This window comes from Macrotis lagotis, chromosome 5, assembly GCF_037893015.1.
Source record: "Macrotis lagotis isolate mMagLag1 chromosome 5, bilby.v1.9.chrom.fasta, whole genome shotgun sequence".
Taxonomy (NCBI): Eukaryota; Metazoa; Chordata; class Mammalia; order Peramelemorphia; family Peramelidae; genus Macrotis; species Macrotis lagotis.
This window is the reverse complement of record NC_133662.1, coordinates 262,990,331-263,132,569: the sequence shown is the minus strand read 5'-3', so window position 1 is coordinate 263,132,569 and position 142,239 is coordinate 262,990,331. Positions and strand designations below refer to the sequence as shown.

Sequence of the window (142,239 nt, the reverse complement as noted above, 5' to 3'; positions counted from 1 at the left end):
GCGGGGGGGAGCTCCGCATCTGTAAAATGAGCTGGAGGAGGAGATGGCAGAGCAGCCCCGAGGCACTGCCAAGGGGACCCCGAACGGGGTCTCGGGGAGTCGGCCCCTGAGTCCTAAGCCCCCCCGCCCCCACCCAGGCGCCCTCCCCCGCTCCCCGGGCTTCCCTGGAGGGGCCCTCTGGGGCGGCCCAGCGAGGCCAACCCTTCCTTTACAGATGGGGAAATCGAGGCCCAGAGGCTCCTCGGGGCCCAGTCCCGTGGGGCGCACGCAGGCGGCCCTCCCTGGGCCCGGGAGCGCTCCTTCCCTGGAGGCCCCCGATCCTCCCCCTCACATTCCGCATTCCTGACTGCTGCTCTCCAGCACGCTCCAGCTCCGGGCTCCGGCTTCCCAGCCTCGGCCCTAGGCCCGGCCCCTGCCTGCAGCCAGCGCCGGCGTCTTCCCTGGCATCTCCCCTGGCTCTGTCTTAGACGGGGTCCTTGCCGGGGTCTCTCTTTCAAGGCTGGAAGCTGGTTTCGACCTTGGTGCGACTCCCAGCTCTCCGGGGCGCCTCGTAGGAGCTTGTGCCCCATGGCTGAGGAAGCCCTCAGCTGCCACTCGCGGAGCTCCCCAAGCACTGCCTTGTCTCCCAGAGGGCAAGGGTTTGCTTTGAGGTTCTTCCTCCCCCCCCCCAGAAGGGCACAGTGTCTGGCACCTGCTTGATACCGGCGTGATTCTAGAATCCCGTTGGACACCAGAAGAACTGGGGGGGGGGGGGCTTAGACTGAAGAGGGTGGAAGACCTGAGTTCAAGACTGCCGCAAATACTGACTAGCTAGGTGACCCTGGGCAAGTCATTTCCTTATCTCAGAACCTCATCTAGCTAGTAAGTGTGCCTGTGAGGGTTCACTGAGATTTATATAGATGTGTGTGTGTGTGTGTGTGTGTGTTTGTATGCATATGCTTGCATGCATGTGTGTGTACCTATATAGACACAGCTATATGTGCACATGCATAGATGCCTATATTTACCTATATGTATCATATAGCATATATGTTTGTGTGTATCACTTTGCCATTCTTAGAAATGTTATTTTCTTTTTCTTTCCATCTCATTCTCATCTTTTTCCATGAGGTTTAGATAAAACAGATCCTGGAACAAGTCATTGTTCATTATTATCTATTTCTTCATTCTTCTTCTTTCTTCTTCATCTTCTCCTCCTCCTTCTCCTTCTTCTCCCTCTCCCTCTCCTCCTCTTCCTCCTCCTCCTTCTTCCTCCTTCTTTTTCTTTTAGAATGCCTGCCTCCTCCCTCCAGAGAGGCTACTGTGGAATGACCTCCTGAGGGCTGGGTAGGGTGGGGGGTGCAGCTTGTAGTTTTTGTTAGCTTTGCTTTTTAGGCAAAGCAAGGCTCTGAATTCTTTTTATTTTGCTTTATCATTTTATTTCTTTATTTTTGCTTAGCATTAGCTTTCTTTTTTGGTAAATATATTGATATTTTATTTTTACATTACTTAAATTTCCTTCTATCTCTCCTCCAACCACACCTTACACAAGTCTCCAACAAGCCACATCTTACCAAAAAACCACTTTTTAAAGGAAGAAAAATCAGCTAAATTGATTAAGATTTGAAAAACGTCTGCTATTATCTTCAGTGTGTTCAGTTCAGTGGAACCCCACCTCCTCATGGAAGGAGAAGACAAAATGTTTTCTTACTGGCAAAGTTACAGTTTCACATTACTTTTGTTTTGTGGTCATTTTTCTATTGGGCTTGTATTTAATGCCTTAGTCATTTTCCTAGTAATACTTCATTCTTCATCATTTATGTCATCTTTCCCCTTGTTTCCCCACATGCAGCAAATTATCCCCCCCTTTTTTTTACAATTCAGTAATCTATTATGGCTACATATTCTAAACAGAAATGCTAGCGATACAGGGCTGTCCTTGCAATCAGGATAGCCTGGCTTCCAGTCTCCTATCTGACATAGGGTACAACATCTTAGCATCCCCAGGGAACTCTGACTATCCAGCCATTGGTCAAGCTGTCTACTCCTCACATGGATGAAACTGCTGGTCCTGACAAAGGCAATCCAACCCAATCCAATCAATCAATTCCTATGTTCATTGTGGGACTAAACAGATTAGTCTGGGACCTTGAGCTGATCCCCCAGGGGGATTTGTGGGAAGATGTGGGCCAGGCAAGTAGAGGAGGGGCAAGCAGTCATGGGTGATATCTGCAAACTGGAGGGAATGCTACATCTATGAGGTGACATATCCATGGGCCTAGAACAGCCCTTTATTAGAAAAGACTGAAGCCATCATTTAAGGGAACAATTAGAAATGTAAGCTGTTGGTCATAAATGGAATCTCACCATGATAATTACAATGTACAATAAAGGTTTTTTTTTTAATCTCTTCAAGAGTTGAAAGTATTTCCCAAGCCATTATGCCATGATCTCATTTACTCCAATGACAGTCCTTAGAGACTAAGGGAGGTTTTCTCAGCATCCCCTACCCTGGGGAAAAAAGATTGCTAAGTGTTGCACCTGAAGATCATCTTCAGCCCTGGGCTGAAAGAGTTGAGGCCCAAATGACCTTGCAAATGTAGCTCCACTGGGTCAGTCGCTACTGAGTATCTTGCACGAAGAGAGGCAGTGTGGCATAGGGGCTATCTTGCTGTACTTGGAGCCAGGAGGACCTGGGTTTGAAGTCCACTTCAGATACTTACTGGCTGACTCTGGCCAATCGTGGCCACCTCTTAGAACCTTGTTTTCTTCATCTGTCAAATGATGAGAATGATGGCAGCGACCAAACCTCCCAAAGTTGTTCTCAGTGGATGTGATGCATTTCAGAAGACATTGATTATTTTGCCAGACATTGTGCTAATACTTGCAAGCCTTAAAGGGCAGTATAAATGTTAGTTGTGATTTTTTGCTAAGCACCAGGAGGCATATTCAAAGGCTAAGTTAAGGTCTTTGCCCTAGGAAGCTCAACGATTGGGAGAAAAATTAGGCAGTAGTTAAAACGAATTCGAAAAACCACCATAGGGAGAATTATTAATTGTCATTTATAAATTATAAAATTATAAAAAATTATACATATTATAAAGAGATCTTTAGGAGTTAGAAAAAGAGTATAGGTTTCCAGCTAGAAGAAACTACAGAGGCCTAGTCCAAACTCCTTATTTTGCAGATGAGGAAATTAAGGCAATCAGGGTTAAATGATTTGTCCAGAGTCACAGCTAAGAATTGTCTGAGGTCAAATTCGAACTCATCTTCATGAGTCTTCCTGCTATCCCAAGTCACTGCGCCACCTAGCTGTCCAGAAGTAAAATGACTTATGGCTAAATTGACAAGCTATACACCATGGGAATTGCCTTTTTCTGTCATTTAAAATATGTGAATTTACTGAAAAATGCTGCTGTTTGCACCTCCCTCCATGTTGAATCAGTCATATTTTTATGGGATTCTTATTATTAGAAGGTGATATAGGCAGTTGTTTTCTTTCTAACTCTATAAAGTCTTGGGTTGGGATCAAAGTTCCAGGAATTATAGGTCCAGATACAGCTTGCCTCAAATATGGGGAAGATGCAAGTCACTTCCACAAGCACTATGATCTCCTATGAGCCAAGCACTGGGGATACGAAGACAACAGAATCCACCCCTGGCCTCAGGGAGCTTACATTCCATTGGGAGGAAACAACATGTAAACAGATCAATGAATACAAAATACACATGAAGTAACAAGAAATCACTTAGAGCAAGGGAAAGTTTCCTTTGGGCAATCACCAAAGTGTGATCTCCTATAGGAGATGGCACTTGGGTAAAGTTTTGAAGGGAATTTGGCATTCCAAGAGGTGACAGTAAGAAGGGAGAATGATCTAGACACAAGAGAGGACTTGGAAGCCAAGAGAAGGAGCAGTAAATAGGTCATTTGGCTGAAATATAGCGTACATGTGGACAAGTAACATGAAACAAGTCTGGACAGATGAGCTGGAGCTGGCCTGTGGAAGGTTTTAAATGTCAGTTGGAGGAGTCTGTATTTGATCCTAGAGGTGATAGGGAACCATGAAAGGTTCTTGAGCTGGGTTAGTCAAACCTGAGTCTGAGACAAACTCTTTAATAGCTGTATGGCCTCAGATAATAGCTGTGAGACTCTGGGCAAGTCATTTCACCCTGTTTGCTTCAGTTTTCTCAATCTGTAAAATGAAGTGGAGAAGAAAATGGCAAACGGATCCAGTATCTTTGCCAAGAAAATGAGGTCAAGGAGACTCAGACATAACTAAAGAGTAACAGATGTTCAAGCTCTGTGATAGGCATTTGGGAATATAAAGACAAAAGTGAATCAGTTCCTCCCCACAAAGAGCTTGCAACCCCTTGGGGGGAGAGATGAAGACCATGGACACTCACCTTTTTCCTTCTGGGGCTCAGTTTCCCCTTTGTAAAATGAGATAATTGGACGAGGTGGTCTCTACAATCCCTTCCAGCTCTATAGCTATAGCTTTTGGAATAATCCTGAGAGAAGAAATGGCTGCATAGACATGGTGAATGGGAAGTGGACCAAAGTCACAACTGATAAGATAAATGACAGATAGATTAAGCTACGGTCAAGATGAATGAATGAATGGAATCGCAATTATTAAGCACTCACTATAATTTATATCAAAGGGCTTGCCTTCTCAAGGAGGGAGAAAATGCAAAACTAAAAATTATAAAAAATTAATGTTAAAATGATTTTTACACATAAGTGGGGAAAAAATTAAAACTTTTTTTAGGTTTTTTTTTGCAAGGCAATGGGGTTAAAGTGACTTGCCCAAGGTCACACAGCTAGGTAATTATTAAGTGTCTGAGGCTGAATTTGAACTCAGGTCCTCCTGACTCCAGGGCCCGAACTCTATTCATTGCGCCACCTAGCTACTCAAAACATTTTTTTTAAAGTGCTTATTGTGGTAGGCACTTGGTATAGAAATGGTGGGCAAAGTGGGTGGAGGGAAAAAATGTTATATGTTACATATGGTATGTGGCAGAAACTGAACTTACCATTTAACAAATATCTCAATTGATGTTCACAACTACCCTGGGTAGTATCTCCATTTCATAGAGGAGGAAACTGAGGTCAACAGGGTTAAGATTCTGGCACATGTCTGAGGTTGAATCTCTACTCAGGCCTTTCTGACTCCAGACTCAGCAGTCTATAGTACATTGTGCCCCCTCCTCAAGGAGGAGGAGGTAACACATAAGGAAAGTTTTAGCTGCTGGAGGATGGAAATGGCCCATCATCCTTAGGGTACAGCAGTAATAGAATATCAGTGCTTCTGCTTTCCTGCCTTTTCCACCGATAAAATGATGATCAGTATCTGACATTGAGCCACTTAGTCATGCCAAGGACTTTGGGAGAAAGTGTACTTTCTGGCTCTTAAGTAGCCACAGCTGCCAAGTGGCATCTCAATTACTTGTCTCCAATGGAAAAAAAAAAGAGTAAAGTTCTTATAATACTTATGGAAAGTCGAGAAAAACAAACTCCCCATTCTAGTTCAAGAGGTGGGAAGTATATTTCCTCATGAGTCTATGGGATCACAGACCTTGGAGTCAGAAAAATCTGAGTTCAAACCCAACTTTAGACATTTACTAGTTATGTGGCCCTGGGCAAGTCACTTCTCTGCTATCTACCTTAGTTTCCTCAACTGTAGCATGAAAATAATAATAGCCCTTACCACCTAGGGTTGTTGTAAGGATCAATATTTGTAAAAATATTAAATGAGATTATGTAAAATAAGACAATTGCAAGCAAGCCTTTAGCCCAGTGTATTAAGCACACAGTAGGTGCTTAATAAATAATTTCTTTTCTCTCTCTCTCCCTCTCTCTGAGCAATTGCAATTGAGTATGACATTAGTTATTCCACCTTTTCAAATTATTTGTTTTTATGGTGTTATTAATGTATTAATTGTTCTCCTGGCTCTGCTCTTTTCCTTCTGACTTGTCTAACATCTCATTACTTTCATATAGCATATCTGGTTCCTCTCTTCCCTAATTGATGGGCAACCTCTTAGTTAATATCTTTGATACCACAAAAAGAACCTATATATGTATTTTCTTTTACACACAAAAATGTGTATATGGGCATTTGTGCACACATGTACATGCATCTATGTATGTCTATATACTACACATGCACATATATTTACATATATGACCTTTCCCTTTTGGGGCAGTATAGGTCTAGGAGTAGTATTTCTAACTTGCAATTCAATTCAGATTAACCAAGTTTATTGAATACCTTCTGAAGACAAACTAAGGCATTTACAAGATAGAATTAAAGCAAACCCTGCCCACTCTGATGGACAATCATGGATTCTGATTTCCTTTACTTTTGATAAATAATTAATATCTAAGCTTTACAGTAATTCATCTTCACTCATCCACTATCCTCCCCAACCTTTGGCCTCTTTCACCACTCTTCCATGGTAATAGTGATGCCATCGTGGGTTTCTATGTAATCCATTCCTAATTATTCCCCTTCTAGAAAACTGAGTTGCATTTCTGATGGTGACTTTAATTTTGGATTTGAATAATTTAAACCACTTTGTTGTTTGGCGAAATGATTGATTTTCCTGAACTCTTGCAAAAATATATTTTTGATAGGGAGGAAACTCAAGCTCTTGACATACATTGGTTTTGTTGCAGTAAATTCAATAAAAACAAATCCTTCCCTTTTTTCCCACATTGTTTTTCATCCTCCTATACATCCCCAGTGGATGAAATCAGACTACTTTGATTTAATTCAACATTTATGAATGTTGCGTTTCTAGGTCTACTATATAAAAGGCAATGGGCGAAGTGCTAGGGACACAGTAATTGCCCTCAAGGGGTCCTTTATTTTACTGGGGAGATATAGTATGGACAGAGATAAATGTAAGATTTAAGGTAATCTGAGGAGGGAGGGAGGGCAACCGGGTTAGTTAGTGAACAGGGAGGGCTTTCCAGAGGATGTGGTCCTTGAATTGAATCTTGAAAAACCATTGAAGCAAGTATAACTCATGACCCCTGGGTTTAGTTTACATTAATCGGATTCCATCTTGGGGGAGACTGGCCACAGATCACTCCCTAGTTTATGCTTCTACTCAAGGTTTTCCTTTCAAAACATCAGACTCTTTGGGTTAATATCCAGATCTCAGCAGAAAAGATAGGTAGCCTTCAGTTTGCGTGTAAGAACTCAGACAAACTATCTATTTGGAAAATAGGGAAAGGTTGTTTGGGGAATTCATAAAAGTCAAGTGTCCTTCCTCATCTGGTGATCCCCGTCCCCCCCCTTAGGAGCTTATGTAGTCATCTACACCCATAGCACCATACTGTGTTGAGACTTCCTGGAATGGGTTGCTAAAGTCAGCCACCTTCCAAGTGTACCTGCACAGTCCACTTGACTCACAGTTTAGGGTCATGGTTTGGTTTCTTTACTGCTCCTGTCACTCTGAGACTTTGTAATTGCGTCTCTTCTCTCCAGGATGCTGAATCAGGGACTCCTTTATGGCTTCTGTTATTGCCTCCTCTCAAATCTGGTTCCTGTCTGTCCAGAGTGTAACTATTCTTCCTTCCAGCTGATCTTCTAATATTGGATTAGCTCGTTAAACTAATGAGTCGGACTTCCCATATCTTGGCTAAATCCATGTTGAGGGATTGGTTCATTGGTCTAATACATATTTCAAGGAATCTATAGAAACAGTTTGGAATTTGTGGGAGGCAAAGGCAACAGGCTTCTTAGATTAGCAGAGTGATTTTGCTTGGAGATGGTCTTTGAGAACAGGCTCATGCCAGAAGGCTGCTCTAGCTCTGCCATTTTGTTTAGCCCACGAAGAAAGACTGCGACCTTGGCATCCCTGCCACTGACTTCTGAAGAGCTGGAGTCTCTGGCAGTGTAGAGAATGGGAGGGAAGGACATTGGAGGCATAGAGCATGGATGTGATTCCTGGCCCTTGGAGGACCTTGAGCAAGTCCTTTTCCCCTCTTTGTGCTTCAGTACCCTCATCTATCAAATGAAAGATTAGACTTCTAAGGGTCCTCCTATCTCTAGATCTATTATCCTATGATCTCAAGGGAGATGTACTGAAAGATTAATTTCCTTTCTACAAGTATTTATTTATTTCAGGGCCTGCTATATGCCAATTGGGCAGTTAGGGAGAGAAGTGGATAGAGCACTGGGCCTGGAGTCAAGAAGACCTGAGGTCAAATCCAGCCTCTGACACTGACTAGCTGTTGTCCCTGGGCAAGTCACTTTAGCTTTTTGACTTTGGTTTCCTCGTCTGTTAAATAAGCTGGAGAAGGAAATGGCAAACCTCTCTAGTATCTTTGCCAATAAAACCCAATGTAGGGTTATGACTGAAAAATAACAAACAAATGTGCCCAGGACTTTTAGGAGTTCAAATACAATCAAGGAGCTTGTGTCATGTATTCTGTTGGGAGTCTGAGTGATTGATACAAACACAACAAATCAGCAAACTCCTGCCATGTACAAGAACCTCAGAACTCACTGGGAGCTACGGAAACAGCCCAAAATGAACTGAGTCCTGCCTGCCAGGAGCTTACATTTTGTCCAGGGTTGAGGTTCAATCAACAAGCCTTTTTGTCTGCTCTTTCTTTTCTGGGTATATGGAGACAAGGACTGCTTGAGAGCAATTATTGTGTCCCTAGCACTTAGCCCATTGCCTTTTATCTAGTAGTTCTAGAAAGTTCTAGAAATACAACATTCATAAATGTTGAATTAAATCAAAGCAGTGTGATTTCATCCACTGGGGATGTATAAGAGGATGAAAAATAATGGGAAAAAAAGGGAAGGGTTTGTTTTTATTCTGGTCACCTTCTTCAGAATTCCTTTCCTCCTTGGCCCAAAGCAGATGACCTGAAAGCAGTGAGAGAGGATGCTAAAGAAATGAGAATTCCCACCCAGGTCCCTTTCATCTTTAACATTCTATGACTAATGGCAAAGCGACTCGAGAGAGAAAGAAGCCGTGCCATCCTCGTATTGTTCATTGTCCAAATGCTGCCTGTCTCCAGCTGGGGCCTTTGATGCTTTCCTCATTAGCGGGAGGGCCAGATGATGATGGATTGTGACATCAAGGCCCCATGAGGAGGGATTATCCCCTGTAGGGATACTGGCATCAGATTGTGCATGTCCCACAGACATCTCATACTCCCATGTCCCAAACAGATTTTTTTTAATACAAGGCAATGGAGTAAAGTGGCTTGCCCAAGGCCACACAGCTAGGTAATTATTAAGTGTCTGAGGTCAGATTTGAACTCAGGCCCTCCTGACTCCAGGGCTGGTGCTGTATCCACTGTGCCACCTAGCCGCCTCTCTCAGACAGATTTTGGCCTTCTTCTCTCCTACACTCACTTCTTTTCTGAACTTCCCTGTCTCTCTTGTCAGATCCCATCAGTTACCAAGTCTTGGTAACTCTTACCTCCTCAGGACCTTTCACACCTACCTTGATGCCTCCCTCCAGGCCTCACCTTGGTTTAGACTCCCAATCCCACTTGCCTGGACTATTCCATTCATCTCCTAATGGGTCTCCCTACCTCCAATTTTTCCTCATTCCCATTTATCCTCCTAATTCTAAGACACAAAAATAATCAATGAATCAATCAACAAACAATTATAAATCACCAAAAATATGCCATAAGGGGGATATCGAGAAACCCCCAAAAGTCCAGGATCCCACTACCATGTGTTGGACTCTGCTGCTCCCAGAATTTCAGTGGTTCCCTCCTACCTCTCCCAGTCTAGTATTTAAAGCCCTTTACATCTTGGCTCCAATCCAGTTTTCCACACAATGCCTCTTCACACACTCTAAAGTTTCAGTCAGATTGGCTTTCTTACTATGGTAATAGATGTGTCCAGGCCCAGTCTGCAGAACTCCAGAGTAACCAGAACAAGATGAAAATGGAATTGAAAAATGATTAACAAAGCAATTAAATGTATGTATGACATAAATAACATTCATTTGTGGCTCTCTAAGTCATTAGGCAGTGCAGGGGTCATTGCTGTTTGAGTCTGTCACCCCTACTGTCAAGGGGTGCTCCAACTCTGGTCAGGGATTGACCCCTTTGCCTGGATCACTGTCCTTCCCCACCACCACCTCTCAGAATTCCTGGCTTCCTTCAAGGCTCAGTTCAAGTTTCATCTCCTGCCAAAGCCCTTTCCTGATTCTCCCTCTCCCCAACATTTTATAGTTTTCATTTGAACTTGAGGCTGATCAGTAGAAGGAAAACTCCTGGAGGGCAGGGACTGAAGCACCTTCATGTTTCTATCTAGGTCAGCAATGCTTAGAGGTAAATAAATGCTTAATAAATTCTTCCTGGTTGGCCAGAGGTGTAAGTTACCAAAGATCCAACTAGGCTGAATGACTGTAGGCTTTATCACAGGATGCCAAAATTCGTGGGGTGCTAATAACACTCTTCTTGAGTCCTTCCACAGCAGATTTTAGCACCTAATTATTGAGAAGAATAGGTATGGAGGTGGATGTCCAGCAGTGGATAGATGGGGCCTGGACCTGGAATCTGGAGGACCTGAGTTCAAATTCTCATCCATAACTAGCCCTCTTCTAATCAATCTCCTCTGAGGCTCCACCGTCCTTCTATGGATTCTCATAGACATGAACTTGAGGCACGTCATCATCCTACACATTCTGGATACTCTCCAGCTGGTCAGTTATCTTGGACTGGACATAATATTCTAGATGTGATCTGGTCAGGGTGGAAGGGAGTGACCCTCTCGCCTGTCTTAATGAAGCCAAAGAACTTTTGGGGGAGTAGGGACATCATCTTATTGCTTCCCATGGAGTTCTCAGGCTACCAAAAGCCCTTGAATCTGTTTCATATGAACTGCTGTCTAGACAAGCCTTCCCCAGCTTGCAACTCGGCTTTGGCTAAAGTTTCTTTCACATTAGATGCATTTCTGCCCCCTCCCCCCATCAGGGGTGGGGTGGGGGGTATTACAGAGGAGTCTGGCCCTTAGTAGAGATTTAGAAAATTCTGATTGAGTTATCAATTTACCACTGATTGATTCTTTGGACAGATCTCTCCCACTCCTCCAGGCCATTTTCTTTTTTCTCCTTGCACAGTTCTAGACCCTTTTGTAATGGTGGGAAGGGAATTGGTTTTTCCCACCCAAGCTCAATTTTGATCTGCTCAGTACTCTGGGTCCTTTGAAAGAATAAGCCTGAAAAAAAGTCTACTTCTCTTCTAGTGAGGCAAAGTGTCTATGCCTGGTATGTGGTGTATGGTGTGTGTGTGTGTGTGTGTGTGTGTGTGTGTGTCTGTGACCAAGAGAGACCAAAAGAGTAGATGGGAATTCTTGGGGGGAGGGGAGGGGGAGGGTATATGCCATCTTCTTAGCCAAGAGAATGGCCTATCAGAAGTCTTTTATGCATTTGGATGAGAGTCCTTCTGGGAAGAAAGGTGGTAGGATGAGAGTTTCCAAAGGCATCTGCTTTGTTTATGAACTTTAAACCAGTAGGAGATATTTCTTTTTTTTTTTAGGTTTTTTTTTTTTGCAAGGCAAATGGGGTTAAGTGGCTTGCCCAAGGCCACACAGCTAGGTAATTATTAAGTGTCTGAGACCAGATTTGAACCCAGGTCCTCCTGACTCCAGGGCCTGTGCTTTATCCACTACACCACCTAGCCACCCTAAGATATTCCCAAAAGCAATGGAGAAGCCTGGCCCTCTGGTGTTGATGAGATTAAGTCCTTACTGTTTGACCAGGTCTGGCTCCCAAGGTATTATATTACTGATCCAGATAAATTTAAAAACAAAAAACAAAAAAATGAAGAGACTCCAGAATATATCCCCCCCTCAAAGGATCAAAGTATAATTTTCATTGAATCTTAGAATTGGAAAGGATGGTAGAGACCACCCAACCACAGTAGGGCTACATCTAACAGTGCTCAAATACTTGGGCATCTCCTTAAAAGTCTTTCCATTTCCATCCTTTTGTTTTAAGAGTTAGGCTAAATGACACATCAAGTCCCAACTCTGTCATTCTGTGACCTTCCACACTGCAACTGCCAACCTGGTGTTCTGAAAGTCCAGGGCTCACCTCTTGACTTCTTGACTAGAGAAGCTTTTATGGCTCCCTATTATCTTTAAGAGGGATGCTAGGAGGTGCCATAGCACCAGACCTGGAGCTGGTAATCTCATCTTCCTGAATGCAAATCTGGCCTCAGATACTTAGTAGCTGCATGACCCTGGGCAAGTCTTTTAATCCTGTTTACCTCAGTTTCCTCATCTGTAAAATTAGCTGGAGAAGGAAATGGCAAGCCACTCCAGTATCTTTGCCAAGAAAACCCCAAAAGAAGTTCCAAAGAATTGGACATGACTAAATAACAACAAATTATCTTTAAGATTAAGATTCTGGGGTGGCTAGGTGGTGCAGTGGATAGAGCACTGGCCCTGGAGTCAGGAGGACCTGAGTTCAAATCTGACCTCAGACACTTAATAATTACCTAGCTGTGTGGCCTTGGGAAAGTCACTTAATCCCATTGCCTTGCAAAAAAAAAAGATTAAAATTCTAACTCCTCAATTAGACAGGTAAAGCCCTTTCCAGTGTGGTCTTCCTTCTTTCTCTCTATGCTCCAGCCAAACCCATAGACTTGCTTTTCACAACATTAACATTCCCTGTGCCTTCACAGAAGCTTATCTCTCTCTCTCTCTCTTCTGGGAAAGGTTTGCTTCCTTCCAGATTCTCAGCTCATGTATCCCCTTTGAAGGGTGCCCTTTCCTGACTCCCTTTGACTCTAGTTAGTGCCTCCCTATTCCCCCAAATGACTGTGTTTACATATGTTAGATTGACTTTTCTGTGTAAATGTTGTTTTCTCGAAGAAGACTGAAAACTTCTTGAGGACAGGACTATTTTTGTCTTTGTGTCCCCATCTCCAGGATTGGGAATATATATATATGTACAATAGGAATTTGTTGAAGCAAAATAATGCAAATAAATATAACAGGTCTGGAGGACAGATGAAGAAGAAAGCTCAGTATTATTGGCATTAGGGAGCAGTAAATAAGACTGGGTATGGAATCAGAAAGGCATGAATTCAAATCCAGCATCAGACACTTCCTAGCTATGTGACCCTGGACAAGTCATTTCATCTCTGTTTTTCTTAGTTTCCTCATCTATAAAATGGGAATAAAACTAGTATCTACCTCCCAGGGTCATTGGGAGGATAAAGTGACATAATATTTGAAAAGCAATTAGCATAATGCTTAGCACAAATAATTATTATCACACCCCAAAATATTCAAAGATAAGGATCAGATTCCCATATTTCAAGAAAATGTAAGAGAAAACTTGCTAGTATTATCTAAAGCAACCCCCAGAGATTGCCAGCAAAACGAACTCATAGAACCCTAACAAGGAGAAACTCAAAATTAAACTTACTTGATCACAACATTGCCAGACTTCAGAAGTACAACCATAAAGGGAAAAAAAGGAAAATTTTTAATTTCTCAAACTAAAAGGAGAGAAAGCTATTTAAGAATCAATTATTCATAGGATTTAAAGAAAAACCCAGCAAAACAGAAACAACTGGAGATGCCATCTTGACAATTAAAATGCATGAATCTTGATCTCAGAATCAGTTTCTCAGCATATTTAGATATTTTTTTTGAAAACAAAGGATGATTATTTGAGAACCAAGAAAATGTTAAAAGAATTTATGGAGGAAAACAGACCAACAGAATCTAAGGAATGGACTTACAGAAAGAGCTGGAGAAACAAAAAAGGTCCTGAGGGACTATTAGAGAAAAAGCAAACTTAAAAAGAAAAAAGAAAAAGTATTTGGATCTGTAAAAAAAATACCCTGAAGAGTTAAACACTTAGAAAAACAGATATTTTTTAACTGTGATTAACCAGTTGTTATCTGAATATAATCACAAGATACCTGAATGGGCTTATTGCTGAGCAGTACAGTTTGATTAGAGAAAAAATATATATGAATTATACAATTATAATGATAAAATATTCTTTACAGAAAAAAGACAAATAATTGAAAAATATTAATTCTTCATGTAACTATAATTAAAATGACAATATTAACTACATTAATATATAGATTTGATGTCATAATAAAAAACAAATAATTGAAAAAATATTAGTTCCTCATGGAATATAATTAAAATGACAATATTAACTACACATCATAATAAAAATGTTTAAAAATTACTTTATAAACTACAATATAACAATGAAATTTATCTGGAGGAGTAAAGGGTCAGAATCTCAGAAGGACTAAATAAGATAGGTAAAAATGAAGGGGACCAGTAGTATCAGATCTCAGAGTATTCTACAAAATATTAATCATCAAAACTACTTGTTATTGGTTTAAAAATAGAAAATTTGATGAATGAAAGAGATTAGATAAAAAAATCAAGGAATAAGAGAACCCAGGAGTAGCATGTTCAAAATATCTGAGGAAACCATTGTTGACAAATATTGGTGGGAAAATTGGAAAGTAGTCTGGCAGAGATTAGATCTAAATCAACAGCTTATCCCATAAACTATAGTAAACTCCAAGTAGATAAGTGACCTAAATATAAAAGCTCATTTCATTGGGAAAAAAAATTAGAGGACAAAGGAAGGGCCTACCTTTTCTTTTTATTATGTCTTCTTCTCACCACTTCATTGCTTTCTAGCAGATATTTATTTATTTGTTTATTTATCTATCTATTTGTTTGTTTGTTCACTTATTTATTTATTTATTTATCTATCTATTTATTTATTTTGGTTTTTGCAAGGCAGTGGGGTTAAGTGGCTTGCCCAAGGCCACATAGCTAGGTAACTATTAAGTGTCTGAGTCTGGATTTGAACTCAGGTCCTCCTGACTCCAGGGCCGGTGCTCTATCCACTGTGCCACCTAGCTGCCCCTCTAGCTGATATTCATTTTGTAATTCATCAGAAGCTGTCATATCTCATGTCACGATTTGGTGGCCATCCATAGGCTCACACTTACCCTCTTGATATTTTAGAGGATGTGACCACAGAAATGGTCAGCAAGTGCATATTCCACATCTACCCTGTTTGCTAGGAGCTCCCAGTCTAAAGGGGAGACAACTTACAAATGACTTTGTTACCCCATGTAATCAAGGACTTTTCTACTTCATCTAAAATCTTTGCAATGTCTTTATATCCTTTGTACTTTAAACGGGGGTTCATTGATGTGATAGATTTGTCCATCTTTATAGAGAATTCAAGGAACACAGAGAAACTTGAGAAGATTTATATAAGCTGATACTGCTTTTCCTGGTTTCCAAAAACCATTTTGTGGAATAAGGTCTGGGTTAGAGTTGAAATGAATCAATGAATTAATGCTCATTTATTAGGTATCTACTAGGTGCCAGTCACTTTGCTTGGGTCTGGGAATTCAAATGCCAATGAAAGGAACCTGATTCCTTCCCCATATAGGCAACAATGACAGGCTGGTTTTCAATAGGTCTCACTTCTCACCCATGAGAGTCACAGTCAAAATTTCTCAGAACCTGGGCTAGTTCAATACTAGACTGAGCTGGGACAAAAGTGACTAGGCCCTTTGAGATCCCATCCCCACTTTTCTCCTATGCTCCCGGCCTGGAGCCCCTGACAAACATCTGCATCTTGACTTCTGGCCTTGTTTTATGGACCTGGAATCTGGGTTGTCTCTTCATGGCTTGTTGATAATTGACTCATGGGCTGACCCAGCTCTGTAGATAATCCTGTCTGAGGTTTCCCCATATCTGGTTTATCTGCTGATCATCTCCACATGACCCTTGAGGACTGTCTTTGGCCAACATTTAGAATGACTTTCCACATGGGGTCAAAGCTAATGACCATGTTAACAAAACATGGCCAAATTTATAGGTGGTAGTTAGTGCCAAATTTATAGCTGAAGGTCCATAGATATAAGAGAGAGAATGTAGTGAGTGGAATATATCAGGAAATTAGAAAATAAAAGAAATGCGTCGAAGGAAAGCAGGAGAGGGGTTAGAGCAGAAATTGCTAAGAAGGAAAAGAACAATATAAAATGATGAATAAAACCAAGGACCATTTTCTTAAAAAGGTCAATGACATTGGTAAATAATTTGCAAATTTAATTTTTAAATTAGAGAGGAGATCCCGGGTCCAAGATTTAAAACAGAGATGATCTTCAAGGCCACACAGTCCAAACCCTTTGAACAATGCAGAAATAAACTAGTAAGAGCAAACATTTGTTTTAAAGGTTCCTCTCCATAGTATTCAGAAAGATTGACTTGGCTTGGGTCACACAGCTAGCAAGTGGATGCTTGTTGCTATTCAGTGATCTTTCAGTCATATTTGACTCTCCATAACCCCATTTGGGGTTTTACTGGCAAGAGTCCTAGAGTAGTTTACTGTTTTTTTTCCTCAAGCTCATTTTACAAATGAAGAAACTGAGGCTAATATGTATCTGAAGCTGGATTTGAAGTCAGGAAGATGAATTTGGTGGGGTTCAAACCTAGGTCTTTCCAATTCCAAGTACATTGCTTTAACTACTGCACCACTCAAATGACCAAGAGGACACAAGGAAGGGGTGATTACAAAGAGTATAAAGATATTAAGAAAACTATCAGTTACTAGATACTTGAAGGTACTAGATACTGGAATAGTTGAGGTAGTTGAATTCATAGATAGGAAGATCTGGGTTTGAATGTTGCTAGTTGGGTGACCCGGGCAAGTCACTTCCTTACTGGTGAGTTAACCAGTTGTCTCCTCAGTAGGGAGGTCCTAGACACCATTCAAGTCCCCAGATTTACCTTTTACTACCAGGTCAACTGATTTCTCTGACCTTCCTAGTCTCAAGACTCAGAGATTCATCCCTTGGAGTCCAGAGAGTGTTCATCCAATCAAGACCTGAGCTAGATGTTGGCCAGGGAAGCCAACTCAGGAAAGCCTCCAGGAGTCATCAGATCTTCTGATTCCTGGGACCTGCAGAGGTTTATAGTATGAGGCTCATGGGATTCCTCTCTCATCATCCTTTGTGGAAAAATCAGCTTGACATCCTATCAGGAGCCCAGGAAAAGGCTAATCTGACTCTTGGGAGGGGCATGATGGTCTAAGAGGAAGCATGTTGTAGTGGTTAGAGCAGGGGAGTTGGAATCAGGAAGGCACCCCATCCAGAACTTGGTGGCATTTATCTTACAGGACTCTTTTTCTTTTTGTAAGGTTTGGAGTTTCACATTTTTCTTCCTTCCTCTCTTTCTTCCTCAGATCCACTGACAGAAAGCAATCTAATATAGGTTACATGTGTATAATTATGTTAAACCTATCCATATTAATCATGTTGTGAAAGAAGAATAAAATTGAAAATGGTGGGAAACAGAGAAAAAACCATAATACGTAAGACAACTTTTGAAAATTGAAGATAATAAGTTTTGGTCTGCTTTTAATCTCCGTAATTCCTTCTCTGAGTTTGGATGGTATTTTCCATCACAAGTCCTTTAGAATTGTCTTTGATTATCATACTGCTCAAATGAACACGTCCATCATTGTCGATCATCACACAATCTTGCTGTTAGCGTGTACAATGTTCTTTTGCTCCTGTTCCCTTCACTCAGCATCAGTCCATGCATGTCTTTCCAGGCTATTCCAAAGTTCCATCTCTCGTGATTTCTTATAGACCAGCATTGTTCCATTACATTCATAGACTCTCCTTTTTTCTCCAGGAGTTCAGCACCTGCCTCCTATGATCTGCTTTTCTACTCCAACCCCTGTCAAGATATTTGGGAACTCTAACAAATAACTCCAACAACAAAAAAACTCCAATAAGACGATCCCAACAAATTCCCTGGTCTGTCATCTCTCATATCTTTTTTTCCTTTACATTAGATCATCACTACACACAATTCACAAGCCCCCTTATTTTTCTGTTTGCCTCGTCTATCTCTTCTAATCCATTAGCTCCTTTCTCGTTGCCTATGAACATGCCCATATCTCTCCTACATAAGAAACCTTTTGCTTGGTTGGTCCAACGTTTCTTGGAAATATGCTGGAACTACAGGAAAATAGTCACTAAACTATGCATACCCTTTGACCCATTGATACTATTACTGGGCTTATACCTCCAAAAGGGCAAATGAAGAGGGAACAGCAATATTTATAGCTAGGTTTATTTTTTTGATGTCAAAAACTGGAAATTAAGGGAATGCCCAAACCAAGGAGGAATGACTGAACAAATTATGATCTATTAATGTAATAAAATACTATTGAGATATAGGTTGTGAAAGAGACAGAGAAACTTGGATTTTTTTTTAGGGTTTTTTTTTTGCAAGGCAATGGGGTTAAATGACTTGCCCAAGACCACACAGCTAGGTCATTATTAAGTGTCTGAGGCTGGATTTGAACTCAGGTACTCCTGACTCTAGGGTTGATGCTGTATCTACTGCGCCACCTAGCCGCCCCTAGACAGAGAAACTTGGGAAGACATCGTTATTCTCCTCAGTCTTCCAGTCTGGAAACCTTGAAGTCATCCTCAATAGGGGGACAATGGTCAGGAAAGCTATTTGTGATTGGGCAGTCACAGGAAAAATGGTACCATGAGAAAATTTATTGATATTCTCTCCCCAAAGCATTGGTACTATTGATCACTGTTTCCACGTGTATTTTTATTTGCTTATTTGCATTCATATTGTTTCTTCCAATAAAATATAAAGTCCTTGAGGAAGGCTCTGTTTAATTGTCATTTTTGTGTCCCTAGTACCTAGTATAATGTCTGGTCCATTACCATAGGTTGGGCAGTGAATAGTGCACTGAACTTGGATTCAGGAAACCTTGAGTTCAGATTCTCCCTCAGGCACTTACTGATATTGTGATTCTGAACAAGCTGCTTAAACATTTATTTTCTTCATCTGTGAAAAGTGCCTTTCACTCTTGTGCTGTTTGTTCGGTTTTAATTTCTTCTACTTAATTACCGACTCAAATTGGAGTTAATCCCCTTTTTTCCCTCTGGGACTTAGTTTCCTCATCTGTTAGATAAGGGAGTAGAAGTAGAGGACTTCTGAAGTCACAGCATAGTTTTGGGGCTGGCATTTACCAATCTATGGATTTACTTAACAGAGGCAGGATTCCTTTCTTAGGTCTGTGGTTTCAATCCTGATGGTCCTCCACCCACCAAAGTTCTGCAGTTTTAGACAATAAACACCTAAGTGACCCAAGACACTGAATCTCTCTGCTTCTCCTCAGTGGGGGTTGGGCACAGTAGATAGAACACTGGCCTTGGAGTCAGGAGGACAGGAGTTTGAATCCAGCCTCAGACACTTAACACTTACTAGACGTATGACCTTGGCAAAGTCACTTAACTCTAATTGCCTTGCATCCAGGACCATCTACAGTTGTCCTGATTCATACATATCTGGCCATTGGACCCAGGTGGTTCTGGAGGAGAAAGTGAGGCTGGGGACTTAGCACAGCACCTCCTCACTCAAATCCAGTTAATGGATTTGTCATGGCATCTCCTCTCTGATGTCATGGTCCCTTTAGAAAATGAAGGACAAGGATCATCTCTAACCAACCAAACAACATTTGAGCCCTTCAAAGTCCAGTAATTCTCTCACTACACCACACAATCTCTTTTCAGAGGAATTAAAAGAAAAATTAAAACAACCACAAAGCAGTTGGACCATGTCTACAGATTTCTCAGCCAAGTGCTGAGTATGCTCACTGAAAGTGTCCCAGAAGATGTGAGAGCTCTATGGTCCCTCTGACATCAGTCGGCTATAACTTGGACCCAAAGCCAGAGCAGAGGGTGGGGCCCTGTGAGCAGATGTTTAATCATTCACATCCATTCCAAAAGGATCTCATGACCAAGGGCCTGGGGACTGATCAGAGGAGACCCATAGGCTTGCTGTTCTTTATTGAAGATCACTAGGCCAAGCTCTTCATTTTTACAGAAAAAGAAACTGAGGCCCAGGAGAGGAAGTGATTTGCCCCAAGATCAAACAAGAAGTGACTCGTTCAATATTTTAACCCATGTCTTCTAACTCCAAACCCAGTGATGGGATCACTTCTTCCTTGCACTGGCAGTAGTGGATCGATAGTAAAATTAAGTTTTTGTGTTATTTCATGGAATGTGTAGCATGAGTCACCAGTTACCCTCAATTGCTACCTGTGAACAGCTTAGTCCATCCTTTTGAAACAAAACAGCTGCCCTAAAATAAAAACATGACCACCTTCTGTTTACACAGTGCCTTTCACTCTTGCTGTTGTTTGTTAGTTTTTAATTTCTTCTACTTAATTACCTACTCAAATCTGAGTTAATCCCCTTTTTTTTCCTCTGGGACTTAGTTTCCTCATCTGTTAGATAAGGGAGTAGAAGTAGAGGACTTCTGAAGTCACAGCATAGTTTGGGGACTGGCATTTGTCAATTGAATTAAAGGTTTTGTTTTACTTCTGTCCCCATAAGATATTTATTTTAATACTATAAGCTCAGCTATAAACAGAAGGTATGGGATAGATACTGAGTATATATTGCAAACCTTTAAAAATATTTTTTTCCCAAATGCATGTAAAATTCGATTTTTAATATTTGTTTTTTAAAAAGTGTTTGAGCTCCAATTCTCTCCCTTCTTCCCTTCCCCCTTCCTGTGGTGGAAAACAATCTGATAGAGGTAATACATGTGCAATCATGCAAAAAATATTTCCATATTACTCATGTAGTGAAAGTCAACACAGACCAAAAAAAAACCCCTCAAACAAACCACAGAAAAAAAAAGAAAAATTGTGTGCTTTGATCTGTATCCGGAGTCCATCAATTTTTTCTCTGGAGGTGGATAGCGTTTTTCAACATGAGTCCTTTGGAACTGTTTTGTATTATTATACTGTTGAGAAATCATATTGCTAAAGATATTTAGCCATGTCATTGTTGTTGTGTTATTGTGCTGTTTTTGTGTACGGTGTTCTCCTGGTTCTGCTCATTTCACTTTGCGTTAGTTCATATAAGTCTTTCCAGGTTTTCCAGAGATGATCCTGCTCATCGTTTCTTACAGCACAAGAGTAATCCATGCTAATCATATGGCACAGCTTGTTCAGCCACTCCCCAAATAATAAGCATCACCTCAACTTCCAATTCTTTATAACCACAAAGAGAGCTACTATAAATATTTTGAACCAATAGGTTGTCCCCCCTCCATTTAAAAAATCTTTTGGGGATATAGACCAAACAGCGGTATAGATATAGACCTTTCCAGTCCATCTCCCTTCATACATAGTATCCCTTATTTCTCACAGATATCATTGTACCAAAGCAAGGATATTCTTTGGGATACTACAGTGTAAATGCAGCAAAATACAATAGGGTGTGTGATAAATTACAATCATATACATGATAATTTTATCCACCATTTTCATGAAGTAAAGATGAATTACTAAGTCTCTAATTTGAGACACTAGAAAATAAAGCAAGGAGTCGAAGAAAGATGTGAGAGGAGTGTCTATGAGAGAAATTCTCACAGGGGCTTCATTTTTGGGAAAAGAACTTTTGCTTTGTTGTTTGACCAGAGAAAGGATGGATTTCTGAAGATATGGGAGAACCCTTCCATTGCTTTGCTGTTTGGAGCAGAGGCTGTGTAAAAAGCTAAGATTATTTCTCCCTACTGCTATCTATATCTATAGTACTAGATGTCTATACATCTATATTTCTAAGCCATATATATATCTAATATCTAGATATCTAAGCCATATAGAAAAAGGAAGACTTTTAAAGGTAACTTCTATAACTTTCTTTGCTGTGATCCAGGGAAGGCGTTGTATCTGTATTGCTTTCAGCTGACTTATTTGAAGAAGAATCTTTGCTTTATTTAAAGTTGATTGGATGGGGCGGCTAGGTGGTGCAGTGGATAAAGCATCGACCCTGGAGTCAGGAGTCCCTGGGTTCAAATCTGGTCTCAAACACTTAATAATTACCTAGCTGTGTGGCCTTGGGCAAGCCACTTAACCCCACTTGCCTTACAAAAACCTAAAAAAGAAAAAAAATAAAGTTGATTGGAGAAAGCAGAATTCTGTTGAGTAAAAAGCTTTCTGGGCTTGTCTGCATTGCTCAGAGAGTGATCCTGAATGACTGGTTACTGAGCAAGCACAATGGTATATATTTCTGCCAAAAGGGTAACATTTCTCAGTGCTCTGTTAAGAACTCATCACTGCTTGCTTCAAGGGAAGAATGATAATTGTAAATAACTGTAAAATCTGTCACATAAAAAGTGCTATGCAAATGGTGATGGTAGTTGTAGTAGTAGTAGTAGTACTGGTGATAGTAGAGTGGTGGTGGTGGTGGTGGTGGTGGTGGTGGTGGTGGTGGTGGTGGTAGTGGTAGTAGTAGTAGTAGTAGTAGTAGAAATAGTGGTAGTGGCAGTAGAAGTAGTAATAGTAACAGTCATTGTTGGTGCTATGTTGTTGTTAGAGGATTAGCTTTCCTCAACAGGAAGGTAGTAAAGACTGGAAAGGGACCACCTAGTAGAGAAATGTCTTTCCTGGGATCTGGCTTGCTCCTGAAGGCAGCATCTTTCTGTCAGACATGAACCCGAGATGCTTATATCATTTCCCCAATCATTCCCAAGCAGCCATTTGATTCAGTTTCTCAGTTTTAAGTTTCAAAACTCCCCAAACGGTCAGATGTGACTAGACTGCTGGGTCATGACTACCTCAGTGTGACTGACTTCTCAACAGTCCCTTTGAATACTTTCACCTGAGGGGCAGTTTTCTATCGATATTCAGAGCAATCTGTGCCTCTCAAGATTTTATTAGACTGTTGCTTCATCCAATGGATTTTTTTCACAATCCTTGCACAAATATTGTTGCCAACCCCCACCCCTTCAACAACCAAATTGGGCCCCAACAACTGGTGGGGGGGGAGAAATAGGAAAGCCTCTTTGGGGGAGTGTGGCCATTGAATTGTGAAGGAAAGTGAGTCTTCCAAGGGGTGGTGGGGAGAGCATTCCAGGCATGGGGGCCGGGTGGATGACAGGTGGGGGGGCAGCCTCTACAAAGGGTTTGGAGGGTGGAGATTGAATTTTATCTACAGGGAGGCCTGTTTGGTTGGTCTTCTTGGAAAGGAAGGTTGGAGGACAATTGTGAAGGTCTTTAAATTCCAAATAGAAAATTTTTTATCTTGGTCTAATGGCAACTGAAAGGACTAAAGCAGACTGAGCAGGGGAACGATGTGGCAGTTGTATGGAAGAGAATCAAGAGACAAGGGCAGAGAGCAATTAGGAGGCCGTCATAATAGTAGGTGAGTGGAGAGAAAGGTTCATACTGGAAAGATGTGGAGGGGGGAACCAACAGATCTTAGTGACTGACTGGGGGGGAACCAACAGATCTTAGTGACTGACTGGGACGGGGGGGGGGGCGGTTTTTCAGGGAGAAGAAAGAGTGAAGGATCTTCTAGGTCAGAAACCTGAGTGTTTCTGGATTGTCCAGGAGTGTTCTGGATCTTTACTAGCAAAGAGAATTCCTCCAGCACTTATTCAATGAGTATTTAAGATCCTGTGCAAGCATTGGGCATGCTGGAGCCAGCTCTAACCAGTTTTCTAGACTAAGTCATTAAATGATCAAAGTGAGCATTTCTATGTTGGATATAGGCAAATACTGCGAATCAGGGCTTGGTTTATAGTTTTGTTGATGGTCTAGACTTAAGAAAGTGATGAGAGTAATGTCAATAATGTATATTGAACCTAAAATTATATTGGTCTACATTTTTCTGGAGAGTTTGTTTATTTAACATTTACTAGTGGCTTTTGAATCCACCCATTAGACAATAACTAAGCATTTATTGAGTGCCTACTGTATGCCTGACACTTTCTAAGCACTGAAAGGATAGAGAATTAAGCCCTCCGACCTTGTATGAAAGGAGTTGACATTCTAATGGGGAAGGTGACAAGTACATGAAGAAATTTGTGCAGATTAAATGGAAAATCTGGGCCATCATATGTCAACATCAGATACCAGAGTATAATTACAAGAGAAGGAGACTTGAGTTTGGCATTTGCATTTGGTCTTGGGATCTGAATCCTGGCTCTGCAACCACTTACTCCCTGAGGGAGCTTGAACAAGTCTTTTTAGGATTCTAAGTCTTATGAGTCACTTGTTCAATGAGAAAGTTGGGCTAAGGTCTCTTTGAGCACTGGTGTGGGAGTTTGAGGATCTGAATTCAAATCCGACTTCTGGAATTTACGTCTGTGTCACTCAACTTCCTGAGGCCTTAGTTGACTGGTCTGTAAAATGATAGATTTCTAAGGTTCTTTTTAGCTCTAAGTCTATAATCCTCTGGTCAAACCTCAGAGAGGAGAACATGAGGGAGAACAGAGTTGAGGCAATGTCAGGAAAGATTTAGGGGGTAAGAAAAGCTCTGATTCAAAAACTGGGTAGGAAAGGGCAGCAGAATAAACAATGCCCCTAATGTGCTCCCTCCGTGTCAGCTTCCCTGCATTGTTAGAGTTGGCATTCAAACATTCTTCTTGGGGCTTGCAAATCCCAGGATCATTAACCCCATGGGGTTTGAACTCAACTGCATTAGATTTAAGCAACAGACTGCTTTTTGTTCTGGGGCAGGCATGATGCCAGGCCCAGGTACTTTTCCACAGGTTCAGGCCATTTTGTTTCCTGGCCTGGAATAGAAGCACCCCTAGTCTGTTAATAAATCCAGCCACTTGCTTTGGGATGGAGAAAGTCAGAGAAGCTTTGGGTTGAGTCCAGCTGGGTTGTCAACCCCTAGTAAGTGATATCATTGAGGGATGAGCTCACCATACCCAACCTCCCTTTTAGTCCTTCTCACTTTCAGGGACAGCCAAGGCTTGAGGCTAACTGGGGGAGGCTAGGAATCCCCAGACTTGAGGGACAGAGCAGAGAGACCCCAGGAAAGTATACTAATTGAAGCCATTTCTCCAACTCACACTTATAGTAACACATTGAGTCTTCAGAGGAGAGTTGATTAGTTCTCCCACCCCCACCCCCACCCCCACCCCCACCCCAGGGGGTTCCTAGGATAATCCTGAGAATTTGGGATTTCTAATGCTATTACTCATGGGTCCCTATCTGATGTGCTCCTCTTTATCAATCAGCCAGGAGAACTATTCATTTTTAGAAAAGGGATTGACTGAGAAGGTATATATAACAAGAATTATAATTACAAAGCATTCCCTCATCTCCCATCCCTCACACCTAGTTACACTTCCCAGTAAATACTCATAGAGCTCATTGGAAGAAAAGTGGGTTCAATAATGGTGAGGCTTATATTTAAGGAAAACAAGACCTCTTCTCCCTTGGAAGAAGCCTCATGAAGTTCCTCTTGGGTATAGTTCTCTGTCTTTTCCAGGGTATGTTGCCAGCATTTCTTTCCATCACGAGGGAGCATGATTCCCAAAGCTGCCACCATCCTTGAGGGACCATCTATAGATGCTTTCTGTTAGCAGTCACCACCATTCTGTCAGACTACAAATTACTTTGGTTGCAGGTAGGGCCTCTGATGGATCTCCCAGTCACTTGAGTACTCTGTTTTTGGACTACTCATTGATTAATTCATGAACATGTGGCAACCACATGGGAGAAGGGTGGCAGCCTCATCTTCTACCTAGCTCATGGCAGTTCTGCCAGGAAGGAAAGGCAGTAAAAAGGGGCTGATCAATGGGACTTTTGCTATTTCTATACACATACGAAATTCTGTCTAATGGATAGCCAGCAGTCCTTCTTGTTTCTCGTTCAACCAGAAAATTCTTTCTCATCCTATAGTACCTAACCCTATAGTCATTCATGATTAGAAATAAGTTTATTGTGCTTCCATATGTTGGACTGAAACCAGGCAAGGAGTATCTTCAAATACTCAGAATGACTCATGAAGAAGGATATAGCTACATATCTCTTTAAAGACTGGGCTCTCTCATTGACCAGTCTTCCATTATGTGGCATCATTGGTCTATCCTATATCATAACTACCTATATACCTGCCTCCATCTCATGCTCACTATGATGCTCTGGGCAAATAGAATGTATTCCATAAGTATTGTTGAATGAACAAATGAAAAGGAAGGCAATATGGTAGAGAGGAAAGAACACTAGACTGAGAAAGACAAAGGAATTTTTGGGGGAGAGTCCCTTCCCTCTCTTTAGGTCTCATTTTCTCCGTGGAGGTGGGAAATCATGAATATACCTTTCTGACTCATTTCTGCAAAGGGTAGGATGAAGAAAAAGGATGGAAGAGAAAGACAATGATGAAGGAAAGGGGAGAGATGGAATAAGGGAAGAGAAGAGAAGATAGAGGAAGATGGAAAAAAAGAGAACAGATTGAAGTCTTACCTCTCCTGTCTCTACCAATGATCTGAACTTACCCCTTATTAGAACTTCTCCCCCTCTCCCCATCACTCCCCTGTTCCAATGAACCCCTTCTAGGTCCCATGTTATTTCACCATCCTTAAGCCAGACTGTCCACATCTTACTCAAATCCTGTTACTGAAAAGGATTTCCAACTCTTCCAGTCAGTTCTGCCAGTTCCTCAGAACCAATTTCACCTGATAATTGGTTTTAGGTGGGAAAACAAAATCAAACCTTTAAACTAAAATGATTGTGAGTAGAAAGTCTCAGTTGCCTGACCAGAAGAAGACTGGACTGCAGCTGAAGTCCCAAAGATGTAAGGGAAAGGGTGTTTGGGGCTGGAGAATTTGTGGAAATTATCCACATTGCAAAGAGTTGCATACATGCCAGCCACTGTCTTTGTTGTTGAATGGAGTTAGGGGACTTGGCTTTGAATCCCAGCTCTTTCTAAGGGAGTCACTTCCTTTTTCTCAGTCTCACTTCCCCCTTTCCTTGCCACCCATAACTAGAGATTAGCCCAAGTGATGCCAGAGGTCTCTTGTCCAGTGAAATCTATGGTTTCATTCCCCATTATTCTTTTCTCAAGTGCATAAGGTCAGAGATATATACTAGGAGGGTCCTCAGAAGGCATCTAGCCCAACTCTTTCATTTTATAAATGAGGAAACTGAGACTTATAAAGATCATGGAATCATAGACTTAAAGCTAAAAGGGATCTTAGAGAGAAGTCCAATCCCCTTATTTTGAAGGTAACCCCATGTTGGCATCTCCCTGGAGAAAAGATGTTTTCTCAGAATCCATTTGCACTGACATCATAGTATGGGGGATGGGGAGAGGAATTGTGGGATTAGTTAAAAAAGAATTCTTGGAGAAAGATGTTGGAAGGCAGAGTTCATCTTCCTTCATCTTAATAATAATAACAAAGTATTGATAAAGCAAAATTTGCAAGTATTATCTCATTTGAGCTTCACAACAACCCTGGCAGGAAGGTGCTATTATGACATCTATTTTACAGATGAGGAAACTGAGGTAGGTGAGATTAAGTGGCTTGTTCAGGGTCCTGCAGCTGGGTTAAATTTGAACTCAGGCCTTCCTGCTCCCAAGACCATTCACTGAGCCTATGGCACCTATCTGCCATCTTTGGTGCCATGCCAGGAGATGCGAGTTACATGGGTGTTTTACTGTGCCATCTCTTTCCTACAGAGAGACCATAATGAGGAGTTTGCTCTACTGACAGGGGCCCACAGAGATGTTATCTTTCTTCTTTTCCTCTGAGTCAGAGAAAGATGCTCCCCTTACACTCAGCTCCTTTTTGGAATTCAATCTCTCAATCTTTCCCATCACGGGGAAGGAATAGAAATAGAAGAATGGGTCAGAGTGCCTGTTGCCGGTCACTGGTATGTCTCCAGCAGACTGCCCCATGTTGCTCTTCTGCTCTCCACCCTATTACTGTATTGTCTATTCCCCTTTTTATAAAAGAACTTACACAAAGCCTGGGAGTATAACTGATGAGGTGCAGGTAAAGGTTCCCAGTCAGCCTGGGAAAAGTGGCCGATGATGAGAGATAATACAGGAAGATGATGCAACAATGATTTCTCTCCCAGGAGATTATAAACCTTTTTTTTTTTTTAGCAAGGCAAACGTGGTTAAGTGGCTTGCCCAAGGCCACAAGGCTAGGTAATGATTAAGTGCCTGAGACCGGATTTGAACCCAGGTGCTCCTGACTCCAGGGCCGGTGCTTTATCCACTACTCCACCTAGCCGCCCCGATTATAAACCTTTTTAAAGGTCTCTCTTTGATTGTACTCATTAACCAGCTTGTAGCTGACTGACAGGAGAGCATGTAAATGTGGAGAGATTACTAACCTGAAGTGAATCCCAAATCCCCTAAATTAAAGATTAGAAACCTGTCAGGGCTGCTATCAGTCAGATCAGGACAAAGATGGGGGAAGGCACAATAATAACTGAGATGACAGCGCAAGGTTTTTTAGGAGGTGGCACCTGAGTTCAGCCTTGAAGGGAGCCAGGGATTCTCAGAGACAGAGGTGAGGCAGTGGGGCATGCCCGTCATGGAATGACTCCAGGCAAACACACAGAGGTAAGAGATGGAAAACTGAGGCTGTTGAATATCAATAAGCCAGGTTGGATTGGAACATGGAGGGTAAAATAGGAGTAATTTGAAAAGTTGGCAAAGGCAGACTGAAGCCACATTGTGAAGGACATGAGACGAGAGAGCTGGCATTTTATCCCAGAGATAATAGGGAGCCATTGAATATTTTGAAGCAGGGATGTGACGTGGCCAGACCTATGCTCCTGGAAGATTATTTTGGCAGTTGTGGGGAGAATGGGTTAGCAGGGGAAAGGACTGAACGTGGGGATTCTAGACAGGAGGAGACACTTAGATCTGAATCTTTCATTCCCCGACTGGAACATTTGATATACTTCTAGCTGAAGGAGAGCCTTCATATGTTTGAATGTTTTTCTTCTACCAAATCACTCATTGCACTTGACCCCAAACTGCCTCTCAGTTCTGCCTTGGAGGGAGGAAAGAACACTGTGGGGTGGGGTGGGAGAGGAAGACTTGTCTTCTTTATTTGACTTGAACTATTCTTACCTTGAGCATTTGCATCTAATTGGGTAATTGCCTCCAACATCAGTTTTGGGAAGGTGCAGAGATCTTGTAGGAGACTGCTTTGGAGAGAGAGAGAGATCAGAGATCCTTGCGCACACTATACATCTGGAAGGGACCTTAGAGACCACAGGATCATGGTCTGAGGGTGAAGGTCAGTTAAAGTAATCAACAGCACACTCCAGCCCTAGGATCTTAATGAGGTGAGACTGTTGGATCAACCAATCAAAAGCATTCAACTAATGTATACTTGGTTGACTTCACAGAAAATGGCAGGCCACTCTGGATCTTGTATTGGAGTGTCTGAAATCTCAGAGGAGAGAACAGTTCTGACCCAGGCTCTGAGAGGGAATTTGAGGACTGGGAGCAAGGGAGGTGTCTTTTCCTGCCTTTCCCTTCTTTTTGAGAGGAAGACAGCCTTCTTAACTTTGGACAGTAAAAAGATCTGGACTTCTCATCCTAGCAGCTTTCAAGGAACAACTGAATTCTCTGTTTTGGGACCCAAGGATAATTTAAACTGAGGAAAAACAATTTAAGGACTTTACAAGGAGCCTGGCAAGAAGCTACATCATGGTTAAGGGGAACTTCCCAAGAGCCCCACTAAGGGGAGAAAAGTTCATCAAAGATCGGGGAGTTATCACTTGGAAATGTGAGATCTCTAAGCTTGAGCCCACATTCCTTCTATTTCTCCTGTATGTGTTTCTAGGAGACAGGATCCCAGATTTGCAGAAACATTTGGGATCAACCCAGGAAATTCTCATTTCTAAGAGCAAATTGAGTCTGATTAACTGATCTCAACTGCTAATCATTGGGGAAGCACAGAAGTGGAGACACATGAATGAATAGTATTAGAAAAGCACCTCTCTACCCATAGGGACCATAATGAAGGTGCCCTCTGGGCACTCAGGTGATGAGTCTGAGGAGGACTGGGGGAAGAGCCCCAGAGGCAAGGGAAAGGGCAATGTCACAGGCCTGGAAGGAGCCTTGAACATCCATGTAGAACTGGACAGAAGTTCAGAGCCACTGGATTGCTTCCCCACGATCCCATCAGTGAGAGATCGGGGATCTAAACCCATTCCCTCATTCTTTCTCCTCCTTCCCTCTTCTAGGCCAAACCCCTTATTTGACAGATGGGGAAACTATGACCCAAAGGGGGAAGTGGTTTGCTCAATGTCATATAACAAATTGCTTGCAGAAATAGGATTTGAATCCAGGCTCCAAATCCAATACTCTTCACTGTCTGAATTGCCTGATCACTGACTTGGCACTTGCCAGGGTCTTTCTACTTTCTTTCCTGAGGTCTATATTCATATAAGCCAGGCCTCAAAAGCTTCAGGTTATTAAAAAACCCCAAAGCAACCAAAAAAGCCTCCAATCTTTAATGGATAAGTAGAAGTTATGGGCATATGCATAAGGCTAGGAAGAAGAGGACCTCCCTGGAACAGTGACACAGGTGTCTCTCTAGTCACTCATCTGCCTCTGCTCCTGGGCAGGCCCCAGGAAGCTTTGGCATCACCCCCAGTCCCCAGAGACAACAATATTCAAGATTTCTTATTTTCTCTGGGGGCTGGGGGTGATACCAAAGCTTCCTGGGTCCTTTTCCTCTTGGCTCACTCCCAATCCCCTGTCCTGGCTGGTGTACAGAGGTCTCTGGCTTGAGGCAACTGGCTGAGTTTTTTTTTTTTTTTTACCCTGGAGGGGATTGCTGTTCCTTGGTTACAGCTGAGTTCTAAGTATGCTGTAATCCATGCCAAGAAAGTTTTAATTTCAGGGTTCAGAGGAGTCCATAGGTGCCAGTCAGACCCCAAGAATACCGATCATTAACTACTCATTGTCTGAATAAAAAGTTTTGTGAAGTAGTTTCCCATATCCCATATCCTATATAGTTCCCTTGCCTAGAGTTGTTGTTTTGAACTCAGTTTCCTTTTTTGAGAATAGTATCATAGGATTTGGGATTCTAGATTCAGAAGGGAAGGAACCTTGGACATCTGCTGATCTGGCTCTTTTTTTTTAATTTTTGCAAGGCAATGGAGTTAAGTGACTTGCCCAAGGTCACACAGCTAAAAATTAAGTATCTGAAGACAGACTTAAACTCAGATCCTCCTGACCCCAAGGCTGGTGCTCTATTCATTGTGTCACCTATCTACCCCTAGTCTGACTCCTCTAGGGGAGGAAAGTGAACCTTTGCCAGATTCAGGGACTCACCTAGCTCCTGACCAATAGAGATAATTTCATTCATTGTTCTTGGCTCCCAGTGCCTAGCCAGTAACAAGGACTTAATAAATTCAATTATCGCTGATGGATTTTTTAGTCACACAGGAAGTGTCTGAGACAGGATTGGGACCCAAGGCTCCTGAGGGTAGAGTCAGTGCTCCCTCCACTGTGTCATGTATCTGATATAAAAGGATCAGAGGATATCAGATCATGGCTATTAAGCCAGAAAGGACCTTGAAGATGCTCTTGTCCATGATCTACATTTTATATAAGAAAATTAAGACCATTGAGAGGGGAGATGACTTGGCCAATAGAGTTGAGATTCAAACCCAGGTTCTTTGGCTTCAAACTCAATCTTTCACTGTTCCTCCCAGACCTACTTTAAATACTATTTTAAATAGATCATTCCAGAAGGCTCTAACTCGTCCTCACCCAACATGCAAAGATTTTCCCCAGCAGAATGGGCCTCAAACCTGCCAGAAGGGGGAGATGTCTACCCCAGGCTTGTGAAGACTTCCCCTGATTGCCATGGAGATGGCTGAAACAGGTGCTGGGGAGCTTGATCAGACAAGGAGGACACCAGAGTCATCCACTACCTCCCTTGCCAGTGACTTTAGTCCCACCACTGGCCTCTAATGCCTCAGGAAGGGAGAGTGAGGATGATGACTTTGGGCAACTCTGCCTCATTTAAATCCAATTCATGAGCAAGTCGAGACATCACTCATCACATAGTGATATCATCTGTCCTCTCCAAAAATAGAGGAAGAACAATAATCTCTCTCTGGTCACTAGTAATGTTGATTAAAACAGGGCTAAAGAGAGAATCTAGGGGCCTTCCGGTAGAGACTGTCCATGATCTGTTACTAACCAGTCACCTGAGCCAGAGGGAGACTGAAGCTCTTCTTCCAAGGTCTGCCTGCTGGCACCATCTGGTGAGATGGATCTGGAACCCTGCTCCCTGGTTCTACTGAAGATGAATGGAGACAGAGCCAGGGAGACGTTCCTCCAGATGACTCCAAGAACTGGAAGAAGGTCTTCGGAACCCATCACTTGGTCCTCTGCTTGGGCTTGGGTTGAGGGGCATGTGAATATGGATTTCTTTCCTCTTCCTTTCTCTCCAGGAGTAATGGGAGCTACAACATGCTATGAGAACCTCTGCTTGCTTTGGTGAAACTGGGACTTGGGAAGGGAACAAGCACTTATTAAGCACCTACTGCATGTCAGTATAGTGCTTTACAAGTATTATCTCCTGATTCTCACTACAACCCTGTGAGGAAGTGTTATTTTTATCACTAATTTACAATGTAGGAAACCCAAGCCAGTTAAGGGCAGAATCATACAGCTAGGAAGTGCCTTAGGCAGGATTCGAACTTGAGTCTTCCTGACTCTAGTCCTGGAGCTTTTTCCACTGCTGAGGGAGAACCACCTTCCAGTTCATCCAGTCCAACCCATTTTACAGATGAGGTATGTGGAATGAAACCCGACTCTTGGGGCAGAGGACAGTAACCTCACCGCTTTTTACTTGTGTGACCTTGGGCAGCTGACTTGACTTCCCCAGTTTTTTCCTTACTATAAAGGAGTTGATGAGGTTAATTGAAACTAATCTGTCGAGGGCATTGAACTACAGTGATATAAATGGAGACTGTAATTTGTAATTTGGCCACCAGATGGCACTGCCAACCCAGTTTAAAGCTCATCAGCAATTATGATGGGAAGGCTAGTCAACAGACCATAGGTCTCTATAAACATGAGGGGAGCCAAGGGGAAACAGACCGTAAGGGAGTCTGATGCAGTGAACAGTGCTGGAGCTGAAGGCAGAAAAACTAGAATCCGAATTGTGTGCCTCTCACTCAATTACTGAATCATTGTCTTTCTCCATCTGCAAGTGTCAGTAGCTATGGCAGGCTTGTGGTATGGCCCTGCGGAGAAAACACCTGTTCAGAACTTTGCAAACCTTAGAACTCCATGTGCATGTTTAAAATTGTTATTAATACTCTCATCAGCACCCTCCTTGGCCATGGTCAAAGGATATTGCCTGAAAATCCTCACCAAGGAAATTAGCCACGTGGAACAACAGAAGAGCTGGAGGTAGAGTCTGAGGATTTGGCTTTGACTATGTCCCAGATAAACTGCATTCTCTGGCACCTCTGCAAAAGGAAGGGGTGATCACAGAAACCCCAGTCCAGCTTCCTATTAAGCCATGATCTTATGGTTTTAATAGTGTTGGTTTGTAATCGAAAGGGACCTCAGGGTCCATCTAATAATCCAAAATCCTTATTTCACAAATGAGAAAACTGAGGTACACAGTTGTGATTGTACCAGAATTTGAACCCAGATCTTTCGAGTCCATAACCAGGTGTCCTATCTGCTGTGCCATGACCTATCTCTAGGTCATGGCTAATTATTTAATAATTAATATTTTCATTACTATTCATTAACTTTAATGATTAATTGACAATCACTTGATAATTAATATTATCAATGAATGATTGTTTAATAATTAATCATTTCCTTTTCTGCCAGAATGGTTCAAATTGGAGATCAGAGGGACGGCATAGTCAGAATTGACCTAGATTTGTGAAAAAGTTGGAAAAAGCGTCTCCTTCAATTTTTGTGGTACAGGAAGGAGAATTGTAGACCAATCCATGAATTCAGCACTAGAGCACTACTTACATAGTAGGCTTGCAAAAAGAGTAATCCATAATGGTTTAAGGCCAGTTTAAGGAAGTCTCCAGTGCCCCAGGGATCTGGCCTTGGTCCTGGGCTGGTTGAGCTCACACCATTTATAGGCAGACTTTAGTTCCCACACCCATCCCCCTACGCAGGGTTATTCCTGAAGGGCTTGTGTGAGTCCCCCGAGCAATCACTCACCAGGGCTTAGCACTGTAATATCGTCTAACCAAGTAACATTAATTAGCTTTTATAAAGGGATAGAAAAGGCACATCAAGAACCAAAGTATAAAAACAGTCCTCTAATGCAGGGCACCTCCGTCCCTGGGGAAAGTGAGTTCAAACTGAAATGGGATGAAGCAAAGTATTTGATTGCTCTATCAAGTTCCATTCCAAATGTGGCATAGTAGATAGACAGTCATTCTCCCTTGCTTGTAGGCCATGGTCTTGGGGGGGGGGGGCTGCCATTTGCTGCTTATCAGGTCACTCCTCAGGGTCAGGGTTTTGCTCCTGCCTCAGCTGGTTCAGTTGGGGCCGCTAACTACAGGAATCTCTGCCCTAGACATCAGCCACTGGCTTCTGGAGCCCTTTCAATCTCCCCAAGCTAACAAGGTCATTTTCTTTACCTTCAACACAATGAGTCTAGAAGAAACATAAGCATCATGTCACTAGGAAGCCATGTGGAGCCCAGGCTGGGGAGGGGTTCTCACCTGGACGCTTGCAGCATTTCTTCTTCACCCAAACTCTGAGTGAGAGAGAGGATATCTGACTGATACATGCACTTGGCTTCTACCATTCACAATCAATTAAAAGACTTTTCGTTGGCACTAAGAAGACCCCGACGAGCCATAGGATGAATAACAAACCTCATGATAATGTGGGTCAGGGTCTCCTCATCTCCATCACCTTCCAGAAACAAGTTGCCAAACATGTCTGTGCATATTCCTAGAACTGGGCTGTTCTGCAGGTCAGTCAGGAAGGAAGGGGGGGGGGGGGCTTTGTCCTGAAAAAGACTTGTCCTCAGGTTATGTGGAAGAGGGATTAGAGTCAGGCTTCTGGAATCCAGAAAGAAGAATTACTCGATGTACAAACACTTATTAAGCACCTACTATATTCAAAGCATAAACATAAGGGGAGTTAGGTGGTTGGGAGGAGTAGGAGTGGGAAGGCTAGGAAACTCACTTTCCCTGGAGTAAGGAAGACTCATCTTCAATTCCTCAAATCAGACATTTTCCCTCTGGGATACCCTAGGTAAAGCATTTGACCCTGTTTGCCTCAGTTTCCTCATCTATAAAATGAGCTGGAGAAGGAAATGGCGAACCACTATAGTATCTTTTCCAAGAAAACCCCAAATGGGGTTTGAAAAAGAACTGAACACATTTTTAAAGACACATTGCTAAGTGTTGGGGATCCAAACAAAGACAAAAATCACCCTGGTCCTCTAAGAATGCACATTCTAGGAACAATGAGAGGTGCAAATGGCCCTTGCTTTCAGGAAACTCCCAGACAACCCTCCGACGAGTTTGTACAATAAGATGTATAGAGGATCAGTTGTGAATCATTTCAGCGCTAAGATGAAGGACAGGGAAAGGTGTCTTATGTTTGCTGAGATTTGAGTGATGCCAGGAGGCTGAAATGAGGAAGAATGTTCCAGGCCATGTCAGTTTGTATCCAGGTGGTAGCAGAGTCTGAGGAGAGAAGGGGAGTGACTGGGAGATGTTGTGAAGGTGAACATGTAAGAATTGACCATGTCTGGATATGGGGTGTGAGAGAGAGTGAGGAGCCAAGGGTGACACCCTTATGGGAGACTGAAGGTGCCTTTGCCAGTATTAGGGAAATTGGGAAGAGAGTAAGGCTTTGGAGGAAAGACCTAATTCTGTTTGGTTAATGTCGAATGGAGACATCGGCATAGGACGTCTGGCTCATGAGATCTAGAGGGCAGGGGAAAACTGGAGACTGGCATTTGAGAGAGATTGGGTTGACTGCCCTAGGTGAACACTCACAGCCTGGATGAAGATGGAGTGGTCAGTCATGGAGGAGGAGATCCAGGAGAGAGCTGTGTCAGGCATGCTAGAGAAGAGAGTGTCTAGGAGAAAAGGCTTAGATCCACAGTGTCAGAGACTTTCAAAAGCTAGAAATGATAAAATTGGAGAGAAGATCATCAGATTTGGTGACTAAGAGACCTGATGACTTTATTGAGAACAATGAGGTCAGAAGTCAGATTGTCCAAAAGAGATAAGCATGTTGCAGATAACCATCAAATATGCTGTGTCTCTTTATCTCCCTTTGTCTCCATCCTGCTCTGTGTCATCTCCTGCTGTGTTTGGAAGTCCAATTTTGGCTCTCAGTCTCTACCTTCATTTATCTTGGTGGCAGTCTCTGAGGCAAAGCTCTGGCTTTCATTTCCCGGCTGTCTGTCTCAGGTCTGAGTGCTGGAGATGTGGTTCATGGCCAACTCTGTGAAGTGTCTTTCACCTACTCTGAAACAACTTCCTCTAAATGTTTGTATGGCTCTACTGGAAGTCCAGACCAGGCTTACTCATTCTCTTCAGTAAATGGCAGAGAGAATCAGCAAAAGAACTATGCTCATTAAAGGGAGCAGGAGAGGACCAGAGCGGGGCTCTCTGGGGTGGAGTTGGAAGGGAGCCCACAACCCCTTCATTTCCCGCAGGAGAAAATTGTGGCCTACCGAGTAGATTGCACAGGTAATAATTAAACTGGAATTTGAATGGGCTTCTCAGTCCAGATGTGCCTTCCTTCTGCTCAAACAATAAACATTTATTAAGTACCTACTGTATACCAGACACAATGTTAGGCACTGGGAATACAACAAAGACAAAAGACAGTGCCCTTCTTCAAAGACCTAATGGGATGCTCCCATTCTAACAATCTCTTTCCCTCCTCATGGATGCCTGGAAACCTTTTGCTAAACCAATTCTATTTTATAATGGTATTCATAGACTAGCCAGAGTTAGCTCTTCAGAGACCTGACTTCCTGTTTGTGTGTGAGGGGTTAAGGGAAGGCCTTTTCTGATAAACACACCCATTATCTCAAGTCCCCACTCTAGTCTGAACTGGGGTGCTCTGGAAATTTACTTATTACTCAATCATGACTTTGAGGGGTTAGTTAGATGTCCATGGACATCTTTCTGAAGATGGAGTTACTTGGACCTTAATAGCCTTAACCTCAATTAAGGAAATTATCCGTATGGGTGTAGATGGCTCTGAGTTTTTTCTAGCTCTGCCTATTGTCCTCTATATTTGAGAGTTTTCTCGGGCAGCATCCTATTCAACAGAAGGGTTTTTAACAGGTTCCTAAGCAAATAACAGCATAGAAACAACAAAAACATTTAATTGGAACAAAAAAGGTGGAAAAAGTCCAAACACTCTGAACAGTCTAAATTCATTTTTTTTAGGTTTTTGCAAGGCAAATGGGGTTAAGTGGCTTGCCCAAGGCTCCACAGCTAGGTAATGATTAAGTGTCTGAGATCAGATTTGAACCCAGGTCCTCCTAACTCCAAGGCTGGTGCTTTATCCACTACACCACCCAGTTGCCCCTAGTCTAAATTCATTTCAAGTTTCATTCTAAATTTTTAAATTCTTTTTTAGTTTGTTTTTTTAAGACAATGGGGTTAAGTGACTTGCCTAAAGCCACACAGTTAATTAATTATTGAGTATCTAAGGTTAGATTTGAACTCAAGTCCTCCTGACTCCAGGGCAGGTGTTCTATCCACTAGAACTACTAGCTGCCCCAAGAACAGATATTCTTTTTTTTCCCTTTTAGTTTTTTCAAGGCAAATGGGGTTAAGTGGCTTGCCCAAGGCCACACAGCTAGGTAATCATAAAGTGTCTGAGACCGGATTTGAACTCAGGTCCTCCTGACTGCAGGGCCAGTGCTCTATCCACTGGGCCACCTAGCCACCCCTCTAGAATTCTTTTTAATCAAGAATTCTAAAAAAATTAGAAACATCAACCCTAATGGCCACTGAGTGCATTTCCAATCTCAGTTTCCCCATCCTAATCTGGAAAGGAGCCCTACCACCCCCAACTTCAGCCAGGCTCTCTTTCTGTCCCTTCTTCTCTCCAAAGGGATTCCTGCCTACCACGTACCTGTGACTGCCTACACAGCAGTAAGGGACCCTTGATGGCCACAGCACCCCTATACATATCCAGCTCCCTGCTTGGATAAGCCAGTGTCTGCCATACAGCACACACACACCATTGCCTAGTCACTCATTGTCACTGTTTCATGGACTTTGTAGTTTAGGTGCAAGCTGCAAAACTGAGGTCTTTGCTTGATAAAAGGAAACTTCCTAATAGTTAGAACTGGCTTCATTGACTTTTATATTAGATGCAAGCTGCAAAGCTGAGGTCTTAGCTTGATAAAAGAAGACTTCCTATTAGTGAGAGCTGGCATTATGGACTTTGTATATTAGGTTAAAGCTGCAAAACTGAGGCCTTAGATCAATTAAAGGAGACTTCCTAATAGTTAGAGCTGGCTCCAAATGGACTGGACTGCCTAAGAAGGAAACTTGCTTTCCATCCCTGAAGGATACTCCCAAGAACCTCAGGAACTGCATTGTCTCCCAGGTTGCTAACTTTGCCTCTACCAACCTAAATAGCCAACATAATCCCAGGAGAGATAGAGTCAGTCATCTCCACTCCCTACTGGCTCCCTGTCATAAACAGGTACACTAACCAAAGCAGTAATGTGCCCTGAGGCAGAACAGGTCACCTGTGCCGGTTAAGTCAACCGGAACCACCAGCTCCTGCTCAGTATCAGATGGAGACAGCCCAGGATTCTGAACCCAGGACCCAGGAGTCCAAGGAATATTGGTGATAGCCAGAGCTGAGTATCCAGCCCAGTCCTTGCTCCCAACATTTGGGGAATCAGTTCTGGTGCCCTTGTTACCCAGTTAATTACATCTTTGGGCACTGAACTTGACTCCTCCTCTCCCCTGCTTTCTTCAACTACCACAAGTCTCAGAAATAACTCCCATGTTTAATCAGAAAAGAAGACCACGGAAATCCCAGAAGAGAGAGTCTGGACACTGATTCAACATCAGAAATGTCCTGTCAAGAGAAGGACACTTTAGAAGACATCCCATTGACTTTGCTGCCCCATCGTAAGGACCATGGATGGGGCCTTGCTGTACAGCTGAGACCCAAGGGTCATCTCCCTCTCAGACAGGAATTCAGACACAAAGAATCGGTTATCTCTGGGGAAGACCACGAGGACAACCAGGGCAACAAGGGCAGAGAAAAGTGTGTGCAGAATCAATATGAAAAGACTAATTACAAATAAGTAAAAGGTCTTTAGAGAAGGCAGATGAAGAAAGACATTATGGAGAAGGTGAGAGGTGAATTGTGCCTTGAAGAAAGAGGCTTTTGGGGGAGGTAATCAGGGTTCAGTCACATGCCCAGTCTAAGTGTCTCTGATCAACTTTGAACTTGTATCCTCTTGCTGTCAGACTGGGGCACCAGCACAGCACCACCTAGTGGCTCCAGAAGGTGAGAAGGGGGGCACTCTAAGTAGAGGGGTTAGGACAGGGCAGTGTCCTTTGTGGGGGGCAGGTAGAAGGCCGGTTTGGCTGGTTTGCTGAGAGATGTCCAGTAAGGTTGGGGAGGTCGGCTGCCCCTAAAGTCTGGAAAACTTTAAACAGATCCTGAAGGTCAGAAGAAGCCGCTGTGTTTAGTTATGAAAATGCGTAGATGGCAGAGTTATGACTAGGAATTTTCAAAATTAGAGCACAAACCACGACTAGAAGTGACGCAAAATGAGGTCTCAAGCAGCTTCCTTTCCAGGACTCTCAGGGCAAGGGGCAGGGGTGATGCCAGGGAGGCATCACCAGAGATATAACCAGGTCAGGGAAGAAGTACTAGCTTCTCATTTTAATATGCTTCCTGTTAACAAGCCCTTTGGATGCCCTCAGAGGTTAGTGCCCTAGGAAAGTCCCAGGTCCCCTGCCCTGGTTATGACTCAGAATGACCTATATAGCACCAACTTCAACATCCAAATGAACACGATTTTATTTAAAAAAAAAAGATAAAGAATATGTCTCATTCTCCAAATAAGGAAAATGATTTTTCAATCTTGATGTGTTGTATCATTGATTTTTTTTGGGGGGGGTTGCAAGGCAATGGGGTTCAGCGGCTTGCCCAAGGCCACACAGCTAGGTCATTATGAAGTGTCTGAGGTCGGATTTGAACTCAGGTCCTCCTGTCTCCAGGGCTGCTGCTCTATTCACTACACCACCTAGCTGCCCCCAATGTCAGCCAGTATTCATGATGACCACAATAGGCCTGAAAAAGCTTCAGGGGGCTGAGAGGGCCAGAGATGGCAAAGCAAGGCTGCATTTTGTCAACCAGTTTTGTTCTTACTGGTGTGTGCCCTTTATCACAGGGCCTTTATCTTCAAAGGTTTGCCCATCTAGATCTGGCTGAACTTTCTGCCGTGGGGTCTCAGTCCTGCTCAAAGCCCAGTCAGCCTGTTAGAGCTGTCTTGGGGCAGTGCCTTGGCTCAACTACCACCTGTATTCTGAGACAGCAATGAGCACATCTGCCTTATCTTTCAGAGAAATCAACTGCAATGTAGTCAATGTTTTACCAAATGGAAAAAGCATCACTTTGCAAAAATTCTTGAAGGGACTTGTAAGTCCCCAGTCTTTATTCAACTTTCTCTTGGTAAATGGAAGAGATTCATGTCTTTGTGAACAAACCTGTGATTCCACTGAAGTGGAGCAATCCCAATGAAGAACCTCCCCTCACCAATGCAGATCAGCCTCCCCTCTGCAAACTTGAAGTCTTAGTGAGTTGCCTGGGCAGGTGGGAGGTGGGCAGGTGGTGTCAAAGGCAGGTCTTTCTGATTCTAAGTCTGGCACAGCATCCAATGAACCATACCACTCTTGGAAATGCCACATAAAAGAAATAGTGGTTCTCAAGGCTTACAAAGGGTATTAGAGGCATTATTTTGTGTGAACTTCACAAGTCTGGGATGTTGGTACCCCTCACTGACTGGTCTTCTTGTCTCCAGATGCTCAGAAAAGTTAAGTGATCCATGGTGCAGGGCCACAGGGTCAGAGTCAGAATTTGAATCCAGGTCTACTCCTCATGCCAGGTCCCTTTCTTTTTTTGTTTGCTTCCTAGAACTCTCCTTTGGAATAAAGTATACTGAAGCCAACAAACATGTTGGCTATTTGAGACAGTGTTTGCTTGCTTCTGCACCTGTGGTTCTCTGCCTCCTTGCCAAGAAGAATGAGGTTTTCTTCACTCTCCATCCTCTGAAGCCATAGGATTCCAGACTTAGAGCCGGAAGATTCTTAAAGGTCGTCTAGTCCAATGACTCCATTTTACAGTAGTCAGACTATTGTCAGTAAACACTTATTACGCACCTACTATGTGCAGGCACTGTGCTGAGGGCTGGGGAAACAAGACAGTTCCTTCCTACAAGGAGCTTCCAATCCATCCTGGGAAGACAATGCACAAAGACAAGCTGAAAGACTTGGGAGGAATGGGGAGTGATGGGAAAGAAGGGGAACCTGACTCAGGGGCACCATGTTTGTTCTCTTCCACAGAGAAGTGGGAATCAAAGGCATGGAGAGAGAGAGAGAGAGAGAGAGAGAGAGAGACAGGAGAGAGAGCGGAGAGAGACAGGAGAGAGAGCGGAGAGAGACAGACAGACAGACAGGAAAGAGAGAGAGAGAGAGAGAGAGAGAGAGTTCCCTGGATTATCTTTGTTTTAGCTGACCCTGAGCTGGTTAGTTCCTGGATCCTGGAAAGTAAAAAGGTAGGGATGATTAGGATGTTTCCAGATCCCCATAAAAAAACGATTCAACTGGGCTAGATAGATGGTGCCTTGGATAGAGCAACAACCCTGGAGTCAGGAGACTCGAGTTCAAATCCAGTCTTAGACATATAATATTTACCTAGCTGTGTGACCTTGGTCAAGTCACTTATCCACATTACCTTGCCAAAAAAATACGAATATGGAGCAGAGCAGACCCTAGGAGCCTAGCAGAGACACAGGACACTTAAGTCATGTAATGGTTAGAATGCAGTGACTATAAGATGAAGACGTTGATCTCCATGGGCTCTGAGGTCCCTTTCCAGCTCTGTATCTGTGACCCTCCCAACCTCACTCTCAGCACCATGGAGCGGAGGGGAGCTGGGGTGGGATAGCCCTTGATCATACAGAAAAGGTGTCAGCTATGATCCTATTCAATAAGGTCTATTGCTTTGGAGAGTTAACCTGGCTTTAGGTGGGGCTTCTGAAAAATGACCCTTGGTCAGAGGGCCAAAGCAGTCCTGGCCTCTCCAAGGTGCCCTAAGGGTGTTAGAACGCGGAAGCAGACTGTGGATTTGGCCTTTCTGGAGAAGCTCAAGACTGGCTGTCTATAAAACCCAACCTACGTGCTTCAGAATGGACTTTGACCGACTGAAAATTATCCTGGTTCTATTTTTGCTCGACTTTCCTGTTCTCAGTCCCTTTTTCTTCCTCCAAAGAGATCCGTTTTCTACCCTCCCTGAATTCATTCCTTCCTCTTTTTGGCTTCTCTGGATTTTCTCTCCATGTCTGGATCAACTTTGCAGAGAGTGCTGTTTCACAGGAAGAAGCGTTTGGTCCCCAGTGCCCATTCCTGGGTGATTGGATGACCTAGGCATCAGAAGTGTGAAGCTGCCTACATGATGACATGAGGCCCACCTGACCCTCTAAGATAACAGACCTCGGAGCATCCCCGGATAAGTCAGGTTTCAACCTTAAACTCTTTGTAGGTAAAGGAGAGTGGTCCGTTGGTGACAAAATGACAAGATAAGTTTTGCCTTTGAGGGGGGAGGGGAAGCAGCTGCTGGGGATCCCCTGGAGAACTAGGGGTCCACACACAGAGAACCAGAAGGGTGGGCTGGCTTTCTGTGATAACCAGATCTCCCTGGAAGCCTTGATTTCAAGTTGAAAGGGTCTTAATGGTCACAGCTATAATTTTAGTTCTCTTCCTGGAAGGTACCTCAGAAATGTTCACTATAGATGGGGAAACTGAGGTGCAAGAAAGATAAAGCTAATCGATCTACAGACAGTAATTAATGTTCTTGATATTGTTGCTATTGTCGTGCATTGGAGATACAAATACTAAGGTGAAGCCATCCGGGCCTTCAGGGAGATGACATTCGAATGGGGAGACAAAAGGGGCCTATCCCTCTGCTCGTTAGTTTTTTTAAGGGTTTTTTTGCAAGGCAATGGGGTTAAGTGGCTTGCCCAAGGCCACACAGCTGGGCAATTATTAAGTGTCTGAAGCCATATTTTAATTCAGGTATTCCAGGGCCGGTGCTCTACCCCACCCTGCACATTAGATTTTCAAGGTGAATGCAAGGTAGATTTGAGGGGAGGAAAGGCTTCCTGTCCAAAGAAACCCTGGACTGAGCCCTGAGGGAAAGGTGTTCCTGGAGGCAGCCAGGAAGAGAGAAAGCTTTACAAACCTGGGGCTCAAAGAAGCAAGATCGTGGATTGGGTGTGGGGGAAAGGTGTCTGGTGGCTCCAGAGCAGGAGTGTGGAAGGAGGGTGGGTGAGTACCATGAAGGGTCCCCTTGAGAAGAGGTTTCATTATTTCTATTTGGTTTCAGAGATGAGGAGACACTGGAGGTGGTTGATCATGGTCAGATCTGTTCTTAGGAAAATCCTTCAGCTGTCTGTGTGTGGGCTAACTAGCTGGTGGCTAGGGGTGAGGAAGGGGCTTCCCCAGAGTTTGGCACAGTCCAAGGAGCATATTGGCTCAGAATCAATCACACTATATGGGGGTCCTAGGAGCCAAGGGTCAGACAGGAAAGGAGGACACTCCAAAGCCTTCCAAGATGGCTATTGATGATGGGAAATCCAAACCCCACTTTCTTCTTGAGTTTGGAAGGAAAGTCAGTGCCTAAATGAAATCAAATAGGATAGAATATGATTTATGGTTTGAAATATGAGGCTCCCATTTGTCACTGGTTCCCAGAGACAAGACAGATCTGATGCTGTTTTATAAAATAACACATCAGTGATTTCCTCCACTTACTTCCACAAGTATCCTCCTCATCCTCCCATATTCCCATAGGAGAGAGACCTGGTGAAGAAAGGGAAGAGAAGTTGACTGCTTGGAACTTACAGCAGCTTGGTGGTTCTTGGTAGAAGGGGGTGACTTAAGATGAATATGCTAGCAGGGGTGTGCATAGGGCTATGGGTGATTGTGTGTGCAAGAGTGCATGTGTGAATGTGTGTGTAAGTGTGAAAGTGTAGAAATAGGTTCTACGAGTCTAAATGAGCAAATCTGTGAGTGTGTCTGATTGTGAGGGTGCCTTTGTATCATAATACACCAAATCATCCATGGAGTGAAACAAGGTTGTGTGCTTGCTCCCATATTTTTTAGCATGATGTTTTCAGCTATGTTATCAAACACCTTCACTGAGGATGAACATGGCCTCAAGGTCAGCTACCTTACCAATGGCAAATTCTTCAACTTGAAAAGGCTACAAGCCAAGACCAAAGTGGAGGGAGAGTTGGTGCAGGATCTTCTGTTTTCAGATGGTGGTGCCCTCAGTGCAGCCTCTGGAGCTGAGATGCAACACAACATGGACCGATTCTCTGTTGCTCATTTTGGTCTAACAATGGACACCAAGAAAACCCATGTGCTCCATCAGCCAGCATCACACCATCCAGATGAAGAAGTTTTGTCTATTCACTTCTCTTGGCAGTGTCCTTTCCTGGGAGATACACAGTGATAATGAGGTTGACCATGCATTGCCAGAGCTAGCTTAGTATTTGGGAGGCTCCGAAAGAAAGTGTGGGAGAGAAGAGGTATAAGATTGATTATCAAACTGAAGGTCTACAGAGATGTTGTGCTGCCTCATGGCTATATAACTGTGAAACCTGGACAGTCTACCAGGGCCATGTCAGGAAACTGAAAACTGGAGTATGTATACATTTTAATATATAAATGTGTGTGTCTGAACATGTTTGAGTGTGTATGCACGAACTGGTATGTGTGTATGTAAGTTTGAATGTGCATGAATGAGTGTGTGTAGGTGAGTATGAGAGACTGTTTGGGTACAACTGTACATAAATGTATGTGTGTGCTTGAATGTGTGTACTAAAGACCTCCTGGGCAGTAAAAAGGCCACCAAGCATCTTTGTAATAGAAAGAACATTTGGCAGGCACCCAAGACCTGGGTTCAAACTTTACCCCAAACACTAGCTGTGTGATCATGTGAGAATCAAACTTGATATTCAGTTTCTTCATTTGAAAAATCAGGAGAATGGTAGTGTGAGTACATGGAAGTACAAATATTCCTAACTCTGAGTCTGATTATCTCTCCCCTCCACCATGATGTCTCTCACCATGTTGTTGTCTTTCATGATGATGATAGCCCTGACATCCCAATGCACTTTTCAGATCTCATTCCGTTTCAAGAAGGTATGCACACTATCATTCTCCTGAATGTCATCTGGACTCTGGGTAACTTCTGAAGACCACACATTGTGTAGAGTATAAGTGTGCCTTGGGGGAAGGCTTTCTTCATTAGGGGCTCACTCCATCCAAGGAGTATAAGTTTCTCTCTCTCTCTCTCTCTCTCTCTCTCTCTCTCTCTCTCTCTCTTTCTGTCTTTCCTCCCTCCCTCCCTCTCTTCTTTCTTTCTTTCTTTCTTTCTTTCTTTCTTTCTTTCTTTCTTTCTTTCTTTCTTTCTTCCTTCCTTCCTTCCTCTCTCTCTTTCTCTCTTTTTTCTTTTTCTTTCTTTTTCATATTTTATTTATTTGCTTTTACAACTACATGCAATGGTAGTTTTCACCAATCAAGGTTTCTTTTGGTTGTTTTTGCAAGGCAATGGGGTTAAGTGACTTGCCCAAGGTCACACAGCTAAGTAAGTATTAAGTGTTTGGACTGTATTTGAACTCAGGTTCTCCTGACTCCAAGTTGGTCCTCTATCCACTGTACCACCTAACTGCCCCTCCGCTCTTTCTTTAGTCCCAATAATTATTATTTGCAAGGATAGTATTTTAGCATGTTTTTTTCTGAAGACAAACAAAATTTCCGTGTCTTCATTATATGAGAAGGGAAAGGAAAGGAGAATTGTTTTGCTCTTTTAGTTGCCAAATCCAATAGTCTTTTCTTTAGTCTAATTCTTCTTCACCTCTCTGCCAAATTTAATAATCTTGGTGATCTGCTTCCTTTCTCCTCTCTGGGCTATCCTGGCCCTACTCCTCTTGGCTCACCCTGTACCTACCCACCTGCTCCTTCTTTTGTGGGTTCACCATCCTCTGTGAGTTCTGCAAAATTCTGTTCAGGTTTCTCTTCTCTTCTCCCTGCATGTTGTCTCTTTTCTCATAACCTCAATGGTTTCCAGGTTATCTCGACAAACCACTCTCAGCTCCATGTATACAGTTCAAGTCTCTCCCCAGATTTCAGGCCCCCATCAATGGCCAATTGGATGGTTCCAAGTGGATCTTTGGGAATCAACTCCAGCTTAGCATACCTCAGACCAAGTTCCTTCTCTTTCCTTTACACCCATTCCCTTTTCCTATTTCTATAGAAGGTGTCACCATGCTTCCAGTCTTCCAGGATCATTCCCTTCCCATCATCCTCCCCTCCTCTCTCTCCCTCACTTCCCATATATAAGCAGTTGTCAAATCTCGTAAAAATAAAACAAACAGGGCTGGATTGGGTGGGGGTTTGGATTGGCTGACATTGAGCTTTCGATATCCCTCTGTATGCTCAGGTCAGCAAATCGAAGGTAAACGTGGGGGTGGAAGTGAAGGAGAAGCCTGTGAACTCACTACTGAAAACTTGAGAAAAGAAGAAAAATGGCCTGGTGCTAAGCAGATGCTTTTACTGAGGCACTAGATAGGACTAGAGAGAAGGAGGGAACTGCAGAGAATGAGGAAGGGGTGCAGCAGAGAAAAGCATCTGGAAGCAGATGTGAGAGCTGGTGATACTTGGGTGGGGCAGGAGAATGTGTAGACCACATACAGAAGGGAGGGTCTTTCATGGCTCTACATCTGCAAAGAGATAGGAGGATTCATAGAAGAGGACTGAAAGACTGGAAAACCCAAAATGTGTCAGCTGGGAAGGTTCAGGAGAACACAGTGGCAGGGACGGCAGAGAGGAGGAAGCTGCCAGAGAAGTGGTCCTAAAGGGGAAACTGGGCCAGCCATCCCCAGCCTCCAAGGTTGGTTGATTCTCTTGTCACCGGTTAATCATCTCCCCTCCTCTCCTCCCAAACAGGGGCTTCAGGATCAGTCTGAGGCTGTGTCTTTCTGGGAAATCCTTGGTTAGGGAGTGGTTAGCAACAGATAGTCCTGGCCTGGAGGGAGGGAGGAAGACTTTCTAGCTCTCAGTTCTTCTTTGTCAGGGTTCAAAGTTTCTGAGAGAAGGAAACAGTTGACAAAGCAAGTGCTGAGAGAATCCAGGGAGCTTTCTATCCATTTTCTCCCTATTCTCATCTCTTTCTCCAAAGGAGAGTTTTAGGGAGGTAAAAGAGGGAACCAGAGGTCATCCAGACCAGATGGAGGCTCAGAGAGGTCCAGATCTGGGTTGGAAGCCAGGCTTCAGGACTCCCACCCTCCGTTAGACTCTCTCCTTTCTGATGATAGAAGGAAGTTGGTGTAGCAGGAATCCCTAGTGATGAAATGCCTCTTTGATGTTATACCTTTGCTACTGGGGCTATTTCTTCAGTTTAACCACAGCCTATGAAGAAGGGCCTTCAAGGGAAAAAAGAGAAATAGAGGAGGCCACCTTGGGGAAATTGAGAAGGCTCCTAACCCTGCTGTGATGCACCCTGAGAAGCTCCTCCCAGCCCCACACGGGAGGGGGGGGGAGACTGAGTTGGGGAGGACGGACCTCGTAACGGAGAGACGGAGAAATTATAAGAATACAGGAGAGCCTGGCCTAGAGCACGGAGGAACCGAGTAAGGAAACCTTCAGTTCCCCTTGTGGATCCACCAGCACCCTGTGCCACTGTCACTGATCATACTGGTGAGTATTCTCGCTGGTCCTTAGGGATCCTAGGGTCCCCAATAACTTGGGGTGGACTCTCCAAAGAATGAGTGGGAAAGTGCATGGAAGGGGACCTTCTGGATATGACAGCAGTGATAACTGCTGTTAGGCTCTACCTGCAAGGAGTCACGAATTCAAGATTGTCTGAAGTTCTGGGTGAGGGACTTTGAGACAGACGAGAGTCTGCTATGACTTCTTTAAGATAAAAAAGAGCATTCTTTGAGCTTGGCAATGGAGGCAGCAAAGATAGTTAGCATTTGGAGTCAGGAAAATCTGAGTTTAAATCTTGCCTCAGACAATAGACTAGGTGACCCTGGGCAAGTCACTTAACTGCCTTCAGCCTCAGTTTCTTCCTGTATAAAATGGAGATAATAATAGGTTGGGAGCATCAAAAACAGTTGTCAAGGTGAAATGCTACCTCCATGGTAGCTATGATTGGGAATTCAATCTTATTTCTATTAATAGGAAGTCAGAGAATAAGCTGAATGGAAATTTCTGAGTAGCTCAGATTTTACTCATTGGCCTTGGGAGAAATCTTCCTGGTTGGAGGACAGACATTTTCTTTCCTTAGTCTCTAGGACAGTCAGGCAGATGAAATCTGAAGTCCAAAAGATCCTGGGTTTGAATGCTGCCTCATTTTCTTCCTTGGTGAAATGAGGATGGTCTTTTCTAGCCCTCACTGTCACTCTGGATGTTGGTGCTCTTGGGGTGAGTGGATAGAAAGCTGCTTTGGGAGTCACAGGATCTGGGTTCCAATCCCCCTGCTGTTCTTATCACAGGATCAATCACTTGCCCTCAGGTTCCACATCTATAAAAAATGAGGGGGTTAGACCAGTTAGTCTTGGCAATCGACCCCTTTCAAGTCTAGATGCGTGATCTTGTGACATCAGTCTCCTTCATGATGCAGATGGAGAAGGGCCATGAGGACACGCATGGGATTTAGTATTATTACCTTGGAGAATGAGCTCCATTTATGTGATAAGCATGCCCCATCCTACCTGTTCTCCCCAAGAAGCCTATGACTGAGGCAGCCTTGAGGGCCGATCAGTGGAAAGCTGACATCCAAACTCATCTTTCACATTTATGAACTTGTGTGTGTTTTTTCACAAGTAACTTAAATCATCTGAACTTTCAGGTTCCTCCTCTGTATAGTGAGGGGAAGGATACTTCTAATGTCTACTTGGCTTTGTTGGCTTAGAAGCAAGGTTGTTGTGCCGGAAGAGACAGCGTTCAAGTCTCAGGGTGATGGAAAACTCTACACATCAGGTTGGATTTACTGTTTTGTTAATTGTCTAGACTTGAGAAAGTGATGGAGCAAATTTTACAATAGAGATGAAATTGGAGAGTGCGTCTTGAGTATATTTAACTGTGTTCTTTTCCCAGACAGCCAGTTGTTAAATATTTATCTGTCCTAAATCTTTATCTGTCCAGTTTAGAAGGCAATGGATCATTTATGAAGAGCCTACTTTATATCTAGCACTTTGGGAAGTTCTGGGGAGACAATTGCAGAAGTGAGGCATGTCCTGTTCTTAAGGACCTCACCTATGACAAATAGTTATGTGACCCTGGGCAAATCACTTCACCTTGTTTACCTCGATTTTCTCATCTGTAAAATAAGCTGAAGAAGGAAATGGCAAACTACTCCAGTGTCTTTGACAAAGAAACCCCAAATAGGGTCAGAAAGAATCAGACATTACTGAAAACAAAGATGGAACAACAAATCTGTGAATGAAGCAGGGCAGACATTATTTCCATTTTAGGGTAGGGGAAACTCTCACAAAATGCTAGGTGGTCCCAAAGACAGTAGGTGATAAATTCCAAGTTCAACATTCTCTGTTTGGGTTGAGTCGGGAGGAAGGAACCAGAGGGGCAGTGAAGAGACAGCTTCCCTTTAAATCTGAAAAACTTGGGTTCAAGTCTCCCCAGAGACCTCTCTGTGAATCCAGGTCGACCTCTTAGGTGAACCCAACTTTGGTTGTGGTGGGGATTACTCATCTGTTCCCTACCAAGGAAAACTTGGAGAGGGGAATATGCGAGGATGGGCTCCAGGCTTGGAATTAGGAGGTCAGCTGTGTTTGTCTTCTTTTAAACATCCACTTCTTTTTTAAATCATGTTTTATGAGTATAATTCCTTAGATCATCAGCACTTCCCAATAACCCAGCCCCCATGGCAGCAGAGAAATGCTGCAAAGCAGCCCATGGCCACTGTGGACAGCATGCACATGCTTCGTTGTACCTCCCTAGCCCCCCACCTCTCGTCCCCCATCTCTCTTCTGAGAGGCAAGAGTTTGGTGCATCCGGGGCCATTCTCTGCCACCACATCTCTCCCTCTGCACATCTGAAAAGGAATCTCTCTCTTCTTGAATCTCTTTTCCTTTGCTGGGGTACAGAGGGAACCCCACTCTGCTGATTCCCAGTCCTGGTCAGGTCCTAGCTACACAAAGGCTGGCCTTTCTCTCCTCCTCTAAGGGGGATTGGACCAGATGATATCCAAGGCTTCTTCCAGCTTTAACATTTGAAGCTTGCAGGCCAGATATTTAATTATGCAATAATTAAACAACAATGATAATTATGTTTGCTTCACCCCATCCCAATCCTGCCTCATATGTGCTGGAAGAGAAATTGGAGAAAAAAGGTTCTCTCCTCTCTTAGAGGAAGTGGAAAGATCTAGTGCTACATATGGAGTCAGGGGTCCTGGATTTCAGTCCCAGTCCATTGGCTACTTGTGTGACTTTGGTCATCACCCTGACCTTCATAGGCCTCAGTTTCCCCATTCATATAATGAGGCAGCTGGCCTCTGAGATCCCTTTCAGCTCCACAGCGAGGAGTCAATGACTCTGGAATCCTTCCTTGTTCCTGAGAGCCTAAAGTCTAGGTGGTGTGGAGGCAGATGCCAAACGAGGCATCTGGGTATCAAGGAGCAGAGAGCGTTGGGTCTGGACCCAGGAAAACCTGAGTTCAAATCCAGGTTTAGAATCTTCCTAGCTGTGAGGCTCTGGACAAGTCCCCCATCTGCAAAATTTGGGTTGGTATGAACCCTACGTCCCAGACTTGTAGTGAGCCAATGCAGGAATAATGGGAAATCACTTTACCAAGCTCAAGTAACCAAGGGCAGGCTTGCTATTTTTGCTGTCAGCTTAGAGAGAAGAGGAAGCACAACTTTTCTGGGAGGTCCTCATTGGGAAGCTGGTAAATCTGGGTGGCCCTGAAGCTGGGCAGTGGGGAACAGGCACTGGGGAGAGCGGGTGGAAGGGGAGGGAGGAGGCCAGAGAGCAGCTTGGACTTTCTGGAGCACCCTTCCTGCCAATGGGACAACATTGGAGGGAGAGTGCAGAAGGGATAGATAGTTTGCTTTCAACCATCTGGCATCTTATACTCAGTGCTGGGAATCTCTGCTTCAACCCCACCACCCCATTTTTTTAGAAAGGCCACTGACTAACTGGAGATTGTCCAGAGGAGGGAGCCTGGGCCATATAAGGACCGGCTGCTTGGGGCTGTTTACTCTGAAGAAGAGAAGGCTTAGTGGGGACATGTGAGCTGAGTTTTCATGGGGCAGAGAGGAGAACCAGAAGCCATGAGGGATGGAGAGGGGAAGTTGGAGGGAGGCAGATTTGGGCTTAAACATTTTGACAGTTAGAACCTCCCCAAGGGAGCGTCCCATCCTTTGAGGTCTTTGAGTAGAAGATGAATGACCAGCCATAGTGTAATCATCGAGGGCGTCCACTGCAGCTTGTTCCACCTTCCTTTTTAGGCCATCTGCTCTGCTCCTCTCATTTTATAGTGGAGAAAAACTGAGACTGAGGGACTTGTCACCTGTTCAGGAAGCATCAAAACCAAGATTTGAACCCAGAGCTCTTTGTATTCTCCAGCGTCACTTCCCAAACCTGCATCTCGGCATCAGTGAGCTCTGTGAGCCCGGCTGGAGACTGGAAGCTTCCTAGCCCTGTCTGTTTGAGGGGGAAACCTTTACATGGTGACTGGTCCTTTCTTCCCCAGCCTTTGCCAAGTCCCCTGCCCCTCTGCTTAGGCACCTATCTTCTAGGAGGCACTGTGATTCTATATTGTGTCCCATTAGAATATAATCTCCCTGAGGGTAGGGACTAATTTTTCTTTTTCTTTTTGTTCCTGGGGTCTTAGTGCTTAGCAAATGTTTGCTGACTGGCTTATTGATTGTAAGAATTGAGATTCAACAAGGCAAAGTGATGCCTTGGAGTTAGGATGAATTGGCTTTGGGTCCTGTCTCTGGAACTTGCTTCACTTCTCAAGGCCCCCTACCTCCCTTCCCCCCAGTCACTCCGAGATAATAAACTGCAGTCTAGGTGCTGATCTGTGTGCTGGAAGGACTTTCCCCGCTGGGAGGTCTTAGGCCAACAAGATCACAGGTCTGATTCAAACAATGTTTCACCCTGGGGGGACACAAAAATGAAAACCTAGAAGTCCCTGACTTTAAGAAGCTTCCATTCTCTTAGTGGCCTGACTGGGGAGGAAGTAGAGCCAGATAAGTTTATAAGAGTTGGGTGATGATGGCAACCATGGAGAGATCTGGAAGGGCAGGGGATGTCTGAACTGAGCCTTGAGGACAGTGATTTGTAGAACCTTGTATAGTTTGGGCTGAGCTTGGTTTGGCTCCCCTTCTTTATTCTTCCTTTCTGCCTAATCCCAGGCCTGGGGGAGGGGAGACCCAGAGGAAATTTCTGATTCTCAGGGAAGAATGGGGGTCTGAACTTACTGCTCCTTCTTCCCCCAGGTTTGCATTTTAAAAAGAGGACCATCCTTACCCCAAAGGAGTAAATGGTCATTGGAGCAATTGATAGGAAGTGGACTAGAATCCAGGAGACCTGGGTTCAAATGCTGCCCCTACTATATGTTATATGTCCTTGGGCACTATTCAGTGACCTGACTTCATTTAACTTCCAAGATTCCAAGATGCTGAGCAACCCACTGAAGCAAAGTTCTTTCCTTGGGAGCTTCCTCTACTGCTTAGATCAAGGTGTCCGCCTCCAAAACCTAAAAAATAAACAAACAAAAACCGAAACTGGTTGATCAAAGGGATGTCCTAGATATGGTTTATCCTCATTTTGGCAAAACATCGGATAAAAACATTTCATACTTTAATTGTGGGAATGATGGATAAAAGTGGACTGAACGAGGGATACCAGATGCATTTGGAACTGGGTCGATTGTCCGAACTCAACTTGCAATCATAGGGGTTTGATCTTATCTGGGGAGAAGTTCTCCAGGGGAATAGAGCAGGAGAAATGGAGGATGTCCAGAAGCCAGAAAGTAGCTGGGGGAAGACAGGCTGGACAGGGAAGGACCTCAAGGCTGTTCTCTAGGAGGATTGGTGAGACTTTAAAAGAATTTGGAATGATTAGCCCAGAGGAGAGAAAAATTGGGGTAGGGAGGTCCCAGAGAGCAGATGACAATCTGCTGGGGGCAAATGGCAGAGTCCAGTTTAGATTCAATGGACTAACCATGGGAGCTGTCCAACAGCAGAAATGCTGCCTCCCAATGGAGGGCTCCATACAAAGGCTGGCCACCTTCCCTGTGGGGCATGTAGGAGTCTGGGATTCCTGTCCTGTGCAGATTGGATTAGATGCAGCTGGCCTTCCAACTCCCAAATTCTGTGAATTGAAGCTTTTATTTCCTCCATAATTCTTTAATCTCTCTGTTGACCTCCAATTTTGCATCTCTGACTTTTAGGCATCTATTTCAAGATGTCTTCAACTCAACACTACCTAAACAGAACTTGTCTTCTTTTCTAGCAAACATGGGATGCCCATTCCCACCTTCCCTGCCACTGTGGAAAGCAATACCATCCTTCCTCTTCTCCAGACTAACACCTGGAATTCCTTTCTCTCTCATTCCTCCAAATTCAACATGGTTCCAAGATCTGACAATTTCACATTGACAGCATTTCCCCTATAAAGCCCCTTCTCTCTTCTGACCCTGGGCCCACCCTGGCACAGTTCTCATCACCTGGACTAGGAAAACAACTGCTGAGAGTAGGGGGTCTTCTGGCCTCAAGCCTCTCCCAACTCCAGTTTTGGCTCTCTGTGGCCTCCAGGAGCAGATAGAAATGCTTTGTTTGACATTCAAAACCCTTTTTAACCTTGCCCTGCCTTCCCTTCTTATATCATATCACCCAACACATTTCCTTCCATCTAGTGACTTTGGCCTCTTGGTTGTTCCCCTATCTCTTGGCTCCAGGCTTTGTCTCTGACTGTCCACCCGACCTAGGTCTACTCTCCCTTCTCCACTTTGGACTATGGACCTCACTGTCTTCCTTCAAATTTCAACTAAAATTTCACCTCCTAGAGGAAGCCTTCTCCAGACTCTCTTCATTCCAGTGCCTTTTCTTTGTTAATTCCTATTTATTCTCTAGAGAGCTTGTTTGGAGATATTATTTGTGTCCTTTGATAAGTAAACTCCTTGAGAACAGGGACTGTCTTGTCTCTTTTTGTATCCTTAACTCTAATAAATGTTTATTATTGATTGATTAGATTATACCAGACCAGGAAGAAATTAGGACATCACCTTACAAATGTGGATTTTTAGAGATTTACCAAATGGTAGCCAACCTCCATATGTGCTCACACACACACACACACACACACACACACACACACACACACACACACGGCTCTTAATTTGCCCCTGCTAGTGCTTGCCCTATCCCTAATAGCAATTTTGGTGGTAAGCCTCAAGACCTGGGAAGAGAGGCTAGGTCTGGCAGGGTCCTAGAGCAGCCAGAGCCTCCGTATTCCAAGGAAGACTTCAAGGAGTTTCAAGTCTCTGAGTCTTAAGGTGATAGGGCTCAGAAGGTCCACAGAGAAAGTGGTTTCTGGGTTTTTTCTGATCTCCATCAAACCTTACCTTAACTTGTTGGACCTAACTCCTCTATACATTTGTATTTGTAGAATGTCTTCAATCCTCACTGATGGGACATTTATTTATTTGTTTATTGGTGTTTGTGGAAAGCAACACAGAACATCCTGGTAACATTTTTTTAAACTTGAAACAATGTCCCCAGGAGGAGAGACAGTGAGTGTGGCAAAGCTGCTGTCAGGGAGGCCGCTGATAGGAATGGGATAGTAGGGGGTGGCAGGGAAACATGACTTGAGTCAGGGGAGAGCTCATGCATGGTGACTGTATGTAGTAGTGTGTGAATTTGTGTAATGTGTTTGCATGTGTGTATGTGCTGTGTGGCATGTGTTTGCATGTATGTGGTGTGTGGTGTGTGAGGTATATGCCTGCTATTTTGGCATGTGTGTGTCATGTGCGTCACATGTGTGTATCTGCCTGTATATGTGTGGGGTGTATACCTGTGGTATGTGTATAGGGAGTGCGTGTGGTGTATATGAGGTATATGTATGCTGTTTGGGGCATAAGTATGTGACATGCATGTCACATGCACACATCTATGTATGTGTGTGCTTGGCTTGGGGATCCCTCAGCCAGTACATGAGCCTGGCACATAGTAGGAATTTCTTTGGTGATTTATTGATAAGTTGAGGTGATTATTGATAAGCTACCTCCAGGCTGTGTGGAAAAAGCCTTTTTCCTACACCAATGAAATCACTGATCCCCACATCCATCCTCCCTGCCCTCCTTCCTCATCAAAGACTGACTTTTAGAAAAGGGCCATGACCAGGTCATGCTTCACCCAAAGTGAAGTGATTTCTTAGTAATTTCCATGGGAGGCTGACAGGGGAAGGAAGTCATAGGAGATGAACTGTCTTATTCTTCAACTCAACCAGTAAATACTTTGTGAGACCCAGGAGAGACAGAGACAAAATGGGATGGAGATGAAAGGACCCTTCCCATCGGCCAAAGACTGAACTAAGCTCTGGGAATACAAACCAGAGACATCCTCTGTCCCTAAGGAACTTCCATTTGATTAGGGGCACATGGCCATAGGAAAGCACTCCTATACAGCTATACAAGCTAAATAAAAGAATTTTTGTTTTTTTAGTGAATGGAATCAGCAATGACTTCATGGAACAGGTGATATCTGAGCTGACTTTTTTTTTTAGTTTTTGCAAGGCAATGGGGTTAAGTGGCTTGCCCAAGGCCACACAGCTAGGTAATTATTAAGTATCTGAGGTTAGATTTCAATTCAGGTCCTTCTGACTCCATGGCCAGTGTCTATCCACTGTACCACCTAGCTGCCCCTACTGTGCCACTTAGCTGTCCTCCACTGCACCACCTAGCTGCTCCCTAAGCTGATTTTTGATGGAAATAAGAGGTTTTTTAGCTTTTCAACATTCATCCATTTGCAAATTTGTGAGTTCCAGCTTTCCCTCCCTGCTCCCCTTAGCAGTGAACAGTCTGGTAAAAGTCATTCTTGTGCAATTGTGTTTGCTATTTCATATTATTAATGTTGTGAAAGAAGAATTAGAACTGAGAAAGAAAAAATCATGAGAGAGAAAGGAAAATATAAAAGAAGTTTTAAAAAATTGAATATAGTATGCATTGCTCTGCATTCAGACTTGTAGCTTTTCTCTCTGGATGCAGATGGATTGTCCATCACAAGTCTCTCAGGGTTGTCCTTGATCTCTGAACTTCTGTGGGGAGCTTCATCCATCATAGCTGATCATCTCACAGTGTTGTTGCTAATGTATACAATGTTCTCTTGGTTCTTCTCCCTTCACTCTGCCTCAGTTCATGTCATTCATCCCATGCTTCTCTAAAGTTAGACTGCTCATGATTTTTATAGAACAATATTATGGCTCCATTACATTCATATAGCAGAATGTGTTCAGCCATTCCCCAGTTGATGGGCATCTCTTCAAGAAAATAGGAGATTCTACAAATCTGAAGTGAAGCATTCCAGGAGACATGGGGGAGGGTTGTCAGTGCAAAGACTCAGAGGGTCATGTGTGGAAAACAAGAAGGCCACAGTCTAGCAAGTCAGTTTTCTGTCATCTGCTAAATAGAGATAATGATATTTGTGCCTCTTACCTTCTATGGGGTTCTGTGAGGATCAATTGTAAAGAATTTTGCAAATTTTAAACAGTACATTACAATCAATTCATTTTGTGGGATTGTAGATCTCAACCTAGAAGAGACCTAATTTAATCCAAATTCTTTCTTTTCCAGATGAGGCCATTGAAGCCAGGGAACTTCAGTGACTTAGAATCATGATTTAGAGCTCCGAGTGACTTCAGAGGTCATCTACCCTGACCCCCTCAGAAAACTGAGGCTCAGAGAAATGAATTGATTTAACTCAGGTTCAAGTAAAACGAATGAGCATTTATTAAGTAACTAATGTATACTTCTGGAATACCAAGACAAAAAAAAATGAATAGTCCCAACTCAAGGAAGTTTCTTTCTTATGGAGATCACCAAGAGAGAGACAATGGAAAGACAAAAGAAAAAGGCTGAGGTTGAGCTTTGGGGGGATATCCACCCTTAGAGGACTGGAGAGAGATGATGAAATATGAACAAGATTGAGAAAGAAATCATGATCAGGAAAAATCAGAGTCACACTTTAACTAAGTACCTAAGCATTGTGCTAAGTACTGGGGAGACTGAGAGTTTCCTTTTGGGGCTGGGACTGGGGCAGTTTCCATCTTTAGGCATGATTTATGACATAGAAGACTGTTCTGTGTGTGGGTGTGGGTGTATGGGGAGAAGACAGACATAGGAAGGGGGAAGCTGAGGAAAGCAAAAGGGTTTATGGGAGCAGGGGAGCTAAGACACTTCTGAAAGCCAGACAGTTCCACCCTCTGCGTCACAGGAGATTTTTTTTTCTAACTCCCCCTCTACATGTCAGAATTCTGGTTTGGAAAATGGCCAAGAGAACATCTGTCTGTCTCTGTCTCTGTCTCTGTCTCTGTCTCTGTCTCTGTCTCTGTCTCTGTTTCTGTCTCTGTCTCTGTCTCTGTCTCTGTCTCTGTCTCTCTCTCTCTGACTGATTTTCTATTTTTACATCATTTCCCCGAAGCTAAGGAAATCTTCTTCTCTTTCTCACTTCCAGAGAGCCAAACCTAACAGCAAAGAATGAAAAAAAATGTAAGAACAGTCCAAAAAAAATAAACCCCCTACTGAAAAAAGATTGACATTATATGCAATCTTATACACCCATAGTCCCCCGCCTCTACAAAGAAGAAGAGAAAGGTCCCTTCCCATATCTGTTCCTTGGGTCCAAGTCTGGCCATAATTTTGAGCACTGAGTTTCAATTTGTTTCTGTGCCAAGAACTTTTTATAACAGCCACCTGGGGAGGTAGATACTATGATTGTCCTCATTTTACAATTGAGGAAACTGAGGCAGACAAAGGTAAAGTGACTTGCTCAGAGTCATACAGCTAGTAAATGTGAGAGGTTAGATTTGAATACAGGTCTTCCTTACTCCAGAACTCTATGCACTGTAGTACTTACTATTGCGGTCATTATATATATTGTTTTCCTGGTTCATCCTGCTTCACCTTGGATCAGTTCATACAGGTCTTCTTCATTATTCTCTGTATTCTGCATATTCCTTGTTTCTTATAGTACAGTCACATTCAACTTCATTTATTTGCCACAGCTTATTTAATCATTTTCCAGTCCATGGGTCTCATTCTTTACTATCAAAAAAGGGGTGGCTATCACAAAATTTGACATTGGAAAGTCAAGTCTCCTGTGATTTTGCATAGTTTGCTCCCATGTCATACAAAGGGGAACTCCTAGACCATCAGCCTGAAGATTCTTTAGAGCAGGAGATTCTATTTTCAGGGTCCAGGGCATGAAAGAATAATAGTCCTTCAAGAAGAGGAACAGGGATGCTCAGGGCATCAGAGAGTTAAAAGAGATGTGCTCTCCAGAAATAAAGACAATGGCAGCCCTGCTGCATTCTGTCTTGGTCCAACCATATCTGGGGTACCATGTTCAGATCTGTTTTACAGAAATCACTGATAGGTTAGAGGGAATCAAGAGGAGGATGAAGGGTCCATGAGTCCAAGTCTTATAAATAAATGAATCCAAAAGGGTCCATTAAGTACCCATTCTGGGTCATCCAAACACCAGGCTATCCACTGTATGGATACCTCCATTTCTAAAACTGAACCATTTGATAGTGCCAAAGATGCTGGAGTCAAGACCAGTGTCCTGGGTTTCCAGAAGCATGTGCAGAAACGATTGCCAATAAGGGCAGTGAGTGATGTAGTGGATAGAGCTCCGAGTCCAGTTAGGAAGACTTGGGTTCAAATGTGGCCTCAGACACTTGCCAGCTGTGATGCTGGATGTGTCACTGTTTGTCTCAGTTTCCACATATGTAAAATGAACTGAAGAAGAAAATGGTAAATTACTCTAGGTTCTTTGTAAAAGCAAAAAACAACCCAATGGAATCATGAAGAGTCAGTCACAATTGAAATAACTGAACAGCACCATCCTTTTAAGGGTTTATGTCTAGATGATGGGTAGAGACAAGCCTGGTGGTTGGATTGAGGGCAGGGGATGCTGCTCTTATTAGGATCCTTGGGCAAAGGATTGTGAATGGCCATCCCTTATAGGGTGTGATGGGAGGTGTGAGGTGTGAGGGTGCCGGTATCTCCAGTTATCTCCCATGTCTTCCATGGAGCAGCACTCCAACCCACAGGCAAGTAACCCAGTTACTTGGTGTGATCAGTGATGGTGATGATAGGGCTGAATCTTCACAAATTCAAAGACAAGGAGCTGCTGAGGCAACTAGGGAGAGTTAACCTGAATTGAGAACTGTCTCCAAGTCTTTGGCAGAGAGACTGGCTTTGTTCACCTTGGCCCCATGGGAGCAGTGGAAGACGAACCATTCAGTTGAAAGTATCTAGCTTCTGACTTCTTGAAAACTTTCCTTAAAAGGTCTTAATCCGAACCACCAGGTCTCGAGGCATCCATGTGGGTGTGGGTTGCCCTGTTGTCCCCACTCTCGCTCCATGTTCCCTCAACTTCTGGATCCTATAATACATGGGGGATCCCTTCCCCCCCACTCCTTGAGCACAAGTCAGTATTGGTCAATATTCTGCATTGAACTATGGCGGGGGGGGGGGGAGAAACCAATTTAGACTGTCTGGCTGAGGTAAGGTACAAGACATAACTTGTTCCTCCTCATTCTACTTGGAAACACCTCTGACCCTCCCAGTTTCCCTCCCCTATCAGAAAATCCAGGCCTTCTGCAGACCACTTTTGCCAGTAACCATGAAACAAGAATGAGGAAATTCCCACAGAATAAAACAGAAGTGAAGGTTGAACTGATGATGTCTTACTTTCTGAATTGAACAGCAGTTGGGGGAAGAGGAGGGAGAACATCTGTCTTCTAGGAAGAGGAAAATTTCTTTGCTTTTTTGGTTAAGACCAATTCACTGGTGCATCTTGACATCTCTTCCCACTTTGTTCATGAACAAAGGACAAGTGGATGGAAACAAGAAAACCTGATTTGGTCTCTCTGGATGTGGTTAACCAAATCCTATCACTTCCATACTCAGTTCTGGGCCTAGCTCATCATACCAGCTTAGCTAAGAGAGACTCCCTGTGTGTGGCTCATACTCAATGACCACTGCAGTCAATCAATTAATCCACAAGTCCGCCTACTTGTATCAGATAGTGTGCTAGGCCCAATGGAGATATCAAACCAAAGCTTTGCAAGGGCCTTATCTTCTAATGTGGGTGACAGCCAGCTCTATCTCTATAACGAGATTATTTCTATATCATCTGGATCTATAAGCTATATCTATGTCTGTCTAAGGATAGGTCTCTCTCTTAAATATCTCTGTCTAGAAAGATATGTAGCTTTATACTATGTCTGTACTGATCATGCATTCCTATATACATAATAATTATATATAATAGAATAAATATAAGCAACTACAATAAATGCAAAGGAGTCGAACACAAGATTGTTTTAGACAATGAGTTCTAATTTGGGGAGGACAGCATCAAGGAAGTTTTCATGTAGCAAGAAGGGCTTGAGCTTCAGCTTCTTGTTCATATTTAGTCATATCTGATTCTCTTGCCTTTTCCTTCTTCAGTTCATTGTGCAGATGAGGAACTGAGACAAACAGGGTTAAGTGACTTGGCCAGGGTCACACAGCTAGCAAATGTCTGAGACCAGAGTTAAACTGACTCCAGGTTTGGCACTCTATCCACTGTTGAACCAATCTTGTTGTGCCAGCTTAAAGAAAGAGAAAAGGAAGGAAGGAAGGAAGGAAGGAAGGAAGGAAAGAAAGAAAGAAAGAAAGAAAGAAAGAAAGAAAGAAAGAAAGAAAGAAAGAAAGAAATGATGGTGGACATTATAGGTAGTGGGGACAGACAATGGAAAGACAGGGGGGTGGGAAATGAAAGGTTTTGTATTAGAAACAGAGGGGAAAGCCAGTTTGGTTGGAACAAAAAATGAGGCTGGAACAGCTGAGTTAGGTCAGGGTTTTAAGAGCTAAATAGAGGGGAAGGAGTCACTGTTTGACAAAAACTGTTAGAAAAACTGGGCAGCAGTCTGGCAGCAATTAGCTTTAGCACAACACTTTACTCTGTAACTCTGTTAAGGTCTAAATGGATTCATGACCGAGAAATCAAAGGTGACCTCGTAAGCAAATTGGAGGAGCAAGGAAGAAATGCTATTTTCTATCTGTGGATAGGGAAAGAGTTCATGTTCATACATAAACAATAAAGAGAATCACACAAGATAAAATGGGTAATGAAAACTAAAAAGATTTGCTCAAACAAATCCAATTTAATTTAAAATTAGAAGGGAAATAGGTAAATGGGGAAAAAAAACTTTGCAATGTTTCTCTGATAAAGGTCACTTCAAGATACTTAAGGAACGGATTCAAATATATATATAAGAAATAGCCATTTGTTCAAGGATGGGCCAAGGACATAAGGGGCAATTTTTAAAGGAAAAGATTTAAGTTATCAACAACCATGTGAAAAAATGCTCCAAATTACCTTCAGGGGGGAGAATACAAATTAAAATAGCTTTGAGGTTCCATTTCACACCCATCAGGTTGGCAAAGATGACAAAATTGGGAGATAATGCATGTGGGAGGGGTTGCAGCAAAAGTGGCAGATTGATGTATCATCAAGGAACTGGGAATAGACTTCTGAAAAGCAATGCCCATAAGTTAACCCAACTGTACAGCCTCTTTGAGACAGTTATACCATTACTAGTCCTATATCCCAAAGAGATCATGGAAAGATGGAAAAGACCTTTATGTGGAGGCTGCTAGATGGTACTAATGGTTAAAGCACTGACCTAGAGTCAGGGAGAACTGAGTCCAAATCCAGCCTCAAAAACTTACTAGCTGTATGACCTTGGTTAAGTCACTTCTCTTCTGATGGTTCCATTTCCTCATCTGCATAATGAGGATAATCATAGCAACTATCTCCCAGATTTGTGTTGAGAATCAATGAAATCATATTTATAAAGTACCTAGCATAGTGTTTGGTTCTGTAGCTGCTATGTTGAACCACTAGATGAGGTCATGGATAAAGTATCAGACTCCCTTTTCTGAGTTCAAATCCAATCTCAGACCCTTAGTAGTTATGTGACCCTGAACAGATCACTTCACTGTTTGCCTCAGTTTCCTCATCTGTCGAATGAGCTGGAGAAGGAAATGGCCAAGAAAACCGCAAAAGGGGGTCAATAAGAGTTGGATAATGACCAAACAAGGATTTATATAAATGTTAACTATTTATTATTAATGTTATATACAAAATATTTATAGCAACTCTTTTCATATTAGTCAGAATTGGTAAGAGCCTATTCTATTAGGGAATTATTAAACAAACTAGAGCTCATCACATAGCATTTCATAAATGCTTGCTGATTCAGCGACGTGAATATCATGGAATATTATTTTGCCATAAGAAATAATAAAATAGTGTCAGAGGAAATGGAGAAGATCTCTATGAACAGATACAAAGTGAAATGAGCAGGGCCAAGAAAACAGAGGGTAAGTATAACAGCCACAATTCTGGGAGCAACAATTTCCAAAGACTTTTTTAGTCTCATCAATTCAGTGATATGCCCCAAGTCCAAATGACTGAGGATGAAATATCTTTTAGGGCCATCTCTTGCCAGGGAGGTAATAAACTTAGATGCCAGAGAGAAAAACATTTTCAAGCCTGGTTTATATAGACATTTATTTTGTTGGACTAGGTATGTTTATGATGAGAGTTATCTTTTGCTTTTCTTTCCTTTTTTAAACTAGTGGAGGAATGATAGTGGGAGATAGATTATAGGTGAATGTAAGAATAAATAAATTTATCTTTTAAAAGGAACTAAGAAAGAGCACATCTCAAAATTCAAATAAAGAACTTTACTTTTGATTTCAGAGGGGACAGGAAGCCACCAGAATTTACTGAGGAAGGGAGGCTTTTCAGCTTTCTAATTCTGTCATTTTGTGTTTCTATCAAAACATAGTTTGTAGTTCACAGATCATTAGTTCTGACTGTTTGGAGATTTGTACATACCTTGTACTTTGAACAGGTTCTAGTTACAAATGAGTTGAGAGGGTGAGAAGATCAGATTCAGGACACTGAGGGGACAGTAATTGTCAATTTTTTCTAACTCACAGATGCTTGGGTTTACTAGCAATCTCTTCACTAACCTTTGGGGGAGATGAGGGCATGATTCACAGCCCAGGAAAGGAAACACTTGGGCATCTTCAATAGTTTGGGATCCATTGTTTATTTGATTCTTTTTTTGGGAGGGGTTAAACCTCAACAAAGGCAGATAGTTTCAGTATAGAGAGGCAGTGACTAGGACTCTGGATTTTTAATCAGGAAGACCTGCATTCAAAGCTAACATCAGCTGCTTAATGATTGTATAATCTTGCAAGTAACATTCCTGCACAAATATTCTAACTTTTATGTGACTTGGTTTCCTCAACTATGAAATGAGGGGATCAGATTCCATAGCTTCTCAAATACCTTCTAGGTCTAAGATCCTGAGTCTTATTCATAGGTTACAATTTCAAAATAGAATCTAGCCTGCTTTATTTCCTTTGCTCAGTGCTCTGAATAATTCCTTGCTTAAATATATTTATCTAGTATAAATATGTTCATGAATTGTCAGTGGGCTGTTTATTTAACTAGATATCCTAATCTGCCCAGTGGGGCAGGGACAAAAGATATCTATCTATCTATCTATCTATCTATCTATCTATCATCTAGCTATCTATCCACACACATACATGCAAGCATAAATGTCTCCTAAACTTTAAACAACCATGAAAAATTACACAAAACCCTTACACAAAACCCAGTTCTTCGGGGATATCTGATAAGTATTTCTGGTCTGATTAAGTTGGGTCATCTATTTAGTTTTTCCTCTGTGACTTTTAGTCTCATTTGACTTATCAGAGATTCAATGGAAAAAACCTTGTAGACTCTTGGGACTGAATTTCGTCAAGTGCAATATCAAAATAAGAGTTTTGGGAGGAAGAAATGTCTGTGGGGGCATCCCTCCAGTATGATAGCCTCCATGAATACCCGTGATGACCTGGCACCTCCCTTTTTAATGCTTTCCTTGGAGTCAACAATCAAGGAGGCTGTTGAAGTTATCTCTGTAATTGCCTCTGGGTTCTGAGTCAGGGGATATGGGTGCAAATTCTGACTTTGCCACTTAAGCAATCTTTGTGACCCTGGACAAGTCACTGGACTTCTTGGGACTTTGATATCTTTCTAGATGCCTTCTGTGTCCCTTTGAGCTCTCAATCTATGACCCCTTCAGCTTTCAAAGACTATGAACTTTAAAGTCAGAAGAAAGCATTTTAATTGAGCTTTTGCTCTACTGAGTTCATTCTCCTTGCTCTTTTCAAAAATAACCAACAAGCAAGAAACACCTTGAAATCTTGAATTCTCTGTCCTGTCTAATCATTGTGCAACTAAGAAGATGTGTTCAACTGTGGCAAATTGTTTCTGCTTTTTCCCTTTACTTATTTTCATCAAAGATACCCCTAATGTAGCTCTGTAGCTCTGTAGCTCTGTAGCTCTGTAGCTCTGTAGCATCTCTTCTGGACTTCCTCCTCCAGCTCCTTTTTGTTCTGGCAGATCCAGTCCCCAGAGGACCAATTGCTCCCTTGGGTCCTTGTGGGTGACTCCTCCCAACACTGTGGTTCATGAGCTCCCTTCGGGGAGCTTTCCTCTAATGTTCAACCAATAGCTTCATTAGCTTTCAGAGAAGGCATTTACTCAAAGAATGAAGCAAGAAGAAGAGTTCCAAAGTATTCTATGACTTGTGACTTCTCCCACAACTGTGCAGGAAGTCCTCGGTTGGCAAAAACGAGTGTGAGCTTAGAAGACAAAGAGAGTGAGATGCACATATGAGAACAAAGAATTGCATGGCGCTGGGACATTATGGGGCTTGGTGGACTTCATTTCTCCAGTGAGTCCTCATGAAATTCCATGAGAGATGGGGCATCAGTTTGAGTGCACCTCAAGTTGCTCTGGCTTTGATGGGTTGGTTCCTGGTAGGGGTAGCATCTTGGTTGGATGAATTGTTGGACTCCCCAGACTGATTCTCCAAGTCTTGACTTCTTCTAGCTTCTATATCCTATATTCTATATGTGGATACCCACAGTGTCTTCTAAATTGGAGGGCTTTCAAGGGTAAGTGTTGTGTTGTCATTGAGTCATTTCAGTTGTGCTAGACTCTCCATGAACCCATTTGGGGCTTTCTTGTTAAAGATACTGGCATGGTTTGCCATTTCCTTCTCTCATTTTTGAGATGAGAAGGTTGAGGCAAGAAAGGTTAAGTGACCAGAGTTATACAACTGCTAAGTGTCTGAGGCTGGATTTGAACTTAGGGCTCCTGACTCCAGAATCAGCATTTTGTTAATTTACCCTACCTGGATGAGCTGTTCAGACTTTTTTTTTTGTAAGGCAATGAGGTTAAGTGACTTGCCCACAGTCACACAGCTAGGTCATTATTAAGTGCCTGAGGTCACATTTGAACTCAGGCCTTCTGGGCTCCAGGACCTGTGCTCTATCCACTGCACCACCTAGCTGCCCCTCAGACCTTTTTTAAAGCATGGAGTGCTTCCCTTATAGCTGAGTTTCCTTCTTATATTTCAGTCTCTCTATCTTTTACCTCTTCTAACTTAGATTTTCTTGATTATTTTATTATATTTTCATCTTTTTTCATCTAATATTTTATTTTCTTCCCCAATTTCACATTGCAAAGATTTTTTAGCATTCATTTTTGTAAGATTTGGAGTTCACCAAACTTCTATTTTAACAAGGCCCAAATAACCACCTTACAGATTGTTTCTGATAAAATTCATAGAGCTGACAAATGAGGCACATAATTGACATTTGATTACCGTGTTAAGAGTGTGTTTTTTGTGTTAGATGTGGCCACAAGAAGGCTGAGAAAATATAGTTCTTTTCAGCTGTAATGAGATGCTGAAGGATCATGGGAGAGAGAGGGTGCCCAGGACATCATTTTGCATTCTATGGAGAGCCTAGGAGTGCAAATTAGAACCAGTGGCTAGTCAGTTGTAAGTGAAAGTTTCTGCCATCTTGAACTGAATATATAGTCACGAGCTTTTGGAGTCATTGCCCCAATTAAGGAGAAATGTGCTTGGACAGAGTCTTACTGCTTCTTCAATCCTGCTTGCACTCTTGGGCCCTGGTGAATTTAGCCATTCTTCTCTCCTGCTCTGGGGAAATAGCTCTGCTCACCTCTTTTTTGGAGGTTCCTGAACTCCTTCAATATTTTTTTTAATCTTTGCTTTAATCCAACATCATTATAGTGATGTTCAGATGAGTGTCCTCGACTCGAGTGTCTCCCCTCTCCAGACCACCCTACACTCAACTATTTCCTTAGCACTTGCAGCTAGGTGACCCAGTGGATAGAGTCAGGAGGATGAAAGTTCCAATCTGGCCTAAGACATTTGTCACTGACAAGCTGTGTGACCTTGGGCAAGTCACTCAACCCTGATTGACTCACATCCGGGGCCATCTCCAGTTGTCCTCATTCATATCTGGCCACTGGACCCAGAGGACTCTGGAGGAGAAAGTGACCCAGCACAGCATCCCCTTGCTCAAATCCAATCCACATGCTTGTCATGGCATCACCTCCCCGATGCTATGGTTTTCTTCAAAAATGAGGGATAAACATTGTATTATTTCTAGAGAAAGATATTTTTATTGCAAATTGAGCAAGTTTGCTATAGAATGGCAGATCACAAAGGGAAGTGGGGAGGATGAAAGCAATGGATCTAAACCTTCAGTTGAAAGCACAAAAAGCCTCAGTGACTTTGCTTCATTTTTAAGTATTTAAATTAAATGAAAAAAATTAAATTTCATTTAATTTAAAATTAAGTTTGATGTTTAAATGGGTCGATCTTTTGCTTTTTCATCACCTTCATGTCCAACTATATCTCTTTCTCAGCCCCTTCCCAGAAAGAATAAAGGATAAAAATAAGGGAGAACAAAGAAACACCTCAGCCAAGTTGAATGGGAATAGGAAATGGTCCATGGTCATTTCCACAATCTCCCCTTCGGACTCGGCTGAATAACAATTTTAGAGATTGGGGTGGTTGTTTAGATTGTTCTTTCCATCTACCTTTGTTGTAATCTTTGTGCAGACTGTTCTGTATCCATGGCATGCGTCATTTCTTATGGCACAGACTATTCTATCACATTCATGCGCATTATGTCCCTTCCTTCATCCATTGGCGGCTACTTAGCGTCCAGTTCTCTTGTTGCCACAAAAGCGCTGCTCCAAATATGTGGATATCCTCAGGGACCATTTTGTTCTTTAGGGGGGTCTGTCTATGCCTAGCAGTGGGGTCTCATGTCAAAGGAGAGGGATAGTTTTCATCTCTGTCCACATTATTCCAAATTGTGTTGCAGAAGGAATGGACTAATTCCCAGCTCCGCCAGTAGTGCATTAAGGAGCCTATTTTTTCCCAAACCCTCTTAAATAAAATGGTCATCTTTGGCAATCTTTGGCAGTTTACGGAATATGATGTAAAACCTCAGAGATGTTTTGATTTCTTATTCATCTGTTGTTCAGTTGTGTTAGACTCTTCCCATTTAGGGTTTTCTTGGCAAGATATTAGAGCGGTTTGCCATTTCCTCCTCTACTTCATTTTATTTTATTTATTTTTTAGGATTATTTTATTTTAATTTTTCTGACTACACGCTAAGATACGTTTTCAACATTCATCTTTTTGTATGGTTTTGAGCTCCACATTTTCCTCCCTACTCCTCACCATAGCGGTAATCTGATATCTAAATACAATCATGTTTAACGTTTTTCCATTAGCCACGTTGTGAAAGAAGTAGAGATTCTAGTTCATTTTACAGATGAGGAAATCGAGGCAAATGGGGTTAAGTGACTTGCCCAGGGTCACTCAGCTAGTAAGTCTGAGGCTAAATTTGAACTCAGGTCTTCCTATTGTACTAACCACTGTGCCATCTATCTGCCTTAAACCAAAGTTGTTGTCTAGTTGTGTCCAACTCATGAAATGCATATGTGACCAGGGACCAGTCCAAGTCTTCACCTTTAGACATACCAATGATTTTACTCGTGAAAACTGGAATACTTGGATTAAAGTGCTGGTTATTAAAGAAAATAAGCCTCCAACATAGCAAATCTTAGATTAAATTGGAGACAAAATAGAATAGGCCGATCTGGCATCATAGAAAGAACACTGAAGGTTCAGATCCCCTTTCCTGCTTGTGGGCTCTCTCCCTTGGAGATGGCAGGATGGCCCATCAGATCCTTGCCCACCCTAGGTCTGGCTTACTGGGCCACCCTTCCTCTCCCATTTGTGAATCTTCTAGTCTCTTCTCTGGACCTTCTCTTTACCCACTTGTGTTGTTTTTCTTTTTTTACAATCTTTAACAATCTACTGAGAGGCAGCAAGGACCACAGAGTTGATTCGAGACTGAATGATCTCTAGTTTATCTCAGAAGCTATGCAGGGTGGGGCCCAATTAGTCTGTTTTTGCTGTTTATACATGTTGTTTTATTTTATTTTTTTCCAACTGCATGAAAGATAGCTTTCAACATTCCTCTTCTTGTAAGATTTTGAGTTCCTCATTTTTCTACCCTTTCCTCCCCCTCTGCACATCAGCTAATAATCTGATATCGGTTCTATGTGCCAATGAGGGAGAGAAAATCCGTTAGTGACTTGCCACACAAGACCACATGGGCTCTGAGTGTCCTCAGAACTTCTGAGTTCAAATTCAGGTCTTTTCCAATATTTACCTGCAATCTGACCCCCTCCATTTTACAGATGAAGAAACTGAGGTCTGGTGAGGGGAGTGACTTATCCTAAGTCACTCCATCTGGTATAATAGAGTTGGGGCTTAGATTCAGGTGCTCTGACCCAGATTGAACGTTGTCCCCCCTCCTGACTCTTTCTGTTCTGGCTTTCATATCTGGATATGGCTGAGTATTTCCAGAAGCCCAAGCTTTCATACAAACCAGCACACAGCCAGAGGCTGCCATGGCAATTTCTAGTGCAGGAAATGATCTGGAAAATGAATTAACCTCTCATGACTCTGCCAGTGAAGAATGGTGGCCCAGACAGTGACTGAGAGGCTTTCTGGGCTCCCCAGGGGGTGGGGATGAAAACCCAGGAAGGTGAACTTTCAAACTCGGCTTCTGAGGAGAAATGGATTCAGTCTAAATTGGGGGGTTGTCCTTCAAGCCTTGCTGGGCAGCGCTGGCTGCTGACCCTCTGTCTTCCCCTGCCTTCCACCATCTATGACAGGTCTTTAGGTGGTAGCCGATGACTTCGTAGACCACAGGAGCCCAGACTGAGAGCTGAGAGGGGCTTCAGAGACTTTCCCTTTGCAGAAGGGGAAACTGAGGCTGAGAGCATTCATAGAACTTTACCACCTTAGAGCTAGAGCTGGGAGGAACTTCTGAAGCCAAGAATCATTCCTTTACTTTACAGAGGAACTTTCCTTTCAGACCGGACTGGAGGCCAACTTGCTCCAAAAAGAAACACAGCATGGTGATAAAAAGCTGGCTCTGGGGTCAGGAAGACCTGGGGTCAAATTTGACCTCAGATATTTATGAGCTATGTGAGCCCGGCCAAGAGGCTTCATCCTTGTTCTTGAGTTTTTTCATCTGTAAAACGACTCTATGGGTTCTCAGAGCCCTTCCAGATCTAAATCTAAACCTTTATTCACAGAGAATTTCAGGGGAGGGGAGGCATAGGAGGAGCGTTCCAGGCAGCGGGGACATCCAGGACAGCAAGTGGCTCATCTGACTGTGTTGTGGAGTGGTTGTGTGTCTAATAGGGTCGGGAAGACCGGCTAAAGTTAGGGGCAAAGTGTCAGAGGAGATCTTGTGGGCAGTAGGGGGCAACTGCAGTCCATTGAGTTGTGCTTCAGAACTCTCCCTTGGGCAGTCGGGTCAGGGTAGATTGAGGAGGGGGGGTAGACCTGAGGCACAGGGGCCAATTAGGAGGCTGAGTTCTGAACTTGGCTCTAAGCAAGCTGGTTACCCTCTGTGAGCCTCAGTTTCCTTATCTGTAAAGTGATTAGGACCAGGTGACCTCTAGAGTCCCTTCCAGATCTAAACAGTCCTATGATTCACCAGTACCTCTGAGGAGGGTCCTGCCCACTCCTTTCTTCCCCCATCATCTTTTCTACCTTCCCCACTTCCCCCATTACCACCCTGCCCCCCCAAACCCAGATAAACTTTGTGGTCAGAACTTTACAAGGCTACGTGGAGGGAAGGAGGAGGGGACGTGGCTCCCTGGGCCTGACCAATCAGGGAGAGGCATGACTAATGAAAGGGATTAATTTTTCAGGGCTAGACTGGAAATGTTGGGGGAGTGGGGGGGATTTCTGCACATCCAGGAGGATGGATGAGATCTGTAGGCCGTGGTCACAGATGGTGGCCGTTCCTTCTGGAAAGTGAACCCAGCACAAGATTATCTCAGATCAGAAACTAGTTGGCCATCCCTTATAAGGAAGTACAAGGAGAATGGAAAGGGGAGTCTCCCCAGCATCCGCCTCCTCTCCAGCAGCATGGAGGGCAGGACCTAGAATGCCAGTATTTTCAAAGCATTCATCTGCTTTGCAACCCCCTTTTCAGAGCCTGGGTCCTGGGTCCCCAGGGAATGAGAAATAGAGGAAATGGGATCATTTCAAGATGAGGCTACTTTTCTCTCTCGTGTCCCAACGCCACACCCATGTTCAGCTGGGTAGGCCTAATAATGTTCAATAAAATTTCATTAGGGAAGTGATTTCTAAGACTTTTGGGTCCTTAGCATCTAGATCTGGAAAAGGAGAGGACGTTTTTTGGGTTCTATCTCGCTTAGCTTTAGAACTGGATGGCACCTCTGAGGCCATCTGCTCATCCCCACATCAGGAAACAGGATACTGAAGTGGCTTGCTCCCAGCTAGTTAACTCTGGGGTAAGATTTGCACCTGGACCTCCCTGTCCCTCCTAATGCCCTACCCCCTGTGTGGTGCTACTTGGTTTTTTTGAGTTCAGAACAAACTTTGCAAAAACGTGACAGAGAAATAGAGCAAGAAGAATATCCTCCATCACTTTCTCAAAATAAAGTTGGTTTTTGCAGCAGAAGTGATAGAGGAGAGGAAATGCCGGCACCCAGAGTCCTTTGAGGTGTGTCTCTAGTCACAGGTAGGAAATGGAGAGAGTGCTTTCATTTTTCTTAGTAACCAAGGGCTATATTCAGTTGTTTCAATTGTGTGAGTGCTGTCTGAATTTTGGCACCTTGGGACGAAGCCCTGGCTGGCTTGGCCTAGTTACAGCTCTTTCTAAGGATTCTTTTAAGTTCTTAATCTTATGATCCTACAAACTTTCAGCTCAAAATCACAGTGCCTTGCCAATATAAACTGGAAGAGGGGCTCCCAGTATCAAAGAAACAAATATTTATACTGAATCCTGTGTTGAAGGTACAAACCTGCCAGAAACAATTTTTTTATTTATTAATCAATTATTCCAAATCCAAACACTCTTCTTCTTGAGACAGAAATGTCCAAACGGATAGTCTCTTTGTTTCTCTTGGACATGTCTTTCTGACACAAGATTAGTTTGAAGACACTATTTAATGGCCTCTTGAACAGAGACATTTTCATGTCACAGTGAAACAGTCACACAGGGCAGAGTTTCTACATTGCTTCATCGAGTAGAATAATAATCTCTTAATCTTTTGGAGCCCTTCTCCGAGGAACTTTTTTTTCCTACAACTCCTCAATCTCTCCATGACCAAGGTCTCCCCTCCCCAACTTGCCCAAGAGTCCTTTTCCTTTTCTTAGGTGGATCGTTGTTCTCTCTTTAGGCTATAGAAAAGGATGTTACTACTTTGACTTGCCCTTGAGGAGCCGTCACCTAATTATATACTAAGGGAAGCAGCTTTCTGGCTTGATTGGGGAGGGGGAAGCCAGACATTGGTTTAGAATTGATAATGAAAGAGTGACTATGTTCTCCTGAAGGGAGAAGTTGGGAAAGGCAGCTGTTGGCTGGCTGGCAGGAGAATCTTTTTGGCAATGGAAGCTGTCCCCAAGTAGAGTAGACCCTCTGCACCCAACGTGATGCCTGGCATCCTAGAATGCAACCTACCCCTTCCCACAGTCTCTAGGGAAAGGCTTCTGTCCATCTGGGATATCTATCTGTTAGTCTGTGGGCTGAACACAGAGGTGGAGAGAGTCCCAGGAATAAAAGTTTAATTTCCAGTTCTCTAACAAATGCTCCGGGAGGTGTTTCTCCACCAGTATCATAATTTGGACCCAGCTTCTGGGTTTGATAGTTTGGGGTTTTTTGGCAACCAAGAATTGGAAACTGAGGGGATGCCCATCAGTTGGCTGAACAAGTTATGAACTGTGATTGGGACCTAGTGCTCTATCCACTGTGCCACTCAGCCACCCTGGAGTCAGGAGGATGGGAGTTTGAATCCGCCCTCAGACACTTGCCACTTACTAGCTGGACAAGTCACTTAAACCTGACTGCCTCATATCCAGAGCCATCTCCGGTCATCCTGATTCATATCTGGCCACTGGGTCCAGAGGACTCTGGAGGGGAAAGTGAGGCTGGGGACTTAACACAACAGCCCCCTCACTCAAATCCAAACCATGTGCTTGTCATGGCCTCACCTCCCTGATGTCCTGGTCTTCTTCAAGAATGAAGGACAGACATCATTATGATTAGGATGGAATACTATTGTGCTATAAGAAATGATGAGGGGGATGGTTTCTGGAAACCTGGGAAGACGTGTTTAAACTAATGAAGAGGGAACTGAGCAGAACCAAGAGTACATTGTATACAGTAATAGCAGCATGGTAATGATAATGGTAATAACCTCCAGATGTGAGTTAGATCAAAACAATGATTCACAAAACTTCCAAAGGACCCAGGATGAAAAAATGCTCTCCATTTCCGGAGAGAAAACCGATAAGATTCAGAATGCAAATTGATGCAGTTTTTTCTGTTATTTTTCCGGGTTTCCCTTGCCCTGCAACACAGCTAATATAGAAATGCTTTGCATGCCTTCACACATATGATGGATATCATATAGCTTGACTTTTCTATGGGTGGGGGAGGGGTTGAAAGAGAGAAAAAATTTGGAACTGAAAATAAATATTTAAAAAAAAAAGAGAAGTTAGGGTGTTCTCTAATCTCCAACTGTCTCCTAGCACAGGGTCTACCACATCATCAAAATTTACCAAGTATTTATGGTTGGCAAAAAATACAATAATTTTGGCAAGATAATTGCATGAAGGCAAAGGAGTCTCCTGGCTTGGTGTGGAGATTGGAAGAGAACCACTCTGAGATTCTTCCAGATCAAAAGCTTTGATGATTCACAAAACCTTCTATTTGATGAATGGGTTACTATCCATTGTAAGGGGTGGGCAGGACCTAGGAGCCTACATTTTGTTTTCTAGTTGTTAGAACCGTGGATCCATTATCCTGAAATCATCACAGAAGGTTCTAGCTAGCTACCAACTCTCAGACCCAAGGAAGCAAATTGAAATGAAGTTGATGAAGATGTTAGGGGTCAGAGGAGAAAAAAGAGCATCTTCAGTTTAATCCAAGCTAAGAGGAGAAAGGTTTAGCTGTGCATAAAATTCATAGTGCCCCCAAACTTGGGATGTCAACCACAGAGACCTGACAGGAAAGAAGGAATTTGGAGTGATTTAAAGTTTCCATTGCAGGCCAGAATGTAATCTCTCATTTTCCTAATGGGTTTGGCATACAGATCATTTACAAAGGGAAATGCTGGAACTGGTTTTATGAAATTAAAGAGCACAGTCTCACTGCTAATGATGCTAATTGGTCCCATCTAGACCTATTTGTTTTCCCTCCTCTTCGACTGTTATTTAGATGTTTTGCTTTTAGTGGTGTAGTAGTACCCTCAGTATTTACAAAGGACAAATGAGGGCATCTTTCCCCTCTTTGTTTGTATCTGTTCATGCCCACCTGGCAAGGGAAGAGAGATGCTCTGAAATGAAGCCACTTGGGGTGGGGGGCTGACCCGTGTCTCCAAGCAATCAAGGAGACTTGGCCAACCATTCAGATGTCGGCATCCCCTAGAAAACATCTGGGGAGTCTCTCATAGGAATAGAAAACCTGAATAGGTATGGGGTTCAAGAGGAGTATAAGTATAGTCCTTATTCTTTTCATCCAATGTCAGCATCGACTCTGTTGGATCAGGAACATTTAACCTTATTGAATCAAGACAAAAAGAGGATTCCAATTTCTTCCAAATTCCAATTAAAGTTTGCCCTTTTTTTAATTTTTTGTTTTTGTTTTGCAAAGCAATGGGGTTAAGTGACTTGCCCAAGGTAAAAAAGCTAGGTAATTTTTTTTTAAGTATCTGAGGCCAATTTGAACTCAGGTCCTCCTGAGTCCAGGGCTGTTGCTCTTTACCCTGTGCCACCTAACTGCCCCTGAGTTTGCCTGTTTTTGATCCTGGCCAAGATCCCCTTCCAAATCAGCCGTCCAACTTAGAATCAGTTCTCCTGATCCAGAATGACAGTTGAAATCTTCCCCAATATCTTTGGCTTCTCAGACTTTTCCTACTTTGATAAAGTTGAACCCTGGAGCCCTTCAGGGAAGATGAGATCTGTACTGGAGGCTCCCGGTCCCTGTCTCATTCATCTTTCTTGAACCTCTTTGGTAGATCTTTAACCATTTTGTACCCACTAATGGTAGGTGAACTTGCCCAAGGTGGCGTGGGAAGTAAGCAAGTCCTCTCACTCAAACATAACATTTTTTCCATCCAGTAGTTGCTCAATCAATGTTTGTTCATGGAAGCTTGCTGTCTTCCCTCCCTCAATCATCTGAACCACTGAGGAGATCTGGCCTGAGAATTAAAAAAAAATTTTTTATTAAGTGACTTGCCCAAGGTCACACAGCTAGAGTGTCTGAGGTTAAATTTGAACTAAGGTCCTCCTGACTCCAGGGCCGGTGCTCTATCCACTGCACCATCTAGCTGCCCTGGCCTGAGAATTTTCAATCAATCAATCAACTTAGATTTTTGACCACTCTAAGGATAAGAAGACAAAAATGAGACAGTTCCTGCCCTTGGGGAGCTTACTTTCTAATGGTGGAAGACACCCACAAATGGATAGCAAATGAAACATGTAAAATAAACCCAAGATAACTTTGTCAGGAAAGAAGTGGGCAGAGGAATCTTGGGGGAAAGGAGGAAATCCAAGAGGAAAAGGGGTAGCATGGGGAGCATGGGGGACAGCCAGTGCAAAGGCAGTTGGGAAAGAAAGAAAGAGTTGTGGGTGAAGTTTGCTGAATAGCTGTACCTTAGAAAGTTTTGAGCAGAGACTGGTGAAGCAGGAAAAGCATTTCTATTTAATCTGAAAGGTGATAAGGAACCAATGGAGTTTACTGAAGGAGGGGCTTACTATTAAATCTGTGCTTTGGGAAAATCGCTTTGACTGTGTGGCAGGAAGGGAGACTTGAAAGCAGAAGGTTAATTGAAAGACTATTCCAACTGCCCAGGCAAGAAGGGATGATCTGGACTGGGGAGATGGGCTTGTGAGTGGAGAGGATGGGGCAGATAGTGGAGAGGTTGTGTGGATAGAGAGATGAGATTTGGCAACTGATTGGATTTGTGGGATGAAGGAGGACAGAGGAAAGGACAATGACAGAGATGGTGAATTTGAGTAATGGGAGTCTGGCGGTACCCTGGACAGCAGTGATAAGGGAGTTAAAAGAGGACCTGGATGGCCCAGGAAGGTCACAGGCTCTATTTTGGACAGGTAGAATTTGAAGACTTTCCTGGATGTTCAGTTAAGAATGACCAATAAGAACTCAATAAGAAATTGATAGCAAATAGCTGGAGAAATGAAATGAGTCAAATTGAGCAAGTCAGGAAAGTTGAATTTGTTCCAGTCCTGCAGGAGGTGCCTCCAGGGAAAGGGAGTGGTGGAGAGTGGGGTGGGTGGATCCAGAGCAGAAGCAGAGGGAAGGAGGGCCTGGGAAGGCAGAGAAAACAGCAGAAGCAGCTGTGAGGGCTGGAAGGAAGGAGTCCAGTCAGAACCTGAAGGAGGAGATCAGAGACTAAGGAGCCGGTCCTCACAGCCAGATCGGAAGGGACATCTGCGGCCCAGCCACAGGCGAGACCCCCGGGCCCCCAAATCCTTCTCCTTGAACCAGAGTCCAGAAGCCAGGCAAGTTGACCCTACCCACATAGACCTACAGGGAACCGAGCCACCAGCTGAGCGGCCTCCGTCCTCACCAGGGAAGAGGACGGCTAGCTCTCCAGGCAGGAGTCCTCCTTGGGATGGAATGGATCTAATGAGGGGAGGCATTCCTTTGGGAGAACTTCAGAGACCTGCAGAAGAAATATAGGGGATCAGATTAGAGGAAGTAGGTGCAGAATCCAGGGGTTCAGAGGAAGGAGAAAGTCTCAAGGGGGTCTAATTTTTATGATTTGGGCCTTTGAGATTTCTGTCATAGGGAACTTCCTATTTGGAAACCTCCTCTGCCAATGGGCAAGCCTTCTCTGAATTCTAGTCTTAAAAAGCTACCAGGATTCCTGAGAAGATATATGACTTACCTAAGATCACACAACCAGTGTGAGTCAGAGGCACCAATCTTCTTTTTACTACTATATTATCCTTTAAAGACCCCTTCTCTGGAGAGTGTGTGTATGTGTGTGTGTGTGTGTGTGTGTGTATGTATGTGTATGTGTGTGTATGTAAGTGTATGTATGTATGTATGTATGTGTGTGTGTGTTTGTGTGAGGAGGAAGGAGGAAGGCGTATGGAAAGAGCACAGACAGAATGTTTTCAGTTGATCTGGATTCAAATCCTTGCCCTGACATTTCATGACCATGAGACTCTGGACAAGTTACTCCAAGCCTCAGTTACTTTCTCTGTAAAGGGAGGAATTTGGACTAGATAATTCCTAGGGAGCCTTCCAGCATAGGAGAGATGAGCCCAAATGGAGGCCTCAAAGAAATTCACATCCTAGGAGATGTTGAAGGGATCCCCTGGGTCTGGAATCCTCAGATTAGGAAGAGGAGGGGAGGAAGCAACCTGTCCTCACAAGTCCTCGTAGACATGGGACTCACACTCAATTATAGACAATATTTGGAGGGCTTTTTTGTCCTCTCTGAGGTCCCAAAATGCTCTGATCTCACTTCAAATCAGGGAAAGTTCTGGGTCCTTATTTGAGCCTGTTGAGGAGAGGGGGAGGGCCATTCTCCTCCCTTGCCCTTAACACATTTTCTTCCCCTTCTTTCCTCTGGCATGAGCCGGAAGGGTCAGAGGGTCCATTAATTTAGTGTACAATATTTTCTGGAAACTGATCCAGTGATGTGCATTAAGCTAAATCTCTATATCCAAAGCCAAAGGATTCTAGGTCAAACCCCAGCTCTGCTCTTTATTATTGTGACTTTGGGTAGGGCAGCACTTAATTGGGACTTAATTTCCTCATCTGTAAAATTAACACAATTTTACTATATAATATAAAATGGGCTAAAAATGGGTCATAGGGCGATTGAAAGCTGACTGAATGAACTAAAGGTTCAATATCAGTTTGGTAGGAGGTCTATGGGGAAGTGCCTCAGGGCTCTTTGTTTGGACCTGAAGGCCTTGGAGGTCCAGATCCATGACCTTAGGATCCCTGTCCCTCTTGGTAGACTAGAAAGGGCCCGAGCAGATGGGTCCTGAATCCGAAGCCCTGAATTCTCGCCCTGCATCCTACCAAATTGGGATGCTGATGGAGGAGCAGGGGGCCTGTTAGGTCAGTGAATGGAGGACCCAGTGGGTGCATTAGAAGAGCATTTTGGTTAGGGGACTCGACCCTTCTGGAAGCCCTTGCAAGGCCTCAACCTGTTGGCCAAATTTTACAATTATGGTGGTCTGTTGACCACTATTTTCTTCTGAATACTTTTTCCTTTCTGAGTTTTGAGGACCCAAGTATTCTGATTGGGAGCAGGAGGGGTAGAGTCTCAGGCCTAGGAAGTCCCCAGGATTTTGTCTGTAAAATGTTTCCTGTAAAAAAGTTCCTTTGTTTGTAAAATGGAGATGATATACAAAAAAAAAGAAAAAAAAGAAAGAAAATGAAAATCTCTGCCTGTAGGTAATGAGGTGGATGGGTTGTTGGTCTTTGTTTTCTGTTCCTGAAATATTAGGGAAATGATATCAATGCAAGTGAACTGAATCTGAGTGAGGGGGTGCTCGGTCTCCAGCCTCACTTTCTACTCCAGAGTCATCTGGGTCCAGGGGCCAAATATGAATCAGGATGACTGGAGATGGTCCCGGATGCAAGGCAGTCAGGGTGAAGTGACTTGCTCAAGGTCCCACAACTAGTAAGAGTCAAGTTTCTGAGGTTGGATTTGAACTCAGATCCTCCTGACTGTAGGGCTGGTGCTCTAGCCACTGCATCACCTAGCTCCCTGCTCCCCATCAGAAATTATCATTCCTTTGGGCAGAATTCTGCTGTAGCTGAAGTCAGAAAGTGTCAAGTGTAAGGCCTCAGATGCTATCTCTGGGAATTGGGGAAACCTTCTTACTTCCTACAGTTTTATCATCTGCAATGTGGAAATCATAATAGCTGCTTCACAGAGTCAGCTGTTGTTGGGGGGCTTCAGAAATGTTAGAAATGGGGAGAGGGACCAGCCCTGTGGTTTCATTGGGCCAAAAGTACCAAAGCAGGTTGGCACCTTCCCAGGAACTTCTAGTTTTAGAAAACAAGTGGCTTGCCCAGGGTCCCCCAGGAACGTATAGCAGAAGGCAGATTCGAACCCAATTCCTCCCAGCCTTGAGACTGGGAGGCCTCTTGTTTTTGCTCTTCTGATATCCACAAACCTACAGGAAGCAAGTGTGAGGGGCAGGATTCACACTCATGTTTTTTGCTAACATAGCTAGGGCTCCTTTCATCTTCACTTCACATCAGAAGAGAAGACGTGCATGAAAAGGAAGGGGCTGGTACTCATTTAGAATTGTAACCTATTCCTCTGGGGCCTCATGGCCTCACCAAGATGGAATTTTCCTTGAGAACAGGTTTTGTGGCATCTTCTTCTTCTCTCCAGGATACCCAGCACAGAGCAGACACAGGATCTGCTCCCCAACCAATCCCGTGGACCCAGCCGGAAGAGCCCCCCATCTAGGCCGCCACTTCTCAGAGCCAATCAAAAGCCCTTTTCTTAAGCTCAGGGCCCTTTTTTTTTTATAATAAAGATTTATTGATATCTATTTTTACGTCACCCAAATTCTTCTTCTTCCTCTTTCCTTGTCCCCTCATTGAAAGCCATTGCCTAGATCAAAGCTTATTTTTTGAAAAAGAAGAAAAATCAATGCACCGATGTATAAATAATCAAGATACAAAACTAACAATTTAGTAATACTTATAATTACTCATCAAGGAAACATTAAAATCTGACAAAATATGCAATGTTCTACCACCACCACCCAGTTGTGGGTGGTGTCTCCTCACTTCTTTGGGGGATTATGCTGTAATTATACAATATTCATTTTTCATTGTTTTGGGGGGTTCTTTCTATTTCCATCGTTGGAGTCATTGTGTGTTTTGTTGATTCTGTCCACTTCATTGACATCAGTTTCTGTAGATCTTTCCATATTTCTCCTTATTTGTCACACTTGTCATTTCTTTGTTATTACTGAGTCTTTTTTCAGTCATATCCAACTCTCTGTGATCCCTTTTGGGGTTTTTCCAGTAAAGAGAGCGGAACAGATGGCCATTTCCTCCTCCAGATCATTATACAGATGAGGCAACTGAGCTCAACAGGGTTAATTGACTTGCCCAGGGTCACACTGCTAGTAGGTGTCTGGGGCAGGATTTGAACTCAGGGAAACGAGGCTTCCAGGCTGCTGTCTACCAGGCCCAGCACTCTTTGCTCTATGGCGCCCCCTAGCTGCCCAAGCAAGTAATCTTCAGTTACATTCAATTTGCTTAGCAGGTCCCTGCCATAAGGACCCTGGTGTGTGGAACCTTTCATGTTGTCAGTGACCTCACTGATATGTGCATGTGGACACGCATCGGATCTGCCCGTGTCTGTGTGCATTTACACACACGTGCTGATGGAGCCTCTGCTATGGACCTCTGGATCACTTTCTTTGCATGATCCCAAATTTCTGTCTTCTTTGCCTATTTGCTGGGTGGGAGCTGGGGGAGGGTGACTTTCATTTTTCTTCTTTTATAATAGTTGTTCATGGTTTCTGATTTTTTTGAGAACTTTGTTCATCAATCTCTTTAATTTTTCTTTTTTGAATTGAACAAACACCAAGTCAAATATCATGTTTCTTTACAAAGAACAGGAAAAAAAGACTGTATGGGAACTGCTGTTCTCTCTGCTGCCCTGCCCCCTTTCCCTTTTCAGTCTATAAGCAGCTCACCCCAGAACAGCCAAGCCCAGCATCCACATGGGGGACTCCAGGCCATCAGACAACCATCGTGCTGCTCTAGGGCTCCTCCAGGTTTTTAAAAAATCTTTTCTTTCATTTTGGGGGGGAGATGGGGTGGGGCTTGCCGCCCTATTGCTAGCTCACTTCTCTCTCCCACCACCTCCAAAACAGAAACCCCGTGATAAATATAAATAAATAGAATGGCTATACCCAAAATGTCTCTCTGTCCTCCTCTTCCCCATCTCCCTTCCTTCTCCCTCCCCCACTCTTTCCCCACCTCTCTCCTCCCCTTCCTCCCTCTCTCTGTCTCTCTGTCCCTGTCTCTATCTCTCTCTTTCTCTCTTTCTCTGTCTCTGTCTCTCTCTGTCTCTCTCCTGTCTCTATCTCTCTCTCTCCTGTCTCCTGTCTTTCTCTCTCTCTCTCTCTCTCTCTCTCTCTCTGTCTCTCTCTGTCTCTCTGTCTCTCTCCTGTCTCTCTCTCTCTTTCTGTCTCTCTGTCTCTCTCTCTCTCTGTCTCTCTCCTGTCTTTCTCTCTCTGTCTCTCTCTCTCTGTCTCTGTCTCTCTGTCTCTGTCTCTCTCTCTGTCTGTCTCTCTGTCTCTGTCTCTCTCTGTCTCTCTCTGTCTCTCTCTGTCTCTATCTCTCTGTCTCTGTCTCTCTGTCTGTCTCTCTGTCTCTGTCTGTCTCTGTCTGTCTCTGTCTCTCTCTCTGTCTCTCTCTGTCTCTGTCTCTCTCTCTCTCTCTCTCTCTCTCTCTCTCTCCCCTCCATAGCCTTAGTCTAGATCTCCTCTCCTCTCAGTCAGGAGAATAGGGCTTCATAGACAGGCCTCAACTTGCCATGCTCAGCCCAGGAGGCAGAACTGGGAGGGAGGAGAAGAGGAGGGAGTTACAAAGAGGACAATTTAGGTTGACTAGGAACCCAAATCCTCCTTTGAGTGAGGGAGGTCCTGAAGGGGTGGGTGCCCCTCACCCCCAGATGAGACTACTGATCAGGAATATTAGGGTCAGGCTTCTTTTGGTGAATGGGTTGACCAAGATGGCTGCCAAGATTCTTTTTTTTAGGTTTTTTTTTCCCCCAAGGCAAATGGGATTAAGTGGCTTGCCCAAGGCCACACAGCTAGGTCATTATTAGGTGTCTGAGATCGGATTTGAACTCAGATACTCCTGACTCCAGGGCCAGTGCTCTATCCACTGTGCCACTTAGCTCCCCCCACCCAGGTTCTTTCTAATGGGAAATGCTATGATTTTGTACCTTCACATATGATGCCCATCCAGTCTGCCTTTGCCCTAGTTTTGGAGGATGAGGCAGCTCTTTGGGCCAACACCTTTCCATGTCTTCTTGATTCCTTCCCCTCCAGTGTCCTCCGAGAGTCTGCCCTTTTGATTATCCCTCCCTTCCCTCCCTAATTTCCAATTGCTCCTTGCTCTCCTCACTCTACTGCTCACCAGTGGTGCCTAGGACCACCATTCTGAAATAACTCTCTAGTCTCTGGCATCCCCCATCCTTTATCTCCCCTCTCTCCCAGTGACTGACATCCCTAGAAAAGGCCATCTCTACTTCCCCCTTTTCACAAAGCATTTGCTACTTGGCTTCCAAGTCCTCCCCTCCCTGGGCACCAATGATCCTGTCATTGCTGCACCTAATGGTTTTTTTGGTCATCTCCCTGACCTCTCTGTGGCATTTGATTATGGGAATCGATCGCCCTCCCCTTCTGGACTTTGTCTTCTTTGGGGTTTTCAAACCCCAGCTCGCCCTGGCTCTCCTCTACCTTCCTGATCATTCCTTATCTGTCTCTTTTGCAAATTCATTATCCATTCCATGCTTCTTCAGTAGCGCTTCCCCAGGGCTCTGTCCTGGACCCTCTCTCCCTTTTTCTCACTATTTGAATGATCTCATCAACTCCCATGGGTGGATGATCATCTCTATGCAGGTGACTCCTGAGTCTAGATCCCCAGCCTCAGTTTCTCACCAGAGCTCCAGGCTCCCATCAGCCATCCCTGCTGGACCTGGGGTCAGAAAGACATGAGTTCAAATCTAGTCTCTGACATTTACTAGGCTTATTTTCCTAAGCAAGTCACTCCCCTCTTTTTGCCTCAGTTTTCTCATTTTTAAAATAGCATCCACCTCCCAGGTTTGTCAGGAGGCTCAAATGAGATAATTGTCAAGCATTTACCCGTGTCTGGAACCGTGATGATGTCCAGCCCTCATTCCTGAAGAAGGCCATGGCAACTGGGAAGTGATGTCATGGAAATGAATTGGATTGGAGTGAAGTGGGGTTGTCTTAAGTCCCCGGCCTCACTTTCTCCTCCAGAACCAACTGGGTCCAGTGGCTAGGTATGAATCAGGACAACTGGAGATGGCCCTGGATGCGAGGCAATTGGGGTTAAGAGACTTGTCCAAGGTCATACAGGTAGTACATTTCTTTTTTTTCTTTTTCTTTTCTTTTCTTTTAGGTTTTTGCAAGGCAAGTGGGGTTAAGGGGCTTGCCCAAGGCCACACAGCCAGGTCATTATTAAGTGTCTGAGACCAAATTTGAACCCAGGTACTCCTGACTCCAGGGCCGGTGCTTTATCCACTATACCACCTAGCCGCCCTAGGTAGTACATTTCTGAGACTGAATTTGAACTCAGGTCCTCCTGGTTCCATACTTTATCAAGTGTACCACATAGCCTGGAGCATAGTATGCACTAAATAAGTGTTAGCTATCATCTTATGCCCCTCCCTATGTCTGAATCTACCTTCTCCCCATCTCTTCTCCTGCCCATTTGACCCTCAATCACTTCTCACTGGGGTTATTGCAATAGACTCCTGACAATGATTCACCCCCTCACCACTCTGAATCACAGCTGTCCAGGGGAGATTATTGAGGATGATCTGATCCAGTCACACCCCCGCTGGAGAAGCTTGCAAGGCTCTCCATCCACTCCATATTGACTCTCATATAGACTTTAGCAGACTGTTCTAATTGCCATTTCAAGTGATCCTAAGCAAGTCATTTCTCCAAACCTCTGTTTGCCTCAGTTTTCTCATTTGTAAAATGAGACTCATACTCTCTAAATTCCAACTAAATGAGTTCCCTTGATGCTGCTTAAAAATAATATCCCATCTCCATCTTTTTTTTTAATTTAAAGCAATGGGGTTGTAACTTGCCCAAGGTCACACAGCTAGGTAATTATTAAGTGTCCGAGGTCAGATTTGAAGTCAGGTCCTCCTGACTCCAGGGCTGGAGGCTCTATCCACTGTGCCACCTAGCTGCCCCCATCTCCATGCTTTTGCCTAGACTCCCCCCATGTTTTCCCCATGTTTTCCTTCCTCTTCTCTTCACTTTGCTCCCAGTAACCAGGAGTCTCTTAACAATTGCTCATGTGACTGATTGATTGAAGCCAATTAAGGGAAATGAAATCATGGAAGTCAAATCAATCAGAGGTAATCAAGTCCTAGCGGTATCACCTTCTCTGTGGCCAAGATCAAGGGGGAGGCAGGATGGGCTGGGCTGGGGATGCCAGAGCTTCAAGACCAAATGAGTTTGGGCAATAAGGGTACAACCCCTTCTTCACAGAGTGTTGACTGAATTACTCTTGTCCGCAGAAAGGTCATACGATGAATTCCTTAAACTGTACAAATGAAACCATCTGGGTCCAGAAAGAGGTCATAATCACATACATCAGTATTTTGCTGATCCTTGGAATTTTGTTCAATGTTGCGGCCCTGTGGGTGTTCTGTAGCTGCATGAGAAAGAAGTGGACGGAGACGATCATCTACATGATCAACCTGGCTGTGTCGGACCTCTGCCTGCTCTGCATCCTGCCCATCATGATCTACTCCCAAACACAGGTTGAGAGAAAGGACACTGTGCTGTGCCAGGTGTCCCAGAGCATCTACCTGATCAACAGATACATGAGCATGAGCATCATCACCATAATCTCCATGGATCGCTATGTGGCCATCCAGTTCCCGATGCAGGTCAAGAGATTTCGGTCCCCCAGTCGCTCTGCCATCATCTGTGCTGTGCTCTGGGTGTTGGTCATCATCTCTGTGATCAGCCTCAACCCTAGGACCTGGCAGCTCCATGACAGCTTCTGCTTTTACGCTCAGACCTACAAGAGATCAAAGATGACCATCTTCTCCCTGATTGTCTTCTTCATCTCCCTGATCATCCTCACCTTCTGTTCGACCCAGGTGATTGTGATCCTGGTGAAAAAGAAAAAGACGAATGCCCACGAGAAGAAAGTCATCCAGAAGGCCATTTGGATCATCAGTGCCAACCTGCTCATTTATCTGGCCTGCTTCCTGCCCATGCATGTGGTCCTGATGGCCCGGCTCATCATGACATTGGAGTCCTGCGCTAGTTTATATACCTGGAAGTATTTCATCATGATAACTTCACGCTTGTCCAATGCCAACTGCTGCCTGGATGCTGTCTGCTACTATTTTGTAGCCAAGGAATTCCAAGAGGCATCAGCCCAAGCCATTTCCATTACATCCAAGTCCTACAAGCTCCAAAACTCAACACAGGCATCTACTGATTAGCAAGTGTAGATGCCAGCTGTTTCTTGGATCACCATCCCTGAGGTGGACTGGAGAGAAGGGAGTCTTGTCTTAGAGAACCACAAGCTGTTCTGGAGCTTCCTGTTTTACCACCCTTAGAGGTCTGGGGCTGGGATTCAGACCCAGTTTCCAGGCCCAGTTTTATCACTATGTATGACCTGGGGAAAACTCTCTGGCTTCCCTGGGCCTTTATTTTCTCATTTGTAAAAGGGCAGAAGGTCCCACAGGATCATTTTCAAGGAGATGACGGGTATGGGAAAATGCTTTGGTGGTTGGGGAGGTTTTAGTTCATATAAAAATGGAAGCTTGACCGTGACATTCCTCAAAGTCAAAAGCTTCCCTGGAGCCCTGTCTAACTGTCTAGGCAAGCTATATATGCCTCCCTTTCCTATACAATGTACCGGCCTTCTTGCTCATCTCCCACCTCCAGGTCTTTGCATAAGCTGTGCATGCTGGAGTCTCTCCCTCAACCATCCTGATGGCTCCTTCTCCCATCATCTTGTGTGAATTTGGTGTCTTCCTTGGATTTCTTTGTCTATGAACATGGCGGCTGCCCTGGGAGAACTGGATGACTTGGACTTGAATCCTCTAGTGCGGTCCTCAACACATAATGGATATTCAAGAAATCCTGGCTGAATTTTTGTATGTTATCTCCCCACTACCACCACCCTCCCAAGTGTCAGTGCCTCAGTGGCAGGGGTACTATACAGGAATCTGTGTGGAACACACCCTTTCAAGTGTCTTGGCCCAGAGGCATTTACTAAATGCTCATTGGGTTTAATTGAACCAGAAGAAGCCTTGACCCCTTTGTGGCTTTTTCTTCCCCTTTCCCCTCAAAACGCACACACATAAATACAAATGTACACAGTCACAAGAGTCTAGATACCACATTCACAAATACACATGTTCACACAATATCCACACATCACAAATACAAAATCACAATAATCTACACACTACACATGCACATACATGATCACAACCTACACACCACACACACATAAAACACACATACCACACACAAACATGCACACCATCACAAGCTAGATACCACACACACATATTTACATATACCCACATACACACTACCTGTGTCCCTCCCTCCCCTCTCCATCAGCTGTGTGCACTGGCCATTCCAGGCATGACTCAAGGTCTGGGCCAAGGACATTCTTGCAGGATGGTGCTGGAGAGAACAGGGATTAAGGGAAGATGGCCAGGTGTGTGTCTGGATCTCTGCCATAGGAAGGGGGAAGGGGTTAGAAAGGTGCCCGGATGTGTCTGATGTTCAAAGACACCCTATAAAATCTCTCACTGGGTGGGGACAAAGCAGCAACTTGCTAAGGTGGAATCAAGAAGCCCCAGGTTCAAATCCTGCCTCTGCCTCTGCCTCTGGACAAGTCACTTAACATCTCTCAAACAGTTTCCTCATTTGTAAAATGGGCAAGTTGAATTGTCAATCCATCAATAAACATGCCTAAAGTGACTTTTATGTGCCAGACTGGTTGGTTGGGTCTTGTCCTTGGTTTTCAAAGACCAAAGTGACATTGATATATTAGAGTCAAGTTCCAGTGGTGTGATCAGACCAATATGAACTTGGGATGCTCTGGCACAGGGTGGGCACAGATGGGCCATGTGAACACCAGTGGGGCGGGGGCAAACACTGTGTTAATACTGAGCAAAGGGGGGCGAGATGCTCCTGAAAATCCACTGGAGCTTGGGGCTTCCATGCACCTCAGCTGTTCACTCTGAAAGCATCGGGCAGAGTTCAGGAGGACCAAACTGGAGCAAGTTGGGTCAGGAGTGTGGGGGTCTTCAGTCACCTTCTCTGGCTCCCTCCTTCTGCTAAGGTTTGGGGAGAGAAGATGGACCGGCATGCTCCTGGAGCCCTGAGGGTCAGCTTAGTAGGGGCAGTGTGGTGCAGGGGGCGGGGCTGCAGGGGGAAGTCAAAAAGCCCTTTGTCTCCTTCTAGAGGGGAAACCTTGGAGGAATGCAAACCAAACTCCAGGCTGCTCGCTCAAGACTCTCCTCCTTTACTGCCTAACCTTCCAGTCCAAGTGGCTGACCTGAGGGGCTTTCTGTTACCTCTAATTACCTGTTATGCCATCTCTGACCTCCTGGCCTTATTAACATGCTTTACTCCTGGAATGACCACTCCCTTTCTAGCATCCGCATCTTGGAATCTCCAGATCCCTTCAAGGTTTTTCCACTAGTACCACTTCGTCCCATCTGAACAGCACCCATGGCTAGGAGGCATATTAGATTTGGAGCCAGGAAACCCTGGGCTCAGATTCTGCTTCAGACACAAGCTTCCTGTATGACTTTGGGTAAATCACTTAACTTTTCTTAGTCTTAGTTTCCTTGTCTGTGAAATAGAGATAGCCCCTGTCTCACAGGATTATTGTGAGAGTCAAATGACATGACAGAAAAGTACTTTGCAAAATCTTAAAATGTAGCTAGTAGTGGTAGTAGTGATAGTGGTAGTGGTAGTAGTAATGGTAGTGTAGCAGCAGCAGCAGCAGTAGTAGTAGTAGCAGTAGTAGTAGAAGTAGTAGTAGTAGCAGTAGTAGTAGTAGTAATAACAGTAGTAGTAGTAGAAGTAGTGGTAATAGTAGTAGCAGTGGTAGTAGTGGTAGTGGTATATTAGTGGTTATAGTAGTAGAAGTAGCAGTAGTATTGGCAGTAGTAGTAGCAGCAGTGGTTCTAGAGGTGGTAGTAGGAATGGTAGTAGTAGTAGAAATAGTATTGGTGGTAGTAGTAGTAGTAGCAGAAGTAATATTTGTGGTAGTCAAAGTAGTAGAAGTCGTGGTAATATGGTGGTAGTGGTAGTAGTAGTAGTAGTAGTAGTAGTAGTAGTGGTAGTGGTAGTGGTAGTAGTAGTATTACTATATATGGACATATGGATATATGGATATATACCTATATGTATCTGCACATCCCTATTTTGTCTTTCTAGAGAGGCAATGTGATTCACATAGAGAGGTGTCCTCAAAAGTGAGGCAGACCTGGGGTCCAGTCCAGTCTTTGACATCCTGGCTGGGTGACTCTGGGAAAATTCCCACTTCTCCACACCCCCAGGCAACTCAATAAGAAGGTGTCATTTTGCAATGGTAGAGGGGCACCCTCATCCAGAAATCAAAGGATTGGTTAAAAATTGCATTTACTCGCTTGAATTTCTAGGTCTGTAAACAGGTTATATGTCCTTTTGTATCCCAGGTGTCCAGCGGTCTGGCATCTATGGGGCTCAGTTAATGCTCATTGATCTAGTCCAAGCTCTGCATTTTATGGGTGAGTGGGCTGAGCACAGAGAAAAAAGGAATTTCCCAAAGTCACCCAGCTGGTCAACACCAGAGCCCAGTTTGACACCCTTTGCACTCACCTAATAGCTAAGGTATTTGGCTAATCTCTTGGTTTCCTGTTTATGTGACTTTAGACGCATAATCTTCCTGTCTCTGTGACTCAGGCCCTTTCTCTGTCAAAGGAGGGACTTAAGGTCTCTTCTCACTCCAATTTCTATTTTAGTAGAGAGTTTGAATTGGTCTAGGGTGGTCTTCCTGAGGAATTTGTTCTCAGAGCTCCCCTGGCAAATTCTAGGGATTCCAGAAAAGCGTCAGACTCTACACAGATTGTGACAATCATGAAAAGTGAAGCTACAGAAGGCTGTTTGGAGCTTTTCTTTGTCAAATGCTTCTTTGTGGGTATTCTGTGTTGCGCGTTCCTTTGGTGTCTGTAGAAAATAAATAACTGTCCCATACCTCATTCATATTGTATGTTGTTTATTTTTTAAGTTTATTTGTTTTTTTCTCAGGCAGTGGGGTCAAGTGGCTTGCCCGGGGCCACACAGCTAGGTAATTATGAAGTGTCTGAGGCCGGATTTGAATTCAGGGACTCCTGACTCCAGGGCCAATACTCTATCCACTGCGCCACCTAGCGGCCCTCAATATTGTATGTTGTTTATCTCTTCATCACTTCCTTTTGGGAAAACCCTAGATAGGAACCTAAGTCTAAATTTTAAGAAGTTTTGCCCTTGGGCCACCAGGGCTGGGATTTAATGAACCGAAACACAGGAGACGACATGTTAGCAACTAAGTATATGTGAGGGATAGACTGAGAGGAAGGGAGAAGATCTCATAGGTGAAGAAAGGGGGGGCAGAGAAGGGGTTCTGCAGAGAGTGTGTCTTAAAAGGGGGAAACTGAGAGGCCAAGGTGAAGGGATAGGATGTTCTGAAAGACTGAGGGGGGGGCGGAGCCAAGATGGCAACAAGAAAGGATCAAGTCTTAGGCGCTCTCTGATAAAACTTATAAGCTAAGGACTCTAACTAAACTTTCGAGAGACAGAACCCACAAAGGGACCCAGTGAGGCAGTTCTCCTACTCAAGGTAACCTGGAAAAGAACAGAAAGGCTCTGCTCCCTGGGGCTGGAGGGGCGGCCTGCCAGAGGGGTGGCTCGCCAGAGCCAAAGAACTTCAGCCTCCTGGAGGCAGCCCCAGGGCGCTGGGAGCCTCGGCTCACAGCAGCGGGGGAGTCTCCTGAGCTGCACCCAGGGAGCACCGGCACAAAGTGGGGGAGCAGCGGGGGACCTCTGCCAGAGTGAGCACGTGGAGCCCAGCCCTCAGGGCACACAGCCAGCAGCTTGGTCTTTCTGCAGCCCAGAGCTGGATACAGGAGCCCGGTAAGCAGGAGCCCCCAGGGCATGAGCCCATTGAACCTAGGGAGGGGAGTGAAGAGAGAGAGACTGTAGAGCTCTGTCCTCTGCCCCTGTAACAGGACTCTGGGGCTCTGACCACATTCAGATCCTGATCCCAGTCTAGGCCCCCCCATAGAACAGCAGCCCCCCCCCCCACCTCAGCCCCTTGGCAGAGGGGGGCGCATATGGTTATTCACAGACCAGGATGGAGGACAGAGCCTCACACACTGAGACCCTTGTGGGAGTGTCCTAAAAGCTCAGGAAGCACCCCTAAAACCAGACCCAGGCTGGGAAAATGAGTAAGCAGAGAAATAAGAGGAATAGCATTAAGAAATATTTTGCAAATGAGCCCAAGAAGGATCAAAATACTCAGTCTGAAGATGAGGAAGGACAAGCTCCTGCATCTAAAGACTCCAAGCAAAACAGAAACTGGGCTCAGGTTATGACAGAGCTCAAAAAAGACTTTGAAAATCAAATGAGGGAGTTAGAAGAAAAACTGGGAAAAGAAATGAGAGAGATGCAGGAAAAACATGAAAATGAAGTCAGCAGCTTAGTCAAGGAAATCCAAAAAAAAAATGCTGAAGAAAATAGCATGCTAAAAACCAGCTTAGGTCAAATGGATAAAATAGTTCAAAAAGTTATGGAGGAGAAGAATGCTTTAAAAAGCAAAATTGGCCAGATGGAAAAAGAGATAAGAAAACTCTCTGAGGGAGATTGATGAATTTACCAGAAATCAGGAATCAATACTTCAAAACCAAAAAAATGAAAAATTAGAAGAAAATGTGAAATATCTCATTGAAAAAACAACTGATATGGAAAACAGACTTAGGAAAGATAATTTAAAAATTATTGGAATACCTGAAAGTCATCATCAGGAAAAGAGCCTTGACATCATTTTCAAAGAATTACTACAGGAAAATTGCCCTGATATTCTAGAAGCAGAGGGCAAAATAGAAATGGAGAGAATCCACCAATCCCCCCCCAGAAAGAGATCCCAAAAAATCAACCCCTAGGAATATTATAGCCAAGTTCCAGAACTCCCAAGTCAAAGAAAATATTACAAGTAGCCAGAAGGACACAGTTCAAATATCATGGAGCTGCAGTCAGGATCACACAGGACTTAGCAGCAACTGCATTGGAAGCTCGTAGGGCTTGGAATATAATATACCGGAAGGCAAAAGAGCTTAGAATGCAGCCAAAAATGAACTACCCAGCAAGGCTGAATGTCCTCTTCCAGGGAAAAAGATGGACTTTCAATGAACCAGAGGAATTTCAAAGGTTCCTTTTGGAATGGCCAGAGCTGAACAGAAGTTTTGATCTTCAGATATAGGACTAAGGTGAAGCATGGAGATTGGAGAAGGGGAAAATATGAGGGACTTAATGATCATGAACTTCATGTATTCCTGTATAGAAAAATGACACTGATAATACTCATATGAACCTTCTCAGCTAATAGAGCAGGTAGAGGGAGCTTTTATAGTTGAAGCACAGGAGAAAGCTGAATCTGAAGATAAAATATGGTGTAAAAATGGAGTCAATAGAAAAAAAGGGAAATGTAATGGGAAAAAGAAAAAGGAGAGGGGGAATAGGCCAAGATATTTCATATAATAAGATTTTTCTTTATTACAATGAGCTATTGCAATGATATGGAAGGGGGGAAGGCAAGGGAGAATGAGGGAACCTTTGCTGTCATCAGAGGAGGCTAGGAGAGGAAACAGCAAATATACTCAATGGGGTATAGACATCTGGAGTAAGAAGGAGAGAAGGGGGACAGGGGGAAGAGGGGGGATGTGAATAAAGGAGGAGAGGATGGACCATGGGGGGGGGAGTGGTCAGATATAACACATTTTCTTTTTCACTTCTTGCAAGGGGTTGGGATTGGATGGCCTATTCAGGATCATAGGGCCAGGTGGATGCTAGGCCTAAGGGGTGGTATGGGGGCTCAGGGCCTCTTGGCCCCAGGACCAGGGATCTGTCTGCTGCGTCACTCAGCAACCCTGCAGCAGAGTTAGAGTGAAAGGAGAGAGAAAATAGAGTACATGGTAGTGGAGAAATAAGAAAGGAGGGCGTTGCCATCAGCAATGGCAATGTTGGAAAAATATGGAAGTAACTTTTGTGATGGACTTATCATAAAGAATGAGATCCACCCATGACAGAGTTGTTGGTGTTGGAACAAAGACTGAAGCACATTTTTTCTTATTATTATTTGGGGGAGGGTGCAGGGCAAATGGGGCTGGATGGCCTGCCTGGGGCCGCATAGCAGGGTGGTCTTTGGGTGTCTGGGGCCGGATTTGGACCCAGGTGCTCCTGGCTCAAGGGCCAATGCTCTGTCTGCCACCCAGCCACCCCTACTATTATTACTATTTTATTTTATTTTGGGTCTTTTTTTCCTTCTTTTTGGTTTTTGCAGGGCAGTGGGGATTGGGGTGGCTTGCATGTCACATGGCTGGGTGATTGTTGGGTCTACGAGGCTGGATCTGGGCTCGGGTGCTCATGGCTCCAGGGCTGGTGCTTCGTCCATTGTGCCACCTGGCTATACCTACAATTATTACTATTATTTTTTCTTAATTTTAATTTTTTTCTCTCTCCCTTTTTACTTTATCACTCAAGCAAGTCTATATTTATGGGGGAGGGGGTATTTCATTTACTCTTAAGAATATTTTATTAATGTAAAAAAAATTTGTACAAAATGAGATTAAAAAAATAAAAAATAAAATAAAGTGATGATAAAAAAAAAAAGATTGAGGTGAGGAGACAGGGTGTTCCAAGAGGACAAGGTGAGGGTACAGGGTGTTCTAAGTGGCCAAAGTGACCATGTTGTATACTCTGAGAGTAAGCTCCTAGAGGACAGGAACTGATAAATTGTTCTCCTGATTTTCTGAGCACCTTGCACTGAGTCTGGTATTTAAATGCTCTGAATAACACCTCAGTTTCCCAACCTGTAGATGCTAGGTATTTCCCTAAGTTGAAAATTTTTCTTTCTGAAATTCTACCCCTGTGCCTAAAACAACTGACTCAACCACTCCCAGAATCTTCTTTCCTTAAATCAGATCCTAAGGGCTCAGGTAATTAATTCACAATATTAATGACTTATATATAACACCTCCATGGTACTTATAAATTAAATTAAATTAAAATAAATTCAAAATCTTTTCAGACACCTTTTAAAATTGCATTTTATTTGAAATATTTATCAAGCATTGACTTTTTTCTGCCTTCTATCCCACCCCAATTCCCACTGAAAAAAAGGAAAGAAAAAGAAAATTCTTGTAACAAATACACTTAGTCAAGTAAAACATATTCCCCTATTGGCCCTGTTCAAAAAGTTTTGTCTTATTTTTCAGATGCATCCATTCTGTCGAGTGGTGAGAGGGCAGGCTTCCTTCCTGGTCCTCTAGAATCATCTTGATCTTGGATCTTGGAAAAAACTGACTGAGTTTGATCTTAATAAAGAAAAAAACAGAAATTACATTAATATACTAATATAGGTATTTATATTACTATATTAAATTACTATATTAAAATTAAAATACTAATATAAGTATTTATTAAATCCTCCAGGTTTACAAATTGTTCCAGTTAAGAAAACTGGACTCAAACTAAGAATCTTCTTGAGCATATTTATAGGAGTTAGACAAAGGATCATAGAATGATTAGGAGAAGCCAAGGAAGTCACAGCACATCCTAGAGTTCTCTTCCCTGTTTTCACTGAAAGGCTCAAGTCTGGCCAGGACAATGACCCACCAGTGCTACCCAATGGTCCTGCTCTGGGGGGCACCCTGCCTCTCCAAGCACCAAATAACCTGTACTATGGGGGTCATCATCCTATGGACAACTGCTCCTGGATGGCCTGTCCACTTCAACACTGCTACCCCCTTGTGTTGTGTGTCAGATCATTCCCTGCCTTCCCAGGACTGGGTTTCAATGCCCCTTTCCTGTCCTTTCCTCTTGGAGCTTCCTGGATTTCCAAGGAGATAAGGCTGGCAAGAGAGACACAGTTGGAGTTCTGTCCCCTGAGATTCTTGGAAAGCAAATTCACGGAGTGGTGCATGCATGGGCAGGGAGAAGTCAGCCTGGATGCCCACCTGTCTCTCCCTCCCCTCAGTCCTATTTTTACTGAAAAAAATGGGAAGTGTTGGCTTCTGAGCCAACTGCATTCTGAGAGATGGAGTTCAATAGATGCATGCTCTCTTCTCTAGATACTGGAGTTGAAATAGCAGCGAGAAAGGGGTAGGGATGAGGAAATTTGGAGGATGTCCACAAGAAATAAAATAGATGTTCTGTACCCATCTCAACTCCTGAGGAGAGCTTGGACCTCAGAGGTTTGAAGGTGGTCCTAGAGAGGGGCCTTGCCTTGCAGGATAGCCTTCTCCCAGTTCCCTGTTGTCTTAAGAAGTGTGATGCTTTTCTTACCACCCAAATACCCTGGAGGCGCTGGTTATTAGGGTATGTTCCAAATTTCTAGGGTTTGGACCCAGCTGTCAAATGACTTTGTTTCTCCTTGCCTGGCCCACGTGTTAAGGCTGAGCCAATTTCATGTTCCATTTTCATATTTTCCTACTTATTAAGGGTCCTATCAGAGGGGCAAGTATGCCTTATCTAGTCAAATCTCCAAGGATCCCATCAAGGAGACAAGAATGCTCTTATCTTAATTACCAACCACAGACTTCCTTAACACATGAGATTCTCCACTCCAGAGGTCTCTGCAATCCAATCAAAATAGAGGATTTACGATTGTTATCAGAAAAATAATCAGGCACACACACAAACACACACACACACTTCGATGTGAATTGTTGTCTTCAAAGTTGCTCCTTTTGATCATAGTTCAGATTGTTCTTCTGGATCCACTCATTTCCCTCTGTATCAGTTCAAAAAATTTCCCCAGATTTCTTTGAAACTGTTCAATTATTCTTTACAGCACAATAGAATTCATGACATTTATGTGACATGAATTCTTCAGTCATTCTCCAATGGATGGGCATCCCCTTAGTTTCCATTCTTTACCGCCAAAAAAGGAGCTGCTCGAAATGATTTTTTTTTTGTACTGATGGAACCCTTTCCTTCTTTCATTTCCTTAGGATAAATAGATTGTAGTGTGCTAGTAAACAGTGAGTCATCAGTTTTCTGGGGAAAAAATGAACTTGTGACTCACTTTTAGTTTTTTTTTCCCGACACTTTCTTAAGTGCAGACAAGCAACAACCCAATAAATCAAGCCTTGTTGTGTAGCATTTGCTGGTTTCTGATGTGAAAATTCTTACACTGAATGTGGATAATCATACATCAGTATGAGCTGACTCTCTGGGATAGGCCTGGCAGGGGTATTGTTGGGTCAGGGGGTATGTACACTAGTTCATTGATTTCTTTTCCTCTCTGGCTGACCAGACCTGCAGGGTAAAAGTTCTCTTTACCCATAGCATGGACACCTTGAATTGAGTCAGCTAGAAGGAAGGACGACCCTGCTACCTTTAGGCCCATGGTCCTGAGAGTCTGGAGTGTGGTTTTGGTCTGTTTCATTTGTCCTTTTTAGTTCTAGGTCCAGGCAGAAGAGTCTCTGGACTCCAAGAGCTAAAGCCAAGGCTACCTTGGAGGGAAAATTCTAGGTCGGCTGTCAGCAATCCAAGCCAAGCCCAAAGTAGAGGGAGTGTTGGTGCATGATCTTCTGTTTGCAGATGATGGTCCACTCAATGCTGCTTCTATGGATTGATTCTCATTTTGGCTTAACAATGAACACCAAGAAAATCCAGAACACTAGAAAATCCAGAAAGCCCTGAGAAGCAGGGCTCTAGGGGAGCCCAAGGGGATTAGAACTTGGTGGGACCACACTAGGTAGACACTGAAGTAATCTGTGGACTTATTTCTCCTCCCCTACCCAGGGACTGAGGAGTGTTATTAGGAGGACAGTCATTAGAAGGAAATATTTCTTTGTTCTAACTCTATCTTTGAAATAAATTTTCCTTTGTAAAAGCTACTTGACTGGTAAGTGGTTAAATGAAACTGGGGTGCATGGAACCCCTAAAATTGGGGTATGCAACTATAGGGGGCTTGAACCTATGGCAGAGAGACTGGACACTCCCCAAGCCTTTTAATGGTATTAGTTGGTTGGCTGGTTCATTGGTTGGTTCTTGTCCTTTGTTATGTAAGAGGACCAAAATAACATCACTATGTTAGAGACAAGGTACAGCATGTCTAATTATGACTGATCAGAGTTTGGAATATTCTACCACAGACTGGGTACAAAGAGTCCATGTGAAAACCTGGGGTGGTGAGTTCTCTAAACTTGGGAATCTCATGTTTCCTATGAGCAGGATTTCTAAGAAGACAGCTTTTAATTCCATCAAAAATACAAGTTCAGCTTAGAGAGATGCAAGACTCTTGGCTCTGTAAGAAGGAAGACAATGTTCAGTTTTATATAGATAGTAACAAATTACAGAGTTCTAATGATGCCCTGAAGGCTGTTTATAGTCCAAAGACCTATGGTGCATCTCAGTTACTCAATGTTGATTAGTAAAAAGGACATGATCTTAGAAAAATAATCTGAGCAATTCCATAGTACTTTTAACATCATTCCATCAACCATTTATCTCAAGTTGAAGTCAATTCCACACTAGCTGAAATTCCAGCTGAAATAGAGGGTTTGAATGTCATTAGGCTCCTTTCATGTGGTAAACCATTTGGTGTTATTTCTACTCCAGCTGAGATCTACAAGGTGTGTGTGTGTGTGTGTGTGTGTGGGGTCTGTTGCTCATCCAAAAACTGACTGAAATTTTCCAGGTTACATGACATGAGGAGGTCATCCCTCAAGAATTCAAAGATACCTTCTTCGTCCATCTCTAGAAAGGCTAAGGGAATAGATTATTCTGTGATGATCACAGAGGTGATTCTATTTTAGTCCTTGCTGGTGAGATTCTTGCCAGAGTCCTTCTCAATAGGCTGATCCTTCATCTGGAAGATGGTCACCTCCCTGAGAGCCAGTGTGACTTCAGAAAGGGTCCAACAGTCAATATGGTGTTTACTGCCATAGAGCAAAACGGAGGTCTGTGTACATTTGTAGATCTGACCAAGGTCTTTGATACCATTAGTCCTGAGGGTTTATGGAAAATTATGTCAATATTTGGTTGCCCAGAGAAGCTCATCAGTATTGTACATTAGTCTTATGATGGCATGCTTGCCTGGGTTCTGGATAGTGATGATGCTCTCATGATTTTCTGGTTACCAATGGAGTGAAACAAGGCTCTGTCCTTGCTCACATTCTTTTTAGGTTGATATTTTCATGTTACCAAATTCCTTCACTGAGGATGAACATGGCCTCATGGTCAGCTACTACACTGATGGCAAATTCTTCAACTTGAAAAGGCTCCAAGCCAAGAACAACGTAGAGGGAGTGTTGGTGCATGATCTTCTGTTTGCAGATGATGGTCCACTCAATGCTGTCTCTGAAATTGAGATGCAGCAAATGATGGATTGATTCTCATTTTGGCTGCCAATGAACACCAAGAAAACCCAGAAGCGCCATCAGTCAGCAGCATACCAATTCATATGTGGAACTATCAGTTACAGCAATTGGAGAAGTTTATATTCTGTGGACATGTTCACTTACCTTGGTAGTGTCCTTTCTAAGAAGGTTCACATTGACAATGAGGTTGGCACTTGCATTGCCAGAGCTAGTTCAGTATTTGGGAGGCTCCAAAAGAAAGTATGGCAGAGAAGAGGTATTGGACTGACCACCAAACTGAAGGTCTACAGAGCCATTGTGTTGACCTCATTGCTATTTGCCTTTGAAACCTGGACAGTCTACCAGTCACATAGACTGTCCATGTCAGGAAACTGAATTGTTTCCAGTTAAATTGTCTTAGGAAGATCCTGAAGATCACCTGGCAGGAGAATACACCAGACTCTGATATCCTTTCTCAAGCTAAACTGCCTAGAATTCCACCATTACTATAGAGAGGGAAACTACAATGGGTTGGTTGCATCTTTCAAAGGCCAAACATGCTGACCAAAAAGACTATTTTATGGTGAACTCACATAGAGCAAATGCTCATGGGGGAGGCAGATAAAATGATATAAGGCCACGCTAATGGTTGAAGTAGATGACCTTAGAAGCAGCAAGTTGGAGTCATAAGGCATAGAATTCTGGGTTTGGAGTCAGGAAACCTGAGTTCAAATTCAACCTCAGATATTTTACTAGCTTGACTTTAGGTATGTCATTTCATCTCTCTCTGCCTCAGTTTACTCAACTATAAAATGAAAATAACAAAAATGCACCTGCTTCCCAGGTTGTGAGGATCAAACGAGTCACTATTGGTCAAGGGCTTAGGACAATGGCCTAGATACAGTCGATGCCCATTAAACACTCTTTCCATCCCCTCTGGGGTCTTGCTCTAGGTCCTCTGAAAAGACCCTTGTTGTTTCCAATGCTGACATCTGTGTTTACACCATCCATTTACTAGGTTTTGAACTTGCTTAGTTGATTTTTTACAAGAGACTCAAAAGAATTTCAAGGTTAGGGGTAAATGAACCCAAGTCCCGAGATATGAGATTCTCCCCTCACAGAGGCTATCAATGTCTAGAGCCTGCAGAAGTGATTTCCCTTAAGGGGTGGGCGGTCACTCAATGGTATGACAGGCTAGACACTGACTTCAAAGTCAGAGGCCTGGATTCAAATCTCAACTCTACTTTTTTCTGACTGTGCTACCTTGGATAAATCACTTCTTCTCTGGGCCTCTTTTCTCACCTCTGAAATGAAAAGGTTGAAGTAGATATTTCCAAGCTTCCTTTTATGAAGGGTTATTGGGGTGGTGGTGGTGGTGTGGATGGTGGTGTTTTAAGGAGACTTAATCTTGTTCATAGGTAGACGAGGAGAAGTGCTTGGAGCTGAAGAGACTTTGAAGACCTGTGAGAAAGAAGGGAAGATCTCAAGGGAGGCAGGAGGGTTTGGGGCTGAGGTTTCAAGTGGGACAGGGAGGCGACAAGTAGATAATAAGATGTCCTGGCTGGGTAGCTGAATGGGATCTATAGGGAGCCAGGAGATAAAGGGGGCTAGTGGGCTTTCCTTCAGCTACTAATCAACTGGGTTAGGTCCTAGGAAGTGGGCAGAGATGCCATCCAATAGCTGTGAATTTCAGATTGAGTGAATTGGCAAATTAATCATTGATGTCTATTCTGAGTTCAACCTTTCTTCTAGATTTTGAAGATGACAGAGCAGGAAGGTTCCAGATTTTACAGACTTCTTGGTTTACCAGTATACATGTCCACTTGCATCAACATACACAAAGAGAACATCCAAATAAGTCTCTGGGAATCCCCGGGATCCCCATCACTGGCAAATCCTTCCCAGTCCTTAGAGACCACATCTCTATCCCTTTCACATTTCTGGCATCTGTCATTAGATCTCTCCTTCACATTTCAGTTTGCTCAATTGATAACAGATAAAGCACACCCCGGAAAGTTTAAGACTGATACCAGATAAAGGTATGCTGCAGAAGGTAGTCTAACCAAGAGATGACGATGTTTATGATGTTTGTCTTTCATTCTCGCCAAGGAAGGTGATGCCATAACAAGCACATCAATTGGTGCTAAGTCAGCAGGCTCACTCTCTCCAGAGCCATCTGATCCAGTGACCAGACATGAATCAGAATGCCTGGAGACAGACTTGAAGGTGAGGTAATCAGGGTTAAGTGACTTGTCCTAGGTCACTCAGCTGGTAAGAGTCAAGTATCTGAGACAGGCTTTGAACTCCCATTCTCCTGAATCCAAGGCCAGTGCTCTGTCCACTGTGCTATCTAGCTGCCTCATTAAAAGAACTAGAATGAAGAAGAAACAGAAACATTAAGGAACAAGCTTCTAGTTAGAAAGAGAACTCATCGGTTTGTCTTCAGGTGAAGCTAGCAGGCTAGTCGGGGAGGTTGATGCCCCAGGTAACCTCTCCTCCTCCTATACCTGTCTTCACTGCTCACCCTCTCATGGCAACTTATGCCATCCTTGCAGCTGCTACAGCTGGCTTTCAACTACCTTTACCCTTTCTTTCCCTTAGCTTCTGCTAACCATAACAATACTCAAATAAACTTTTTTGTCTCTTAAAAGAAAGAAAGAAAGAAGGAAGGAAGGAAGGAAGGAAGGAAGAAAGAAAGAAAGAAAGAAAGAAAGAAAGAAAGAAAGAAAGAAAGATAGCAAAAAATCTCATCAGAGTAGCAATGTCACTCTGTGCTGTTAGGGACAAGGGATAAGAAGATTAAAGTGAAGATGATATTCCAAAGAACAAAGAATATCAGCCAACACCCCAAATAATACTTTTTCCAACAAGGCAGGCCTTTCCGCTGTGGTAGAACCTGTAAAAACTTAAACTCCAGTGCATAGCTTTTAAACATGATCCATGCCACAATGAAGAATCAGAGTAAAATTCTGTAGATGGATTTTAATTATGGGAAAAATAGATTCTGTTCATTCACCTAAAGATGTCAAGGCATTTCATAAATATTCACTCATAACAGTATAATATTAAATAAATTATGAAATAAGCAGAATTATATCCATTTTATATTCAAAAGAAAAATGTAGAAAATAAGTCATACATAATGTTATGAGGAAAATCTTTGATGGTCTCAGAAACAACATGAATGAATCTTGCTTTTAGACATTGTTAAAATATAGCAGATCTATCTTAGTGAGGGGTCCGTGATTTTGTATTTCTTTGATAAGCACATGAATTGAATTTGAGTGAGGGGGTGTTGTACTAAGTCCCCAGGCTCACTTTCTCCTGCAGAACCATCTGAGTCCAGCGGCCAGACATGAACCAGGATAACTGGAGATGGTCCAGAAAATGAGGCAATCGGGGTTAAGTGACTTGCCCAAGGTCACATAGATGGTCAGTGTCAATTGTCTGAGGCTGGATTCAAACTCCCATCTCTCTGACTTCAAGGCCAGTGTTCCATCCCCTGTGCCACCTAGCTCCCATTAACTAAGAGATAAAACTGACTTGGCCAAGGCCACTCAAGTCAGTCTGCATCAGCGTCAGGTCTTAACACTAAATGAAGAATCCACATTCTGAAACAATACAAATCAACAGTTTATTCAATTCAGTAAACATTAGTTAAGAATTTTCTAGCTGTCAGTCCTCATATGGTGTTTGGGAATGGTATAAGGAGTTTAAAAAAAAGTAGTTTACATTCTGCTGAGATGAAATTCAGTAAGGGCTTCTTGTAAGTGGTGACACTGGCATATGGGAAGAGGGAATTGGTGATACTACCTTTATACCCTAAGGGTAAAAAGACTGACTCTTCAGTGGCATCTGAGTGTGTGTGTGTGTGGGGGGTGTACTTTCCCTTTCTTCTCCAGCGTCAACCATAGCTTCTGTTCACAACATCTGGGTTTTCTGGCAGGAAGCTGGGTGAGGTGTGAAGCCCAGCAGGGATCCTGAAAAAACAGAAGTTACCAGTAGTCAGACCACCAGAAGGGGGTGGGGAAGGGGAAAAGGTGCAGGGGCTTCAGCTGTGACTATCACTAGAGCAGAAATAACTCTGCAGTCAGGGCAAGACAGGATGTTTGAAATGAGCATTCTTACCCAGCAGAATACCAGCTCTTGGCTGAAGAACCCAGGAGGGGAGAGCAACAGACCAGGAGACGCTGGACAGCGCCAGGCAGAGGGGCTGCCCCAAGCTCTCCTCAGACTCTGGCCAGCCATTCTGGGGAAGGGGGAAGACAGGTAAGACAGCTGTCCTAGCTTCTGACTTTGTGGTTCATTCTGGAAGAGAACCATCTCTTTCTCACCTGGAGATTGCAAGAGCCCACGGTAAGGGGACCCCTTTTATTGAACGAATGAAGGTGAGAAAATCTTAACCTCAGCCCTGATCAGAGAGGAAAAAGACACTGCTAAGCTAGTCCAACGAGGCAGGGAATGCCTGGAGCCTCTCCCTTCTCCCTTCCCCCTCCTCCCCACCCCAAGCAAGATCTGGGGAAGAGTACAGGCAGGACGCCAGGAAAACTGGGTTGTGTCCTGGTTCTATGACTCACAAGCTACATGACATTGGGTAAGGACTAGACTCAATCACCTTTATGGTCTCTTCAGCTCTAAATTCTGTGTCTCCCCTGGGGGTGATGATCTTGGAGTGGTGATCTTGGTCAAGTTCCTTCATCTGGGCAGATCTCAGTTTCCTCATCTATAAAATGAGGGGAGTGGACTAGGGAACTTTGAGATTATCTCTGACTTTCTGTGACTTGATTCCTTTCAACCCTGACCAGTCAGAACTAGTTTCTCCATTTTTGACTACAGTCTTCCTCTTCCCTCGGCTTGCCTTGTCCCTTCTCTCTACCAGTACCTCTGCCTTTCTTTATCCCCTCCCCTCTTACTTACCCTCCTATAGGGTAAGATTGATTTCTATACCTAAGTGTATCTGTTATTTCCTTTGAGTCAATTCTGATGAAAGTAAGGTTCTAGAAATGACCCACTCCCACCTTTCCCTCTGCTGTAAAAGGTTTTCTGCACCTTTTCAGGTGAGATAATTCATTCCCTTCTACTTCTCCCTTCCCTCTTCTCCCAACCCAATCCTCTTTCTTACCCATTAATTTTGATTTGGGGGATCCCATCAAAGTCAACTTATATCCATGTCCTCTGTCTGTGCATATTCCTTCTAAAACTGTCCTAATTCTGATAAAATTCTTAAGAGTTACAAGTTTCATCTTCCCATTTAGGAGTATAAACAGTTTAAGATGACTGAATATCTTATATTTTTCCTTTTCTGTTTATCTTTTTATATTTCTCTTAAGTCTTGTATTGGAAAATCACATTTTCTGTTTAGCTCCAAGAGTCTTTTTTAAGAGTCTTTTATTTCATTGAATATCTTTTTTTTCTTGAAGGATGTACTCAGTTGCACAAGATAGGTGATTCTCTATTGTGATTCTGGTTCTTTTGCCCTTTAGAAAATGTCAATTCAAGCTTTCTGATCCTTTAAGATAGAAGTGGCTAAATTCTGTGTAAATCCCAACTGTGACTCTATGATATCTGGATTTTTTTTTCTTGGCTACTTGCAGTATTTTCTCCTTAACCTGAGAGTTCTGGAAATTGACTTAAATATTCCTGGGAGTTTTCCTTTGGGGATGTCTTTCAGGAGGTGAACAAAAGATTCTTTCAATGATGACTTTACCCTCCAGTTGAAGGAAATCAAGGCAGTTTTCCTTGATGACTTCCTTGAAGGATGTTATCTAGCCTCTGTTTTTGACCTTGGCTTTCAGGTAACCCAACAGTTCTTTTTTTTTTCTTTTGGTTTTTGCAAGACAGTGGGGTTAAGTGACTTGCACAAGGCCACACAATTAGATAATTATTAGGTGTCTGATGCTGGATTTGAACTCAGATCCTCTTGACCCCAGAGCTGGTGCTCTATCTACTGTGCCATCTAGCTACCCCTAGCCCAATAATTCTTTTTTTTTTTAGGTTTTTTTGTAAGGCAACCAGGGTTAAGTGGCTTGCCCAAGGCCATACAGCTAGGTAATTATTAAGTGTCTGAGACCAGATTTGAACCCAGGTCCTCCTGACTCCAATGCCATGCTTTATCCACTATGCCACCTAGCCGCCCCTAGCCCAATAATTCTTAAATCCTTTCTCCTAGATCTATTTTCTAGGTCAGTTGTTTTTTCCAATGAAATATTTCACATTTTCTTCAATTTTTCATTCTTTTTGACTTTTAATTTCTTGATGTTTCATGAAACCCTTAACTTCTATTTGTCCAATTCCAACATTTAAAAAATTATTTTCTTTAGCAAACTTATATCTCCATTTCTATTTAGTCAGTTTTACTTTTTACATTGTTTTCATCAGTGAATTTTTGTACCTCATTTTTCTACTTTTTTAAGGAGTTGTTTCCTTCAGTTTTTTTGTACATTCTTCCCCATGTTTTGTGCTTCTTTTACCAAACTTTTTAAAATAATTCTCTAGCATCACTCTTGTTTCTTTTTCCAATCTTTTGTAATGCTCTTAATGAATTTAAAATCCTTTTTGAGCTCTTCTAGGAGTTCATTTTGGGTCTGGGACCAATTCACATTTTTCTTTGGGGTTTTGCATTTAGATATTTTTTGAGTTGTTCTCTATTGAGTTTGTGCTTTGATTTTTCCTGGCACCATAGTGCCTTTCTATTATTTTCTTATTTTTTTTTTTGCTCATTTTTCTAGCCTCTCTTGTGACTCTTAATTTTATGTTAAATTTGAACACTGCTCCTGGGGTGGTGGTTACGTTGTTCCAACCTGCCAGCCACTGGCTTGGCCAGATGCCACCTGCCTTGGGTTATGTTCTCCTTTTTACTGAAACAGATCTTTCCTGACGTCCTTCCAAATTGCTGTAGGCTGGGAAATTCCTTCACTTGCTCCTTTTATTGATTCTCCCCCTCAAGAATTTGTTTTGAGGTATTTTTTTTATTTCTAAGACATAAAAAGAAATGATAATTTATTGTCTATTGTAAGTCATATATACTTAGAATGAAAATGAAAATGTCTAATCTGCAAAGCAATGCACAAAATGAAAAAATCCCATCATTTATTAACACTGTCATGAACAATTATACTAAAATGGCTATTCCCTGGTACAAACCCATTGCTAAAAATGCATTTTAAAAAGGAAGTATGGGATCCAATAGCTCTAAAACACTGTTACAAATGAAAGATATACAAGATATACCAGATATGCAAGATATACCAGATCTACCTGTAGCACTGCTTTGTATTCAAAATCTTTGAGGGGAACATTAAAAGCCTTCCAGGCAACTGAGTAGAACAGCATACCTCATCTACAATGCTCTATTTGTAGTGCTGTCTGGATGCTGGATCTAAAAATGACATTAACCTTTTTAAGGTTTTATAGTTGATAAAAGTCACAAAATGTGTCCTTACAGTCCAATTGATTTTATAGATTTCTTCATGTCAATGAGATCAACTCTACTTAAGATCAAACATAGATTTATCTCCATGAATAGGAGATAAAGATTTCTACCTTATGAAATTAGCTCCAAACTCATATCCTTGAGGAATCGACTCTTTGAATTGATGAATTCCTACAAAGCATTTCCAAATTTGTTTATTCAAGTAATTATGAGAAGTGGCATACTCATTATCTATACCCAATTAAGCATGCTGTTTTTTCCCCTACATTGAGAGTTGGTGAATGAAGATAAACAAGGTTGTGCTTTTAATAGGCAATAAGCAAATTGTACTCTTTGATTGTACCATTGACTAAATTGCTCAGGAACACGGTGAGTTGGGGCGCTAAATGAAGTCTATTCTGGGAGAATGACTTGTTTCCATATTCTTGTAATATTAAGCAAGGTTCCAGTAAATTCATAAAAATTACTCTTGTCAGTTTAAGCATTACCTTTAGAATGTGAATGTCCTCAGTTTGACTCACAAAGTGATTCCCATTTTCATGTGTATTGAGTCAAAAGCACTGAGAGGCACAGACAAGGAGACATTGGGGTTGATAGACCAAGGTAAACTTAGCCTTAATCTGTCAACTATATGTTTGAGGTATTTTTTAATAGTCATTTGAATTTGGGACAGTGCAAATGAGTTCCTGTCTTACTCTGCCCTTTTGACTCCATAATTTTATTTTTAAAAGAAAAATCAAAGTGCTAATTATCAATATAACTTAAAAGAGAAATCTTTACAAAAACTTAAAATTATCAAATTAATAGAATAAAAATAGAGAATTCAAATAACTCAATCTCAGGAGAAGAAATTGATTAAGCCAAATATGAAATACTAAAGAAAAAAAACTTCATGAGCAGAGAGATATACAAGTAAATTCCATAAACATTCAAAGGAAAATTAAGTTCAATATCATTTAAATTGTTTGCAAAAACAGTAAAAGAAGGGATCCTAGTCAATTCTTTCTATGATACAAATAGGATCTTTAATATTAAAATTGAGGAGAGTCAAAAACAGAGAAATAAAACTATTGGTCTATGCCAATAGGTCTAATGAAAATTGATGCAAAAATTTTAAATTAAATGATGACAAATAAGCTAAAGCGACATATAGTAAAAATTATATACAATTCTAAAGTTGTATTTTTTAAATCAGGAATGTAGGATTGGTTCAATATTAAGAAACTATAAAGATAATGCATAATAGTAATATCAACCAACAAAAATCATATAGCAGCAAATGCATAAAAAGTTATTGACAGAATACAATACCCATTTTTGTTAAAACACTAGAAAACAGGAATAAATGGATCTTCCTCAATATGGTAAGCAATAACTATGTAAAGTCTGGAGCTCACTTTAAATACAAAGAAGATAAATCACAGGTCTCCCTAATAATAAGATCTGGAGGTCCATGATCACCATTGCTATTTAGTATGATGCTAGCAATGCTAATAAGGCAAGAAAAAGAATGGAAGAATAACCAATAAAGAGCTCAAAAAATTGTCACTTTTTAAAAAAGATAGTTTGGTCTTGTTTATTGCTGTGTTATCATCATTAGAACCCTCTATAAATTCCTATACAATTGTCTTTTTCAGATGATGATCTACTTAGAGAACATGAGAGACTTGACTTAAAAAATTAAACTAATAACTTCATTAAAATTGTAGGAACGAATTCATATATCGTATCAGCATATACTACCAAGAAAATCCAGGAAGAAGAGGCAAAAAAGACAAATTTAACTTAAAATAACTACAAAATATAAAAAAACCAGAGAATCTTATCTAATCAAGATACTCAGAAACTAAATACGAATGCAAAACATGATTTACATAAATAAACCAGATCTAGATAACTGAATAAATGCTAATAACTTACAGATTGGTTGACCTAATATAATAAAAAAAGGAAATACTCTCTAAATGAATTTACTTATTCAGTGCCATACCAATCAACCATCCTTTGAAGAACAATTTATAGAACCAGAGAAAATAATAACAAAATTTATCAGGAGGAATAAAAGATCAAACACCCTAAGGAAAGTAGTTTTTAAAAAAGTGGAAAGGGAATAATTCTAACAATACCAGACCTCAAACTATATTTCAAAGCATCAATCATAAAAACAATTTGGTACTGATTAAAAACAGGGTCCATCAATACAATAGATTAGGTCTGCAACAAATACATCTCTTAATCTAGGGTTTGATAAACACAAAGCTACTAGGGATGGAATTGCTGTTCAGTGGGTTTTCGGTTGTGTCTTCATGACCCCTTTTGGAGTTTTCTTGGCAATGGTACTGGAGTTGTTTGCGATTTCCTTCCTTTCTATTTGACAAAAACTATGGGAAAAGCTAGGTCATAATTTGGCAGGAATTAGGATTAGACCAAACACCTCACACCATATGCTAATTAAGCTTCAAATGAATTAGGCAATAAAGATCACATCACAAATTGCTTTTTTTGTCCTTCATTTTTGAAGAAGACCATGACATCAGGGAGGTGATACTATGACAAGCATGTGAATAGGATTTGAGTGAGGGGGGGAGGCTGTGCTAAGTCACCAGCCTCACTTTCTCATCTGGAGCCCTCTGGATCCAATGGTCAGCTATTCATCAGGACACGGCTAGTGACAGTCAAGTGGCTGAGGCTGGATTCGAACTCCTGTCCTCCTGACTCCAAGACTAGTGCTCTATCCATTGTACCCCCTAGTGTCCTACATCACAAATTAGAGGAGTGAGGAAGAAATTACTTTTCTGATCAATGGATGGGGAAGATCTCATTGCTAAACAGAAATACAGAAGATAAAAAATGGACAATCTAGATTATATAAAATTTGAATGATTTCATACAAATAAAACCTATGTAGCTAAAATTTGGAGGGTAAAACACTTAACTTGAAAAAACTTTTCATTGTTTCTCTGATAAAGGTTTTATTTCCAAAATACATAAGTAACTGCCGCACTTATAAGAATAAGGGCTACACCCAATTTACAAGATTTCAAAGGAAATGAACAAGTTGTTTTCAAAGAAAGAAATCTAAGCTGTCAACAACTTATGAAAAAAGATGCTCCAAATCAATGATATCAAACTCAAATAAAAACAGGAGCCACCAAGGATTCTTGCAGGCTGCTTGTTGATTTAGAAAACCATATATTAACATGATGTTCTATTGTATTTCTATTTATTTTGTTAGATGTTTCTCTGATACATTTTCATCTAGTTCATATTGCATAAGATACTATGGTCAGTCTCATGGGCTTACTACTTCCTCTCTGAATCACCAATGATTGGAGAAATTCAATTTAAAGCAATTCACATTCTACCCACACTCATCAGATTGGTAAATATGACTAAATAAAAAATTGAGTTGTTGGAAGAGTCGTGGGAAAACAGGCACGCTGCTTTGCTATAATTGGAACCATGAACTCATGCAACCATTCTGACCAAATGATATCACAGGAAGAAGGAAGGAAAAGGAGGAGGAGGAGGAGGAGGAGGAGGAGGAGGAGGAGGAGGAGGAGGAGGAGGAGAAAGAGAAGGAAAAGGAGAAGAAGAAGAAGAAGAAGGAAAAAGGAAGAAGAGAAGAAGGAAGTTGAACAAAGAAGAAGAAGAAAGAAGAAGAAGGAAAAGAAGAAAATGACCCATTTGTACAAAATATTTAGGACATTTTTTTTTGAGGTAATGGAGAACTGGAAGCCAAAGGAATGCTATCAACAGGGAAATGACTAAACAAATAATGTATATGGATGGAATGGAATGCTATTGTATAAGGAATGATGAAGGGTATGGTTTCAGAGGAACTTTGGAAGATTTGCATGTACTGATTCACAGGAAAGTGAACAGATCCAGCAGAACAATTTATACAATGGCAACGACATTGCAAAGGCAAATGACTTTGATTGATTAAACCTCTCAACAAAACCAATCAAAATCCCAGGGAACCAATGATGAAGTGTGTTATCTCTTTTCTGAAAGAGATGTGATGAATTCAGGATTTAGAATGAGACAGACATTTCTGGAAATCACCAATTTGAGGATTTGTTTTGCTTGATTATATTATTTACTCCAAGTGTTTGAGTTTTCTTTTTTTTCTTTGGGATTAGATTGTGATGGGCATAGAAGGAAGTGTGGTGGGATACAAATGAGAGACATGCTGTGGCCAAAGCTGTGGATTAAGGCAAGAGTTGATGATGATGATGATGATGATGATGATGATGATGATGATGATGATGATGATGTTTGTCCTTCATTCTGGAATAAGACCATGATATCGGGGAGTGAATTGGATTTGCTTGAAGGGATGCTGTACTAAGTCACCAGCAAGAGCTAAACTGCAAGGTAGAAGACAATTAGATATGACACACCTCTTATCAGTCTGTGGTCATTTGTTTCCTCACTAGATTGTTTTCTTTGATTTTTTTTGGAGGGTGGCTGGACTCTCTCAGAGCCCAGTGTTTTCTGGACCTGCAACCTTTAACTCTATCTCTGAATTGTTTTTCAATCTCTTGGGGGCAGTGGGTTGGATCAGACTCCGGAATCCCCTGCTGTTAAGGGTTGAAGTTACAGAGTTCTGGCTTTACATTAGAAAAAGAACCTGAGATCTATTGTTGAAAGTGATATCTGAAGGAAGTGAGGGAAGCCAGGAGGCAGAGATATGGAAGAGCATGCCAGGCTCAAGAGACAAGCAATATGCAAAGGAATGGGAACTGAAAATGGGAGGGGGGTAGTCTTCGAGAAAGAGTGAGAAGTCTAAAGAAGCTGTCTCACAGAGTACCAGACTGTAAGAGGACTGGAAATTCCATAAAGGATCTGACTGTGGATGGCATTAAAGACCAAAGAGCACAGTTTTAAGCTTGGGCATAGAGGTAAGAGAAATCTTGACCTGTATTTGAGAAGTTCATTTTGGCAACTGTGTGGAAGAAAAGTGAGTGGACAGGGAGATCCAGCATCAGGTGAGAGGCAATGAGGGCCTACTAAGTGGTGGCAGCATCAGAAGAGAGAAGGGGACATGATGGAGGGATGCTGTGATGGTAGAACAATGAGGTTCAGTATTAGATTGGTTCTGGGGGATGAGAAATGATGAAGAACAAAGGATACCATTGAGGTCAAGAGGCTGAGCATAGGGAAGTTTGAAAGAGGGGTTGGGGTGCAGGGCTCCCAGGGATAGATGATTAATTCTGCCCCCCCCCAAATAGCAGACCTGGATGCATCTCTAAGTCCTCAGTCTCCACAGCCTCTCCTTTCATTTTGCATATGATTGGTCCTGGAGACAGCACCTTTGATAGGAGACTGTGACCAGTCACCTTTAATCATAGGAGAACAGAAGATATGGCCATCTACATGTTACTGAGAGAGTGAGAGGAGGAATTAAAGAGGAACCAATAAGTATTCCTGAAGTCCCTCCTGATAACCTTTTAGAATTTGACCTTAATAAAGAATTAAACTAATGTATGTTAACCACTAGGGTCTGTCCTAATAAGGAACAAATGGAAAGTCCAACATGTGTAAGGCATCAGAGTTTGGTCTTCAGAAAGAACAAACAGAATTAAATGAACACTGTTTATTTATCTCTAGGCTTGCAGTTATGCATGCATGGGACCAGTTAGGAGCTGGGCTCCAAAGAGATTTTGGAGAAGCTATTTATAGGAATTAGACTAAGGGCCATAAAATGATTGCAGCATCCAATGAGAACCAACCCAGTGCCATAGAATTGTCCCAAGACATCCCAGCATCCATCACAACTCCATTAGGGAGGTACTCCTCCACTCAGGAAGTCTGCTTCACGTTCTAGCTTGGTTAAGGGAGGACGAGTGTCATCAAGAGTTCCATTAGAGGAGAATAGTTGACTCGGGATAGTTATGCCTTATCAGTTACATTACAGGCTTCCATGAAGCATGGGAAGCTTCCTCTGCTTCCAGGATATCTGTGCCATCCTGTCACTGTTGATACAATGGGAAGATTTATATTTGTTATTAGAGAGAGAAGACCAATAAACAACTTTTATTTCACAGTTCCTCAAGAGCCTATAAAGACAAATCTGCCCTCAATGAACTTACTGCCTCCAATCCTTATGAGCCAGAGAAAATACCAGGAGAGAGTAGAAGGTATGGTTCCTGAAAGTCTTTACTAGGGGACAGAGAAGGTTCAGAGAGACCTTGGGCCATAGGACTGGACAAGACAGGTGGAACCTTGATGGTAAGAACCATGGGACTTCCTTGATTGGGTTTGGAAGACCCAATGCTCAGTGTAGACCTTTAACGACACTTTTTGAATACAAGGAAAGTAAATTTGCTGCCTGTAATATATTTATAACACTTTCTCTTCCCAATACATCCATCCCTCCCCATGTAGAAAACCAAATCATATAACAAAGAATAAAAAAAAAGAGAAAAAAATCATTTCAGCACAACTGTAGGCAATGCTCCACAGCCATAGTTCCCACCTCTTCCAAGAGGGTGAGAGGCTTAGCAGTCGCTTCAGAATGAGTGCCCGCTAAAGCAATGGAATTGAACCACAAGAACCCATGGTTCAGAAGTGGTTGGGGGGTGCATTGAACCTGCAGTTTGGAAGACCTTGGGTGAGTCACTTTGCCTTCATCTTCTTTAGCTTCCTCATTTGTTAAATTGAGATAATAGAGGTTAAGTGACTTGGGTAGTGCAGAAATTAGTGTTGGCTCTGAAGTCAGGAAGATGAGTTCAAATCCAGGCTCAGATGCTTCCTAGCTTTGTGACCCTGGGCAAGTCACTTAATCTCTGCCCCAATTTGTTTATAAAATGGAAATAATAATAGAACCTACCTCCCAGGGTTGTTGGGTGGATTGAATGAGACAGTATCTTGCCACTGGACCCAGACTACAAAGAAGAGTGTGAGACCGGTGACTTTTCACAGCCCTCCTTCACTTAAATTCAATTTTCTTGCAAGTCATGACATCTTCCTGATGTCAAAGGTCCTCTTTGAGAGTGAAGGAAAAATAACGAGAGCATAGTCCTGGATTGTTGAGTTAGAAAATATAAAGGACTGAGCAAACTTTACAATAGCATTTGATGTTATTATCAAGGATACTAGTTCTGGAATCAGGACCTGAATTCAAATTTCTCATCTGCTCACCTACATGTGTGATTTTAGGAAAGTCACTTAACCTCCATTGGCCTCAGTTTTTCCAACTGTAAAATGGAGTTTGACTACAAATTTTTATTTTTATTTGGCTTTAGATCCATGATGTGGAGTAATTGTGTGACCCCAAGTAAGTCACTTCAACTCTTTCTGAGTCTTAGTTTCCCTGTCTTATAAGTATGGGAGATTCAGTAAGTCCTTGAATGAACCCTGTGCCCAGGGGGAGGGGACATTGGGGAAGATAAGGGTTAGGTTACAGATCCAGCCCTGATTGAACTCAGGGTCTGATAGGAGAACCCAGGCTCACATTCAGAAGATAACAAGCAAATAAAAGAGCCCAGAGCTAATTCAAGGTTGTGGGCAGTGGCCATAAACTACCATCATAACTATCACCACCCTCCCCATCCCCATGCTCATCACCATCCTCACCCTCACCCTCAGCATCACTGTCATCCTTCCCATCACTATTCTCTCACTTTCATCATCTTCACCATCACCACCCTAACCACATCAGTTTCATAACTAACTAACTAGCTTTTGCTTAGTGTTTTAAGGTTTACATAGTGTTTAGATATATTTATTCCTTTTATTCTTACAACAGTCCTGGGAGAAAAGTGCTAGCATTATCCTCATTTGAACAGATGAGGAAACTGAGTCAGGCAGAAGTGAAGTGACTTTCCAAGGATCAGATACGAAGCATCTGAGACTGAATTTGAGCTCATGACTTTCCTGACATGTAAACAACTTGGTAAATGCCAACTACATACTCTATGTAGATGAGGAGCATTCTGAGGGAGGAAGGCACTAGCAGTGTGGGGAGGGACTAAAGCCCCCCCCATGGATGTGATATGGGACCTGAGGAGATCAGGGAAGCAGAGAGGCAGGAGAGACAGTCAAGACAAAGGCCCAGAGAGGGGAGATGAGGAGTCCCCTTCAAGCCATTGCAAGTAGGTTATTGGCACTGAAATAGTTTGAAGGGAGGAAGGTGCAATACAACTGGAAAGATGAGAAGGGGCCAAGTTGTGAAGAGCTTCAGATGCCAAATATCTCAAGAAACCAAAGCAGCAGCAGCAGCAGCAGCAGCAGCAATAGCAACAGCTTTATCACTGCCCTTGGCTTAGCAGCCCTTTACAGACTTTAGCTCAGTATCTCTGAAAGGTAGCCACAAACTACCAGTCTCATTAGTTCCATTTTTCAGATGTAGCTACAAAGATACAAAGAGGGGCAATGACTTGTCCAAGGTCACACAACTATTCAGGAGGTGGGATCTTAATGGAGGTCCCTCCTAATATCAGGACTAAGGTCACTCTGCCTATCCCCCAATCTCTGTCTTTGTCTATCTCAGTCTCTGTCCCTCTGTATCTTTGTGTCTCTGTCTCTGAGTCTTTATCTCTCCTCTCTCTCTCTCTCTCTCTCTCTCTCTCTCTCTCTCTCTCTCTCATACTCTTCGGTGTGAACATGCACACACAGGCACAACACTCACACTCCGTTAGTGGCAGAACCAAGCCTCCTAGCTGATTGTGCTCCTGGAGGATCCCTCCAGCAACAACTTTCTTCTGTTCTCTCTTACCCAGGGACCCTTTCTGCCTGGGAACATGGGGATTCAGCCTTTGGAAGTTCAGCTGAAAGCATTCAACTGCAGTACCATGAGGAGTGACTTCTCCCAGACTGTCACCAGGCTGTACTTGTCTGTCATCCTGGTCCTGGGCACCATCCTCAATGCCCTGGCCCTGTGGGTGTTCTGCTGCCGGATGAGGAGGTGGACGGAGACCCGGGTATACATGGCCAACCTGGCTGGGGCAGACTGCTTCCTGCTGCTCAGCCTGCCCCTGATCTTATACACCATGAGCCAGGACCACTTGGAGGGCTTCCTGTGCACGGTCCCCCAGAGCATCTACCTGATCAACAATTATATGAGCATCTATATCATCACCGCCATCGCTGTGGATCGTTACGCTGCCATCCAGTATCCTTTGCGGGCCAGGATGTGGCACTCCCCCCATCAGGCTGCTGGCACCTGTGCCCTTCTCTGGCTGCTGGTCATCTGCCTGATTTCTATACCTACTGCCTGGAAGCTAGATGGCTCCAACTTTTGCTTTGGGAAGAGTCAGACTCGGGGTTTTTGGACGATTGTTTTCTCCTTGGTCCTGTTCTTCATCCCTCTCGTGGTTCTTATTTTCTGTTCTGTGCGAATACTCCAGAACCTGTTCAGGAAAAGGGCCCAGGTGTCAGTCCAGAACAAGAGGCTGATCTGCAAAGCTTTATGTGTGGTTTCAGCTAATCTTATGACCTTCACGGTCTGTTTCCTCCCACAGCACGTAGCTTTACTAGCCAAACTCCTGACTGAGTACCTGGGGGCCTCTTGTCCTGTTTTGCAGCTTGTGATAACTTCTATCAGGGTAACCTCCCGCCTTGCCAATGCCAACTGCTGCTTGGATGCCATGGGCTACTACTTCATGGCCCAAGAGTTCCAGGAAGAAGTAGGGGTGGTCTTAGACTTGCCCAAGTTCCTTCAGAGTCATACTCAAGATAACCTAGATGCTGACCTCCCAGACCTCCCTAAGGGAGAAAAGGAGGAGGCAGCCTCAGAGAGTGCCCAAGCATTGCATTCCTTTTAAGGGGATCTGTGTAGCAGCTTGGCACAGAAGAAAAGATTCTGAATTTGGTATAAAAGAACTATCTCTGTTGACCCTCTGACTCCCTAAGAATAAGGCCCTCAGGATGGAGCCCAGCTCAGTGAGCACCCTCTCTCTATGGGGTCCCTTGGGTCAGTGGTGACATCTTGGAGGGGTGGCCAGGATGTGAGGGGCTGAGTTCCAACCCACCCTAAATGTCTAATCCCTATGGAGGAGTCACACACCCATTTGGGGTCTCATCTGAATTTCTTCCATTTCTTTCTGAACTAGGTTGCTTGTTCTAGTATGGGGTAAACTCAGACATTCTTTTTGGAACAACCTGTCTCCGGAAAAGAGGGTGGTCTTGGGAGCAGGAGACTGGGTTTGGCTCCTCCACAAATACTTCCTGGCCAAGCAACATTGGGCAAAGGAACTCTTCCTCTTGAGGCCACAGTTTCTTCCTCAGGAAAACAACAGGGTTTAGATTTAAGACTTTTCAAGATTCCTCCCAGCCCTGACACTCCAGGATCCTGTGGCTGGAAAGGATTTCGTTTAAGTGAGGTGCTATGGACAGAGCTCTGGATTGAGATGGTCTCATTTGTTGACCTCCAACACACCTTGTGACTTCTCTGGGACTAGGTTTCCTAATCTGTAAAAGGGGAAGAGGCTGGGCTTAATAACTGGGAAATCCATTATCCTACAAAGTTTTGATGGGGAGGGATCAGTCTTTGCCAGTAGAGCAAGAGCCTTGGCGGGGAGAGAAAAACCACTATAAACTGGGGTTCCCTGGGCTGACCAAGACACTAGGACTCATGTAATAATGATGATCAAACCTAAGATTTTCATGAAGTGTCGTAGACATTCACTTGTTTGGTCTTCACAGAGGTCCTGGGAAGTAGATGCCATCTTTATCCCATTTTACAGTTGAGAAAATTAAGGCCCATGGAGGTCAAGTGATTTGCCCAAGGCCATACAGCTAGGAAGTATCAAAGGCCAGAGTGAAACCTGGGTCTTTTCTCTTGCCTAGTCAGATAAGTAAGGTTAAATGAAGGGCAGGATGTCTGATGACAAGCTCTGTTTGTCTGTATTCTGTCTGAATGGGAAATTCCTCCAACAGATCCCTCTGAAGGCCTGAGACAAATCAGGTCCATGGGAGAAATCTCTCCAGTGGGCCTCTGAAGCACCCACAGATAGAGCTAGGTATTGGAACTAGGATTTTTCGTTGGTACAGTGCACTTTCTGGTGAGTTCCCTCTACCAATACAGATCAACCTTTTCTTCAACTTCTAGTCTTCAAGGGTTGACTGGGCAAGAATCTCTTAAGGGACTTGCCCAGTCAGTGTGTGTCAGAGGCATTTCCTCAGTGGATCCTTGGAGAACATTGGGTGTTACAGATGGAAGTCTGAATTCACCCCATGTTAAAGCAAACAACCTCACTGGGATTCCCAAAAAAGGATCAAGTAAGGACTTGATCTGTATTGGAAATAGACCCTCACATCCTGGACAAGCCTCCAAGATGTCACCAATAGCCCAGAGGAACCCATCAAGAGAGGGGATTGGTCTCATACAGACTAAGGCATACCCTGAAGGATCTGTTCTTAGTCAGGGTCTCTCTTTGCCTCTACCCCATCTGAATTCCTGAAATCTTTAAACACCAAGCCATTGGATAATTCACATTCAGAGTCTACCCAAAATGAGGGCAGGAAACTCTCTTCTATAAAAGGTACTCACTGTACAATATGGATATCCTGTGTGGAACAGACATTTATTTCCTCTACCATAAAAACTGCTGCTGTTTGTCCTTCATTATCACTTTCTCCTCTAGAACCTTCTGGGCCCAGCGGCCAGATATGGAGCAGGACAAATGAAGATGGCCCTGGATGTAAGACCAAACTTGAACTCAGGTCTTCCTGACTCTAGGGCTGGGGCTCACTTAGCTGCCTTCAAAAACTACCTAAGATGCAAAGGACTCACACTCAATGGTGAATAAAGGGTGAATAAATACAAGGTACATGTGTTCAGAAACTCAATATCTTCTTTGGGGTTCCTGCGTCACTATTTTGTATTTATCTTAGACTTATCTAAGACTTTAAATTGCCTTAGCTGTGAGCACATAGCAATTCCCTTAACCTCTCCAGCCTTTCAAGTCCCCTTTTGAATAGCTTAACTATCAGATTTATGGATCTGGGAAGAATTTAATGTAGGAATTAACAATTAAGGCTAGAGGTGGCCATTTCTCAGCATCTTTCATTTCCAAGTGGGCCTAGAAAAGGAAATAAAAAGGTAGAAAAAGGCACCAGAAATTGAGAACTTTATGAACTTCTGGCCCCAGGTGGGGAATGAGCATACGCCTTCCATGGCCATGGGCTTCTGCGGCAAGCCATCATTTTCTGCTGATCTTCCCCACCTCATCTTTCTCTGTCATGAGAAGTGTTCAAAATAGATGGAAGAAGTTGTTTCTCCTCAAAACTATTGGAGGCTGCAGAGGAAAATAGAGGAAAATATGTTTCCTATAAGTCTGTTTTATTGATCCAGGCAACCAATCATCATAAGATTACTTCAGCCAACAGGGATCCATCAAGGGAGGTCATGGTGTCCTCTTGACTGGTTGCATGTGCCTCGACAATAGGACAAGCTAGCATGTACAGCTCATGATAGATGACCTAAGCTAACAATAGGTCACACGCTATTCTTTCAAGTGGGTTTTGGGACCCACAAAACCTGTTCAAATCTCCCTTCCACACCAAGAAAAGTGCAACAAGGCAACATGGTGCGGTGGTCTTGGATTCAGAGGCACCCAGGTTCAAATCCTTCCACTTCTGTCTACTATGTGACCTTGGGCACAAGGAGGTGATTGCCTTGCCTCCAGAGCCATCTCCAGTTATCCTGATTCCTATCTGGCCACTGGACCCAGATGGTTCTGGAGGAGAAAGTGAGGCTGGGGACTTAACATAACCCCTCCCTCATTCAAATCCAGTTCACATGCTTGTCATGGCATTGCTCCCTGATATAGTGGTCTTCTTCAAAAGTGAAGGACAAATATTATTACCTTGGGTGACTTTTCTGAGCTTTCTATGTCCTTACTTGTAATATGAAGTGACTGGACCAGAGGTCCTATAAGATCCCCTTCAGATCTATGGTTCTATAACGTTTTGACATGATATTTTTGAGCGTCAGTGATAGAGGAAACATGAGAGAACGTCTCTTAGGGAATTGGGAGTCTTTCTTCCTCCTCCACTATGGTTTTGGATGGTCTGCCCACTCACCAAAGCATTAATTCTGTGAGGTCACAGGGCCTGAGTCTGAAGCTTGACTCTGTTGATCCCACCTATGTAACCCTGGGTAAGTCAGTTCATCTCTCTAGCTGTGACTCCAATCAGTAAACAAAAAAAGCATCTTGCTTAGGCACTTGCTGTATGGCAAGCCCTGGAGACACAAGGACAAAAATGCACCTTGAGAAACTAATCTAATGGGGGAAGTAAATTGTCCATATAGAAGGATCTATAGAATAAATGCAAACAATTTACTTGTTTCATAATAAATGAGCATTGAATTGGCTTGGGCTGGGCTGGGCTAAGGTCTTGCTTCCAGGCCCTGGGTTATGTGCCTATCTGTCCACAGGCAGCAGAGGCTGTCTAATATTGTCAGTAGGGTGACCGAGTCTTGAAGACCACAAACCAAATTCACCAGGTGACTCTCCTCCCTTCATTCAGCCTCCCTGAAGGTTTCTCTTTACAAACTTAGTCATGTACAAGGGGGTTTTCTGCTTTCCAGAAGGGGCTTTCTGTCATCAGAAGTCATTACCCTGACCACTGGAGGAAGTAGGAGTGGAAAAAGCCTCTTTGAGGAATTTCTAGCTCCCCCCACCATGCTTTCAACCACCAATGAGAGAACAGTCAATATAGAGGAAACCACCCCCATAACCCCTTGGAGGAGTCAAAAGCCAGGTTTTAGTGAATAGGTTGGTCACCCATTTTCCTCTGGCTCCAGCCACTGCTGAAGGGTCCAGTTACTTGGGGGAGAACATCTGTCCTCTGGCATTGTCCTGGGAGAAGTTCTCTCTGATCAGTCACCTCCCTCCCTCAGGATTCCCACAGTCAAACTCCAGGTGAGTTAATACCTGCTCTTTTGTGATGTGGGCATTGTGTAAATTCCCCAGAGGGGAGAGTGGGCAAAGGGGAGGGTGGTAGAGAGAATCCCCCATTTCTTTTCCCCATTTTAGTTGGGGTTGGAGTGGAAGGAGTGGAGATGGTAGAAGACGTGGCCTGTGGACCCCTAGCCATGTCATAAGGTCAGAAGAATATCGATCTAGAGCCCTCTCACCCTGCTCTCTGTCCCCAAGGGATTTGAGAGATCTGAAGGCAGTCTCTCTCTTTTTTTGCTAAATGGCAGTATACCTGCCCATCCTCTCTCCTTTCCTCTCAAGACTCTGGGGAGAAGGAGGACCTGAGGAGATAGCTCTAGGATGGAAGAAAATTTAAAAGAATTTAAAAGAAACCTTCAGAGTTAGAAGCTAATAACCAGTGTCTCCAGTATATATGGAGGCAGAAGCCTTGGGTTCTTATCATGTCTCTGCCACTTGGTATCTGTTTAACCCTGGAGAGGTGAGTCCATGCTTCTCAGTCTAAGATGTTTCTGGCATCAGTGAAATTTTCCAGTTGAACTGGGGAGTTGGGGACCAGGGCAAGGGAGAAGGAAGGAGGGAGACAAATGTAGGGGAAGCCCGATACAGTGATAAGGTGCATAGCGCTAATGGAGTTTTTACCGAGTCAACTTTAACTTGGTAGTGACAAAGTATGTCAAAGACAGAGAGACAGAGTGTTTTAATAATTACTTTCTTTGTGAAGAATCAATTTGCAGATCATGGGATTCCTCCCTTCCTTGGAGCTCTACCCTGCTGTTGTGGAGCCAGATATTTTATACATAATCATAAGTGGACAGATGACTAGATGGTGCAGTGGATAGAGCACCAGCACTGGAGTCAAGAGGATCTGAGTTCAAATATGACCTCAGACACTTAATAATTGCCTGTGTGACCTTGGGCAAGTCACTAAACCCCATTGCCTTGCAAAAATGAAAAACAAAGCAAAGACAAAAACCTAATCATAAGTGGGCAGGTGGATGATAGAACAATCAGATTTGGGGTTTGTGTGATCTTCCCAGGAGAAGGCCACCATGCAGGATGATACGATGAGAACATCACTTGTGGCCATCACATAGGACCCTTGTGTAAACATCTGGGTCGGTCATATAATGTTGGGGTCACAGTATAGAACAGAACGGGTCTGATCCCCTTCACTCAACAAAGGCAACACCATTCAGGGCAGGACCCTTCTTATTGAGGGATGATTTCTATTCGCTGTTTTCCCAGGTCCAGAGCCTGTCAGTGAAGAGGATTTCTAGAAACTAAATTATTTTAAAATTCATTACATATATCTTACTCATCGATGTAAAATCCTAACTTCTGACAATGGAAAGGAGAGGGAGAGAGAACTTTGAAGGATTTTTTCAGTGTAGCCTTTCAATGGGGTTCAGACTGAAATAGTATTGGGCTATTCTGGGTCTCAGGTGAACAAGATGGTTGCTATCATTATTTTTATTACAATGAATGATGGAGCTCTTCTTTCATTGGGTAGATTTCTGCATGAATGAAGGTGTCCAACAACTGCAATTCAGCCTTCAATTCCACAGGAGAGGCGTACATCTACTTGAGTATTTATGGCCTCTTCTTCATCTTTGGACTCATTCTCAACATCCTGGCCCTGTGGGTCTTTTGCTGTCGGATGAGGAAGTGGACAGAGACACAGGTGTACATGGTCAACCTGGCCGTAGCAGACAGCTCCTTGATTCTGCTCTTCCCCATCGTTATGTACTTCACGCGTTCCAGTTGCCTGGAGGATCTCTCTTGCCAGGTGCCCCAGGGCATCTATCTTGTTAATGCATACATGAGCATCAGCATCCCCATGGCAATTGGTGTGGACCGCTATGTAGCCGTCAAGTACCCACTGAAGGCCAAAGTCCTTCGAACCCCAGGCCGGGCAGCCATCATCTGTGCCTTCCTTTGGGTTGTGATCATTAGCATGTTGACTTTTCGTATCCTGTGGCAGATCCAAGACGGCGCCTTCTGCTTTTGGAAGATATCAGAGATCCACATCTCAGTGGTAATCTTCTCACTGGTAGGCTTTTTTTTCCCACTAGCGATTCTGAGCTTCTGTACATTCCAGATTGTGTGTAGCCTATTAAAGGTTCAGAAAAATGAGATCTCTGAGGCCAGAAAGATCCGCAAGAGTGTGTCCATGGTTTTGGCCAGCCTGCTTGTGTTTGTCATTTGCTTCTTACCCTTGCACATTACAATCTTATTGAACTTCTTCCTGGGATCTCTGGTCCATTCCAGAAGAGTCTTCATAATAGTCACCTTTATTGCCCACAGCAACTGCTGCCTGGATGCCATCTGCTACTACTTTGTGGCCAAGGAGTTTCAGGAGGTGACTCCTTTCTTCTGCCTCAGGAGCAGACAACCCACACCTATGACCCATCAAGACAAGAAGACTTGTGTAACCCTAATGTAACCTGAGGTCCAGCATCCCCAAGCTCAGTGATGACATAGATCAGGTTGGATCTTGGGTCAGCTCCCCAAATCATTTCTCCTGGGCTTGTTTTGCTTCCCCAGAGTTATTACCTCTGAGAAATCTTAGAATAAACCCCAGTATGACCCCTCTTCCCTCTATCAATTTGAAAAGCCCAAATGTTTGACTGACATTGCTAAAAAGTCAACCCTAAGATTGGAGCTGCCCAAAATGCCCCATTCTCTGTCTAGAAGGATGGATTCTAGTACTCGGGAACCTGGAACTCTCCTTTCAAGCTGCATGGATGAGAATTCAACCAAATCTTGTGTACTCTGCTGCAAAACAATCACAAGGGGCTCTAAGGACTGATAGATTGGTGGTAGGTGATAGGTTGGATTGGTGCCTACGTGAAGACTCTGCTCTTAGCTTTGCTGTAATCTGGTTGGTCTTAGAAAAGGGGGAAAGAGCATAAGGAAAGACCCTGCAATAGGACCCTATTATTATAGACCCAAGTGTAGAACTGCTTCTATAATAATAGGGTCCAATTGCAGGGTCTGTCCTTATGCTCGGGGTGGGGGGGGGGAGAGCAGCTCCCACCTACCACAATCTGAGAACCTTATGTTCACGTTTCATTGACCATCCTATCCTGGCGTGATTGCCACAGTCCTCTCCAGGGCTCTGGAGTCATTCTATATATTGATGAGCAGAGAGAGCTCAGTATGTCTAGTCAACTCCAGTCCAACATCTTCCTATGCATCATTATGCCCATGTCCTGGCCCTGTCCTTTCCCAACTCTTATTGTGGGACTACTAATTCAATCAGTACCATCATCTCTTCTGGGAAGACCTTATAAGCTGAACATTCTATGTCACTCTTCCAGACTTTTTTTACAAATATATCTTCCTTGATTAACATGGTGATTGGCACACAGTAGAAGCCTGGTAAATTCATTCATTCATTCATTCATTCATTCATTCATTTACTCACTCATTCATTCATTCATTTCTCCTGGTCCTGACATTCTTTGTTATAAGGTCCTTCTAGTTCTAATATTCCCACCTAGCAGGTTGTATGCTTTGTTCTAAATTAAACAATTAACAAGTATTTTAAACATTTATTTTATTTTATTTTTCTATTTATGTGCAAAGATAATTTTCAGTGTTCATTTTTGTAAGATTTTGAATTTAGAATTTTTCTCCTCTCCTCCCTTCCCACTTCCCTTCAAGACAGCAAGTAATCTGATATCATCTATCCATGCACGATCATGTTAAATGCATTTCCATATTAGTCATCAAGTATCTTTACCCGCCAGCCATGTGCTTGGAGCTGGGCCAGGATAGAGAATGAAGCACATCAACCCCATAGTCCTCATCTGGTCCCGCCTAACTCAGATTAGGAGGTTCTACATTTCATTCAGCTCTCATCTTCTTTGCTCCCCATTCTATCTGAGGCATTCTTTCTGGAATATCCTCTCTTTTCAAGATCTCCCTAGTTTTACTTTATGCATGGTAGCCACAGTTCAAATGCTAAGACTTACAATTGCAATTTTCGATCCAATCCAAAGCGGACTCCTAGGCTCACATCCTTGATGCTTGTCAAGTGGTCTGCTCCTTTTCCTTACACGATAATTGCATACTTTGAAGGGCCAATACCTTTTTTCTTTCCTGGCAACAGATACCCTCTTGCCCTGATAAGCAAACATAATCTACACACTTCCTCTCCTCATCTGATTCTGCTGATTTAGGAGAGAAACCCCAATTAGATTTTAGCTTCCTCTTTAGGTCCTTGCTGGTTCTGTCCATATTATTAGTCATCAAAATGAGTGAAGTAAACCTTTCCTGGTTTCTTATCAATGTGGGCTGGAGTTTGTCATTGCAATTAGGAATGCACCAGTCACCATGCTTTGACCAACTCATGCTCCAGGGAGAGAATGTTAGAACTGGGAAAGTTCTTAGAAGAAGGCTCTGGAGAGTCCTCCAGGGAAGGGTCTCCAGGACAAGGAAACTTAGAACATAAAACCTCTAGAATTGGAGAAGCCATAATAGAACTGTAGGAGGTAATGTGTTTCACTCATTGTCATTGTTCCTTCCCTACCCCCATCTTCAGTCCTCTCACACAAAAGACTTCTTTGTTCATTGACGGACTTAAAATACGGAATGTAGCCAGGTTGGGTAGAGCAGAGAGGCATCCTTAGAACATTGACTGGCAGGATAAGGAAAGAACTTAGATTATGAGACAATTTCAGAACTGGAGGGAAGGCTGATGTAGTAGGGAGCACCCCCACCCCCACTTCTTTTACAGATGAGGAAGCCTCCCTCCAGAGACAAGAAATGACTCACTGTGGGCCCACAACCAGGGGCAACTGAAGCAGCCCCTTTCCTGTCCATTTTCGTTATCTTTTGAAGATGCAGAAGTGGGGCAGGAAATCTGCAACTGCTGCTGCTACTGAGACCTTTGGTTCTTGTCTTCTTTGTCTTCTGATGACATTACAGGAAGAGAACTAGTCCTGAAGTCATTGCCTCTGCCTTAGTGGGTCATCTTGGTCAAGACATCTCTGGGTTTCCAATTGCTCACTTGAAAAATGGGGATAAAAGCCCTTCAAATCCTTCCCTCACAGTCAGAAAAATGAGACAATTCTGCAAAATGTTTCAAGAGAAGCAGTATTGCCTTTAGGCTTCTGCATTCTGGAGCTGGATGAGCCCCGAGTTCTAATTTCCTCCCTTCCATTTAAGATAGAAGCTATGACTATGACTCTTGGCAAGTCACAAAATCTCTCCAGGTCTCACTTTCCCCACTTGTAAATGAGGAGGTTGAACTCATTCACCTTCAAGGTTCTTTCTAGCTCTAAATCCAGAATCCTATGAGTCTACCTGGACAAGTCCCTTAATTTTCAGTCTGTTGTTTCCTTATTTTTTGCAAAGCAGCTAATATGGAAATAAGTTCTGCCTGACTTAATTGACATCATAATCCTTGTCTACTCAGTGGAGAGGGGAGGGGCTGAAAGGAAGAAGATAATTTAGAACTCGAAATTTCGAAAAATGTGTTAAATTCGTTTAAAAACAATGTTTAAAAAAACCCCCACAGAAGCTTTGTGGGAGGCAGAGAAAGGGGAAGAAGAGGCTTTATCTTGGCAGGGGGAACTAGGTGGCACAGTGGCTAGAACACCAGCCCTGGAGTCAGGAGGACCTGAGTTCAAATCCAATCTAAATAATAATTGCCTAGCAGTGTGAACTCATTGCCTTGCCAGAAGGAGGAGGAGGAGGAGGAGGAGGAGGAGGAGGAGGAGGAGGAGGAGGAGGAGGAGGAGGAGGAGGAGGAGGAGAAAAGAAGTAGCAGTAGTAGTAGTAGTAGAGAAGTAGTAGCAGAAGAAGAAGAAGGAGAAGAAGAAGAAGCTGCTATAGCTGGAGAACCTGGAGGCAAGGAAGGCCATGGGTTTTTTGGCGGGGAGGGACTGGTTTGGACTGACAGGGCCCATAAGATAGAAAGGGTTCCCTGTTCCCTCTCTAGCTGCCTGATCCCTACCACGGGCAACTCAGGGTGATTCAATTCAGCTTGGTTTGGTACAGTTTGGTCCAGTCCAGTTCTGTATATTTACTGTGTCTATGAGGACACGCTCTGAGAGGCAGGAAGGGGCGTTGTGGACAGAAAGGTAGAGGGTTCCAGTCTCCTAGATACACACACACACACACACACACACACACACACACACACACACAAACACAGACTGGAAAGCAGGAAGAAGAGAGGAAGAGAACCTGGGTAGGGCCAAGGTGGCTACCAGAGAAAGGAAGAAGAAAGGGAAATGGAGGAAGCAGAGAAGGAGGAAGAAGAGGAGGAGATAGACATAGCTGTAGAGTCATGAGTGGAAGGAGGCATGGAGGAACTTCTGGAATGGTGTTGGGGCAGGCAGTGCCAACTGGGAGGGCAGAGGCTTTGCTCAGGTTGGTAAGGCAACTGGCAACGAGGAAGAGAAGAGGAAGAAGAAGATGAGATCACAATTCAACAATGTTCCATTACATTCAGATACCACAATTTAGCCACTGATTACACAACTGATGCCTCTTCTTGTTTCAAGTATATTGCTACAACAAATAGCAAATAGTTGTACCAGAGTGCAATAAATATTTTGGAGCAAATGAATTGTTTCCCAGGTTTTCACTGGGAAACAGTCACACTGGCTTTCTGGTTCTTCCTCATATTTGATCCTTCATCTCCTGCCTTCATGTTTTGCACAGGTCAGTCTCTAAGTCCACTTTCCTAATCCCTGGGCAGCTAGGTGGCACAATGGATAGAATACTCAAGTCTAAAGTCAGAAGGACCTGAGCTAGGATTTAACCTCAGAAACTTAGTGGTTTTGTGATTCTGGATCAGTCACTTTATCCTGTTTGCCTCAGTTTTCTCAGATGTAAAATAAAATGTACAGGATAGCTAACTAGGTGGTGAAGTGCATAGAGCACCAACCCTGGAGTCAGGAGGACCTGAGTTCAAATCCAGCCTCAGACACTTACTAATTAACTGTGTGATCTTGGGCAAATCATTTAACCCCATTGCCTTGCAAAAACTTAAAAAAATAAACTGGAGAAGGAAATGGCAAATCACTCCAGGAGCTTTATCAGGAAAACTTCAAACTCATGGAGAATCAGACACACTTGAAGTGAATGAACAACAATATTTCCATAGTTTGAGCACTATGAAGCTTTTTCTTGTTTTTTTTAATGATTTTATGATTAATTTTAATTTTAATGATTTAATGATTAATTGTCCGAGGCTAGATTTGAACTCAGGTCCTCCTGACTCCAGGCCTGGTGCTCTATCCACTGCGCCACTTAGCTGCCCCTTTCTTGTTTTTTTTTTAATTAATTAATTAATTTTTTCCAATTATATGAAAAGATAATTTTCAACATTCACTTTTGTTAAATTTTCTCCCTCCTAACCTTCCCTCCCCTCACCCTAAGATGACAATTAATATGACATAGGACATGCATACACAGTCATGTTCAACACATTTCCTCATCGGTCATGTTGTAAAAGAACAAAAGAAAAAAACGGGAAAACCAGAAAATTGAAAATAGTCTGCTTCAATCTGCATTTGAACTCTATGGACCTTTCTCTAGATGTGAATGGCATTTTCTATCACAAATCTTTTGGAATTGCCTTTGATCACAGCATTGCTGAGAAGAGCTAAGTCTATCACAGTTGATCTTCATACAGTGTGTTCGGTCTTCTGGTTCTGCTCACTTCACTCAGCATCAGTTCATGAAGTCTTTTCAGATTTTTCTGAAATTCACTTGTTCATCATTTCTTAGGGAACAATACTATTCCATTACATCATGAGGCCTTTTCTACTACAGTTTCCTTGTCTCAGTCCCAGAAATCTCTATTCATTTACCTGCCCTACTCCAACCCTTCCCCCAAAAGCAGCCTTTGATTTTTGTCTCTCTGTCCCCAGCCTTTAATAAAGTGCTTGGTCCATGGTAATCAATGTGTGTTGATTGGTAGAATGAGTATGAGATACAGTGTTGTACAGTACAGAGTCCTGGGGAAAGAACTGGGTTCAAATCTCACCTTTGGGTTAAATGACTCTGGACCAGTCATATCACCCCTCTGAGGGCCAGCCACCTCATTAATCAAATGATGGCCTTAGATTCAATGACCTTGAAGGTCCTTTTCAAGGAGAACATCTGAGGTCCTTCCTTCTATTTCAAATCTAGAATTCTGGGTGCATTTTGTAGTCTTGTCTCTCCTGGACTCCAGTCAGTCTTTCATTTCCCACACTGATGTCCTGCCCCAAAGTCACATTTTAAACCAGACTCACCACTTCCCTTCCCAAGCTCAAAGCCAGATGCCCCTCCTCGATTCTTTATTCACAGTCAGGGCACCATCATTTCTCCATGGTATTAATGGTCAGTGACTGATGAGGTTGGTGAAGAAGATGGTGTCAGTCAATAAACATTTATTAAGTCCCTGTTAAGCTCTGTACTACATAATGAAATAGAAATACAAAATGAACAAGACAGCCCCCATCCTCAAGGAGCTTACAATCTAATAGGGAAAGACAAAGCACAAAAGGAAGTTAGCTGAAGGGGAGTGGGGAGAATGTACTTGGTGGGTGGAGAGTCAGTCACAGAAGTCCAATGGGAAAAATTGATGGTGGGGATGCTGGATGATAATGATGTGGACAGTTAAAAGCTCAATGTTTCAAGTTCAAGATAGGTATCTATACCTCATCACACTATCTATACCTAATCCCAGTCCCCTGGTTTTTGTGAACAAGCTTCAGCTGTGACAGACTCCCAGTTACCACCAGCATCTCCCTGCATAGAAAATGACTGGATCTGAACAGTGGTGAAAGAGATTCCCTTCATCCACAGGGAAAAAAACTCCCAATTACTTCTCCTGGTATTCAAGGACCACCACAATCTGATTCCCATCCAACCTGATGTCTGCTTTCCTCCATATACACAGCACTTATACTATACAGGTCTATTTATTGAATCAGCAATGAGCCATGCTCCCATTCATCTTGATTAATTTTTCTGAGCTTCGGTTTCTTTGGTTGTTAAATGGGCACAATAATATCTGTGAATCAAAGGAACCAACTATGGAATTGCAACTACAAGGGGTGATAGAAGTATCAGTGATCCCCTCTTCCTCCCCCTCATTAGTCTCATCTCTAAAGCTTGTCCAGTTTACTCTACCCTTTGCCCATAATGCCCTTCTTCTTCATGGCAATTTGCCCAAATCCCACCCAACTCCAGCCTTTTCTGCAAGAAGTCTCCATTCACTGGACCAATTCCCAGTGACCTCGAACCTTTTCTGAATTCCTATTTGGAAATTCCTTGGGGAAAGAGCCCTGGGTCAGAAGCCACTGGGTCCAAGCATTGTCCTGCCATTCTTAGCTACAGGACATGACCTGGGGCAAGCCCTGTCCTCTGTGGGCTACAGTTTCCTCATCTATAGTCTCAGAGGATTGAGTAGAAGATGTCTAAAGTCCTTCCAGCTACCAATCTCATGATGGACCCAGGAACTCATCATGTGCATTGTCGTCTTTGGACCTAAACTAATGGTTTCATCCCTGTTACAGCAATCTCCCAGATGAGGAAATTCCATATGCTACAGCATATAACAGAATGCTCAGAAGGGACTTGAAACCACATATTCTTGGCTTCACTGCCCACTCTGTGACTCCCTATCACAAGTTGCCTCGCCTTTGATGGATCTACTCATATGGTAATCAGACAGCCTGGCTTTGAACTCTATCTGCTGGCGATCCCTCTCCCTTAACAACTGAATTGTTATTTCACATTATGCTGAGAGTTTGTGACTTCCGTAGGTTACTCCACTAGCACACTCTGCTTAAACAGCTGAGCTTGGATTAGTCACTTCCCTTGGCTGTCTTTCATTGACAATAAATACCTGCCCTGATTATCTTAGGGCAGCTAGGTGATGCAGTAGATAGAGCACTGGCCCTAGAGTCAGGAGGACCTGAGTTCAAGTATGACCTCAGACACTTAATAATTGCCTAGCTGTGTGACCTTGACGAGTCATTTAACCCATTGTCTTAAATAAAATTTAAAAAAATAAAAGACAATAAAGAGCTGCCCTGACTAGCTCAAGGTTTGTCTGAGATCTCGATGGTGAGTGAGCTGTGGAAATATAGTCTTAGTAAGTGACTTAGAAACTTAGCATGGCTGGTGCTAATGAGTAAAGTCCCCATCGCAATCCCAGGCCCTGTCTAGCAAAGGGGGGAAGGACTGAGGATGGGGGATATATCGGTCCACCATGGTTCACCAAATTCAAGAGGTCCATTGGTCAAGTGACTCTCTATCCACACAGCAGGAAAAAAATAGCATCAAAGAACAGATCCATTGTGATAATCAAAAGACAGCAGGTGGAAACCAGGGGTCTGTATCCTAACTTGGAAGTAGTGCAGAGAAGGCCACTTCATCCCTCTAGTACTCCATTCCCTCGAAATTCAATGTGTCTGTGGCTTACTGTCTCATTACAAAGAACTCAGACTACCTCATTTAATTGGCATCATATGTATTGTTTTCCCCCATTAGAATCTTAAGATAGTTGAGGGCAGGTGTTCTCTTCATTCATTCATCCATTTATTTATTTATTCATTTATTTATCTGTTTGTTTGTTTCTTTGATCTTAGAAAGATTTTATTTATTTTTGAGTTTTATAATTTCCCCCATTCCCTCCCCCCACCCCCACAAGAAGGCAGTCTGCTAGTCCTTTTGTTTCCATGGTATACATTAAACTCAGTTGAATGTGATGAGAGAGAAATCACATCCTTAAGGAAAAAAATAAAGTGTAAGAGATAGCAAAATTGAGGGGCGGCTAGGTGGCACAGTGGATAAAGCACTGGCCCTGAAGTCAGGAATACCTGGTTCAAATCCTGTCTCAGACACTTAATAATTACCTAGCTGTGTGGCCTTGGGCAAGCCACTTAATCCCATTTGCCTTGCAAAAACCTAAAAAAAAGACAGTAAAATTACATAGCAAGATAAAACAGTTTTTTTTTTTTAAATTAAAGCTAATAGTCTTTGGTCTTTGTTCAAACTCCACAGTTCTTTCTCTGGATTCAGATGGTATTCTCCATTGCAGACAGCCCCAAATTGTCCCTGTTCACTGATGGAATGAGCAATTCCATCAAGGTTGAACATCACCCCCATGTTGCTGTTAGGGTGTACAGTGTTTTTCTGGTTCTGCTCATCTCACTCAGCATCAATACATGTAAATCCTTCCAAGTTTCTCTGAATTCCCATCCCTCCTGGTTTCTAATAGGACAATAGTGTTCCATGACATACATATACCACAATTTTTAAAGCCATTTCCCAATTGAAGGACATTTACTTGATTTCCAATTCTTTGCCACCACAAACAGGGCTGCTATGAATATTTTTGTACAAGTGATGTTTTTACCCCTTTTCATCATCTCTTCAGGGTATAGACCCAGTAGTGGTATTGCTGGATCAAAGGGTAGGCACATTTTTGTTGTGCTTTGGGAGTAATTCCAAATTGCTCTCCAGAAAAGTTGGATGAGTTCACAGCTCCACCAACAATGCATTAGCATAGATTTCCCACATCCCTTCCAACATTGATCATTGTCCTTTCTGGTCATATTGGCAAGTCTGAGAGGTGTGAGGTGGTACCTCAGAGATGCTTTAATTTGAGGCATTATCTTTCTTTGTCAGAACATGATAAGAAGTTAATAAAGGTTTTTCCTATTTATTCATTCATCCATGGGTAAAGGAACTGACCTGCCTAGTAATTACATAGCTAGTAATCACCTAAGGTGAGATTTGAACTTATGTTCAGAAGTCATGTTGGCTACCATCTTGAGAGATGAAGGAGATCATTTACATGGTGCTTGAGGAGTGGACACAACCTCTAATCATGTGTTTGTGGGTAAGACAGATGGAGACATGTGGATTGCAGAGGGACATGTTTCCATAATTCTGTAGGTGAATAATTACAGAAAAGGGAATAACCATGAAACAACCCAGATTTATCACTCTGTACCTGGTCTTGGTCCATCAATCAATAAAAATTTCCAGAGTTCCTACTGTGTGCAAGCCGAGCATTTCAAATAGTTTGAGCCAACACTAGTATCACACCAGGTTAATCCAAATTCAAGATTTATTTCATAGCATACAGGCCAAGTGGACATGGTTATTTATCCAGGAAGGGTAGATGTTCATCCATACTTGAGCACCAAAATAACATCACTATGTATTTAGTATAACATACTATAGCATCCAACTATGGCTGATCAGATCAATAGGAGCTCAGAAGGCTCTACCACAGGTCAGGCACAAATAATCCATATAACAGATAGAGAGGAGATGGGTCTAAAACTGCCCATCTCACATTTCCTTTGGCTTGATGAAGTCTACTTCTCTACTAGAAAACAGCACTTCCTTTGATATGAGCACATCTCGTTGTGCCAGCGTCTCCCAAGTCACACAATAGATTCCAAGGTTCTTCAGAGAAATCTTGACAATGTCCTTGTATTACTTCTTCTGATCTCTGTGTAGGTGCCCGCCTTGTGTGAGGTCTCTATAAAATAGGCTTTCAGGCATTCTAACAATGTGGCCAGCCCATCAGAGTTGGGCTCTCTGTAGTAGGGTTGGAATGCTTGGTGGTTTAGTTCAAGAAAAAGACCTCAGTGCCTGGTATCCTATCCTGCCAGGGGATCTTCAGAATCTTCCAAAGACCATTTAAATGGAAACTTTTCAGTTTCTTGAAATGGCACTAGTAGACTGTCTAGGTTTCACAGGCATACAGCAATGAGGTCAGCACAACAGCTCTGTAGACCTTCAATTTGGCAATCAGCCTAATACCCCTTATCTAATACACTTTTCTTAGAAGTCTTCTAAAATATTAAGCTGGTTCTGGTAATGGGTGGGTAAATCTCATCATCTATGTGTACATACCTTGAAAGTATATCCCTTAATTGTCTGATCCTTCATCTGGAAGGTAGTCAACTACCTAAGAGTCAGGTGGCTTCTGAGAGGTCCAAGGAACAGCTGATAGGGTTTTGCTACAGCTCCAATAGAAACACCAGGAGCAGAACAGAGGTCTGTACACACTGTTCATTGACCTGACCAAGGTCTTTGATATCATCAGTCATGAGGGCTTATGGAAGAGCATGGCAAAATTTGGAGCCCGGAGAAGTTCATTTATCAACTATGATAGATTTAGCTCTTATATCAATGGGCAGTTAGATGGCATTGAGGATAGGGCACCTGTAGTCACCTGGATCCAATTATTTAGGCCATGGAACTCTCCAACCAGCTATGTCCTCCTTTAGCTTACCACTACCCACTCAGTGGTTTGGGTGATGTCAGTAGTCACCTGGAAATATGGTCATTATCTACTTTCTAGAGGGTTGGTAGAATTTATATCTCACCATCCCTATGGTTTTCTATTTTCAAGTTTGTTCAGTGCCACTAGGTGAAGAGAACATTTAGTTACAAGAAGTTGTGCTCACTGACCCCACCAGAGATATTGATAACTAGACTGAAGAAAAGAGGTCAGATTTTGAACCTAACTTTGCTCTCTACCCTTCATCTGGGAAGGTTATTCTTTATGTTACTGGATATCTTTGGAAACTGAGGTGAAAGCAACTGGCTCATCATTTCTCCTACCACAAAATCCTGGATCATTAAAGAGGTTCATTTGGGGGGTTCATCATAGCTCCCCTTCTGTACAAAGAAGAAATGTTGACTCATTTGAATCATTTCATGTCTAGTGGATACTGAGATTGAATGGCCAGTGAAACATGAGAGTTGTTGAGATAGCATTGGAAGAGCCTAACAACCCTTTTATCTGCTTGCCACTGTGTCTCAGTCAGCAAATGTGTGAAGCCTAAGATCAAGCAAAACAGAAGCTGCTTAGGGAGTGAAAAGCACTCACTGTTCTATGTTCCCTCCCAACCTCTGATTATTAAAAATACAACTTCCTTAAGACTTTTCTCAAATATAACTTCCTCTAGAAGGTTTCTCTGGTCCCCTACCCCTGACTGGGAGGTAGAGATTCTTAGCTTTTTTGTGAGTTCTGAATTCCATTGGCAGACTGGTGACGTTTATAAGTCCACTTCTAGGAAAAAAAATGTTTTTGAATCTATAAAATGAAATATATAGAATTGAGAAGGAAAATAGTTAAACTAAAATATAGTTATTATATGTACTTACATTTATATCTATAAACACATAGTTAGTCAGTCAATAAAGATTTAAGAAGCTACTACTATGTATCTGGCCCTGAACTAAGTATTTGGTGTACAAAGAAAGGCAAAAGACAGCTCCTGCCCTCATGGAACTTACTATCTGATGGAAGTGGCTTCATGCAAATAACTCTATGAACAAGTTATAAGTAGGACCAATTGAAGAGAAAGTTCCAGAATAAAGAGGGATCAGGGAAGGCTTACTGTAAAGGGAGGGATTTAGATGAGACTACAAGGAAACCAGGGAAACCAAGAGGCAAGGAAGTTCACAGACCCTCAGGTTGGCAACCTAAGATTTATTCCATATTTATCTTGTATGTTCTGATTTTTTTTCTTAGTTGTCTCCTCCATTAGATTGTGGATTCCTTGAGGAAGAGGCTGCTGTTTTTTTCCTTTTCTTTATATTGCCAGAGTTTAAAAGCACAGCGCCTGGCAATAGCAAGCATTTTATGAATCCATGTTCATGGCAAATGATTGGACATGAACCCTGGCATGTCATACTGCACCTTTTCATTCCCCTGGATAATCTGATCTTCATTAATAGAAGACCTTTCCTACTTATATCTTTTATTTAAAAAATTTGTTTATTTAAGCCAATAGGCTTAAGTGGCTTGCCCAAGATCATACAGCTAGATAATTATTAAGTGTCTGAGGCTAGATTTGAACTCAGGTTCTTCTGACTCCAGGACTGGTGTTCTATCCACTGTGCTACCTAGTTGCCCCCTCTTACTTATATTCTTAAGGGAGATTCTTACACCTTTACATCTTTATCACCATCACAATGTTTGGCTTTTATTTTCAAAGAAGACCATGCCATCAGGGAGGTGATGCCATGACAAGCACATGGATTGAATTTGAATGAAGGGGTGTTGTGCTAAGTCACCAACCTCATTATCTCCTCCACAGTCATTTGGGTTCAGTGGCCAGATAGGAATCAGGATGCAAGGCAATCAGGGTTAAGTAACTTGCCCAAGGTCACAGAGCTAGTACGTGTCAGAGGCTAGATTTGAACTCCTGTCCTCCTGATTTCAAGGTCAGTGCTCTATCCACTATGCCATCTCACTGCAAATCCAATCTCCTCCACATCCCATTCTACAGGAAGGAAATATTCATGGAGTAAGTACAATTACATAGACAAAGTAAATACAATGTCACTGAAAGAGGGGAGCATCATGAAGTATTAGAGAACTTTTAGGGTAAGGACACATGCTCTCAAGTGTCCTGGGACAAAGTCTCATTTACCCAGTCTTACTTAGGACTATTTAATATGATGTTTTTCTCAAATTGGATTTTTAAAAAACATTTTAATTCTCTGCTAATTTGCCAAGCATAACAGGGACATCTTAGAATTTCTTTTTAAAAATAATTTGTTTTTTCCAGTTATATGTAAAAATAATTTTTACCATCTTTAAAAATAAATTTTGAGTTCTAAATTCTTTCCCTCCTTCATCCCTCCCCCTTCCTTGAGGGGGGAGAGTGTTGTCATATCTCGATTGTGCCTTCACTCTCACCTCAGTGCAAATCTTTTACATTGTCTTGGGTTGGACAATTGTTTTATCTCAACCGGTTCTGCCACTCAAGAACTCATTTTGAGGCATTATCTTAAAGTTGTTTGGAGGAGAATTTGTGAGAGCTCAGGTGAATCTCTGCCTTTACTCTTCCATATTGGTTCTGTCCCTGAGAATTAATATTAGTGTTTCAAGGCACATTTGCTGAATATTTCCAAATTCACTGTTGGGTACTGAAGAGTAGAAAGGTTTTGCTGTAGAAGGTGACATTTGATTGGTGTTTTAAAGGAAGTTAGGGACTCGGGGGGGGGGGTGAGAGTGTAAATAACATTTTTTTTGATGTAATATAGCATTATTTTAGTGGGGGGTCAAGATGATAAAGTTATCTGTAGCAGGGAGATTTTCATATTACAAAGTAAACAGGAATTGGTGTAACAGTAAATAACATTCTTAAGACATGAACTCAAGTGTGGGAAAGGTCTTTGATAGGTTAGATTTTTAAATTTTTTTATTTATTTAAGGCAATGGGGTTAAGTAAGTTGCCCAAGATCACACAGCTAGGCAAGTATTAAATGTCTGAGGTTGGATTTGAACTCAGGACCTCCTGACTCCAGGGCCAGTGCACTATTCATTGGTCCATCTAGCTGCCTCCATAGCTTAGATTTTTTAAATTATTTATACATGTATGTTTGAATAAATTATATGTATATATATATATATACATATAATATCCTAAGCAGATTCTAAGTATTTGCAGCTTCTCCAGCAATCTGTCAGAAGAATCATAATCAGGAATTTTGGTGCCTGTGGAGTATGATAGGAGAATGAAGGGGAGGACCTTGAGGCATCAGGTGCTATAGAGGTGAGGGATTAAAGACTTCAGGGGAGGAGATTCCTCCTTGGCAGGAAGCAGGCTGATGGCCGGCTAAACTGGGGCTCACCTAGAACAAGTCAAGGCCTTAGGATATTACCCTGTTTGGCACTGATCAGTCTTCACCTTCAGTGTATCACAGGTGACTTCATGCAAACTATTCAAGTGAGCTCCCATCATACTGGGGAAGAGGCAGCCCATTTCCCAGAGCAGCAATCTTGTGACTTCAAGTTGCAGGCAGAGATAACTTGTTGATCTCGTCAGTGAAGAAGCATGGGAATGGCTGTTATCATCTTCCTCGACTCCAGGATGTGAATGGCAAATGTGCCCCAGAAGAGAATCTTGACACCCAGCAAGTGTAGAAGTCCAGGTCTAGTTAGAGGACTATGAGGTGAAAGAAGACTTATCAAGAAGAGGATATATGCCGCCCGATACCAGGTATAGTGGAGAAATGACTTTTTTTTTTTGGTAGAGGGGTTTTGAATTTATTTAGAAGGCAAATCATTAAAGATTTTTCTAACAGGAGTGTTATATTTCTATGTCAAGGATGAAGACATTGTCATTAAATAAAATGTTATTCAATTTTTTGAAATTTTAACCAAAAACTAGTTGGTAATAGCCAATGTAAAACCCACCAGGTCTCTTTTTCTCCTGGAAACAAGGAGCCCAAGCCTGAAGGTTAATCATACAGGTATTAAACCATATTGGCCCATCCTTAGACAGTTGATAGTATACCTGTTTTGAGGGAAGCTAGATGGTGCAGTGTATAATACACCAGCCCTGGAGTTAGGAGGATCTGAGTTCAAATCCAGACTCAGACACTTAATAATTACCTAGCTGTGTGACCTTGGGCAAGTCACTTAACCCACTGTCTTAAATAAATTTTTTTAAAAAGTAGTATACTAGTTTTCTTACAGGTTCACAAGCATTAAACTTTATTATCATCTTTGACATTCTACCACTTTATCAGGTATAATGTAGAGTTTTAATAAAATTTACTTGATGTTTCCAATTTCCCATTGGGAACTAAGAAGCAGATAGAGAGGGAAAAACCTTAGTCCATTCCCACTCATAATTTAGTAAGGGAGAAAGAACACACACAGAAAGCAAGGAATGAGACAGGTCATTGTAACAGGGAAGAAAAATGTTTTGGATTTTTAGTGTTTAATATTTTTCCAGCTTAAGCAATAGCCACCACCCCTCCCCTACAGACACATGCTTGATGTCAGCAGAGGAGAAATTGGTCTTGGTTAGAACCTGTAATTTTGGTCTTTGTCAAGGACTTCTTGTTTACTTTCGTGACAGACATTACAGCTTTCTTCACAAAATGAGAAGAATAACAACTGAGGGAAAAATCGAAGCAAAAAGCAGTGATGTTGGTTGCAAGCCAGGAGATGAAAGGGGTTCACTAGTTAGGTGGCTTCTTTATCCCCAAGGTATTCTTTCTATTTTATAGATAAGAAAACTGATTCTAATTTGTCCATGGTCACTTGACTAGTAAGTGTTACAGACAGAATTTGAATACTCCAGACTGTCTACCACAGCTCACTGCACCTACAAAAAGTCATGACTTCTTAAAAATAATAAAGAAAAAAGGGGGTTTCTGTTGTTTATTGGCTGTGTGACAATGGGCAAGTCAATGAGTCAAGAGGCATTACGTTAATCACTTAGCTTGCATTGGGCATTGTGCTTAGCTAAAATCCTATGCTCTACAAGAATTCTTTTTCCATCCCTCTTACTGCTAATGTCTGCCCTCTGTTGGTTATTTTTTGTCCATTGTACACACTTCTTTCAATGGTAACTCCTGAAGGATAGGGATTTCTAATTCTGAAGAATTAGATGAATAATCAGTAGCTTGGAAGAAGAGAAAGTGGTAAACCAAGCAGCAAACTCTCAGAAAACTAGAAGAGGTCAAACAGAAATCAATGATTCCATAAGACAACAAAAAATTAGACAAAAGATTAAAAAGGAAGAAATGTAAGATAGTTGATGTAAAAAACCTGATAAACCAAGGAGAAATTATTTGAGAATATTCAGATTCCCTGAAAACCATGATTAAAAAACAAACCAGAACACTATATAGTTCAAAGAATCATAAATAAAAGCTAACAAAAATCTTTTAGAATCAGAGGGTAAAGAAAAGATAAAAAAATATTGAATACCTCCTGAAAGAAACACCAAAAGGAACAGTCCCAGGAATGTCATAGCCAATATTCAGAGCTCTCATATAAAAGAAAAATATTGTAAGTATACTGGAAGAAACTAGGAAGTTTAAATAACATGGAACTAAAGTCAGGATTGCACAAGATCTGGCAGCTTTCACTAAGAGCCAGAGGAGATCTTGGAATACAATATTCCAAAGGCAAAATAGACTGGATTACTGTCCTGAATAATTTATCCTGAAAAACTGAGTATAATTCTAAAGAAGAGAAATATAAATAGATACATATATTTATATATACACATAGATATACATATAAATATATTTATATGTATCTGATGAAGAGAAGACTTTCAAGCTTTTTTTGTAAGAAAAGGCATAGGGGCAGCTAGGTGGTGCAGTGGATAAAACACCAGCCCTGGAGTTAGGAGTACTTGAGTTCAAATCCAGTCTCAAACACTTAATAATTACCTAGCTGTGTGGCCTTGGGCAAGCCACTGAACCCCATTTGCCTTGCAAAAACCTAAAAAAAGGCATAGATTTCAATTAATAGGTTGTTTCAAAAATTCACAAGTTAATGAAAAAATTCACAAGTTACTACAAAAAGCTTACTGGTTAGGTTCTTTTGCAAGGTAAAGAAGAGTTCTTAAGACAATAAATTTAAGCAAAGAAGAGACTAGAATAATGTCCAGACAAGCTGTTCTGGGGAGAACAGCACAGACAGTTACAAAAGGTTAAAAAAAGGGAATGTGAACAACTATATGATTGGGTTTAGATTAACATGAATCCAGCCACATGAAGGAGAGGATGGTTAAGTTTGGGGATGATGCTGCCCCCCAGAGCAGGCTTACCTCCAAAGGAAGAGGAGTAAGCTCAGGATATATAATTTAAAAAAGTGCATAGAGGGGGGGATCACACTCCTCCAGAGCAGGTTGTCCTCTCAAAAGAAGTCAAGAAACCCAACTGAGTGAACAAGGTTTTATGGAGGACAGGTAGTTCAGGAATAAGAGATGAGGTAATGAGAGAAATGTTGGTGGGAGCAGAAGTTCAAAAAGTAGAGATGCGGTAATTAGGTTATTTGCACAAAGATTTAATCCTTTCAAGTCTATATCCAGAAGAAATGTGTTGCTGGATCAAAGGGTATGATCAGTTTTATTGCTCCATATTGCTCTCCAGAATAGTTAAATCAATTTACAATGGCATTAATGTCCCAATCCTCCCACAACATCTCCAACATGGATTGTTTTCTCTTTTTGTCATCTTAAACATTCTGATAGGTGTGAGGTGGGGTCTCATATTTGTTTTATTATGAATTTCTCTAATCAGTAATGATTTGGAGCATTTTTATATGATTATACATAGCTTTAATTTCATTTGAAAACTGCCTGTTCATATCCTTTGACCGTTTATAAATTGGAGAATGATTTATAACCTTATCAATTTGATTCAATTCTTTCTATATTTTAGAAATGAGACTTTTATCAGAACCTCTAGCTGTGAAAATTTCCCAGCTTTCTGTTTTCCTTCTAATCTTGGCAGCATTGGATTTATTACTGCAAAAACTTTTTACTTTAATATAGTCAGAATTATCCATTTTGCAATTTATACTGTACTCTATTTCTTCTTTAGTCATAAATTTCTCAATATGATGGAATATTTCTTGATCTATTAATTGGTCTATGTTATTGCCCATTATGTCTTAATCCTGTACCTGCTTTGACCTTATTTAGGTATAGGGTGTGAGATATAAGTTTATGCTTAGATTTTGTCATACTATTTTCCAATTTTCCCAACAATTTTTCCTCCAGAAGCTAATGTCTTCCAGTTTGTGAAACAGTAGATTACTGTAGTCCTTTACTACTGTTTCTTTTGAACCTATCCTAATCCACTGATCCTTTACTCTATTTCTTAACAGTACCAAGCAGTTTTGATGACTACTGCTGCAGAGTAGTTTTAGATCAAGACCACCTTCCTTTACGTTGTTTTTCATCAGTTCCTTGATATTCCTGACCTTTTTGTTGTTCTGTATGAATTTTGTTACTATTTTTCCTAGCTTGGTAAAATAGTTATTTGGCAGTTTGATTGGTATGGCACTGAATGAGTAATTTGATTTGGGTAGAATTGTCATTTTTATTATATTAGCTGGACCTAACCATGAGCAACTGACATTTTTCCAGTTGTTTACCTCTGACTTTATTTGTGTGAGAAGTGCTTTGTGATTGTGTTTCTGGGTTTGTCTTGGGAGGTAAATTCCCAAGTATTTAAAGTTGTCTGTAGTAACTTTAAATGGAATTTCTCTTTCTATCTCTTTCTCTCGGACTTTGTTGTTCATATATATATATATATATATATATATATATATATATACACATATATATGCATATATATATATAAATGTTGCTGATTTATGTGGGTTTATTTTCAAGTAGTTATTTAGATGATTTTCTCTGTTTTTTAAGTCTACCATCATATCATCTGCAAAGAGTGAAGGTTTTGCTTCCTCACTGCTGATTTTAATTCCTTCATTTATTTTTCTTCTTTTAATGCTAAAGCTAACATTTCTAATCCTATATTGAATAATGATGGTGATAATGGGTATCCTTGTTTCACCCCTAAGCTTATTGATAATGCCCCTAGTTTATCCCAATTACATACAATATATGTTGGTGGTTTTAGATAGATATCACTCATTATTTTTATTTAAAAAATTTTTTTTGCAAGACAATGGGGTTAAGTGGCTTGCCCAAGGCCACACAGCTAGGTCATTATTAAATGCCTGAGGTTAGATTTGAACTCAGGTCCTCCTGACTCCAGGGCCGGTGCTCTATCCACTGCGCCACCTAGGCATCCCATACCACTCATTATTTTAAGGAAAACTCCATTTATTCCTTTACTCTCTAGTGATTTTAATAGGAATGGATATTGTCAAGCTTTTGTCAAAATCTACTGAGATAACTATATTTTCTGTTGGTTTTGTTATTGATGTATTCAATTATGTTAAGTGTTTTCCTAATATTGAACCACCCCTGCCTATCTAGTATAAATCCTACCTGATCGTGGTGTATTATCATAGTAATAATTGCTGAAGTCTCATTGCTAAAATTTTATTTAAGATTTTGCATCGGGACGGCTAGGTGGCACAATGGATAGAGCACCGGCCCTGGAGTCAGGAGGACCTGAGCTCAAATCCGGCCTCAGGCACTTAATAATGACCTAGCTGTGTGGCCTTGGGCAAGCCACTTAACCCCACTGCCTTGTAAAAAAAATTAAAAAAAAAAGATTTTGCATCAAAGTCCTTTAGGGAGATTGGTCTATAATTTTCTTTGTTTTATTTGGATTCTTTCTGGTTTAGGTAGTGCACCAGATTGGTCTCATAAAAGGAATTTGATAGAACTTCTATTTTTTTTGAAATAGTTTATGTAGAATTGGAATTAATTATTTCTGAAATGTTTTGTAGAATTTACTAGTAAATCCGTCTGGACCTGGAGAGTTTTTCTTCGAGAGTTTATTGATGGTTTCTTTAATTTCTTTGTCTGAAATAGGGTTATTTATGTATTTTATTTATTCTTTTGTTCATCTGGGCAGCTTGTGTTTTTGTAAATATTGTAAATATTGAAAACTCAGGTTTTCAAATTTATTGGCATACAGTTGGGCAAAATAGCTCAGAATTATCTCTTTAATTCCCTCCTCAGTGGTGGTGAGTTCACCTTTTTTATTTTTGATACTGGTAATTTGGTTTTCTTTTTCCTTTTTTAAAAATCAGATTAACCAAAGATTTAGCTATTTTATGGGTTTTTTTTCATAAAACCAATTCTTATTTTTATTTATTAGGTCGGTGGTTTTCTTACTTTCATGTGACATCTTCCACTAGTGGAATGGACAGAGGAGAACAATTCATTCCAACAGTTATGAACCTAACTGAAGCAGATACTTTGGAGCCTTAGAGTTTGGTTAGATATAGAAGACTCTAAGGTCATCTGCTGCCCCTAGAGCCTCACAGGTTGCCATGACTCTGTCTTGCTATGCTGGGTGAAGATGTCTTTGGCAGAGAGAGTGAGGCAGTGCTTTCTGCCTCACTTAGATCCAATTTACATATGCAACAAAAGACATCACTCACAACCAAACCTCAAAGTCCTGTGATGACAGGCAAGTGATGAAGCAGCGGGTGTGGATACACTGGGAGCTGTCCTTACAAGTGACCCAGGGCCATAAGGTCCTTTCTCCAATGAAAGCAGCAGTGGAATTCAGCAGCTCCCAGGGTGACTGAGCAGCACTTTTAAGGATGGCACTGTTTACCTCCTGACTTGAGGAAGGGGCTAGAAAAGGTGCCCTGAAAATTGTCTGCTTACCCAACTCTGGCCTGATTACCTCTGCAGGCAGGAAATCCCACAGTATGGTCAAGACACAAAAAATCTACAAAAACTTCTTCAAAGAAGTTTCCACTCACCATCAGTGCATGGACTGTGAGCACACTCATAGATCCAGTAGACCTGAACGATAAACCGCTCTTATTGCAAGAGAACTCAGCAGGTATGGAATCCAAATATATCCAAATAGCAGCCCTGAGTGAAACAAGGCTGACAAATGAAGTTGAAACTGGACACATGCTTTTCTAGGGAGGTTCAGTGTAAGGGAATGCCATGAAACTGGGATAGGTTTTGCGACCAAAACTAATCTAGTCAACTTTCTTGAATGCCTACCAATAGGAGTGAATGACAGACTCATGACAATAAGATTTGCCACTTCCAGGAAAACACCATGCCACCATCATCATCAGTGCCTATGCTCCCATCATGAGGAATACTGATGAAGTTAAAGAAAAATTTTATGAAGACCAGGAGACCTTTAACATCAATGTACCAATAGAGTTGTCTTTATAATTCTGGGTGACTTTAATCCTAGATTAGGGTCAA

General features: G+C 42.6%; 3 protein-coding genes across 3 annotated transcripts; all 3 read left to right on the top strand.

The window, feature by feature from the left end:
• Positions 1–46,819: 46,819 nt before the first annotated feature.
• Positions 46,820–88,918, top strand: LOC141489065 (G-protein coupled receptor 35-like). Its single transcript, XM_074189684.1, has 2 exons — positions 46,820–47,811; positions 84,203–88,918. The coding sequence occupies exon 2, from the start codon at positions 84,215–84,217 to the stop codon at positions 85,142–85,144; it is 930 nt and encodes a 309-aa protein (XP_074045785.1). The 5' UTR covers positions 46,820–47,811; positions 84,203–84,214; the 3' UTR covers positions 85,145–88,918.
• Positions 88,919–101,395: 12,477 nt separating this feature from the next.
• LOC141489064 (G-protein coupled receptor 35-like) lies at positions 101,396–116,487 on the top strand. The gene is made up of 2 exons (XM_074189683.1): positions 101,396–101,551; positions 113,444–116,487. The coding sequence occupies exon 2, from the start codon at positions 113,465–113,467 to the stop codon at positions 114,485–114,487; it is 1,023 nt and encodes a 340-aa protein (XP_074045784.1). The 5' UTR covers positions 101,396–101,551; positions 113,444–113,464; the 3' UTR covers positions 114,488–116,487.
• A 1,949-nt stretch (positions 116,488–118,436) lies between these two features.
• LOC141490200 (G-protein coupled receptor 35-like) lies at positions 118,437–121,538 on the top strand. The gene is made up of 2 exons (XM_074190435.1): positions 118,437–118,591; positions 120,120–121,538. Exon 2 carries the CDS (start codon positions 120,132–120,134, stop codon positions 121,050–121,052), a length of 921 nt encoding a protein of 306 aa, XP_074046536.1. The 5' UTR covers positions 118,437–118,591; positions 120,120–120,131; the 3' UTR covers positions 121,053–121,538.
• Positions 121,539–142,239: the final 20,701 nt, after the last annotated feature.

Coding starts and splice junctions, on each gene's coding strand:
- LOC141489065 (XM_074189684.1), top strand. CDS start 84,215: ATGAATTCCTTAAACTGTACAAATGAAACCATCTGGGTCCAGAAAGAG.
- LOC141490200 (XM_074190435.1), top strand. CDS start 120,132: ATGAAGGTGTCCAACAACTGCAATTCAGCCTTCAATTCCACAGGAGAG.
- LOC141489064 (XM_074189683.1), top strand. CDS start 113,465: ATGGGGATTCAGCCTTTGGAAGTTCAGCTGAAAGCATTCAACTGCAGT.